Source organism: Acomys russatus, chromosome 18, assembly GCF_903995435.1.
Source record: "Acomys russatus chromosome 18, mAcoRus1.1, whole genome shotgun sequence".
Classification (NCBI taxonomy): domain Eukaryota; kingdom Metazoa; phylum Chordata; class Mammalia; order Rodentia; family Muridae; genus Acomys; species Acomys russatus.
This window is the reverse complement of record NC_067154.1, coordinates 5,321,063-5,465,241: the sequence shown is the minus strand read 5'-3', so window position 1 is coordinate 5,465,241 and position 144,179 is coordinate 5,321,063. Positions and strand designations below refer to the sequence as shown.

The 144,179-nt window shown below is 46.1% G+C and overlaps 2 protein-coding genes across 2 annotated transcripts; both read left to right on the top strand.

Annotated features, from left to right (window-relative positions):
* The first annotated feature begins 41,517 nt into the window (after positions 1 to 41,517).
* C18H13orf42 (chromosome 18 C13orf42 homolog) lies at positions 41,518 to 61,746 on the top strand. The gene is made up of 4 exons (XM_051161013.1): positions 41,518 to 41,916; positions 58,487 to 58,634; positions 60,448 to 60,682; positions 61,572 to 61,746. The coding sequence occupies exons 1-4, from the start codon at positions 41,518 to 41,520 to the stop codon at positions 61,744 to 61,746; spliced, it is 957 nt and encodes a 318-aa protein (XP_051016970.1).
* Positions 61,747 to 69,949: 8,203 nt separating this feature from the next.
* On the top strand, positions 69,950 to 134,635 carry LOC127201978 (guanylate cyclase soluble subunit beta-2-like). The gene is given in 19 exon segments (XM_051160582.1): positions 69,950 to 70,019; positions 71,408 to 71,529; positions 72,463 to 72,475; positions 74,111 to 74,232; positions 79,046 to 79,119; positions 89,538 to 89,632; positions 102,581 to 102,741; positions 104,599 to 104,698; positions 105,494 to 105,690; positions 107,515 to 107,626; positions 108,808 to 108,905; positions 110,485 to 110,701; positions 118,850 to 119,170; positions 121,777 to 121,925; positions 122,589 to 122,735; positions 124,267 to 124,421; positions 125,826 to 125,975; positions 128,298 to 128,392; positions 134,352 to 134,635. Coding segments are annotated over 19 exon segments (2,544 nt in total). The 3' UTR covers positions 134,498 to 134,635.
* The last annotated feature ends 9,544 nt before the right edge of the window (positions 134,636 to 144,179 follow it).

Below are 144,179 nucleotides of genomic sequence, written 5' to 3'. Positions count from 1 at the left end.
CTTAGAATTGCAATTATCCCAATCCCAGATGCCTAGACACCAGCTCAAAAGCACAATCAGTAACAGAGGAGACAATATAGACTCAATAACTCTACTACAGAAGGCCATGGGAAATACATTATAGCTGAAGCAAAAGACAAAGATTTCAAAAGAGCTATTACAAATATATTCAAGGACTATAATAAGAATATGAATAAACCCTTTAATGAAGTCTTTGAAACACAAAGAATGGAATGAAATAATTTAAACAATTTACAACATGAATGTAGAATTTAACAACAACAAGAACAACAAAATAGAATCACCTTTGTTGATAAAATTATAAATGGAAAAAAAGTTTAAAGGAAAAAGTTCTCAGAGGTAAGCCTCACCAAAATGGAAGAGAGAATCTCGGGCATATAAGAGAAGATAGAAGAAATGGACACTACAGTCAAAGAAAATGTAAAATCTAAAAAACTCCAAGTACAAAATTTCCAAGAAATCTGGGACACCAGATTAAATCTAACACTATTATGAATAGAAGAAGGAGAAGAAACCCAGGCCAAAGACACAGAAAAGATTTCAAATAAATTATAGAAGAACTTTTCCCTAACCTAAAGGAGATGTCTTCCAAGATATAAGAAACATACAAAACACCAAATAGACTGTACCAGAAAAGAAATTCCCTATAACACATAATAATCAAAACATAAAATGTACAGAACAGAGAAAGAATATTGAAGTTGCAAGGGAAAAAGACCAAGTAACATACAAAGGCAAACCTATTAGAATTATATCTCCACTTCTCAATGGAGACTCAAATACAGGAGGGCCTGGACAGATGTTCTACAAATTTTAAGAGATCATGGATAAGAGACCAGGCTATTATACCCAGAAAAACTATTGATTGAAATAGATAGAGAAGGAAAAACTCTCCATAGAAAACAAAATTTAAGTAACATTTATCTGCAAATTTAGCTTTAAAGAAGGCATTAGAAGGAAAATTTCATTCTGAAGAGGTTAACCACACCCAAGAAACACAAGGAAGAAATAATCCCAGGCCAGCAAATGAAAAGAAGAGGGGACGACATAAACCTTAGTGACAAAATAACAGGAATCAATAAACATTTCTCATTGATAACTCAATATTAATGGTTTCAGTTCCCAATACAAAGACATAGACTAAAGCAGTGGATTAGAAAATCGCATGCATATCTCTGCTACGTCCAAGAAACACACCTTACAATCAAGGATCACCCCAAGGTAAAAAGGTAAGAATAGATATTCTCAGCAAGTGGGCGTAAGAAACGAGCTGGTGTAGCCATTTCAATATCCAAGAACTTCAAACAAAATCTAATCAAAAGACATAGGGAAGGACACTACATACTCATCAAAGGAAAAATCCACTATGAGAATGTTGTAATTACAAACACTTATGCACCAAACATAAGGGAATACAAGTTCATAAAAGGAACACTACAACAGCTAAAATCACATATTGTCCACAGTGGTAATTGATGACTTCAATCCCCCAGACAAGTTATTCAGCCAAAAATTAAACAGAAAAATGCTGCAGCTAAATAACATCATAAATCAAATTAATGTATCAGATATTTACAGAACATTAAAACAAAACAATAAAGAACATGCTGTATCTCAGTAGCTCATGGACCTTGCTCCAAAATGACCACTTACTTGAACACAAATCAGGTCTCAACAGATATAAGGAAATTGAATAACATCCTGTATCCTACCTGACTACCATGAATTAAATTTTAAAAAAAGTCATGGAAATGAAACAATTTACTACTGAATGGAAAATTGGTAATGGGAAATGAAAACAGAAATTAAAAACTTAGAATTGAATAAAAATGAAAACACAACTTACCTAAGCCTATGGGACACAATGAAGGTGGTTCTAAGAGGCAAGTTCATAGAAATAAGTGCCTACATAAAATTAGAGAGATCTCATATTAGTAACTTAATAGCATACCTGAAATCTCTGCAACAACAACAACAACAACAACAACACTCAAAAGAGGAGATGGCAAGAATAAATTCAGAGCTGAAATCAATAAAATAGAAATGACAACAAATGCAATACAAAGAATCAACATTTGGTTCTATGAATAAATCTATAAAATTTACAAACTCTTAGCCAAATTAACTAAAGAAGGAGAGAGAAGACCAAAATTAATAAAATTAACAATGAAAAGGGGGCATCATAACAGACACTAAGGAAATCCAGAGAATCATAAACACATACTTTAAAAATTCTGTACTCTACCAAACTGAAAAATCTAAACAAAATGGATAAATTTCTTGATCATGGATATGACCTTTCAAGGTCAAATCAAGATAAAACAAACAATTTAAGCAGAGCTATAACATATAGTGAAATAGAAGCAGAAACGAAAGTCTTTTGAGCAAAAAGCCAAAAGCCAGATGGATTCAACCTAGAGTTCTACTTGACTTTTAAAAAAGAATTAACACTAATACTTTTTCATTTTTTCTTTTTAATTTGTTCACTTTATATCCTGATTGTAGTTCCCTCCCTCACCACCTCCCAGTCCCACTCTCCTTCTCTCATCCTCCCTCTCCCCTTCCCATAGTCCTCAGAAATGGGGAGCCCTCCTCCCCTATCATCTGACCTCAGCCTATCAAGTCTCATCTGGACTGCCTACAGCCTCTTCCTCTGTGCCCTGGCAAGGCTGCCCCACCAGGGGGAAGTGACAACAAGTGGGCACCGGAGTCCATGTCAGAGGTAGTCCTTACTCCGAATATTATGGGACCCACAAGCAGACTGTGCTGCCTATGTACTACATCTGAGCAGAGGGTCTAGATCTTCACCATGCGTGGTCTTTGGTTGGTGCGTCAGTCTCTGCAGTGCCCCTATCCTCTGCCCAGATTTGTTGGCTCCAGTGATCTCCTTGTGAAACTCCTGTCCCTTGCAAGTCCTTCTATCCCCACCTCTTCCATAAGACTCCCTGTGCTCCAGCCCAAAGTTTCTCTGTGAATCTCAGCATCTGCTTAAATCCCCTGCTAGGTGGAATCTGTCAGAGGACCTCTATGGTAGGCTCCTGTCCTGTTCCTTCTCTTCAGCTGCTTCTGGTTTCTATTGTATTTGTCCTGAATGAGAATTAAGTATCCTCCCTAGTGTTCTTCTTGTTATTTTGCTTCTTTAGGTCTGTGTGGTTATCCTATATTATGGGGCTAGTATCTGCTAATAAGTGAGTATATACCATGCATGTCTCTTTCTGGGTTACCTCACTCAGGATGATTGTTTCTAGTTTCATCCATTTGCCTGCAAAGTTCAAGATGTCTTTGTTTTTGATAGCCAAGTAGCATTCCATTGTGTAAACGTACAACATTTCTTTATCCACTTTTCAGTTGAGGGACATCTAGGTTATTTCTAGCTCCTGGCTATTACAAACAAAGCTGCTATGAACAAAGCTGAGCAAATGTCCTTGTTGTGTGGTGGAGCATCTTTTTGATATATGGCCAGGAATGGTATTGCTGTGACTTGAGGTAATACTATTCCCAATTTTCTGAGAAAGTGCCAGATTGATTTCCAAAGTGGTTGTAAGTTTGCACTCCCACCATCATTAGAGGAGTGTTCCTCTTTCTCCACATCCTCGCCAGCATGTGTTGTCACTTGAGTTTTTTTATTTTAGCCATTCTGATAGACATAAGATGGAATCTCATTGTCGTTTTGATTTGCATTTTCCTGATAGCTAAGGACAATGAGCATTTAAGTGTTTCTTAGCCTTTGTTGAGAATTCTCTTTAGTTATGTACTCCATTTTTAAAAATTGGATTATTTGGTTTGGTGGTGCTTACTTTCTTGAGTTCTTTATATATTTTGGATATTAGCCCTTTATCAGATGTAGGGTTGGTAAAAATCTTTTCCCAGTATGTAGGCTGTTACTTTGTTCTGTTGACAGTATCCTTTGCCTTACAGAAGCTTTTAATGAGGTCCCATTTATTAATTGTTGATCAGCCTGAGCTGTTGGGTTCTGTTCAGGAAGTTGTCTCCTGTGCCAATGAGCTCAGGGCTCTTGAACACTAATACTTCTTAAATTATTCTGCAAAGTAGGAACTGAAGGACTATTGCCTAACTTTTTTTTAAATGAAGTCATAATTACCCTGATGCCTAGACAATACAATGACTCAACAAATAAAAAAAAATTACAGACTAATTTCTCTTATGAACATAAATGAAAAAAATTTTAATAAAATACTTGTAAATCAAAATTTAAAAAAATACATCAAAGGATTATCTACCATGATCAAGTAGATTCCATGCCAGAGATTCAGAGATGGCTCAACATATGTAAATAAATAAATGTAAATCTCCACATAAATAGACTAATGAACAAGAACCACATGATCATCTCATTAGATGCAGAAAAGGCCTTTGACTAAACCTAATACCGTACATGATAAAAGTTCTGTAGAGACTAAAGGTACAAGGGACACACCTCAACATAATAATGGTGATTTATAGCAAGCCCATAGTCAACATCATCTTAAACAGAGAGAAACTCAAATCAGTTCCACTAAAATCATGAACAAGACATGGTTGTTGATGCTTTCCATACCTATCCAATATAGTACTTGAAATCTTAGCTAGAGAAATAAGACAACTGAAGGAAATCAAGGGATACAAATAGGAAAGGAAGAATCCTTATTTGTAGATTATTTTATTGTTTATGTAAATAAACACTGTCAACAAAGTACGAGGATACAAACTTAGTGGAAAAAATTAAGTAGCTTTCCTACCTAGAAGTTATGGACACAAAACCTTTCACAGTAGCCTAAAAAAAATCTCTCTCTCTCTCTCTCTCTCTCTCTCTCTCTCTCTCTCTCTCTCTATATATATATATATATATATATATATATATATATATATATATATATATATATACCTTATGTTTTATCACAAGCACTCAGAATTCTCCTCACATGACTTCCATTTTGGACCACGTTCCAACACCTGAAGATCTGGCCATTTAAGGGAGGTACATGGAAGGAGGATAGTCAAGATAGTGGGAAACCATGTCATGGTGGTTCAAAAGCGTGGAAGTTTGGGAAAGAGGTTGGTCAGCTAGTGTCAGATATAAGGTAGGGGGTCAAGTACCATGAAACCTTGGAAGAAGCTTCCATTGCTAGGGAGACAAGGGGTCATCACAGTGGCTGCTGAGGTGTGGGCCTATAGCTGGAGATGAAGAGAACCCATCCAAGGCTGTTCCTTCCTGCTTACAGATTAGCAAACTTAGATCCAACCGTGATGAGGAATATACTAGGCAGGAGTGAATGGGGTGTTTGCTTTTGTTTCATTTCTGTCACTGTGATACCCTGACAAAAAGCAACTTAAGGGAGAAAGAGTTGCTTCAACCTCCAATCCAGGTTACAGCCTGTATGAATGAGGAAGTCAAAGCAGGACCTTCAAACAGCTAGTCACATCACATTTATAGTTAAAAGCAGAGAGAAATGCATGCTGCGTTCCTGCTTGTTTGCGCTTAGCTCGATTCCTCCACTCGGATACATTTCAGAACCCCCAGCTTAAGAATAATGCCTCTCTATTAGCCCCCATAAACATCCCATAGGTGGCCCCAACATAGACAATCCCGCACTGAGACTCTCCTTGTGTCAAGTAGACAATTAAAACTAGCCATCCCAGTGTCTTTCTTGGGATGGTGTCTACAAAGAAAGGGTCAAGTCTTGTTGCTCAGGGTCATAGGCAAAAATCACCCTGAACACTAGGAAGCAGTTGATAAGCGACATCTGTCCCCGTGACTTTGCTCTGTTGCACCAAGTCACCCCAATGCTGTCAGGCTACCAATGTAAGTCTTCTCTGGCTTCCTTAGTACAGTGATCCTTATTGGCTTTGGAGAAGAAAGGGGTTATCATGGTCAATATCTTTTAACCCTAGGAATGAAAGAAACAGGAAGTAGATAAAGTCTATTATACTGATGTATGTGTCAAGTCTGCGAATGATCTGTGTACACTTGAAGTGAAAGTTTTAAAGGAATTCATCATATTGTTTGGTTAAGCACCCTCTAGCCCAGGAGTCCACACTTACCACTCATCTGCTTCGACATTACCGCCACTGGATGGCCTCATGACGATTTGCTAAGTCTTTTCAGGCTTCACTCAAATATCTATTCAGCAAGCCTTTCCCTAATAACCTCTTTAAAAACTGCACCTTGGGCTGGAGAGATGGCTCAGTGGTTAAGAGCACGGTCTGCTTGCTCTTCCAGAGGTCCTGAGTTCAATTCCCAGCAGCTACATGGTGGCTTGCAACCATCTATAATGAGATCTGGTGCCCTCTTCTGCTATGCAGGCACACGTGCAGGCAAAACATTGTATGTAATAAATAAATAAAATTTTAAAATTGTACCTCATTCTAGCCCCTCCTTGCTGCATTTTATTTATAGGTCAGCTACCATCTGACACAGTTGTTTATTTGTTTACCCATTGTGCACCCGGAACTGTTCAGTCCTAACCTTTTTGGGAAATGCCTCTGTGAGCAATGTGGGGTGGGTTGGGAGTGAGTCTCCAAACTTTGGATCAGGTGTAACCAGGGTTCTTGCTAGGCACAAGTGAGGTGAAAAAAAATGAAACAGCCTGGAGAGTTTCATGCATTTCAACACATTATCAACTGTTCTTTTATTGTGTTATATTGAATTGTGAGTGAGTTAACATTGTGACTTGTTAAGTTTGAAATATAAACACAGGGCAAAGAAGACCTGATTTTATTATATTGACAAAATATAACTATATACTCATGGAGTGCAACGTGAGGTGTGTGTGCGCACATGTGTGACAAATTAAATAAAATTAATTGATTTATTTATCACAATAAATACTTGCTTTGTGGTGGTAATATTTAGAATTTATTTTGCCTCTTTCTTTAAAAAGCTCTCTTTTAAGGATTTCATCATGTGTGCATCTGGATTTATCCAGTACTCTGTTGAGAGACCCCAGTAATCCCTGATGAACACTCTCACAAAATTGCTTGTTAATTGGACCATGTGAAATACAACTGTTGGATAAATTGAAGCGGAGCTGCTGTTGTGAGGCTGAAATATTTCTTCCTCCAGCACAAAGTGAATAGAGAGCTGGCTTCACTTCTGGCATTCCCACTACACTAGACTAACACACGGCTTGAGCCTTTAGCCCTTACTTCCCAATTTCCTACCCTCATAATAAGGATATTTAACAGCTATGCAAATAACACACTGAGGATGTAATTTATTAAAGTAGACATCAGAAAGTAGCACTTACACGCCAGGAGACTGACTTGATGATTCAATTCCACCTGCTTTTATGGGAGGCTTAATCTGCAGGCCTGACTCATCCTTTGGTGTATGTCTCAGTCTCACACATGGCTTTCAGCCACCACAGAGAGGGACATGAGGTGCCTGCTGTGCCTCCCCTTGAAACCCACAATAGGACTGAGTGTGTGGACCAGCTGTGGCCAACAGGAGCTTCCCAAAACACACATTATGTGGTGAAAGGGAAATCTATTTCCCCTGGGACTCTTGGGACACTTAGCTTCCCCAGAACACCTGGTCCTGGTACAGTCCCCATGAGAAACAGTGTCAGGACACATGGGGCACAGACTAGCCCCTGGAGAACTTTCAGAGAATTCTAGAGCAGAGGGAGCCAAAGTAGGGTTCTTAGACTTATTTGCAACCTTGAAATGCCCATTAAAGTAGCCTAGAAAAAAAGTGCTAATAAAACCAGCTCCACATCCTTTGTTTTTTTCTTTTCAATAGGCAAATATAATTGAAACATGGAAATGCAGATTTTCAACATCAGGATTCTCTAGAGAAACAGCTGATAGAATTAATATACATAAAATTTTATACACACACATATGGGATTTATTAGAGTGATGTGGTGCATGGGTTGTAGTTGTGGCAGAAACATTACATAAAAGAAAGGCAAACTTATAGCTAGAATTAGTGTCTACTCCAATAAGGACCAAGTGCTGTCCTTTCCACAAATGAAGGTGTCTAATGTAACCAACCAGCCACCGGGTCAATTGCTAGTCATGCCAGGGAATGGTGCCATATTGGGGTCTCAGTCTTGGTCTCAGTGCCAGCTAGAGCCAGGTAAGCTTTAATGAGTGGAATTCCATGATTTCGAGCCCATTTATGATCAACTAATCACTTTGTTCATGAGCCCATTGGACAACGACTGGGGTAGCTGAGGGAAAAGGGCGACTGACCACAGAATGGGCCATTATATCTACTTGATTATCAATCTACTTTACCAAAGTCATTTTTATGAACATTTCCACAAGACCCAAGTGTGGTCACATCCTTCATCCATGTGAGAGAGATATATACATACTTTCCCCCCCTGATGTCTTTTTCTCCAGTTTTCCAATCATGCTCTTTCGAAGTCCCTTACCACCTACCCAGTCCATTGGCTATAGCCCATAAACAATCACACATCTGGCTATTTCTCCTTCCAAACAAAATGTATGGCCATATGTTCCATCTGGAGTTCTGCCCACTGTGAAGATTTCCCTTTGACAGTTTCTTTCAAGATTGTTCCAGAAAGAGGTTGTAATACTGTGGCCATCCACTTCTAGGTGGTGTCTGCATACCGTTACAGAGCCATCAGTAAACCAGGCCCTAACCTTCTCTTCCTCAGTCAGTGAATCATAGGTCTTACCCCAAGAGGCTATAGGGACATTCTTGAGTGTAGACAGATTGTAATGAGAATAGGCGTAGGCATTTGGGCAACTTCTTCATGTAACATGCTTGCGCCTTCAGGACCTGTTTGTGCCTATCATGTATAATACAGTTCCATTCGATAATAGATTGCTGCTGTGCATATTTTACTTAGTGGCTTGGTGGGTCAATAATAGCCAGCTCATGATGGGCAGCTCAGGTCACACGGTAGCTTGGTGTCCTATGTCAATTGTTCAGTTTCCACTGAGGCCCAATAACAGACCAAGAGCTATCTCTCAAAGGGAGACCAGTTGTCTACAGATAATGGTAGAGCCTTGCTTCAAAATCTCAAAGGTCTCCTTTTGGGATTCATCTATAAGAACCCACTTACCAAAGGCTCCAAACAACATCCCTATCTGCCACTGATACCTCAAGTAACATCAAGCCGCCTGGATCATATGGTCCATGTGGTAGAGCAGCCTGGACCTGTTGAAGAGCCCTTTCCTGTTCCAGGCTCCATGCAAAACCAGCAGCTTTCTGAGCCCCTTGATCTATAGTCTGGAATAACACACCCAAGTTAAGAATGAATTGTCAATATAATCCCAATAAGCCCACTACACATTGTGTTTCTCTCTTGGTGGTAGAGGGACCAAATGTAATAACCCATCCTTCTCTTTGGAAAACATATCTCTGTAAGTCCTGGACCACTGGCTTCCTAAAAATTTCATCAAGGAAGAAGGCCCTTGAGTTTTGATTGGATTTATTCCCCATCCTCTGATCTGCACATGTGTTACCAACAGGTCCAAAGTTGTAGCTATCTCCTGCTAACTTGGTCCAATCAGCATAATGCCATTTGTGGGAGACAGAGATGATCAAGGTCACTTTGAACTAAATTATGACCCAGGGATAGAGAGTTTTTCTATTCTTGAGGTAAAACTACAAAGGTGTGCTGCTGGCTGTGCCAACTGAAAGCTAATTGCTTCTGGTAGTCATTATGAACATGTACAGAGAAAAAGTCATTTGCCAGATTGACAGCTGCATATTATGTACCAGAAGATGTGTTCATCTTCTCAAGGAAGGGCACCATATCAGGTACATCCGATATCAAATCCAAGTCACTACCTAATCAGGTTTTTGATAGTCAACTGTCATTCTAGTTGAGATATTGGATTTTTCAATTCCATTTTTATGCAGCTTGAATCCTCTTCAGTGTTTCTATCTCCAGAACATTGAATTCTGCTCTCAAGTCTTTGACATCAATATGGAAGACAATTGTTTCTGACATTGTTGGCATCAGCCACCTGTTTGTGTTTTCTTGAGCGTCACTCAGGCACTTATTCTCCTTAAACTCATTGGGCTATCTGTGTGTGTTCTTTAAGCTCCTTGAATTCTTTGTTTATTACTATACTTTCTAATTCTGTGTCCTGGAGTTCATATAGGTAATTCTCATTAGAAAATCTTTCTACAGAACAGGTAGAGATAGGTTTTGGAGTAAAGATAATGGCTTGATCTTTCATATTGTTGGCATTTCTTTTAGTGAGATCTGAGCATGCAAATTTCCTTTGCTAGTTTTAAGTCTGACATGAACAGAGCAGGTTGAGACAGAAGAGATATGTGCAGGTAGATTGGGTCTAGAGATTAGAAATGACTTGAGTGCAATGAAATCAGGGCAAAAGAGGGGACTGGGCTGGTATACAGGACATGATTTTGTTATAAGCTTAGAGAGTGGAGGTTGATATGGCTGGGTAGAAAAGTTGGAAACAGCGTGGAAGAATCCTGTAGGTTGGGCCGTAGGTAGGAGAGATCCTGGCAGAAGCCTAGAGCTCCTTTGTGTACAGGCAGGAAAGGAGAATGTGGGAAGTGTGGGTATTCTGTGGGATGGTCGGAAGCTGCTCAAAGGGGCCCATTGATGGCTGCAGGTGTGGTAGGTCCTGGTGGAAGCCTAGAGGTTGGCTACTATGCAGGCTGTGGGATCTGGGCTATATCTGGTGGATTGAAGAAAAGGATGGGGAGTTCAAGGTGACTCACAGTCTAGACTCTGCAAGGGTGGGGGATGTCTGAGTACCTAGCATGGTGGTTGGAGATGGTAAAGACAAATTTAATTATTAATATCAGTCCTTAAACATACCAATTCTCCATCTCCAATGGTAGATAAAGCTGTAACTTGGGCTTTAAATAGAAGCAATCTGGAGACGGAGGATTGTAGCGTGTTTTCATTTGCACTGTCTTGCTAGCTAAAGCATTTGAAAAATGCCTATACATGTATTGGTCATCTGTGTTCCTGTCACTGCCAATCTTGTTCATGCCTTTTGCTCCTAGTACCATCTATACTGCTGTATTTCCTGGCTTTTCTATATTAAAGAAATCAATTTGCCTGCCATATTAGCTGTCAGTATTATTTCTTGCTGTTTGTCATTTAACCTATTTTTTTTGTACCAGGATTTAACTTTTTTATATGGACAAGCTTATTATGTTTTCCATTTTAGGATTCTTTTAAGCTTGGAAAAATAACTTTCTCCTCTCAGATAAAGTCTGTGTTCACATATTAACATCTCATTTTTTTTTTCTGTAAACTTACTTTTGACTGCTGTTTTTTTTTTTTTTTTTTTTTCTAGCACTGATTTGACGTAGTTTGTGATAATCTGTTACCAGCTGTGGAGGAACTAGAGGAGAGGCCCTCAATGGCCTCAGATGTAAGAAAGTAAGAAGGAGGTAGAAAGATGATAACTATCCTAACTGCATCATTGCATGTTTTATGCATGAACTGAAATATCACAGTTTCTTATAAGTATGAACAATTATTATGTGCAAATTAAAGAGAAAACATTAATTAAAAAGACATGTAAAGAGACTCGAGTCAAAGAGGGTAAAATAGACATGCCAAGGCAGCTATGGGAGAGGAAGATATTTTCATAATACACTGCTTTCCCCAACAAGTAACCAAGGAGCTCAGACTCCATGGCTATGCTTCTATTACTTACTGTTCAACAGCGGGCATACTCACGACCAGAGAGATCAGCTATCTCTAAACTTGTCACTCGGAGGTTAATTAAGAAGTTTGGGGAGTGTCATTTTGTGGAAGTCTGAAAGGCTGAAGGTGCAAAGGGAGCAGACTCTGCTTAAATGTCAGAATATGAGGAGTAAAGAGATGGAGACTGATAGTGGGTCTAATTGTGAGGATTGGAGTCCTTGGTTTAATGATGCTGTTTTTGATTGGGGTATCTGCACAGTGGACGTGGTGGCGCACGCCTTTAATCCCAGCACTCAGGAGGCAGAGGCAGGTGGATTGGTGTGAGTTCGAGGCCAGCCTGGTGTACAAAGTGAGTCTAGTTCATCCAAGGCTACACAGAGAAACTCTGTCTCAAAAAACAAAACAAACAAACAAACAACAAAAAAACAAACAAACAAAAACAAAAACAAAAAAACAACCAACCAAACAAACAAAAGAAACCATTCATTCAGCTAAGGCTGAGTGAGAAGGCGAGTGGGTGCTGAGCTGAGGGGCAGCCAGTCAGCCAGCCGGCCAGCAGGAGACTACTCATCTGCACTCAGCCATTGAAACTGAATCTTGCCTTTATCACCTGTAATTTGAGCTTCCCTTGGGTACATTTGGTCATCTAAGACATAAACACGGGTAAATGGGGAGGAATGTTTTCTAGAAAGAGGAAGAATAAATGTCCCATTAGGCTGTGTCGGGTAAGTAGTGGAAGGCTTGAAGCCAGGCTTGCTCGTGGGAATTTGGCCTTCTGTGTGGATGGATATGCTCCTAGGTTGTGGCAGCTGCCAAGTCTCTCCCTGATCTCATGGGGCTAGTGGAGACCAAAGATAAAAGCCATAGGCTTTTCTAACAGCACACCTGACAAAGTCAGAAACCCCTGGGCATCCAAGCTACAGGGGTTTCGCACCTTTATAAACGGGGTGTCTGCACAGGTGGTGGAAAATAAGTGAGGATGCACAGTGACTTTTGAACAGTGAAAACAGAATTTAAAGGCTATTTGTCACTGCCATTTTGCTTTACAACGAGGCTCACAGACCCCACAGACCCCAGCTGCTCCCTGTATCTTCTGGAAAGGAGCCCTGGGTCTTCATGGTCCCTTTGTAGGGATGAATCTGGACACTCCTGTTCTCATGAGCTGTGTTAGTTACTTCTGCTTTTTTTTTTTTTTACCAAAACCCTGACAGAAAGAACTGATGGCAGGAAGGTTTGCTTTGGCTGAGAGCTGGAGGAAGTTGGAGGGATGGACAAAGGTTTAACCTTTAAAGTGAATTACTTTGGGGCTGGAGAGATGACTCAGAGGTTAAGAGCACTGTCTGCTCTTCCAGAGGTCCTGAGTTCAATTCCCAGCAACCACATGGTGGCTCACAACCATCTGTAATGAAATCTGGTGCCCTCTTCTTGTATGTATATGTAATAAAAAAATAAATAAATACAATATATTTAAAAATATTCTAAAGTAAATTACTTCTATCAGCCTAGCTCTTATTTTTTGTAAAACTGTACACACTTCAAAATGTAGTGCCACAGGCAGGAGGCTGGTGGAGCACTTTTCAGATTCAGACCACCATAGAGGCTTTATGATGATGCCTCTGGGATAGATACCCACAAAGGCCATTATCAAATTGAGCTGGCGCACTGCGTACTGTTGCCTAGAAACCCACTCCCTCCTGTGATGTTCATAGGCCTCTCGCTCTAACCCTCCCCAGGAAGGTATATAAAAAAGTATGCGTGTCTGCCTGTGTATGCGTGTGGTGCATGTGTGTGCGTGTGTGTGCGTATGTTGAGTGAGTTCTTTGCCTTGGTCTTTGGCAGATATTTGCATGTGAAATTAAGGTTGGCTGAGACAAGTGTACTTGTTCTACTGAAAGTTTAAAGTGATGTCTGACTTTTAAAAGGCAAACCTTTACGTGGTAAATTCATTAGTGTGCTAGTTCAAAGTCAACCCCACCCTCACTCCCCCCAATAGAAGAATAGTAATTTGTTTGAGCTCCAGCACCCCTGCATCCTAGCTTTCCGAATTTGGGGGGAAAATGGCATAACTTCTCTTGGTGCTGTTTGTTCCGTGTTTGAGTGTTACTCCCACAATGTATGTTCTTTGAAGCAGACATACTTCTTTTTACCGCCAAACCCCTATAAATAGAAGGTACTTTGCTCACAACATTCAGTAAACAGCAGTTGAATGCATCAATCAAGCGGAACCAGTAATTCTGTCTCGTGGGGGCAATTACAGAGATACTGACAAGTCCCCGGGGCTGCGGCCCTCGGGATGTTTGCTTCATGTGACTCAACATTTCACGGTTCTCACATGTTTATAGTGTTAGGTGACGAAAAATATGGGTCAAATATAGTCTTACAGCCAGTATTTTATGATTTGGGGCTCAAAGACAGGGTTTTGGACATGGTGCACAAGGATTCTGTCACAGAGCCTCAGCCCCAAGGCCTTTATAGCCAGTTTTCCAGAAGCCACAGCTCTGTACCATCATCACTAGGATCTCTTCTTATTTTGTTCCTGTGACCTCTGCACGTGGAAGGTTCCATCCTCCACTAAGGCCCACCAAAACCGGACTTATCAAAGTCATCGGTGATTACCCTGCTGCTGAGCTACGGTGCTTCCCCACCAGCCTGCCTCCTAGGCCCTGTGTTGGAAATCTATCCTGAGGTTCTTGCCTTGCTCGGTGTGCAGGATGCTCACACTTTGTTGAGCCATCTGCTTACTCCCTGGAGCCTCCTTTTGAGCCCCCATCACCTTCCCCTGTGCTTTTCAGCCTCTCAGGTTGGTGGCCACAGGCCCCTGTTCTTGGAGCTGTGTCTGTTTTCACTCTGAAGAAGTTAATGTCCTGATAGGATGTAACTGAGGAGGCTGAGGAGAGTTTCCTAATGCAATTTCCCCAAGTATCATTTAGAGCATTAGCAGTAGATAACAAACGCAGAGCCTTAGCCCTTGCGGGAAGGTTGTGTCCCAATGAACCCATTGCTGAGAATGGTGTAGGCAGAACGTGCATTGACGATGCCTGCCATGCAGGCATGTGATCACAGAGAGATCAACAGCACAGCACTCAGAGTGCAGGCTCGCCCCTCTTCTGCTCACGGCGATTTCTGCCACTTCCCAGTACACCAAGAGATATCCACCATACCATTCCAGCATCAGAAAAAGATCAAAAGTCAAGATGCACGTTGTTTTGTATACCACTTTCACAACAACATAACATCAAAAAAAAATCTAATATATTGTTGAATCGCCTTTAAGTTAGGGACCATCTGTTCTGGTGTTGGAAACAGTGGGTGGGTATTGGAACCCAGAGAGGGCAGCAGATCCTGTGAGCTAGTAGTGGCTGGGAGCTGTAGACAGACTCAACACACAGCGCATCAGGGCGGGTCTCCGCAGAGCCACGCTGGATGGTCTCTCCTCTTGCTTGTTCCTATTTTGATAATGGACCCATCAGAGCACAAAGTAAAGTCAGAAATCTTAATTTTAATAAAGTCCAATGAGCCAGTCTTCTGGGGTTTTGGTGGGGGGGAGGGACACACTTATGTTTTGTCAGCAAGCCAGTGTCTTCTGGAAGCTGAAGGAAACGCCAGGACACAGTGGTTTAAAGAGAGACTTCAGAGCCATTTTCTCTTCTGGCCCCTGAGTCCTCCTTTCCCTAGCCCTGTCATGGCTTCTGTTTGTTCATCGCTGTCAGTGAAGGCAAGCGTGACGCTCTCCAGAATCCACAAAAGCAACGTGCGTGGAAGAAGATACGGTGCTCGCGGTTGTGAGGCACCTTGAGTTGGCGCTCTGTTGGCTTGGCCGTCTGCATTTTCATTTGACACTGGTGGTGAGCTCTGATGCATTTGATTGCAGGTGGCAGTGGGGGCCACATAGAACATGCCAGTTTCAGTGATTCAGAACCAGGCAATGTCTTTGTGAGCAGGAAGAGAGACTGGGTGAACTTGCCTTGGCATCCTCCAAGCTCCCCAGGTCTGTCAGGAAGCTGAAAGGCAATCAGACTAGCAACATATTGACCTGCAGTGAAATGGGTCTAAATGCTTTCCAATGCCTATGCATGAGTGACGATGGGAAAAGAGTGTTATCAGAAAAAAAATGCCTGCCGCGCCTCTCTCTAATGAGCAGCTTCACTCTAATGGGAGCACACTGTCGTTTTGTTTCTACCACACTGAAGGAACTGGCTGGTGCAATCGATTCCACAGTGCACCCATCAATTCAGTTAAACAGCCAGTGGGGAGGGGAAACCCAGAGGTCAATAGTCGCGGCTTCCCTGAATGGATGGGTCTATTGGCTGACTTTGTGTTCACTTGCTGCCAAGCCTGTGAAGTGCTGTGTAGACCTATAGGCCAAAGACAGGCCCTGGGGAAAGCTTACTGTCTGAAAATCGACATAGCAGGCTTCCCAAGGGCAGCACTACTGCTTGGGGTTGGTTGAGGAGGGGCAGGATGTAGGGATTACTCTGTGGGAAAGGCATTGTCCTTGGTGGCCTGTAATGGCCTCTGGAGAGCCCTGGGTGGCTGCTGTCACCAACTGCCCTGAGCTGAGCATCAAGCAGGGTAGACACTGTATACGTTATTGTCACTTCTCAGTAAGCCAGCAAGGTGGCCCTTGCTCTATCTCCCTCCTGTTACTGCTTGAGGAATGAAGAGACACTGCGCAGACCATTAGCCAGTAATGAGAGGCAGAGCCAGGAGCCCTCTGATCATTGCTGTGATGGCTGCTTTCAGTCGTCCGTGTGTCTGCGTCTGGACACACCCGTTAAGGGGCTTCTTGACCACGTTATTTGATGTGGGAAGACTCACTCTGGTGGCAGGAAGATAAAAGAGGGTTAGAAGGGAAGCTGTGCCTTTTGCCTGCTCGCACTCCCAGCATGCTGTTGCGTTCACCTGCTCCTCTGCTGCCGCGACATCCCTTTGCTGACACCAGGTTTCTGCCATGAACAGAATTATCTGCAAATCCTCTGTGCTTTCGATGCCACGTTGAGATTACTAAGAGCCCCGACCTTGTGGGCTGAACACGACCGTGCTTTCAGCCTCTGTGGCCTGAAGATAGACATTGCTGGACTACCCAGACACTATCCTGTGAGCCAAACTAAGCAAGTCCCGTTAGCACACCCTCAGCCCATCATTGGTTCTGTTCATCCAGAGAACCACAATACAATTGCCAAGGCCCAGATCCTCCTGACGATGTCCGGTCCTCCATCCCCCTGCAGTGACTCAAAGGGACAGTCTGAATATTGGCACATCTACCCACTGTGGGACCTTGGGAAATTAATCCAGCTGCTTTTGGTTTCCCATCCACTCCCATCTGCAGAGTGGCCCTAATTTCTCTTCTTCGGGAGAGTCTGTACAAAGTCAGTACTGGGCCCGTGGCAGTGTAAATGTGGAAAAGCCAGATTTTTAAAAAATTTTTGGATTTTTAATTTTAATTTATTTTTATAGCTGTCTTGCTTGCACGTATGCCTGTGTGCTGCCTGTGTGCCATGCCTCGGAAGTCAAGTTATAGATGGTTGTGAGCTGCCATGTGGGTGCTGGGAATCAAACTCAGGTCTTCTGGAAGAACAGCTAGTACTCTTAATCATTAAAAAAAAAAAAAAAAAAAAAAAAAAAAAAAAGCAGCGGTTTTATAATGTAGGGATCTTTTGTTTTATTTTACCATTGAATCTGTAAAGTAAAGGGATTTTGCAAGCATGTGGTGAGCAAGATTATAACGCTGGTCCTTTGGAGCCCTGGATTGAGGACACAGGCTCTGGGCTCAAGTTACCGCCTCTCATTTCCTCACTGGGTAAACTCAGAGGAGTTTCTTGACTCCCTGACCCATAGTTTCCTCCTGTTCGGAAATGGGGAGAATGGCAACCATCTCACACACGCATTCTGAGCTAATCTGTGTAGAGTGCTAGCCACACAGGGTGTATGGGCCTTTGGAAAGGGCTGTTAGCTTATGAGCAATTATGCCACTGAACGACACACATAGGCTCTCAGGTGTCATCTTTTGAGATATAAAGTGACATTGCCTGGCCCAGTCAAGCCACCTCTGTCTTGGGCTATAGATAAGGGAGACCAAATTCCCAAGAGCGCGGAAGGCTCATGGGTCTGGTTTGCTTCTCTGTGAAGAAGCTTTACTCTGGGCTCCAGGGCAGGGGGGGCCGGGGGAGGGGCTGAGACTCATTATCACTTCAGATCTTGAGTCTCACCATCATTGTCCTCAAGTGAGCAAAGAGTAAGTCGATTTGAACATGTTAATGACAAACCTGGAGTCACCAATAATGTGCCCATGTCACATTAAGGAAAAGAAATTATAAAGCACACCTTCCCCTGGTGCCATTTGACTAAGAGTGAATCTATACTTGGATTTTCTATTTTTTTCCCCTTGTCTTCTGTCCTCCCTGTCTGTCTGTCTTATGAGTCTGGTCTGTGACTGTCTGACTTCTGTCTTTCGGGTCTGTCCCCATGTCTGTATCTGTATGCACATCCCTGACCAAGAGCTTTGCTCTCTCTTTTACTGAACAACCCAGAAAGCATCCCACAGGGGAGTAATGAGAGATAGTGCACAGAAGTCTTTAACAAAGGTTTACAAAGGATTAAGTCACTGACCCCAAATGACCCAGATGACAAACATTGCCACGTAGCACATGAATACTGCTCCCAGCACTTATGGTGGCTATTCATTTTACAAAGCCGCTTTTAGCCTGTTTTATTGCCACAACACACACACACACACACACACACACACACACACACACACACACACACACACACACACACACCCCTCTTATTTGTGAGGGCAAGGGTTAGAGTACAACTATGCACTAGCTTGTGTTATAAAGTTGATTACCCGGGAAATCCAAAGCAAGAAAGGTTGGTTGTTTCATTTTAACTAACTAATTAATTAGTTAGTTTATCCACTTTGCATCCTGGTCTTAGCTCCATCCCTCCTCACTTCCCTGTACCATCTTCCCTCCCTCTCCCCGATTCCTCAGAAAAGGGGAGCCCCACTTCCAATCCACCCCAGCTCATCAGGACTGAGAGTGTCTTCTTCCCCCGTGGCCTGACAAGGCAGTCCTGCCAGGGGGAAGTAATTGAAAAACTAGCAACAGAGTCCATGTCAGAGACAGCCTTGCTCCCCTTACTGGAGGGCCCACATGAAGCCTGAGCTGCCCATCAGCTACATCCATGTAGGAGGCCTAGTTCCAGTCAATGCAGGGTCCTTGGGTGATGCTTCAATTTCAGCAAGCCCCTCTGGGGCCTGGTTAGTTGGCTCTGTTGGTCTTTTTGTGGAGCTCCTGTCTTTTCCGGGTCCTTTTTTCCTTCCCCCACTTTTACACAACGCTCCCCCACATATTTCCCAATGTTTGGCTGTGAGTCTCAGCATCTGTTTCAAAGTGTTGCTGGGTGGAGCCTGTCAAAAAACCACTCTGCTAGGCTCTTGTCTGCAAGCAAAGCAGAGTATCCTTAAAAGTATCAGGGATTGGCTCTCTCCCATGGGTTGGGTCTTGGGCGGGGCCAGGCATGGGTTGCACATTCCCTCCATCTCTTCTCTATCTGCTCTATCTTTATTCCTGCACATCTTGTAGGCAGGATGAGTTTGGGGTTGAAGTTTTGTGGGTGTGTTGGTGTTCTCTTCCCTCTACTAGGAGACTTGGCTAGTTAGAGGATATCCTCTTTAGTCTCCATGTAAGAGCAGATGAGGAGGAGATGCATGGTGAAAAAATGTCTTCTGGGCATGATGTAACCTTTGCACCAAGAAACTCACCGCAGCTGTGGTTATCTGCACAAGACTGGGCCCCTCAACATTTCATTGTAGATGAGAGAGGGCCTCACGAAGCCCCACTCCTCCCAGAGGGTCCATGGGCAGTTAGCTATTGCTGGTGAAGACGTACCACTTTGTTCGGCAGTGTATACGTTGCCCGTGCTCCACTGAATAGCTTCTCATCTATACTTGGACAACTGTAACTGAACTCGGTGGGCCACACACAAAAGAAGGCATGAGGGTAGAGAGTGGCTCGTTGAGTAGAAGGGTGACAGAGAGAAAGAAAAAGGTATGAGGGAGAGGAAGGCGGAGATAGAAAAATGACTAAAGTTCATGACTAAACTGTCAAGCAATTAAAAAAAAAAACAGGGTGAAAACAGGATCAGAGTTTTAGTTTTGACCAATGAAGACAGCTGTGCGGATTGGCTACACAGAGTGAGTACGTGTCCTGCTCCCAGACACTTAGATGGCTTAGAGAGTGGCTGTCTGCTCTGTGGACTTTTACTATAAATAAAAGAAGGCCAAAGAGAAACTTCTCCTCCTTCCTATGGTCCTGTCTGGCCTTTGAGGGTACAGCGACACATCACCTATGAGCGTCTGGTCTTATCTCATGAGTATCCTTGCGCAACATGAGACACTTCTTTAAAACCCTCACAGGTCCAGACCCTCCCCCCCCCGCTGGGTGGAGTCTCTCACAGGACATCTATGTTGGGCTAATATCTACTTATAACTGAGTACATACCATGTGTGTCTCTCTGGGACTGGGTTGCCTCACTCAGGATGATCATTTCTAGTTCCATCCATTTGCCTGCAAATTTCAAGATTTCCTTGTTTTTAGTAGCTGAATAGTATTCCATTGTGTAAATGTACCACGGTTTCTTTATTCATTCTTTGGTTGAGAGACATCTAGGTTGTTTCCAGATTCTGCCTATTATGAATAAAGCTGCTATGAATATAATTGAGCAAATGTCCTTATTGTTTGGTGGAGCATCTTTCGGGTACATGCCCAGAAGTTATATCTGGGTCTTGAGGTAGCAGTATTCCCACCAGCAATGGAGGAGTGTTCCCCTTTCTCCACATCCTTGCCAGCAGGTGCTGTCACTTGAGTTTTTGATCTTATCCATTTTGATCTCATTTAGGTCTAAGATGGAATCTCAGAGTCGTTGGGATTTTCATTTCCCTGATAACTAGGGATGTTGAGCATTTCTTTAGCTGAAACGAGGCACTTTAAGGATGCTTATTTTATATTGACAGCACATTTCTGTCATATGAACAGGAACACAGTACCTAATTATCCGATAGGCATAGGGAGGGGAGAGCTAGCAGGGAGCTGTGTTAAGGACCATATATCAAATGTGGTTAGGGGCATCTATATCTAAAGTCACTCTACAGATGACGTCAGTCAGCTTTCCTGCTGGGGAGAGCGAGTCGTGCACCTAACTCCCAGCTCAGAGTGGCTATCTAGACTGGGAGGACTACAACCTTAACACACGTGTACCTGATGGTACATGTGATGCTCATGCAGATGCTAAGAACAGCGTTCAGCTAGCTTATTCTAGGCATTGCTACACAATTAGTGGCCTTATGCAGGGCTTCTGTGTTACCCACTGGGGGTGACAGTGGCAGGATGGCTGTTTTCTCTACCCCAGAATAGGGAGGATGATGATCTGATTATTGGAGTGATTTCCAAGCTGAAACTTGATTCCAGGTCCCTTGAAGAGTTTACTAGAGTGAAGCTTCACTTACCAAGCTTGGGCAGTATCTGGAACTTTATATATATATATATATATATATATATATATATATATATATATATATATATATATATATATTTTTTTTTTTTTTTTTTTTTTTTTTTTTTGGTAAAATTCTCAGGGATGATGGTGGTACTGTGGTCCTTGCACCACTTAGTGGATCAGGTGTCTAGACACCTGTACAACAGTCCCATGGCCAACCCCCACCAGGGCTCTCCCACTCAGATACGGAGTGTGCTTGCTTGCCAAAGATGCCACTTATGTGAGCAGAGTTCTAAAGCAGTATTAAAATGAATACCTTGTTACCATTTTCTGTTAAGAGTTGTGTTTCTTGGGCTAAATGTAGACTCACCTAGGCAGAGCCAGCATCTTCTTGACGTTTCTTTGCCCTACTACAAACCTCAGTTCTGCCTAAAAACTATCAGAGGCCGGAGAAACAGGAGCAGGGTGCCCTGAGCATTTTTTTGTTTCTGTTTTGTTGCTGATGAAACTTTACTAAAACTCTGCAAAGAAGACTGGATGAGGTACTGTAACTGAGGATTTGAAAATCCTAATTGTTGAGGGTGGCTTCTTCACGGCTTCCCTGTGCTTGGGTGCGCGTGTCAGCAGCCTGGGCGAAGGGTTCTTTGTTTGTTTGTTTTTCTTTCTTTTTTCTTTTCAGCCTGATTGCAGAGAGCCAAGGCCTCTGGCCAGCTTCAGAAGCCAAATGGAGCACTTTCCACATGGCTCTATATGAGAATTATTCTCTCGCTGATCTCAATTGTGTCCATATTTCAGATTCACTCACTCGGTTTCCTTTTCTGTGCAGACACCTCTTCTCACTCTTCACTTTGCAAATGATGAAACACAAAGGAGATTCCCAAGGGTTTGCTGTTTTTACTCAAGTATTGCTTTAAATGTGGAAGTGCTCTGTCTGCATGAACGCTTACACGGGTACACGTGCAAACATCAGATCTCACTATAGATGATCGTGAGCTGCCCTGCGGTTGCTGCTGGGAATTGAACTTGGGATCTCTGGAAGAGAAGCCAGTGTTCTTAACCGCTTGAACCATGCCAGCAGCCCAAGGCTTGGTTGTTTTTAAGACATTCAGCCTAAGGCCACTTGCTGTAAAAGATTTCCTGTCGGCTTCCAATAAAATTTCTGAGCGAGCTCCCAAGTTAAGCAGATCAAAGTGCCTTAGAGACCAAGGTCGCCACCTAGTGGGGAAATAGTGGGTTGCCACTGCCGTTCCAGCCTGGAATTAACTAGGAGGGGTGGCCAAGAATTCCAGCCCTTCCAGTAGGCAGAGGGTCTCCTTCAACATCTCCAAGAAGATTCAGGGACTTTCCCCATGACTGTAGGCAGCAGACATAGGCAGGAAAAAGGATGCTTCTGCTCTCAGGGGAAGAAGAGAGGCTTCCTCTGTCCATCAGGGGACTTTCTCGTGAGAAAGAAAGGGATGATACCCGATCTAGCCTGAGAAGCAGTCAGCTTGTGATGCTGGGGGGAAAAAAGCAGCTCTTTCACCAGCCAGGCCTGACTGCCGAGGCCCAGAGTGACATTAATGTCTTCTACCGGCTAAGAGGCTTGGCTCTTTCATCTCCTACATCTAGTTCCTTGTGCAGTGGGAATGGACATAGACTAACCACATTTCTTTCCTTACCCAGTCCCTAGGTGCCATGCCAGTCTTTGGAAGTTCAGTGCTGGGCTGCCTCCTCCTTAGCTTACCACACTTCGCCTTGGTGTCACAGCCCTGTAGGGCTTACCCTTAGTCTCAGCAGGGGCCTGGAGGCTTTGCTTAAGTGTATCTGCAGCTTGCTATTGCATCATGGCATGTCCAAGTTCTTGTCCCTCTTGCTGCACCTTGGGCAGGGGCTGCGAAAGCAGGGGCTATGACTGCATGTGTCCCTGGCACACGTTGGGGTACATAATGACTGCTCCTCGCACTGGTGTGGAGACTGGCCCTCCTCTGGAAACTGTAAAGAGGAAACTAGACAGCTGGCCCACTACTGGAAGCTGTCCCAGGGGGAAGTCGGAAATCACAGGGGTATGGCCCGCTGGGCAAAGCATTCTCAGGGCTGCTTGATTCCATTGACCTGGGGTTCATCTGCTTTCCTGGATCTCTTTATTGGTGGTAAGAGAGATGATGTGGAGGAGGGTCCACATCACCAGAGCCCCAAACAGAATAACAAAGGTTCTACCAGGGCCTTGGAGAGTCATGGCTCCTCAGCCTGCCATAGTGTTAGACTCACAGGGGCAGATCTGGTCCAGGCCTGAGTGCGGGCACAGGGATGTCAGGTGCTCCACACTGAAGGCCAGGATCAAGCTCACCTATTGCTCCTGACTAAACAGAACCCAGGAGATTAACAGTCATAACCACCCCCAGGTCAGCAGCTTCCAGGCCCTGGAGGGAGCCAGGCCCCAGACATTGAAGGGAGATCTGTCCCCCAGGAGGACAGTGGCAGACTGTTGTCATGCATTTAAGATAAACAGGAGTCCCACATCATACACAATGGGAATCTAAGAAACATCTCAGAGAGGGCAGGAGCTGGGACCCTGGTAGACACCTGGGAGGTAGTTCCCTGGGGGATGGCCCCTTCCCAGGCTTGCAGAGGCCCCTGACAGGTGCAGCAGCTGCCACATTGCTTCCAGAAAGAACTAGTGAGGCTAAGACCCACAGAAGCCCAGGCAAGTGCTCCAAGCTTAGACACAAGCTGTAGTGCCAAAGTGGGGTGCTGTAGGTTAAAGAACGTTGTCAGGAGCTGCATGCAGATGACTCTAAGATTGGGGATCCCAGAGTCCAACAGACACAGACACTGAGATGGTGGGAGTGTGGGGGCAAAGTCCAGCAAAGGCTGTTTGGACTGCATTTGAGGGGACACATGTGTGACAAATGGGACATATCACACAGTTGTAGAAGGAGTAAGAAGACACTTTGGTGCACCAGCCAGTGAGGCAGGACCTTAGAGGCCACAGATGCAGGTGGTAGCTTGGGAGAGGATTCTGGGCTTCCAGAATTGTACAGTCCTCACAGCTCAGACTGCAAGGGCTTGAGCTTCATGTCAGGGCATCCAAACTTCAGCTGTTACCAACAGAGCCTTGTTTTGAGAAGTCTAGCATAGTGTGTAATTTTCGTTAATTAACCTGTATAAGTTCATCAACTAAAGTGGTTTATATAATGGATTTGCTTAGTTTTTTAATTAAATTTTTTTTTTCAAGACACGGTTTCTCTGTGTAGCCCTGGCTCTCCTAGAACTCATTTTGTAGACCAGGCTGGCCTCGAACTCACAGAGAGTCACCTGCCTTTCAAGTGCTGGGATTAAAGGCGGGTTTTTTTTTTTTTTTTTTTTTTTTAATCACAGCAACAGATGGTAACTAATACAGAAATTGGTTCTGAGAATAGGGCTATTATTGTGAAGAACTGAATCTGTTTTGGTTTTGCTGTTGTTGGTTTTGTTGTTTGTTTGTTTGTTTGGATTAGAAAAGCTGTTGACTTCTGTGTTGACTTTTGCATATTATTTAATGGCCTGTTGTGGTTGTGACCTAGAGGACACATTCTAAGAGCAACGTGAACGCTGGAGGCCTGGCTCATGAGCTTTCGAGAACAAGGACTCTATCAGCGATATGGCTAGAGGCAATTCCTGTGGTGTTTTTGGCATAAAACCTTTCTGTGTTCTAGTCAAGTACTAAGAACTTGCCGGAGGCTAAATTTGAAAGTAAAGGCCAGTTTCTTTAGCAGAGGAGATCTCGGGACAGCACTGCATTGATTCTGTGCTCTGGCTTTACTGATCTGCCACTCTTAAACAAGTCTACAGTGGGGAAAAAAAAACAAAAACAAAACAAAACAAAACAAAAAAAACCAAGTGATTCAGAAAAAGAAATCAAAGTGTACAGTTTACAACAGAAAAGAACACTAGTTTAAAATTGTGGTAAATCACATGGCAGAAAAAGAGGCCATAATTGGTGCAGACATTAACAGCATTGAAGAGGAGCTTCCTGCTCTGCCCTGAGCAATCAGAAAGGTTCTCCGATGGCATGATCAGCCCAGGCAAGCCTCCAACTTGGGAAGGAGACCCTAACAGGTTTCATGCTCTGGAAAAAACAACTGTAGCACACAAAAGCTGCTACAACTGTAGTTCAGGGGGCCAAGGGTCGGCCCATGCAGTGTTGTCCATGTGGCAATGGTTTTTGGAGCTAAGAAGGACATGAGACTGAGAATGTCTTGGGTTCCTCCTCCATGGTTCCAGGAAGATAATAAAGCCAGGCAATATGTGGCGTGATTTGACTCCTTGTGAGGAGGCCGTGGAAGACCACTAGATGAAACTCAGATGATGAAGCCTGGGCTGTGGCAGAGTTCCCAAGACGTCAGCAATACCAGAGCCATGCAAGGAGAGCTGCGTACAGTGAGTGGAACCAGGCCAAGAGATAAACATTACAGGTAGCCTGGAGGAGTGGAGCCTTCCAAGCTCTTTGATGCGGGAGCCCCAAAAAACTGGACATGGAACTACAGGATTTGATGTTTGTCCTATCGCGCTTTGGTCTTGCTGTGATTGAGTGTTTCCCCCAACGTATCCCCGTTCCCGTCTTTTAAAATGAGAATGTCTGTTCTGCACTGTTGCATGCTGTAAGTACGTCAGTATGTAAATACATAGGTAGATGTTTCATTTTTTATTTTATAGAGAGTCACAGTTAAGAGATCACTAAGTCTGAGAGTGTGAGAATAAATAAAACCGTTGATGTTTTTTTAGTTCATGGCTTAGTCAACTGTGGTGATACCCCATGGATGGATCATAGAGACAACTGTGGAAGTCTGGAAAAATTAGGATCCAATAGAAGGTTTATGAGTGTGCAAGGACCAAATCTTAGTTTAAAATAAAGTATGTCAAGGGATGGAATAACAATTGAGATGTAATATGAATAAATTAATAAAATATATTAAAAAAAATAAAATATGTAATAGCCCTCACCCATACTGCGTTGAGTGTTTTCAACACACAACATACACACTTCACACTGCCCACACGGTCACACTACACAACGCCAAGGAGCAAGCCTGAAATATTTTGGACTGTGTGCTAGAGTGTCTATGATATGGATTGCCGTGCTTTTTTTGTTTTGTTTTGCTTTTACTGTGCATGCAATGCTTTCTGCTTCAATGGAAACATAATGGTTTAATTATTAAAATCCAGGACTGAGAACTCTTCTGCTGTGATTTCTCATCATATAAGCATTGAGTTAGTAATCTTTGGATCATATTGAGTTAGAATGTTTGGTTTTAAAAGTTGCTGACTGAGTTGTTAAAAAGAGTTTCAGAAAAAAAAATGATAGTTAAATGAATGTTGTCTTGGGATTGGGAAAGAATTTTCAACAATTGGGAAGGGGGGCAAAGTAAAAGGTTCTCATGGTTTCTTACTGTGGGGTGGGTGGGGTGGTTCTCTGTCCTCACACCAGGAACATGAGGAAAGCATATTCGTGGTGGGAGGAAAGCATATTCGTGGTGGTCACAGTTCACTGGGATAACTTGCCAAATGCCCAGAATGTTCTAGAAAGCTCAGAATTGGAAGTCTGGCTTGCAAATGGAGTTCTGGGGGCTTGTGGGGGAAGAAGGGTGGGAGAGTGTGGCAAGAGAGAAGGAAGTGTGTCGGTGGGTGCATCTCCTCTGGATGGCATCCCCACATCTTGTGGCCCAGCCTTAGGCTTTGCCACTCCCCACGGGGGAGCAGTGGCTCCCTGCAAATGCAACCTCTGAGTTGTTTTGTCACATGCTTGTCTTCTGGGTTCTTCTATCACGTGTGTGACCAATCCCCTGTGTTATAAAGTCTTTTTGTTGTGCGGAGGAGGGCTGCTGTTGTTGATCCTAACTAATACTGACAGAGTGAGAAGTATATGTGACTGGAGGCGGGAAGGGGAGTGAAGATGCCACTGGGAATTTTGCCCAGCTGGGGAGAGGGGCACACGCTAGGAAAAAGGAAGGAAGTAATGAATCAAGCAAAGGAGGGTTCTAAAGCAAGGCTTTAGGAATTTGTAGATTCTGAGGTGCCAGAGGTGCTGCTGGAGTCTTAGCTCCCTCTCAGCCACTTCCAGTATTTCCAGGGCTTCCTATGTCTATGTTGGTCTCCATGGCTACAGTGGCTGCACCTAAGGCCATCTTTGTACTGGCTCCTGAGGCAGGGCCGACAGCCAGGGGCAGATGGCTTTTGCCACTGTTGATGCCCAGGTCAAAGGTCAGCAGGAGTCTGATGTTGACAAGGCAGAGGAGGACAGTGTGTCACCTCAATGACTATTGGGACTCTGCTCTCAACCTTCATCTTCAAAATGACCTCTACTCACTTGTGGGTCCCATCCTTGCTTGCTGTCTATTGCTTCCCGCCCCCCTGCCCCCGCCCTGGAGGATGTGAGCCAAGGTATGTCTTCTCAAACTGTAGTATCTACTTAGTAGCATTGAAGGAGCTTATGCAATCAACTTGGCACTCAAAAACTGCCCCAGGTTAGGTACATCCACCTGTCGTCCATAAACCAATTAATAAAAGCCAAATTAAAAGTAGAAAGTAGAAAGTAGAAAAAGGAGATTTATCTAATGGGGCCACGTTGGGAAGAGGGACAAAGAGATTCCAAGGAATGCCTCAATATTGTTTTAGGGTTAAAGTTGAGAGGGCCTGTTAATTCCACAGATGCAAAGAGAAAGCTCACCAGCCCAAATCATGGCCAAGTTAATTAAAGCAAGCAATTAATGAAAGCATACTTTTAAATTCAGGTACAAAGGTTGTTTCTCTCTAACTGCAGGGTTCAAAAGATCAGTCTTGGACATGGGTAACATAAGGGTTTTTATAGGTCAGAAATACAGAGTTTCCAATTGGGAAATATGGCAGGCAAGTAGGCAAGGTTTTAGAAGCAGAACATAAGCATAACAACTCAGTCATAACAACCTCCTGAAACAAAGATATGACCACAATGTGGTCATTACAACCTTTTGAAACAAAAGCATGGTTGCCATTTCCTGGGTCAGGCAGTATGGAACCATTTGTAGCTAAGTTCACAGGTGGGGCATAGCCTAGTGCTTAAAAAGCGGAGACTTAACAATAAAAAGCAATGACTCTAGTTTGTCTTTACTATAAGATGGCTTTCAAGCCTAAGATGGAGTGAGGTGGTTTATCAGACCAAGGATATGCACATCTAAGCAATCCTGGTTAAAGTATGGTCACACTCACCATTGACCCATCATTATTTGGATTTTAGTCTCATCCTGTAAGGTGGTCTGACAAGTTATTAGAAATGTGTGAAATCTCTTTTATGGAGAAAAGCTCCTCCTCTGGTGCTTTGTTTTTCTCCAAGCATGAGGTTCCTGAGGAAATTCTCTCTTCTTTGAGGTCCATTGTTTTTTTGATAGATAGATGAGAGGCAGTAACTAAGAACCGCCCCAAAAGGCTCACATATTTGAATAACTTTGGCTTCCTTTGGGGAAAGATTAGAAGGTGTGTCATTGGGGGCAGGCTTTCAGGTTTCAAAATGCACTCCATTTTGCTCCCTGCCTCCTGCTATCAGTTTGAGATGTAGGCTCTCAGCTGTTTCTGGTTCTGTGCCTTTGTACCACCATCTTGGACTCTGGCCTTCTGCAGCCACAAGCTCAACCAAACACTTTCCTTTGTAAATACACTTGGTCACGGTGCTTTCTCACAGCAATAGAAATGTAACTAGTACTTGTCACTTTACAATATATCTTCATTTCTGGCAGTCTGGTTACAATTAGGCTCTATCTGAGGGAGGTGACCAGGTTCCTAGACACAAGATGCTTAGTGAGCTCAAGGTGGGTACCAGCACTCGGGGTCTTCTGCTGGGGGTTCAGTGGGGTCAACTGAGTTGGAGGATGCAGGACAGATCCCAGTTTAATTTCCGAGGCTTTGCATTTGCACAGAGGCTTCTGGAAGAAATGGAGCTCAGGAAGGACCTCCCGGAATTCCTGAGGTCACACCATGGATGGACCTTGGGCCTTGGCTGTGTGAACCCTTCACATGCCATATAAATATTCCTTCTAGTCTCACCCACTGAACACCCTTCCAGCCCACCCAGCAATGGTGACTAGGTAGCGGAACTCTATTAGTAATAAGGACGCCACTGATGGCAGACCTCAGAATCACTCCACCAAGTCTAAGATCCGTGAGGCAGCCGACTCGAAGGAGTTTTGCTGATTTGTTCAAGGTCACACAGCTCGCTGCTGACCTTAGGTAGGAACAGCCACTAGCTTCCAGATTCCACCAAATTCTGTTGGTAGTCCACCCTCACCCGAACTAACTCTGAGATCCTAGACGGTTCCCTATCACTTTGGCTCTTTGTTCCCTCGTGAGTGAAACGCTGAGGATGACAAGAAGAGTATAAAGAACACAGTGGGCGCCTGGCAATGTGCAGGCATTTTCACACAGGTTACGAGTTACTTATGAGCCACGTACATGGAGAAGCAGGAGCATATAAAAAGTCAAGTGCCCCCGACTACCACACACACGCCAGTTGAAATCAGCTCCACATCAGATGCGAGGCTGCAGACAAGTCACATAATCTCTCTGTGAGCCAGCTTCCTTTCCATAGCTCTTTGCTACTGCCGGGCAGGAATGAGTTAATAAATGACCTACACCAGTGCTACTAACTGTCATGCTGTCCAGACTTTGTGGTAGCTTCTTTGCAGGCACATTTCATTTCCTTCTCCCACCAACTTTAAGAATTGAGCAGACATCTGGTTGACCACTACTGAAGTTTTCATTTATCAAAATAATCAGGCCTGACAAAGGCCTTTGTCAATCAAATAGAGCTAGAAACCACTTCCTCCATTCCTGGGCAGAAATCTCTGCTTTGGACCTGTTGGCAGGTCCTTTCGGTGCACAGCACCTTCCATTTGCAAGCACTGTCTCCCAAAACAGCACCACGGAACTCTGGGTACAGAACATTTAATATATTAATAGAGAAATAATTATTTTTTAAATGTGTATCTCAATTCTGGAATACTTCAACAGGCGAAAAATTCTAATGTGCTCTGCCGAATCCCTCCCTCATTCTCAGCTCCTTGAAACAGAGTACGGGAAGCCAGAGAAAGGCTTAGTGTGAGAGAGCTTGTATGCAAGCCTGAGGACCTAAGTTCAAAGCCTCAGTGGGCATGGTGACAGGTAGTTTCTCCAGAACTGGCTGGCCAGCTATTAGAGACTTTGTCTCAAGGGAATAATGTGCAAAGCAGTAAAGTATTGCACGTCCTCCTCTGGCCTCCATCGGTATGATCACAAGTGCAAACACCTGCACGTATACAGCATACACTCCCCAGCACACACACGACACATAAGAAAATGGAATTTCGCCCGAAGATAATTATTTTTAATGTTATCATTAACAGTAAGGATGCCTTATAAGCCAGCTATGTGCTGCCAGCAGGATCAGAGGGAAACGCTTGCTTTAGTGAGTGTTAAGACAAATGCACTTTGGGTTGTTTCGTGTAAGATGCTCACGGCCAGTAATAACTCGCTAAGGGGAGACCATAGCTAGCAGCACAGTCTCTGATGTATGGCAGATGTTTAGTAACTGTTGCACAAAGCAGTGGCAATATCTTTGCAACAGCTTAGATGTGAACACACTCTTGTAGGTCCACACACAGAGGTACTCGGGGTGAGGGGGCGCACTGATGTGAAATTAGAACCCATTCATTCAAGCGAGTTCCCTCGCTGGAGTCCGAGCACTGCACACCCTTGAGGGCAGTGGTGAGATTGTTCTTGCTGTCTGCTCAGTTCAAGAGCAATGGTGACTGTGGAAGAGCTGCCCTCTGGTGACAGTTAGAAAACACACATGCTCTGCAACATGCACAACATTAGCTACCCCCAGGTAAGAGCGCAGTTTTAACAGAATGAGGGAACCAGGAAACTCCCAGATCAGCAGTGATTATAGACTACCTCTCAGGGAATATTTGCTGATTGATTAAGCAGACAAGCCTGGGGACTGTATAGACACGGGGTATGACAGGATGCTGGCAGCTAGCCAAAGTGACCAGGGCAGTTCTTCATGAGCAGTGGGAATCCTGTTGAGCCTTTAAAAAATTTCAATATTTTTTTCCATAACCCCTTAATCCACCTACCCCTGTAAATGAGCTGCAAGGTTCCTCCCCCTCAGCTTCCTGAGTTATAGTATTGGGCTGGCCAGCCATTCCCTGCTTAAAGGCATTAGAGCGGTTTAGACATGAAATATGTATGCTTGGCAGGTGCGATCCACACCACAGAAAGCACACCTCAGCCAGGCATCTATACTCAGATGTGGCGGTGGTTTGGCAGTTTCACTAGACCCTTCAAGAACAAATAAAGAAGAAGCTTTTCTGGAAGGGGCATGCCTGGAGCTGCGGATTTAGCAGGAAGGCGATGTAATTATAGGTCGGGGTTACACAGGTGCCTGGCACGTTTGCCAGTCTTGTGATCTTCAGAGACTTGCTGACTCCAGATACAACTGTTCAGCAAATAAGATGAGGCCCTGCACTCGGGGGAGAGATGGTAAGTTGCTGTGGGCAGACACTCAGAGCCTGAGCACTGGAGAAATCTTTAGGCCTCTTTCCCAGGCAGAACTCAAGGAGGAAAAACAACCATATTTATGTGGGGCTTCACTGCAGAGAAAAAGCAGGATGCTTCTTTGGAGGCTGACTAAGAGGAGACGTCATGTTCAACCCCTGCAAAGATGAAGGGAGACCCCAAATGAAAACCTCTTGCTTATTATGAGGGCAAAGAAAAAAAAAAAAAAAACTAGGTCAAACTGAGCTCCTAATAGGATGGTTCATGAAGCTCTGTGGGAGGCTGCTTCAATTCTTCAGAGACATGGCAAAACATCCCACCAACGCTGGTGGGTGCCAAGAAGTCAGAGCTGCTCTGAATGTGGGTGCAGTGTTCCCTGCCAGTGACAGTCACCTCTCCTCACTTGCCCTTTCCAATGCTCAGGCAAGTCCTCATCCCAAAACCAAATTCAAACCATTTGAGGAAGCAGGTGGTGTGGCCAAGAGAGTTCCAGAGTAGACTGGATGGTGGGGGGATGCGGACTGTAGGCATGCTGAAATCTCTAGCGTCACCTTCGTACTGTCTGCCAAACCGTTCACTCATCCCACAAGTGTCAAGTACTTTCTGTGTGTCATGGCTGCTCCACAGAGGGCAAGAGAAAACTGGTTAGCCAAGGAGACACAGCTGGAGAGGAGCAGACCTTTTTTTTATGGCTTACAGTCACCTCTCTCTTCCTCCTCCGTACCCAAACCTGCCTGTGGGATTGACATCACGTGAGATTAAATGATCAGAATAAAGATCCACAAGGCACCAAGGCCTTGAAGGAACCCATGGGGTAGGGGGAGGGGGAGACTATTGAGACAGATGCCCATAGGGTTTTGGGCACTGAGGTTTCTGCCCAAGGCAAAGAGCTCACACCAGCCAGCCACAGAACTCTTCCATGCGGCTGCCGGCAGAGGAACTGAGCCTCTTCACACTCAGTTGGAGTCAGGACTGACAGTCTTGCCCGCAGCTGGTTCTTAGAGCAGAGGTTCCAGATGTCTGACCCACAGCTTTGGAGAGCCATGGTGCTGGGCTCCAGACCTGCTGGGGCCCTCCCCTCAATTGGGCTGCAAGGGATAGCCCTGGGCTAGCATCCTTCTGCTACTTAAGAGTTCAAACTTGTTGCATTGAAACCCTAAAGTAGCAATCTGCCTTAAATTGTTCTATCCCATTTGAAGGTTGTTAATCTCAATTGACAAATGAAAGACTCTTTTCTGTGTGCTCACTCTATTCTTGGAGGAGGGTGGAGGAAGAACCCAGTTATTTAGCAATAAGGTAGAGCTTATTGCTTCAACACCTCCTATTTTCCTCTCATAATGCGGGCAGTCGTGTGCTTTGACTAAACTGGAGAATGAGTGGGAAGGAGCGTGGTTCTAGCTCCCCCATGAGCTAAAGGCTTTTGGTTATTGGGCTGTCTGGGGCCATGGTGCTCACCATCCCTCTGGGAGAAGACATACTGAGAGGCCCAGCTCTCCGCTGAAACAGCCCCTGCCAATCATCGCTGAGCGATTTCAGCAATGTCACTGCAGCCCAGAAGGCTCCATGGCCGATTCGTGACTCAAGATAATGAAGTTCTTTTTAAGCCAGTAGGTCTTGAGGTGCTTGTCATATAGGATAAAGGAAGCATAGAGCTCTTGAGTCTTACAGAGCTCCCACATAAGCCTTCTAGATATGATTTCACACTCACTTGCTTTATTCACATTGTGTGTGTGTGTGTGTGTGTGTGTGTGTGTGTGCGCCTGTGTGGTGTGTGTGTGACGGGGTGACACAGTACACGTCTGGAGGTTAGAGGACAACTTTCAGCAGTTGATTCAGTCTTTCTACCACGTCAGTCCCAGGACTGAAGTCAGGCTGTAGGCTGTCAGCCTCGGTGGTGAGCACCTTTCATGGCTGAGCCATCTCAAATAAGGTTTCTAGATGAAATTTTCTCACAATTCTGTTGACACATTATCTTCTGTTCTACAGTTTCAACCTAGTGGCATTGCCATTGTGACAGGGCAAAGGTTACGCCATCTTGCCTCAAATACAGCCATCTTTGGTTTAACCCCCCCCCCCCCCCCGCCCACTTACACACTTTAAGAATGTGCCCAGCCCTGTTCTAGAAAATCAGGGTCAAAATGCCTCAGCTAACTACACGGTTTTGGCTTCTGTTAAACTGCTTGCTTGCTTTAGTGTGACTGCCAACCTAGATGTAGTGTGTGTGTGTGTGTGTGTGTGTGTGTGTGTGTGTGTGTGTGTGTCTGTGTCTGTGTTCTTTGCCTTTCAAAGATCCCTGTAAAATGTATTTGAGGTTGCTCTGTGAGAAGCACCTCTCTCCAGGCAGTTGCTGGTGGGCTTAATACAGACTATCAATTCAGACTTTGGTTGTGCAGCATGATCTTTGAGTCTCTACCCTGCGACTCCATATATACAGGTGTAGGTTGTATACTGCACAGAGCAGTCTGTCTATGGAGGCAGTGTGGATCCCTCACCTGGCCTTTGCCTACCGGAGAGCATGTTTTCCAAAAGCAATGGTGATGCTTTATATTTTATAGGCCCTGGCAAAGAGTTCTGTGCTGCCTAATTTTCTTGTTGTTGTAATTAAATACCTGATATTAACAGCTTAAGGGGAGGAGTTAAGATTTTTTTGCTTGCTTGTTGGTTTGATTTTGTTTTTTGTTTTTGGCTTATGGTCTTAAGAGCACTCAGATCCTGGTCACTTGGTACCATAATCTTGGGCCACTAGAGCATCATGAATCTGGGACTGTGTGGTGGGGCTGGTCCTAGTGGTCTTGTGCAGAGCATCTTAGTGGGCGTGGTAAAGGCTGATTTTCACTTTGTGGCAAGACAGGAAGCTGAAAGAAGGAATGCAGACAGACAGACGGACAGACAGACAGACAGACAGACACACACACACACACACACACAGAGAGAGAGAGAGAGAGAGAGAGAGAGAGAGAGAGAGAGAGAGACCAGGGCAAGCATACCTTTCATATCCACTTTGTTCAACTAGACCTTTGGACAGCCCCCACAGTACCATCAAATTACAAATCTATCGGCGCAGTGGGCCAGCCCCCCTCAGGATCTAATCTTTGGCAGTGCTTCACACACATGCAAAGGAGTGTTTACTAATCTGCCAGGCATTGGCATCCAGCCAAGTAGACTGTCAAGGCTAGCCCCACAGGTAACTTGTGCTGGCCAAGTAGACTGTCAAGGCTAGCCCCACAGGTAACTTGTGCTGGCCAAGTAGACTGTCAAGGCTAGCCCCACAGGTAACTTGTGCTGGCCAAGTAGACTGTCAAGGCTAGCCCCACAGGTAACTTGTGCTGGCCAAGTAGACTGTCAAGGCTAGCCCCACAGGTAACTTGTGCTGGCCAAGTAGACTGTCAAGGCTAGCCCCACAGGTAACTTGTGCTGGAAATGTTTCTCACTGTTAGGACGCTTGCCTAGCACGAGGAACCCCCAGACCACAAGCAAAGGTCAACTACCAACTGAAGTTGCCAGCCTGACCTCACAGCCATTCTGAGCTGTGATCAATCACCCTCCTCCCCGAGCTGTGATCAATCACCCTCCTCCCCGAGCTGTGATCAATCACCCTCCTCCCCACCTCCCCGTTCCTACCAGCCCCGCATCACTCCTATGCAATCCTCTTTTCGATATTTTACTTTTAGTCCCTCACATGCATTTAAAACCCAGAACAGGAAACAATAGGTTCCATCACGGCATCACATATGTTTGTGCCATTGTGCTTTGCTCACGTCCACACCCCTGTCACCCCATCATCATCCTGCCCCATGAGCTAGTCCTCTTCCCATCACAGACGCCTTCTACTTCCACATTACTTAAAGCTAGATTCGGAGCCTTTAATCCCAACACTCAGGAGGCAGAGGCAGGAAGATCTCTGTGTGTTCTAGAATAACCTAGTCTATAGAGCTACTTCCAAGACATCTAGGACTGTATAAAGAAACCTTGTCTCAAAAAATCCAAAACCAAACTGAACCAAACCAAAACTGGATTGGGCACATGAGAGAAAATATAGTGTCCTTGTCTTTTGGAGTGACTCCTTTTGGTTAACTATTAGCGGCCTCCAGCTCCACACAGTGTTCTTTCTGGATGAAGAGAGCTCGCTCATATAGAACGGGGACCTACTCTTCATTAACCCACCCATACGTAGATTCTCTTGAATCTACTGCACCCACACTCTATTGGGTGTCCACAGTGTCCTCATGTGGGGGCTGTGTCTTTCTGGTATCAGCCCCTTGGGTCCGTGGGCACAGCACTGTGTTGTTTTGTGAGCCTCAGAGAGCCAACGTCTGCTCATGTGCATGTGTTCCGGGGTGTCCAAGCACACCAGGAAGCAGGATGATGAAGCCACCTGCTGCCCCTGTGGATGGAGGAGGTGCCCAGGGAGACTAATATGTGCTCTGTTCGGGGGAGGGAGTAGAGGGCAGGCTGCATCAGATAAGGATGATTTTCACTTTATTAGGTCAAAGATTCAAGCAAAGACAGCATTGATCTGTGAGCCAGGGAGGCTGTCTACTACGGGGAGAATTCTTTTCCTTGCCACTCATCGCAATCAGAAAGCGGAATGTTCCGGTAAGCCGTGCAAATGGACCACCATGACATGGGATCCATGTTGTCGAACTCTGTAATCTTAGCCTTCATTAACTATTCAGTAGAGGAATTGGATCATTTCCTTCTCTCTGCATCCCCTTCTTCCACCACGATCTTTCTTCAGCCCGCGACTGCTCGGCTCTAACATTTTACACCTCTGGGAAGCACTGGGATGGGTGATTCGAAGGCACCTTTTCATCAGTAACGGAGGGACAGGGATTTCCAGACTTGCTACCAGGGGTCAAAAACATTTGGCATTTTGTTGTATTTGCTGTTGTTTCAGTCACCACATTTTTTTTTAAGGAAGTGTAGGCCAGTGGGGTTGTAAGAGCCATGCCTTCGGGATGGGTATCTCTCTGAGGTTTCAGGCTATTCCAGAATGGCAGCTGTGTACCTGGCTGTTGTGGGGGCAGGGTGAGGTTGAGGTGCTCGCTGGAATCCTGCCAGAAAGGGAAAGGTGCAGGGCAGGTGGCCTGTGAGCAGCTGGCTGCTCTGGACAGGGCAACCAACTGGCATATGGGAAACAGACCCTTCTCAGAGGGCTGGCCAAGCCCAGCAGCACCTCATTTGATATTTAGGGGCCTGTCTAAGGCTGTGGACCTTTGTAAATACCGAAGCATGACAGGCCCCTGGAAATTGACTGAATCCAGTTCAAGCCCAGCTTGGCAACCGTGGGGCGGGGCTGTGAAATAGAAACCATGGTGATATTTTACACTATTATAACGGTACTTTTGATGGAGGAAATAGGACAATTAGTGCTCTCTCTACATCATCTCTTTTTTTTTTTTTTTTCTTTTTGTTTATTTTCTTATTGGGTATATTTGAGATACACAACATACTTCTACGCTGCTTATGATCTAATAGGGACCATCCCCTCTTTCTGGGCAAAAGCACCCAAACCCTATTTCTTTGTCTATTTCTTATAGGTGGCCCATAAAACACACTATTATTAACTACATTTTTCATGGGGTATACTTGATCTTTGGACTTACCTTATATATTTGCACACCGTCATAGCAACCTGGATGCAGAAACAGCCTAAGTGTCTGCTGACCGATGAATAGAGTAAGCAACTGCCCCAGGTATACACTGGGGTACCACTATTCTCTCTCAGAGAAAATCCTGCCATTTGCCATACATGCCCAGCCCTGGGGGCACATAATGCTAAGACAGAATGAAAACCACCTCACAATCACACTTATATGTGGAATCTTAAAGTTGAATGTACAGAGATGGATGACAGAAATAGAACCAATTGACCACGGGCCTTACTGACTATGAGCCGAAATAAATGTTTTTCCTTCTTATTTCAGTTGTTTTGTCATGTCAGTGAAATAGTGACCATGATGGTTAGTTTTGTCAGAGTATCTGAACATGGGGTTGTCTAGGTTAGATTGTCTGTGGGAGTTGTCTCGATTGCTCCAACTGACATGGGAAGAAGCACAGTGGATGGCACTGGTCCCTAGTTTGTGGTCCTGGACAGTGTAAGCTAGCTGAGCACTAAGCATATATGTGCTCATTCCTCGAGACTCTCAACTGTGAGTGTGATGTGACCAGCTGTTTTAAACTCCTACCTTGTATCGGAAGGCCCTTGCTGTTTGAGGTTGCAGTCCTCCCAGTGCTGAGAGCCACTCTGAGCTGGGCGTTAGGTGCAGAACTCCCTCTCCTCAGCAGGACCTGTAGCTCTCTGCCTGACACTGTCTGGAGAGTGTCTTTAGACATAGATGTCCCTAACCACATTTGATATATGGCCCTTGACACAGCTCCCTGCTAGCTCTCCCTTCCTTGCGCCAAATAGGATAATTAGGTACTGTATTCTCATTCATATGATAGAAGCGTGCTGCCAAACGCAAAACACGGATCCTTAAAGTGCCTGGTTCCAACCAATTATGCACACTTATCCTGGAAATACCCCATCCACTCCCCAAGGGATATAGCGCCTTTGTCTCTCTGAGGAAAGTTGAATTAGCTCCTGGAGAGCTTGATCTCTGTTGTTCTAACATTCTTCCAAGTTCTGCACCTTGCCCTCTACTCCTTCTTGGGGGGCTGGTGGTAAACAGCACCCCCACCCTGCCCGGGAGGAGTAGAACTACAGCCTTGGCTTTCCTGCTATGATGGACTGGACCGTGGAACTGTGAGCAAAACTGAACTGCTTCTCTCCTAAGTTGCCTTGTGTCAGGGTATCACAGCAACAGACACGGCACTAGAACACTGGAACTGTTTAACTGCCTGATTTGAACATTCCAAGAACTGCTTAGAAGAGGGTGTGTGTGTGTGTGTGTGTGTGTGTGTGTGTGTGTGTGTGTGTGTGTGTTTTGTGCTTTTTGTCTGTTTTCAAGATAGGGTTTCTCTGTGTAGCTCTGGCTGGCCTGGACTCGATTCGTAGATCTCAAATGCAGAGATCTGGCTACTCTGCCTCCCGAGTGCTGGGATTAAGATGTGTGCCCGGCCTGAGGGGGCGTGCACTTTCGATGACACACATTTATCATGCTGAGCAACTTTTTGCAGAGGAGGAATCCGAAGCTCAGCAAGTTTAAATCATTGTTTTAAGCTGGTAAGCAGCCAAGATCTGAATGGATGCGTTCTTTCCGGCCACTCTGCCTGGCCCACTGGGATGTGAGCAAGACGGGACTCACTTGGAGTGGGTAGATCTTAGCATCACTCTGTTTTACTTGGGCTGCCCTTCAGTTCTCCTGGCATCACTGGTACCTGCGCCGGTGGTGATTCCACTGTGCAAAGAGCTCATTATTGTGAACTAGTGCAAAGCTCATCACACAGCCTAACTGTAGGCAGGTTCTCTGCTCCAGTCTCAAGGCTTGGACACCTCCACAAACAGCAGGTGTGTTGGAACATGGAGCCCAGCCCAGCTGGAAAGCAGCGGGTAGGTCTGAGAGGGCAAAGCTGCCTCGTGTTCCCTTCTCAGGTGGTACCTGTCTAGAGCTCTTCAGGAATCAAGAGAAGATGGAGCCTGGAGGGTCAGGCTTGAAGTTTGAAGGCATTTGCAGAGTTTTCAAAATTCACTTTGTTCTTTTTAGTTTTTGTTTTGTTTCGTTTTTTCGAGATGGGGTCTCTCTGTGTTAGCCTTGGCTGTCCTGGACTCGCTTTGTAGACCAGGCTGGCCTTGAACTCACAGAGATCTGCCTGCCTCTGCCTCCCGAGTGCTGGGATTAAAGGCGTGTGCTATCACTGCCCAACTTCAAAATTCACTTTGTAAAACCACAGGGTGATCTGCTCCATTTCTTACACATCATCAGAAAATCTAAATCAGTCAAGGTTGAAGAATCACCTGTCTGGATTCACTTCCTTTGTCCTGAAGAGGGGACAGCCTTCTCGCTTCCTAGGCAGCCTAGAGGTTAGTGGGGGACATAGCTTTGGGGGTAGGACTGGCACAGCAGGGTGCCTATTGCATGTACTTGTGGGTGTATATAGGCATAATTGAATGTGCCTGTGTCTGTCTGTCTGTCTATGTGCATGCATGAGCAAGCTTGAACATGCCTCTGTGTATGTGTGTGTCTGTGTATGTGAGCATGCTTAAACATGCCTGTGTGTGTGTGCACATGTGCTCATGTGTGTGTGTGCATGTGTGTGTTTGCATGTATGTGTGCATATGCATGTGTGTCTGTGCGTGTGTATACCGTGGGGCACATGTGGAGTCGGAGGCATGTGGGAGTTGGTCTCAGTGAACTCAGGTCATCAGACTTCATTGTAAGAGCCAGCCCCCTCCCAAGCCTGGCCCCTGAGAAGAATCTGGCAGGAAGGAGGAGCGAGTATGAGGAAAGTAGTTTTTATGTCCTTTGTGAGCAGGAGGTGAATCTGCAGGTGACATTCTGGAAAGGAGATACCGTTTTAAAAATCGCTCTACACGTCTTCATGATCGACGCAGCATAAACATGGCCACAAGTCAGCTCTGCTGAGAAAGGCTGAATGTCTCTTTCGTGGGCACTTCTGACAGAGATGACACCCACCCGCCCTCTGTGGGCTCCTCCACACTGTGTCCCAGTGAAGGCAGAGACAGAGCATCTTGGTGACTTTTTAAGTGGGAAGACAGGGCATGCAGCTGGTCTGTTTTTGTTTTGTTTTTTGTATCCTATAAAGCTACATATGATTTCTATTTCAAGAATAAAATAAAGCAAACCCAGCAAACAGCAGTGGGAGTGTGGCACTTGCAACAATGCTTTCCCCCATGCTACCTGGCCCACTGCTCCCCTAACAGCCTATACCTATACCTGCACTAGAGACATTCAGGGATCAGCTCTCAGATCCAAGCCTGGGTGCAAGTAAACTATAGAGAGAAAGGAATGTGGCAGGGAAAGTTCTGACTGGAACTGTGGAAACTGCGAGAAGGTCTCTGGGGTGCTAAGAACGCGGCGCTCCTAAAAAGTAGTGTGCTTGGTTTGGGGCTGTTCTGAGTTAAAAAACGCACCCAGGAGAAGGGAGCCTTCCCCAGTGTATGTGATCTCCCAACCACTCACTGACATATTTGTGCTAAAAGTCGTGGTCCAGATACCTGAATCCTCCAGCCCTCAAAGGCCGCTATCAGGTGACCACCGAGAGGTCCTCTTACTCAGGGCCAGCCTCCTCCAGGACGCTCAGATGCCTACTCAGAGCTCTGTTTATCAGGGCATCTGCGGGCTCCTGCCAAGGGCCCTGGTCATGTCCACCCTAGCATAAGAAGGGTGGGGGGGGGGCGGGCTGGAATTCACCCAGAGCAACACCTGGGTTTTCGCTGAGGGTGTTGCAGCCGAGTTAAGATTTTATTTCGGATGTACAGAATTCAGCACCAGGGCCAGCTCATCTTATAGACAGAGTCTTAAAAGCTTCGTGAAGATTAAGTAAAATGGAACTAGACCACTCTTGTGAACGGAAACCGCGAAGGAAAGACAGTGGCTGAACAGGTAAAGCATCACCCCCCACCCCCGCGCCATCCCCTCCAGCTGAGCCTTCCCATGGAAAAGCATAGGACATATTTGCAACAACTGGTTCGAAAGGCCCGCCTGAGCACTGTCTCCTGGGGTGGCGTTCATATGTCATTTTGGTTGTCCCATGTAAGTGTTCTTCCATGAGAGAGGTGCATGTTGCCCACCTGACGCAGCTCTTCCTCACTGGGATTGTGAGAGCTGAGCCTCCTGGGAGGCTGGTGGCCCAGGGCCTGCATATGGGCTCCCCTGCCAGCTACAGGTGGATCAAGTGACACCGGTGCGGGGCGGCAGGCAGTTCCCACGGTGGGAAACCGAGCACCATGCTCAGAAAGATCCACTCCATTCTCCACCATGGCCCACAGGGAAAGGCGGCAGCAGAGGGTTCCTACTATCCGGGAGGCAGCCCTACTGTCAGGCTGATTCGCAGTACCTCCATGTATGTGGTTGGGGACCACTTCGAGAGGTCCAGCGTGTCCTTAAAGAAGTACAGAAGCACACACAGCATGGACACCAGCCTGCACTATCTGCAGCAGGAGGACCGCGCCTGGATGTACTCGCGCACCCAGGACTGCCTACAATACCTTCAGGAGCTACTAGCCCTGCGCAAGAAGTATCTCAGCAGCCTCAGTGACCTGAGGCCCAGGCACATGCAGGGCCCTGGGTCCACCTCCTCCAAGTCCTCCAAGGGAGCAACGCCAAAGACCCCAGGAGAAGGCAAGGTAAGTGTGAACGCTGGGTGGCTGCAAGCTGTGGTTCGTCCCAGAGCCTTGGGACACTTGCTGGGAGTCGCCACCCCCGCCCCTCCAAAATGGGCACCATTGAGTGGGTCTGACAGTTTCCAGGGTGGGCCGCTGTCCTCAGACTTCCCAGGATCCTGGGCTTGTGGAGAGCTGCTTTTCCGTGCTGAGGAGACTGGGAACCAGATCTAACTGGCAAGGACCTAGGTGCCACCGGGTTCTGTACCTGCATCTGGCTTAGTGCCTGATTTGATAGAGATGGCTTTTGGGGAACAGCTGTTACCGCATCTGAAAGGTCTCCAGCCAGACACAAGCATGACACCTGGGAAAGAAACCTTATGTGCTTGCCTTGCTGTTGATGCTTGCTGCGGGGATTTACAAATATTCCCTTCTTCCTTTATAGCATCCAAATATGCCAGTGCTTCTATGTCTCTGCAGGGCAAACTGAGGCTCAGAAGCCCATCCCTCTCTGCTGGCTCAGTTACTCCTTTACTCACTTCCATGGCACAATTCATTTCATTTTATTTCCGGGACTGAGTCTCTCTACATAGCGCAGGACGGCCCTGAATTTGCAGTCTTCTCACCTGGGCCACCCGAATACTGGGGCTGGAAGTCTGTGCCACTTATGCTAGCTACTATGTCACCGTGCTACCATTTCGTGCTGTTCTGTTTATTTATAGTGCCTCTGGTTTGAATGTCATCTGATGCATATTTCTAACAAAAATTTTCCTGATGGCCAGACCAGGTATTCAGAGCTAGGCCTCACTGTCTTCCCAGAGTGCCCTGCAGGCTCTACAAGGCTTATTAATGTTGAATGGCTGATTGGACTGTTATCAAATCTCTGGGGGTTGGCTTAACCCAACAGGCTTCAACTATTTGCACTTAATACCACGAGGAAGTGGGTTAAATGATCATTTTAACTGTAAAAGTGTGTTAAGTGGGAGGGCCTCCTAGTCTGGGGTCAAGATGCTGAGGCCTGTGCCAGTTGGTATGAATTTTAAGCCAGTTTCTTCTACTAGAACAGGCACTGGTGACAAAGGAGGCTGTGAGGCTCTGGGCTTTATTCCAGTTTGACTCTCTTGGGATTCTGGGCCTTGCTTACTGAGGACCGCTCTGCAGATGGAGCCTTCCTTGCTAGGACATGGCTGGCTTCTTAAGCTGCAGAGGAAGGGGTGGGGGGTGAGCACGCAAAGGCTCACCCAGTGGAGCAGCTGTGCAGCATATGGCCACCTGCCATGTGTGACCTCCCAGCTTACCTGGTGCCTCTGCATTAAAAAAAAAAAAAAAAAAAAAAAAAAAAAAAAAAAAAAAAAAAAATTGGGAACAGACCTTACTTGGTAAAGGAAGATGGATTTATTTATAGTTTGACCAGAACCAGAGGTAGAAAATTCCTATATTCTTCCCCCTCCCCCACCCCCCTCCCCGCTTTCCCGGAAACAGAAGCCCAAGAAAGAAATGTGTATGCTGATTTAGCTATGAGAGGCTGTCTGAACAGTGTGAAATCTCTTCCCAGGAGACTAGCTCCTCCTCTTCCCCTGGGGCCAAGCTTTCAGCCTATTTTCTCTGTCGCACTGGACAATTTTTTTTTTTTTTACTCTTTGGGCCATTGTTTTTACGGCTCCTTCCGCAAGCAGCGCAGAGTATTGAAGAGATGCTGAAGGGGAGCAAACCGAAGTTTGAGCTTTCCTCTTCTGACTTCTCTGGACCTGCGTTAGTGGCAAAAGCTATGGGTGTGATGCTGCGCCCTGGGAGGAGGGAGGAGGAGGAGGAGGAGGAGCAGCACCTTTCCCACATGTGCTGGTACCCAGCCCATCCTGCTTCACCAATATTTATTACCTCAGAAATGCCAGAGGCTTCCACCCAGCCTTCAGCCTAGGGAAAGCCATATGCCGGGCTTGCCCTTGAGAGAATACAGTCAGGCTCCAGGGATGGCAGGAAGGCCACCAAGAGGGCTCTTTCCTTCTGAAATGCCACGGGTCCTACCAAGAGTCTGGATTTAGGCCCCTGCTGTTCTTTTTCCTGCTCTCTGTTATAGGCTGTCTGTCCCACGTACACCAATTAAAGAGACAAGGACTAGTGAAAAGTGGAGGGAGGGGAGGTACTCAATGTGGCCGCGGTGAGACGAGGATGAAAAGCTACCCATCTTCAGAACACTGACATGAGGTTATGTTTAATACCGGACAAGGAGGACGCATAGACAAACAGTCCTGGTCATGGTGTGCCCTGACTTATCCCTGACCCATCACTGCCTTGTGTCTGGTCTGTCCTGCAGGGTGGCCTGGTATGTTGTTAGCACCACGTGACATCTCTTCCTTGGAGGCAAGTTCTTTCTCTGGAAGCATGTGTGAATGGGGTTGGAGTATGTGTGAGTCCTTGTGTATGTATGGAGGTCAGAGGTCAACTTCAGACATTATTTCTCATAAGCATCTACCTTGGGTTTTGGGACAATATCTCTCTGAAATCTGAGACTCACCCATTAGGCCAGACTGGCCTGCCAGCAAATCCCGGGGACCCACCTCCCTGGCACTGGGATTGGAAATGCAGTTTTTATGCGGGTGGTGGGATTTGAACTCAAGTCCTCATGCTGTGTGGCAAGTCCTCAGCCTTGAGGTTTTTCAGTTCTTCAGGAAGCATCGTTTCACCGGCCAGATAGCACAAATCTTTCTAAAACTTCCTCTCTGCTGTCAGGACAGTTCTCTTCTTTGTTTTCAGACTTTAATGTTGAGGGATTTGGGGTGATATGCTGGGCTTGTGAAAACCCCTGAAATACTTTTATCTTGGAACAAATATCACAAGCAGTATTGGAGGGGCCGAGGTCTGAGCACATCGTCAGTGCCAGGTGACCATGCGTAAGTAGCTGAGTCACTGTTGGAAGGAATGACACAAGTGATTCCGTCTTTGTTGCTGCTTTTGAGGCATGGTTTTGAGGCATGGTTTTTCTACGAAGCTCAGGCTGACCTCAAACTCAAGACATCCCTGTTTGCAATTCGACGCAAGCACCCCTGTTCAAGTGTAACCTCACCCTGAGTCTGATAACTCCCTCCTTGCTTCTGGGTGATTTTCACTGAAGACATTATGATTAGCCATCTGGCTTGAGATGAACTTTCCTTTAATACTAAGACAAGATCTCTCCCAGCTGGGTTGAGATAGTCCCACATCACAAGGGGCAAGTAACAGATGTTAAGGAGTTAGTGCCAATAAAACCCTTTAAAGACAAATTTTAAGCGACTGAGAGGTATAGAAAAAAAGTGTTAGATGTTAGGCCAAGCCCACTTGGTATCCATTCTCTCTCTCTCCCTCTCTCTCTCTCTCTCTCTCTCACTCACTCTCTTTCTTTTTTCCTTTTCTTTTTTTAGAGACAGTGTTTTCTATGTAGACTTGGCTGTCCTAGAACCCACAGAAACCCGTCTGCCTGTGCCTCCCAAATGCTGGGATTACAGACATGTGCTGCCACTGCCTGGCTTGACTTTCACTCTGTGGGGTGGTATCCTGGTATCTTAGGGAAAAATTTTGTCTGGGGCCCTTGCTGAGAAACTGTGCTTCTGCAGGGTATTGACAAACAACTACCACAAAATCATGCAGGATGAATACAAACCCTTCCAGCAAAAGCACACACTTAAAGAAAACTAGTTTGTGGCTCTGAAAGATGGCGGAGGGCTTGAGAACACTTGCTGCTTTTCCAGAAGGACCCAAACAAACTTCCCAGCTCCCACACCGGATAGTTTACAACTTCCTGTAAACTCCGTCTCCAAGGGCTCCAAGGACTTCTCTGGCTTCCGTGAGCACATACATAGCACGCACTCGCACATACATGCTCATGTGTACACAACATAAAAATAATATAAACAAGTCCTAAAACAAAATTAAAAAAGAAAAGTCTGAAAATCAAGCCCATGCTTACAGATCTATTAGCTGATGACCATGGCCTTTTAATTATTAAACACGCCCAGCATTACGGCTTATCCGACTTCCATTGCTTAATGGGTTAATTAATGGTACAATTAGAAACTGCCCCTGGAAAAGTTGGCCCCACTAACAATTCTACTTCATGAGAAACCAGCTTGGGAAAATGTTCTCTGAGCTGGTTTGAATGAACATGGTCCTCAGAGGCTTATATATTGCAATGCTTTGTCCCATTTGGGAAAGGTTAGGAGATGTGGCCTTTTCGGAGGAGGTGTGTCACTGTTGGGGTGGGCTTTGAAGTTGAAAATCCCATGCCATTGTTTCACTGTGTCTTCTGCTTGTGGAAAAGAATGTGAGATCTCAGCTGCTGCTCCAGCACCATGTCTGCCTGCTGCCATGCTCCCTGATGGGATGGTCACAGAAGCCAAGCCTCTGACACTGTAAGCCAGCCCAGAATAAACTCTTTCATAAGTTGCCATGGTCATGGTGCCTTCTCACTACAAGAAGAAAGTAACTATGGCATTCTCCTAAGCATTGCATTTTAGGAGGCTTATATAACGCTGGAGCGGCATGCATTTAACCTGTGCTTTGTTACTTAAGACATAGGAAGCTAAGCTCTAGCTTTATACTAGTACATTAAAGTGTGTGTGTGTGTGTGTGTGTGTGTGTGTGTGTGTGTGTGTTTGTGTCCTCAGCTAGGGCAAAATAATGGGTAGCTTTCTCTAGTGCGCTCTACACTGCCGTCTTAAGACAGGGTCTCCCACTGACCTGTTTTGGCTAGGCTTTCTGGCCAGCATCTCCTGGGATCTGCCTGATACCCCAACTTGGAATAGATGTAAGAGATGCAAACTCTGGCTGTCAAGCTTGTACAGGAAGCACTTTACCCACCGAGCCATCTCCCCAGTCCTGGTGCATTAAATTTGATCCTAGAAAACCCTTTAGGTAAAAAGATATTTTGAAATATCTTTTATAACTTCTATAAAAATAGTATCAATTGTAAGGATCCAAAAATTGTTGAAGGAAGACCCCAGACTCAAATAGTATGAAAAAACAAAGAGTGCTTATCCTGCAGAAAGAGTCTGCACTCAGGGGTCAGCCATCCATACAAAATGGCAGTGACCCTGAGGAGGAGCTCACAGGCACTTTTAAAGGCTTCTAGAGGAATCCAGCTGGCATTGGCTGGTGTCTGTGGGTGTGCCAGAGAAACAGTTACACAAGATAGAGTAATCCCCGGCTTCAGGCCTCAAATGCTATCTGATGACATGCTAGCTTTTGGGTTTATGGGAGCTAGAGGGTCTACTAAGTTAATAGATTCCAAATATCTATTATTCACAGGATATTAGTACTGACACTCTCTCTCTCTCTCTCTCTCTCTCTCTCTCTCTCTCTCTCTCTATATATATATATATATATATATATATATATATATATGTGTGTGTGTGTGTGTGTGTGTGTGTGTGTGTGTGTGTGTGTGTGTGTAAATGTATATGTACACATATGTGTGTGTGCACATGCCAGTACACAGAGTGTTTAATCATAGTAGACAACAGGAACAATTAGCTATTCTACTAGTCTTTCCTCGTTTTTTATCTCCTTGTACTGATCACCACAGCTCTGCTGTCTACTTCCCTGAGTTTTCATTCAGCCTGGGCAAGTTTACACCACTAGCTTACCTGTGGACAAGGAATATGTGGATATGTGCATGACTTCATTCAAGCCCCAATGACTGTACTTTCTCTGTTTTCCTATAGCTAGACCTTGTTTCATGAACTCTCATTATTTTTTTTAAAAATAAAATTCCATTCAGTCATGAGCACCTCTCTCTTTAAATGCTATAGTGTTAAAATAATAGATGCATACTGGTGTTGGGCATTTGGGTACACATCTTTAATCCCAGCATTCAAGGGGCAGAGGCAGGCAGATCTCTGTGAGTTCGAGGCCAGCCAGGGCGTATAACAAGATCCTGTCTAAAACACAGGAAGAAAAGGAAGATTGCCTTTGGCGTGGTCCTGGGTCTCCTGGTCAAGGATGATGCCAGAAGGCAAGATGCTGTGGTGGGAGCTCTTGAGGCTTATCTTTTTCCCCCCATTTTTATTATGTTTCTTTTTTTAAACCTATACATTTATATTATTACACATGAATAAAATAAACTACATACAGCAGGAAGAACCCTGAGACAATCAGGAGTTATATAAATGTCACATTCATAATGATTTGGCTATTTGTATTTGACAAACTTGAAGTAAGCATCTTTCCAATCTTGTTGGGTCTAAATTTCTGAATGAAAATCAATAGCTATCATATCTCATCTCTGTTAACTTAAGCCTTGATCTAAAAACATCTTAGCCCCTAACCAACTAAGTTTAATTGTAAGATTAAACTATCTGGTCTCCAACCCCATCAGAGACTTGAGGAGGAATAAAACTTAAACACCTAAGTGAACCAGAAGTGTAAGTTAGCAGCTTCCAAAATGAAAAAAAAAAAAAAAAAAAAAAAAAAAAAAAAAGACAGAGGCAATTTGCTGCCTGAATAGTCACCCATAACTGTCTATAAATGTTGGAGCATCATCTTCAGCTTTCTAGCCCCATATCTCTAACAGACAGATTTGCAAAACAGGAACTATTGAGGACTTGCTTACCCTGTCTTGGCAGAGTTCAACTGTCAACTCTGCCTGCATCTAAGCTTGCCCATTTTTAGGCAGAATTCTGTCTGTGGCAGAAGAGCTTTATCTTAAAGTGGTTTTTATTAGATCACATTTTGTAAGTGGTGCCCTATACCCTGTGTGACTGGCCAACAGCATCTCATGGAAGAAGTGAAGATTTAGTGTCAAAAAGCAGTGGGTGTGACTTGGTGCACACAAGGAAGAACCCATGCATGAAAGAGCATGGCTAACTCTGTCTGTGGTGACCGCTGTGAAGACTTCAAAGAGGAGGGAACCCAGAAAATGATTCTCACCAATGGGGTCGGGGTGGGATGGGAGGTCATGGACCAGTCTGAAAGGATTCAGGGAGCTAGAAGCTTGTGAGGGTTTCCTTTGCACTGGGTGCAGGTGGAACATCTTTTTTCCTTCCCTTCTGGTTGCCATTTACAGGAGAAGTTCATTTAGCAGGTCCCCTGGAAAGCCCAGAAGAAAAGAAACAGCCTAGGTACCAATAGGGCAAGTGAGGCCAGGCAGGATGGTAGATTAAAAGGTAATGAGGAAAAACATTGGGAATTGCCTTGAGGGAGTCAGAAACTAAAGTGGGAAAGGTGATGGGGTTTGGGTTGGAAAAATGCAGACGATTCCACATAGGAAAAGTAATTCAAGCCTCCTGCTTGATGAAGCAGCAGAGTCAGGGGAGCTGGACACTGATAACCTTAGGGACCTGTGAAAGCAGGTGCATGTCCTCCGTTCTCCAGGAGAGATGCCCATAGCGGGGGAGAAGGGCAGATGGCAAAGGGACCAGTGAGTCTCAGGGGCAGTCAGCCTGCCCCAGAAAGCAGGCTACATCACACCAGGCCTTTCTAAATAGTTAAGGTAGAGAGGAAGCAATGAAGTCGGCCTGGAGTTCTGCGCTCACTTACAGGATTCTTGAGCTCACACAGCATGCTGGTAACAAACACCTGAACCTGTGGACCTCCTCTTTGTAAAGTAGGTTTTCCTGTGATTCAGCTGTGTCCCTGAATCCTCAGCCTCTGATCCTGTGACAGGAGGATTGCCATGAGTGTGGGTCAGAGAGCTCATGGAAGGCAGGAAAGTCCAGAATCAAGCCTCTGCTTTGACGTGTGAGAACAGCACACACTGCACTCCCAGGCATTTCAAAGTGTATCTCATGAAGGAAACCCCAAGCTGCTGTTCACTGGCCACCACCTTTTAAAAACTCATGCACAGTAAACTGGGCACTCGCACAACTTCACCTCAAGCTAGGCTCCTACTGGCAAAGTTCAAAACGACACAGACATGAGAGTCTTCCATGCCGTCCTAATTGCTGGAGTTGAAGCTTACAAATAACCCAAAGACCTTTATGTCCACGGAGCATGGACACAGTGGAAAACTACGCAGCTGTTAAGAGGGATGCGGAGACTCTGTGTATTACTAGTGAGCCACGTTCTGGATGCAGAGGGAAGAGGCAGGTCCACAGGGGTGTGTGTGTGTTCACCCACATGGGTACAAACTGACTGTTACTTTTGAAACTCTTGTGTGTGTATGCATTTGTGCCCGTTCATGTGTGTGGATGGGGTGTGCGTATGTGATGATCAGAAGGCACCCTTGGGTGTCTGTGCTCTTGTTCACTGCTGGGTAGGCATCATGGGGATTCTCCACCCCTATCTTACCACAGGAGAGCTGGGAGTACAGGTGTGTGCCACCCTGTCTAGCTTTATGTAGACTGTGGGGATCCGAACTCAGGGATCCATGCTCACACAGCAAGGAACTGAGCCATGCCTCAGATGCCAGAGAGATGGCTCACTGGTTAAGAGCACTGGCTGCTCTTCCAAAGGACTCAGGTTGCAATCCCAGCACCCGTGGCATAGCTCACAACCACCTGTAGCTACAGTTCCAGGCATCCAGGGCTTTCTTCTGGCCTCTAAGGGCACTGCACACACATGCTGCACAGACATATATGCAGCAAAACACCCATAAAATAAAAATATTTTTAAAAAAAGGAAGAAAAATGATATGTGTGTGAGCAAGATGCATGTATGGGCTGTGTCCTGGCATACATGTAGAGGCCGGAGGTCCTTCCCTCCTCTGTTTCCGTGGGTTCCAGGGATTGAATTCAGGGTTGTTAGGCTTTTGCAGCAAGTGCCTTTATCTGCTGGACCATCTTTCTGGCTCCTTTGGTTTTTTTGGGGGGAGGGGGCTAAAAGATTTATTTATTTATTATGTATACAGTGTTCTGCCTGCATTTAATGCCTGCAGGCCAGAAGAGGGCATTAGATCACATTAGAGATGCTTGTGAGCCACCATGTAGTTGCTGAGAATTGAATTCAGGACCTTTAGAAGAGCAGCCAGCGCTCTTAATCTTTGAGCCATCTCTACAGCCACACCCTTCTTTTCTTGATAAGACACAGTTCACTATGTAGCCCAGGCTAGCCTTTAACTCACCAACCTCCTGTTTCAGCATCCTGGGTGCCAGGTTATAGGTTTGCTCCGTCATGTGTGCTCTATACGTTTGCTCATGTTTCCAGGAAGGAATGATGGGAACGTTTGCTCATGTTTCCAGGAAGGAATGATGGGAAGACAGACATAGACAGTGAAAGGTTCCAGGATGCCAGGAGAAGAGGTCATCACAGAAACAGTCTCCCTCTCCAGCGATGGTTCTAATTGCATGGAACCATGGATGCTGTTGTGGCTTTTAACACATTAAAAAAAAGTGTGTGTGTGTGTGTGTGTGTGTGTGTGTGTGTCTGGGGGGGGGTAGCAAATGAAAGTGACTGCTCACCAAGTCAACGGCATACTCACACAGGAGAAAGTCATCACAATAGGCCTCAGGTGGGACAAGGCTCAGGACACAGGGTCCTCATTCCCGTTCAAGGCTGATGTTGGGGATGCTCTGAGTGATCATGCACAGTAAGGGACAGGGAGTGGTTTTGTTAATGTCACATGGAACCCAGATTTTCAATGTAAAAGAGCAACAAATGAAAAGGAAAAGATGACAAATATAGTATTAACTTGAGAGACGCTCATGATGGAGAGAACTAGGAAGAATAAAATTCCCACTTTAACTAATTTAATTAATCAATTGATTGATTAACATACTTTGAGGATACTGGGAATTGAACCATAGAACCATTTGGCTTAGGCAAGTACTCTCCCACTGAGCTATATCCCTACTCTACTTTTTAAACATTTTATGTTGTTACGTAGGGTGTCATATACCCTCAGATGGCCATAAAACCCTGACCCAATGCCTTTCCTTCCCAGCTGCTGAGATTTCAAGCATGAGCCACCTCTTCTTGCCCACACCCATTTCTAAAACAACAGCAACCCAAATAGGCAGCAAGTATGTATATGTATATGTATATGTATGTGTGTGTGTGTGTGTGTGTTCACCCACACAGATGTGGGTGTAGACCTGTGTGTATATATTGGCACCACCAGATAGCTGAGGTCCCTGGGAAACCAGCTAAACTAAAATCCAAGGGGAGAATTAGCTGCAGCTGCAGTAAGTGATGGTTGTTACAGCTGGGGAGGGGGGAGGCAGAGGCACGAGGCAGGAGGCACAGCCCCTTCTTGTCACTCCCCAAAGCCTGGGGTGTTGGCCTAGACTTGTAGGCCAGGACCTGGGGCCAAGTTGGATCTTTAGCTTTGATGCTGAGAAGAATTGCAGGACTGGCCATTTTAAGCAGAGTTGGTGTTTATTAATGATATTTTCATGCGGGCTGAAGTAAGCGCAAGGCTTGAGGAAAGGAGAGCCACTCAGAAGAAAGTAAGACACGCCCAGGAGAACAGGTGTGGGTTTCTCGGAGAAGAGTTCCTGCTGGGATTGGGTTCTGCAAGGGAGAGCCGTTGTATCTGCACAAAACTCATGATTCGGGTTTTCTTTAAAGAGTGGCTGAGAAGCCTAAAGGAGCTCACAGGACACTTCCTGGGGGCACCAGACAGGACTACAGTTGGGAAGGTCCCCAAGACTCAAGGAAATCGGACATCTTTCCTGCAGACGAAGTTAGTGGTCTTTTTTGGAAACTTTCAGGCGATGTCTGGGGAAAGGGATTGAGGCCTTAACCCTGACACATGGTTACCTGAACATGAGGTATCAGTACATATGAAGGACATTAGCTGTATGTCTTCGGCCTTTGCAGCAAGTGTTAAGTGGGTTGAGATAGCGTTTCTTGGCTGGTGAAGAGGTTCAATCTGACGCTGGAGCGGGTGGCCCATTTCCCTGCCTGTGTTTTTGTCGTGTCCCCCTCTTTCTCAGTTGCCTCATCAAGACAGCTGCTCCTGCTCTAGCGAGGCAGCCATATATGTGGAAAGCCTTCGAGAGCTGGAGCTGTTGAACTGGGGCTTGGGGGAGCCTTGGAAGGCCACAAATATAGGAAGCTGTCTCTCTGTTATCCTAAGTAGATGCTCACAAAAGACAGGCAGATCCTAAGCCAGTATGCCTTACAGTGCAGGTCTATGGGAGGGACCAGCTGCTGAGGGAAGTTCATAAAGCCAGCCCAGATGATTCCCAAACATAGGGTACTGCCTAAGACTGGGACTGGTCATAAAAACGGGCTGTCCCCCCTGCCTCCCACCATCGTGCAAACAAGCATCTAGAAGTGAGCAGTAGTGGAACTCTGCCAGGAGACAGCCACAGTGTGAGGAAGGATGCCCTGGCAAGTATATCATGGTGGGGACCTATGCTGAGGAGAAAGGAGCTCGTTGGAAATTAGCCTCCACTTTTAACATGGTGTTTCAAGAGAAATGAAAAAGTGGTCCATGCATGGTAACCATAGCAACAAAAGATTTTTAACATCAGCAGACTGACTAAGCTTGACAAAAAGCCAAATGGAAGGCTGGGCGTGGCAAAGACAGTTTTCAGATACCAAAACCCCTATTGGCAACACAGAATGTGTAGATTTTAACAAAACATCATATGAAGAAGGGAGATGGAAGCAATGTCAAGAAACGAGGAACTTAACAGACAAGACTCAGAGCAACAGATGTTGGGACTATCTGAAGGGAATTGTTTTAAAACAATGATTGGTGCTTAAAAGCCAAGCAAGCAGTGCCTGAAGGAGAATTCCAGTAAAAAGACAGAAAAATTTCCAAAAGATTCCAATGGCCAGACTAGAAAGGACACAGCTACATCACGAAGAAGGCCTTTGGTAAGGGTGCTAGCTCATTTTATGTCTACTTGATACAAGCTAGAGTTATTTGGAAAGAGGGAACTTCAACAGAGCAAAGTCACCCCCCACCAGATTGGCCCATGGGAAAGCCTGTGGGCATTTTCTTGATTGGTGATTGATCTGTGAAGCCCCAGATCATTGTAGGTGGCACCCTTGGGCTGGTGGTCCTGGGCTCTATAAGAAAGCAATCTGAACAAGCCACAAGGAGCAAGCCAGTAAGCAGCACCCCTCCGTGGTTTCTGCTTCGGTGCCTGTCTCTAGTTCCTGCCTTGGGTTCCTGTCTTGACTCTGCTGGATGATGAACTACAGCTATAAAATGAAAACAGCCCTTCCCTCTCTAGCGTGCTTTTGGTCATGGTGTTTTATTGCAGCAATAGAAACCCTAAGACAGAAATTGGCACTAGATAGTGAGCTATGACTGTGATAGACCTGACCAGGATTGTGAGAGGGACTTTGGGACTTTGGGTTAGAAAAGCCATTGAGTGTTCAGAGTTTAATGAGCTGTCATGGGAACATGGAGGATAATGCTGAGAGCAGATGATACAGGAACGGCTAGTGAAGTCTCTCAGAGAGAACTCTGGAAGACTTAAAGAATCTTAGGCTGTTCAATATTTTGAACTAAAAATTTATGGTTTGGTCAGTTGAAGCTAAAGAATCAGCTGTGATAAGAAGAGATGAGAAAAAGAAATCTTCAGGGAAGTGTTGTTTCTCAAGGCCAGCACACAGGAGCTGTGGGACGGAAGGGCCACACTGTACCCATGCTGGCAGGTGAACTTGATGTCTAGAAGAATCCCTCTGGTGGTCCTGGATTTGAAGGCGTGAAGGGGTCCTGGAGAGCAGCTTGGCACCAGGAGACCACACAGTGGAAGCCGCAAATCTGAGGTAGTGAAGGCTTGGTACCATGTGCCAGGGTCTAAGTTCCTGAAGAGGTCCCAAGGGTAGCTACCAGTAAAGGTGCAGCCCAGCTGCCGAGACTTGAGAATTTTGGAAGTGCCAGCACTGGGTGATGACCACTGAGAACAACAGCAGGTGTGGAGTGCAGATAATGGAAGGCTATGAGACCAGCTGAGTGGGCTGTAAAAGGCAGAGCTAGAGAGGTGCAACCACCCAAGCCCTATGGAGCCCAGAAGATAGTGAGTAAATCTCAGACACTGGACACTGAGTACACCATCGGAGTTTGGTTTTGCATTGTTCTTGTTGTGAGCGTGCCTTTGTACTTCCTTCTTGAAATAAAAAAATTATTTAACTTTTAAAAACAATTTATAGGAAGCCATAATTATAAGATCTTGGATATATTAAAGAAATTTTGAAATTTTACAGAGATTTTAGAAAATTAGAGAGACTGAATATTTCAGAGCGACTGGGTATTTTAAGAGACTTTGGGAATTTCAGAGAGATGGTATTTTAGAGAAACTTTGAACTTTGAACGAGACTTTGGGCATTTTAAAGAGGCTAAATTTTTTTTTAAAAAGTCTTTAAATTTATGTGTATGTGGGATTTTTAAAGGTTGGAATGTGGGGTTTTTTTTATATTGAGATAGTATTAACGTCTCAATATAATACTCCTAGTATTAATGTGTCAATGAGATGTTGGGGAAAAATAAGTAAGAAAATGTTATAGTTGAATAGTGATGTGTTTAGGTGTCAAGCTGACAAAGGATCAAGTATGCTGGCTAGTTTTTTATGTCAACTTGACACGAGCTAGAGTTATTTTGAAAAAGAAACATAATTGGGAAAAACTCACCCACGTGAATGGCCCGTGGACAAGTCTATGAGCATTTTTTGATTGATGATTGATGTGGGCGAGCCTAGGCCACTGTGGGTGGTGGCACCCCTGGGCTGGTGGCCCCAGGTACTATAAGAAAGCACTGAGCAAGCCATGGCAGCAAGTCAGTAAGCAGCACCCCTCCATGGCCTCCGCAACAGCTCTTGCCTCTGGTTTTTGCCTTGAGTTTCTAGCCTGATGTTGCCAGGTGATGGGCCAAAAGCAGTAAGATGAAATAAACCTTTTCCTCCCCAAGTTGCTTTTAGTCATGATGTTTTCTCATGGTGATTGAGACCCAACTATAACAAGTGGGTTCACTAGCCGATATCACACGGCCAAGGAAGGAATCAGCAAAAGTGAAGACAGAATGGAAGACTGGAAGCAATCGAAACCAACTCAACAAGAAAAGTTAGCCCCCCCCCCCAAATGGCTGCAGACATGGTGGGCACTAGGAGGTGTGGGATGCCAGCAGTCACAGCAGGAGCAGAGAAGGAGGGACCACGTGGAAATAAGAGCTCTGGACTTTCCAAAGTTGACCGTGTACAATAAACCACAGGAAAGATAAATAAATAAAATATAGGTGTTTCATAACAAAACTGCTGGAGAGGTAAGATGAAAAAGGACATATATCACACAACAGAATAAAGATTAAAAGCGGTGGATTTCTCATCAGAGACAACACAAACCAGAAGACATCGAAGCATTGTCATTAAAATGCTGGGAATACAATAGTTTATTTTTGTTTTGTTTGTTTTGTTTTTAAATCATCTAAATACAAAACTTGTTGTCTTAGGATAATTTCAGTTGCCATAACAGATAATCTGTTACTGAGTAATTTACAAAGAAGATAGACACATTCTTAGAGTCTAGGAAGCTGAGAAACCCAAGGTCATGATGAGGACCTTCTTGTGTCCTCTGGTACACACTGCTCTAGGTTAGGAGCATGAAAGAGTTCCCGAGGAGAAGAAGGGACACAGATGGCACCATCAGGCTGTGTGCGCAGCTGAGCTTGAAGAAGTCCCGAATCCACTTCCAGCCCTTGGCACCCAGGACACCACATTTGCAACTTTCTGTTGGTCAAATTGTGCTCTGCCTCCTCTTCTACCCCTGCTGTCCTTGGAGCTGCTCTCTCAGCCCTATCATCTGGCGGAGGAAAGACAGGCAGGTCAGCCTACTGTCCTGTCAGCGTACGTCCCACTCTCGTCTCTTTGCTCTCAATTTAGCGTCTCATTTGAAGACGGTTTGCTGAGCACCTGAGGCCAGTCTTCCGTTTGTAAGGGAAAATATTCAGGTGGGTACTGTGCTCCTTCAGCAGTTTCTCCTATAAGCAAGCTCTTTGCAGTTGCGAAAAAGAAAAAAGAAAATGGGAAAGAGAGAAATTGTGCGACTAGTGTGTCCTGGTCATACGAGAAGCACACCACAGTGTGCACCTGGAGATGCCATTCAACTTTCTAATCCGAGACTCAGTTCTGCTCACGTCTAATGCCATGCTCACACGACCACTCTCAAAGTGTCACAAAGCAGGGCTCACCCACATTGACAAATCATGTCCTGTTTGTTTCTCTGGAAACTCTCATGGAGCTTTCCTTAGCTGTTCATATGTCCATCCTCCGCACGCATCTCACTTGGCGTTCTCTGTGGAGCCCCCCCACAGTACCCAGGCTTCCAAGAGATGGGTGCTTCTGGGTGTCTGCTGGTCCCCTTCTCCCTATAAAGCAGTGTGTTAGCTACTGTGCAGGCAAAAGAAGGGCAGATTGTTTTCTCGAATGTCTGATGATCAGTTTATGACCAGGGAAGAAACAGGTGCTGCCTTCCTTTTCCTAATCCACTGTTGAGACGGGAACCCTGCAGTGGCTGAGGGTCTCCCTCCCACAGGACCCTCTGACAAACGCACCTCTACCATTTCTTTAATTGACATGTAATAGTTATACGCATATGTGCATATGTCCGTGGTAGCATGTGATGCTTTGATACCCTGTATGCAGTACGTGTTGATGACATCGTGATGATGAGCATTTCCAACCTCTTCAACATCCTTCATTCTTCCTGCTGAAAGTCTCCAAGCTCCGTCTTCTAGTTCTTCACAAAGCATATAGTAAATCGTTGTGACTACGGCCACTGCTATGCTGCAGAACTCTGGTACCTCCCCTCTTGGGTAGGCTCTGTTTCTTAACAATCAAACTTTATTATACACTCCAACTAGCTTACACAAGAGGGAAAAAGGGTTAAAGGGGAAAAAAAGAGTGAACCTTCCGGTATCCGTTCCATGGGACGGGTCCCTAGGTGGCTCTGGCCTGTGTGCTGGTCTGGCCTGTTCGCTGATCCACGTGAGCTCAAGCCTGGTCTGAACCTGCTGCTGCTCTCTCCTCTTGCCTGCCTGTGTCATGTGTGAAGGGCGGTCTCCTTCTCCCATTGAGGGTCGATTAGAAAAACAATAGTCCAGGTGGAGTCCCCCAGGTCTGTTTCCTGAATTCCAGGCCTAGGGTGGCTCCACCCCGTCTATCTCAAGGTATTTGTGGTGTGTCCGAGGGTAAAGCCCACCAAGACTGCTTTCACCTGTGACAAAGCTTACAGTCGTTCCCACACTCTTGTCCAACTATTTTGATCCACATTGGCCTCTTTGTGTTTCTCCTCTTCTTTTCCCTCCCCCTCTCTCTGGGGAGCCGCTGTTTACCCTTTATTTCCATCAGATCCAATTGTTTAACTTCTGGATATGAACGATTATATGAGGTATTTGTCTTTCACTATATGATTTATTTTGCTTAACATAATGGCTCCCAGTTGCATCTATGTTGCAGCAAATGACCAGATTCCATCTTTTTCATGGATGCATAATATTTCATCCTTAAGAAATAATCCACTCATCCAGTGATAAGTTCTATAACTAAGCCTGTACCTTGGCCATCAAAATTCCCACAGAAACCTCAATAATATGAAACCCCACATGCATTTAGTTTTGGGAATGTTGATTCTTTTCAATGTTTCTGGCTTTTGTATGTGAGGACTCCCATGTACACCAAGAAACTCCCAGGCAACTCTCTCTCACTGCCTCACCTCCACTCTTCTGTGACAGAAAGCAACCTCAAAGAAATACTCACAGTTCAGCACCGACGTCGCCGAGGCCATCGCTTTCTTTGACTCCATCATTGCAGAGCTCGAGACAGAAAAGCGGCCGAGGACTGCTGAGGCTGACCTGCCTAATGACGACGTGGACTTTGATGGTGAGTGCTGGGAGAGGCACCCTGATGTGGGGAGGGGAGGTGGGGCTGTGGGTGGGCTCCCTCATGTTGTGTCAGGCTTGCTCCCTCTACCTTGGCCCCGTCGCCATTGCTGTCAATGCCCTAGCCTACACCTATGGTTCATCTGCTGACAGTAGCATGGTGGAACTTGCTGAAGACTCCATGAGAGGAGGCAAGGAATTAGTGTCTAAACCAGGCATGGAGATGATGCATAGAATCCCAGCCCTCTGGAGAAGAAGCCGGAGGCTCAGACGTCTCAAAGAGAGTTCAAGGCCAGCCTGGGCTACATGACGCCTTACTTGGAAACAAAGAAAAACACCGCAGAAGAATAAGAAAAGTCATTGCTTCAGGCATGGTGGTGGTGCACATCTTTAATCCCAGCACCTGAGAGGCAGAGGCAGAAGTTTCTGTGTGGGTTCACATAGTGAGTTCCAGACCAACCAACACTACGTAGTGAGACCCTGTCTCAAAAGGAAAAAAGAAAAACGAAGGCCAAGAAAGAAGAACAAAAGTCCGTGTGACAAACTTTTCCTGGGGGAGACGGAACATAAGCATGTCTACTTAAGTATGTCTAGGTCCTAGACAGATAACTCATGGCAGAGCAAAGTAACGATTGCGCTCATGTCCAAACTGGTGAAGCAGGGACTTTTTTTACTGAGGTTATGGACAGGAGTGTGGGGGAGGGGTTACTTATAAAGAACAGGGCTAACTCAGAAGCAGCCGCAGGGACAGATAGCCCACCCCAGCACGGGTGCGCACTCCTGAGCCTTCACAGCCAGCCGCAGGCCACCCTATAGTCCTTTATCTTTCTCTCTGCAGTTTGCCTGCTCAGTGTCAATCCAGTGTCTAGAGAGTGGGTGGGAGCCTCCATTGTCTTCCAAGTGTTTGTTCTGGTACATGTGACCTTTAGGTGACCTGTTGTTCACCATTGTCACTGGTGAGCCGCCCCCCCTTCCTCCTGAAAGGAAGGTTTTCAGTGTTTTGGGGTGGGATGGGGGAGGCAGCGCTGCGGCAGGAGGAATGAGCCAGTAAGAGTCCTCTGTGGCAAAAATGCGTGAGCCCAAAAAACTGAATGAAGTCCCCAGAGAAAACTGACTCCTGGGAGTTGTCTTCTTTGCCCCTTTGCCACACCCCTCCCCCCTCGTCCTTCCTCCACACCCCTCCGCTGCCAATAATCTACCTTCATTGTAAATCAAATCAACCAAACAGCACCTGGTGTTAAGAAAGTAAAGGTGCTAGGAGCCAGGGCTCAGGAGTTACAAGGTCACATTGCTTTTAGGGAGGATGGGAGTTCAGTCCCCAGCACCCACACTGGGCCCCTGTACCTCCAGCTTCAGGGAATTCAACACTGTCTTCTGGCCTCTGAGAGCACCCACACTCGACTTGCATGCGCATAATTAAGACTAAAAACTAATTTAAAAAAGAAACTAAAAACAAATGCCATCTGTAAGTCACTACCACTGTTGACACGTGGGCATATGACTTTTCACAAAGGACTTTCAACACGCTCAAATTTTATTTACATTTGACTTTTAACAAAAATAGAATCTCTTTGAACAATGTGCAATATGCTGTGGCATCTTTCCAAGTCAATGAGTACAAATCTGTCCCAGCCCCGTGCTTGCTGAACCACACTCCACCGGGGCCCTGGCTGCTGCAGCCTTCCTGCAGCAAGAGCCCGTCTTTCCTTCGCTGTGGATTCCCTGCCTATTCACGCTCTTCTTTACTTTCTGCTCTCCTGACAGTGGCCACCTGCCCAGGCCACCTGCCCAGGTCACTTGCTTCTCTTTTCCAGTGGCCACCAGCTCGCGGGAGCACAGCTTGCACTCCAACTGGATTCTGAGGGCACCACGAAGACATTCCGAGGCCATTGCCGCTCACGCTACTGCAGACAGCCGATTTCGGAGGAGCACAGAGCACAGGGTCACTGGGACCCAGAGGAGGCTTGAGAGACACCCCATTTACCTGCCCAAGGCCGTGGAAGGGGCATTCAACACCCTGAAATTTAAGCCCAAAGCCCACAAAAAAGAGTAAGTGCCCGGACTTAACAGACCAAGACAATTTCATGCACTTCAGACTGGTGGGATACTTGCTTCTTACAGTGTGTTTTGGTCCCTTATCTCAAGTGCTAAATTTGTTGATTTTACAGGCTGGCAGGGGTGGGTGGTGGGTGGGGGAGCTTGAGTGAGATGTTTTCCCACAGGCTGTCCTCTGGCAGCCTGGCTCACTGCTGTCCTCTGCCCTCCGTTCTTGCTCCCATCCTGTCTGCCCACTTCCTCTCTGCCTTGCTGTTTACACACGCTACATATCTCTAATGTCAGTTTGGGTTGTGCACAGCAGAACAGCTGGCAGTGGACAGTTTTACATGGAGATTTTATTTCCTTGGAAGGCACTGACCAACCTCTGCTCTGTAGAGCAGGATTTCCTGCTGGCCTCGCCCCCTGTGAGGACATATTGACACTGGCTCCTGTGGCCTCTCTCCTGTCAGATCCTTCTTTCTCTCCCAAGACTGGTTCCCATGACCAAGTCCCACATGCCCTGTGTCTTATGCAGGGCATCCACATAGGCCATGTCATGGGACATAAGGGTCTGTTCCATAGCTGTCCCTTTATCTCATCATAAGCCACTCAACTCTGGTGGATATGGAAGCAATTTACTTCCAGGGTAATAAGAAATGTGCTTGACATATAAAGCCATGGTCCAGCACTCACCCTTGACCTTTTCCTTTCAAAGCCAGGTCACTGTCCCCCTGAAGCCTATCCACACCCCACCCTGTATGACTATAAGGCTCTCCCCGAGGCCCAGAACTGGGGGAAAAAACATGATGTTCTCTGCAGGAATTGTGACAATTTGGGTGTCACTCCCTTCTGTGCAGTGGCCAGCTTGAACCGGACCTTTTCCCTCTCCCTCCCCTTGCAGGCTGGGGAGCTCCAGACAGATCCTCCACAGCTTCTCTAGAGAAGACACAGAGTGGGATGAGGAATTCTTCGCCCAGGAGTCCCCAGTGTCCATGGAGGCGGATCATTATGGGGCAGAGAATCCCAAAGGGCAATGGCTGATTCGAGAAAGACTCTGGGAGAGGACAGTGCCCTGACTCGACTTGTCTTAGCCTGGGTCTGTGACAGGAGATCTGCTTTCAAGGCAGCGTGAAGTGTTCAGTAGAGTTAAAAACAAATTATAAAGCTGTAACACAACCAGATTCCTCAAAACGCTACCTCTCGGTGTCCAGCTAGTGCCAAAAAGGCCCTGAGATTCCCTGGGGGGACATGTCCTGGAGGAGTCCGAGCCTGAGCTTCCCACAGGAGTTGATAAGAAGAAAGGAAAGCAGAGCCTAGCTGTGTGTGTCCCAGAGCAGAGGCGCAGAGGACGAGAACGAGTGCCCCTGACACCTTTCTTGGCCTGTCACGTATAGTAGGCTGTGCGAATGGCTGTGTGTAATGTGCTCAGAACTGCAAAGGAACCCATCCGCAGTTCTGGCCCAAAGTCTCCAAGGCTGTGTCTCAGAAGCCCAGTGGTGAAGTCCTGAGGACCTCCCTTTCATGCAGAACACAGCCAAGGAAACAACCCCACTGCTCTCAGTCTTCTTTGGGTTTCCAAGTCTTATGTGGCTAGGTCAGGCTAAAAATGAGGCCAGTGGCCTCATGGTACGATAGAGAAAGGTTGTGTCAGAGCTTGTCTTGTGATCACACTGTCGCCCCCCCCCCCCCCCCCCCCCCCCGCCCCGCCAACTCATTTGTCCAGCTCCTCCACACAGTCAGCTGCCTCAAGGAGGTGCCAGTAGGCGGGTCATTCCCTTTTCTAATTCTCACACAAATAAAGCTGTATCCATGTAACCAGTTTGCAGCAGGCCCTGCATTGACAGGCTCTGCATCTCCCAGTCTCAGGTAGCTAGAAGCATAATGTTCTCCCTGTCTGGGAGGAATTTTTGTAGTTCAGCCATTGTATGATGCACAGTTCCACTTTCAGTGTGTGCTTTGTATACAATCCAGCACATAGTCTTTATTTGCCATAAAATTACATCCGATCAAGCTAAAGAGTCACCGATTACAGAAGACACTCCACATTGACCCTCCTCCGGCTTTTTCTCTCATCCAAATACTAACCAAATGTCTTAGTCACTTTCTTTTCATTGCTGGGATATGACACCATGACCAAGATGGCTTATAGAGGAGTTTATTTGGAGCTTGCAGTTCCACAGGCTGAGACCATGGCCAACCCAGTGGGGAGCAATGGCAGCAGGCTGGCAGGCATGGCACTGGAGCAGTTACAGAGAAATCACATCTAGAGACAACAACTACAAGGGAGGGAAAAGGAGAGGGAGATGGAGAGAAAGAGACAGAAACAGGCAGAGACAGAGAGACAGACAAAACACACACACACACACACACACAAAGAGACAGAAACAGGCAGAGACAGAGAGACAGAAAGACACACACACACACACACACACACACACACACACACACACACGTGCACTAGTTTCCGATTTTGAAACCTGAAAAGTCACTCTCAATGACACACCTCCCCCAACAAGGCCACACCTCCTAATTTTTCCCAAGCAGTTCCACCAACTGGGATCCAGGTACTAAAATACATGAGCCTATGGGGGACATTCCCACTTAAACCACCATACCAGGTCTATATCAGCCTAGCTTCCGAGAGACCTAAAATCAGGTATATTGGGGGGGGGGGGGCAATACACCTTTCTCACTGATTTCTGGCATCTTTCTTGTGCAGCGGTGACTTTTCAGGGAGCATGCCCATGGGTGTGACATTCTTGGGCCAGGGAAGGAAACATAGGAAGAAAAGCATTGTCTAAGTCAAGCCAGGGACATTCTAGGCTTAGTGACTGTGACAAATGTACAAAGGCCTGTGTGATGTTCTTCAAATTAAATAGTATATATTTTTTAAAACCCTTAATTATGTGATCTTGACTGTCTGGTGTGGAGAATTTTTAACCCTGCGGAAAGAGAAGTGACCGTAACTGTGTGGCAGCCCTAAGAGCACCAAGCCAACACATTCCCCAGGTGAACACACACCTGCCCTTTTTGTCCTCCTCTTCAATGTTTTTCAAGTGCCAATGTCAATGTTCAGGAGGTTTCTTTCCTTTGTTTCTTGACCAAAAAACAGCAATTTCTGCAGAGTTGTTTTACTGGCCCATCTGCACAGATTCCTTCCCTGAATGTGGCTTTCTTTAAGCATTTGTGTTTGAAAGTTCTTTGCTGTGAACAAACTTGGGGTGGGGTTGGGGGGAGTGGGGTGGGGTGGGGGAGAAGTCTATGCAGCCTCACCAGGCAACAGTTTATGATAGGCCACTCTGATGTACTGTGGGGAAGGCACTGTGTAAGCCTTGTGTTTACAGATAGGAAAAAGGCAGCAGGATGGACAAGATGCTCGGAGCCTGGTGCGCTTTCTTCTCCATGAGGATGCGAAGCCGTGCCGGTCCACCTTGCTTGGGACTTTGAATGTTTTTGTCCTTACTAAAACACAGCCTGCTTGAAAAGTTCTACAAGCTGAACTCATGTCTTATTGGACAACTTTTCTGACTTTGAAGTTGATGGCAAATGCCAGGATCTGGGTTTAGGCTCAAGAATCTTGGATAGTAAACACAAGGATCTGAGATACGATAAATTGGAAACAATAAAAATCAATTGGAAAACCAAGATGCTTTGACTGATTCTTGTCCTTCAATGGGGTCAGCTGGTCAAGACTTTCTTAGTCTGGGTCTGTGAAAACCTGCAAAGATGGAATTTTGAGGGCTTGGGGGTGTGGATGGAGTGGGGGGATATGATGCCGCCTCAGTCAATAAAGTTCTTACCTTACAAGCATGAAAACCTAAGTTCAATGCCTACAACCCATATCAAATTTCTTTAAGTAAAACAAAATTCTGAAAGCCAAGTTTGATGGCACACACTTGTGATCCCAGCAGTGGGAAAACAGAGATGGGTGGATTTTTGGGACTCCCATAGTCTGCTCATGTATCCTAACTGATGAGCTCCAGACCTGTGAGAGACCTGGTTGAGAGAGAAAGCAAGGTAGATGGTACCTGAGAACAGACACTTGAAGTTGTCTGCTGGTCCTCACACACACATATGTGCACACACATGGGCACACAGGTGCACACCTGCACATAGTAAACACATGTGCATACAAACACACAAGAAACAGGAATGGAAGGAAAGGAAGGAAAAATGAAAAAGATGAAGGGAAGAAAGAGGCAAATTTGAAAGAGAACAAGACCCCCCCTGGTCTTTAGCCACTGGCTTTGTGCTCTCTCACCCTGGCCCTCTCAGTGCCATGTAAGCTTCCCATCAGGGTTGCTAGGCAACAACTGAGAACACAGCAGAGTAGCCCCAACAGAAGGCTCTTTTCCCTATGTCACTGATTGCCTTTCATAGTGATTTGTCTCTTGCCATTATTAAGAATCTATCCATATTTGGCCACCTCCCCTTGGTGGGGAGGTCTGGTGGCACTCAGTGAAAGAACAAGCAGGCTATCAAAATGAGACTTGATAGCCTATGACCATATAGTCGGGGAGGAGGCCCCCCTCGGTCATAGACCTAGGGGAGGGGAATAGGGTGAAAGAGGGAGGGGAGGAGGGAGGAATGGGAGGATACAAGTGATGGGATAACAATTGACTTGTAATCTGAGTAAATTAATAAAATTAAAATGAAAAAGAATCTATTGCAAATCTATTATAAAATAAATGATCATAAATACAAACACATAAAAATTCCTCAAAGCTTACTACCCTAAAGTTTGGAAGTGAGAAAGCCAAAGCAGCCATATTGGTTAAGTGTTGGTAGAGCTTGTTCCTTCTGAAGGCTCTCCCTAGCCTCTGGGGATGCCTGCATTCCTTGCCTGGTGACCCTTTCCTTGCACAAACCCAGCTTTTTGCTTCCTCAGAGCTCCAGCTACTCATTCTGACCTCTGCCTCTCTTCTTTCTCTTCTTCTTCTTCTTCTTTTGATTTTTAATTTAAACACACTTTTTATTGAAAAATAAAATAATTCATATTACATCTCATTTGCTATCCCATCCCATGCATCCTCCCATTCCTCCCTCCCTCCCGCTTTCACCCCATTCCCCTTCCCTGTGACTGTGACTGAGGGGGACCTCCTCTCCCTGAGTATGATGCTAGGGTATCAAGTCTCTTCTTGGTAGTCTGCTATCCTTCCTCCAAGTGCCATCAGGCCTCCTCATCAAGGGGACATGGCCAAATATGGGGCACCAGAGTTCATGTGAAAGTCAGTCCCCAGTCTCCACTTAACTGTGGAGAATGTTCTGCCCCTTGGCTAGATCCAGGTAGGGGTTTGATGATGACTGCATGTATTGTCCTTGGTTGGTCTTCCTCTCTTCTATAAGGACATTTGCAATGATATCGGTCCCTCCCGTTTGGGTAATTCAGGATACTCAATCCATCTGGAGATCTTTAATTTATTAAAATAATCAGAATCTCTTTTGCCAGGCCAGGTAGCGTTCATAGGTTCTGGGGTTAGGGGAACACCTTTGGGAGGCCATTTATTTTTCAGCCATACATACTCAGGACCACAAGACATTCTGGTCCTTATGGACTCGCCCTGATCCGCCACTGAAACTTGGTTCTAACAGCTCAGTGACTGAGGCTGACCGAGGCATAGCTGCTCTTCCCAGATCCCTTTGCCTGCTACCCTATGTTACGATGAGATTCTGTCTTTCCAGATGGCATCCAAATCCCCAAGCACAGGAACACAGTGGCTCCGTGGAGGCTTTATTCAGCAGCCACACTTTGCTCCTGTCAGCAGCTGGTGATCCAAGGGAGAGATTAGGAGGAACCTGATTAAACAGCATGAGGTCCTGTAGCTTCGCCCAGTGTCTCTGCTTGCCCAGTAAGTCTGTAAACTCAGAGAGCATGGAGAGTCCAGGGTTAGGGGAGGGATGGGCTTTGTGGATGCCTGGGAGTCTTGAAAGGTGGATCCAGACTTCAGCAGAAGGTGGCAGGAGGAGGGGTATTGTGCCGGGAGTTTGGCATTCAAAGGACAGTGTGGGAAGGACAGTGCCCGGCTAACACATGCTCCTGATGAGAGGGCAGGTCTTCTAGCAGGCAGCCATGAAGGCCATATTGGAGAGCAGGTGAAGTTACAAGAGTTGATCACATGGAGATAAAGCACTGTGTAGTGGGAAACATGTTTTCCCTCCTTCCCTAGGTTCCCTGGATAATGACTCATGAGACTCAAAATACATTTACAAATACCTAGGCCACATAGCCATGCTCTTCTCTGACTAGCTCATAACTTAAAATAAACAATTTATACTAATCTACATTTGGCCACCTCCCCTTGGTGGGGAGGCCTGGTGGCACTCAGAGAAAGAATAAGCAGGCTACCAAGATGAGACTTGATAGCCTATGACCATATAGTGAGAGAGGAGGCGCCCCCCTCAGTCATAGACCTAGGGGAGGGGAATGGGGTGAAAGTGGGAGGGAGGGAGGAATGGGAGGAGGTGAGGGGAAGGGAGCAGAGGCTGGCTACCTCTGCTCAGGTACAATGCATCTGTCCTCCTCACATCTTCCCGGGTGAATCTCTCCATGCCTAGCTCTATCCCAGAATCCTTTCTGCCTGCCGGATGTCCCACCTTCTATTCTACCCTTTCCTGTACACCATAGTTTTTTTTTTTTAACGGACAGGCAACGGATTCATACAACACACAATATATTCTCTCTACAGCACTGAACCATTAGCTGTGGCTTAGGCCAGAACACGCAGGGGGGTGGGGTGCGCGGGGTGGGGCGGGGGGGGAGAGGGACACAGAATCCTGAGATGCTACATCCGGAGGTGGGAAGCTTCCCAGGGTGCTATGATACTAAGTCAGTCTGGAGTGTCCGTCCTCAGGAAGACACTCTCTGGCCTTTGGTCTTCTGCTTGACTCTTTGCCTCCTCAGTTTCTCCACTCTTTCTATTTCTCTCCTCCTTGGAATGTGGTGTTCACTCAAAGATGTTCCTAGGTACGGCCACATGGCACCCCTGGGGTGGGGCTCTCTATGGTACTTGTGTGCCTTGTCCTGCATCCCCAGTGGCTGTCTGCCTCCAGTCAGAGTCAACACTGAATAGACCTCAGGCCACACAAGATGCCAACACGTGATGGATATTTTGGGGGGAGGGTGGAGGGCATTGTCTGTTTGTCAGTTTATTTGTAATTTGGCAAAAGTTCTTGGCATTGCTCTCTCTCTCTCTCTCTCTCTCTCTCTCTCTCTCTCTCTCTCTCTCTCTCTCTTGCTCTCTCTCTCTCTCTCTCTCCCTCCCATGTCTGTGGTTATAACATAAACAGGGGGTTGCCTGGCATCAGACTAGTGGGAGGGACAGACACTAATGACAAGATTGCGCTAAGGTGTGCCGATAAGGATGGCAAGCTGTGCAGAAGGCCCTCAATGTCACCGAAGGCGTGTCACAGGAAAGTCTGAGTTAGTCACAGGAGGCTGGCTGGGGAGAGATTTTTCTGACCCTCCAAGGTCAGCTTGCAGCTACTCCTAGCCAGCGCCACTCTCCATCCCACCAGCCGCTGTCCTCTTGGTTGTGTTCACCATGACCTTACCTGAGCGAGTACTCACTCACACAAATGCTCTCCATTTCACTTGGAGCTGCAAAGAGGGAGCTGCTGGTCCTCAGGGCCTGCAACCACATGAACCATGAATTGTTGATGGCTTGATTGACAGTTTACCTGAATGAACAAAAGTGAGGTGCTCGCACTGAGATCTGAAGACAGCACACGAGACATGAACATGTACGGGGTCTGGGGAACACAGAGGGATTCAGGCTGGGGCTGTGCCATACATGGTCTGTGCTGGAGGATGTGTGTGGCAGTTTTGAGGCAGCTCAGAGCTTAAACTCATTCATGGGATATGCACACATCCATATGAGATGCCTAACACTGACTGTAGTGGGCCCTGGAGCAGAAGAGCGAGAGGGCTGTGAGAGGGATGTGTGAACAGCAAGTAGTTAGCATTGGGGCATCTTGAGGACACATAAGGCCAAATGCTTTGTTGTCGTCGTCGTCATCGTCATCATCATCATCATCATTACAATTATTATCTCCTAATAGTTTGGATTATGGCTTTGAGTCATTATGCCTAGCTCTGTTATTGTTACTTTATTTTAATTAAGATACATATTCGTTTATACACATGTACATTGCCTACATGAGCTTATTGCACCATCCATGTGCAGGTGCCCAGGGAGACAGAAGACACTGGGTCCCTCTGGAGTTGGAGATATACGTAGCTGTGAGCCAGCTGAGGTAGCTCATGGGAATAAAGCCTGGGTCCTATGCGAGGACAGTAAGTGGAGCCGCCTCTCCAGCCCCCCTCCCCTCAGTATGTGGCTGTGACGGGTCTAGAACTCACTATGTAGAATAGGTTGGCCTAGAAACTCAAAGAGATCCTGCTTCTGCTCCGAGTGCCAAGATTAAAGGTGTGTGCCAAATTGCCTGACATCGCCATTCGCTGTCGTCATCAAGCTGAGGTAGCACCCAGGCTGGACGTTCATACTCCCTGGTCTATAATGGTTCTGGGATGATACCGCATCTCACATGTGCGGGTGTAGCACTTTCTAACTTAGAATGTTAAGGTGACAATTAAACGGTCACTACCTGTCAAAGTGCAGGGCCTGGAGACATCATTAGCTGGTTAGAATGAAGGAGGATTAGTTATCATCTAAGATATTAATTTTGCCACACACTTAAGAAGCAGTGAAAGAAATTTCTAAGATGCTCTAAGCATCACTGGAAGAACGGCCTAAGAAAACAACTTTCAGGAAGACACTGCACCACCTTGTGATGAAAAGTGGTCTTTCTTCCAAAGTCTCGCCTGCCAGGATGCCTGTGGATGGCTGCTCTGGGCCCAGTCCCTGATTTAGGGTGAGACCAGAATCCTCATGGCAGCGGCTGGGGCACAGTGGGCGCGGTCAGTATTGCAGCTAAGGTTTTCCGGGTTTTCAAAGCATCCATATTTAAGCGACAGCCTGTTGTTTACAATGGAACAGTCAAGTCACGTGACTTACAGGTGATTTCTATTTTATCAAGTGAATCAGATTCAATTAAACGTAAAGGAGGCTAAATTTGGTTTTCAGCGAGCTCCAGCGTGGCACGGTGCTTTTAGATTTATCACCAACAATTTTGCTTGTTTTCACAGGTAACTCTGTAGTTACAGGACAGTGACCTGGAGAAGCTCCAAGCCCCAGTTTACTTTAGTGATCAAGGCTGAGTTTCTCCGAGCAAGCTGCACACTTCCTGGGATCTGTCTGTATGTACGACGTTGGCCACACGATGGCGCTCCGCGCTCAACAATTCCCGCTCGGCCGAAATGGAGACTGTAGAGAGGAGGTACCTACACCGGGTAGAGTCCGCGGGGAGGCGAGCTGGGCTCGTGGGTGGGTGTCCTCCTCGCCGTGGAAAAAGCCTACGTGCTCGTTGCTTTCCTGGGTCCCAAGCGAAGGCGCTGGGTGAGAAATGAAGTGGGTAGGAGCTGAAATCCAAGATCTGGTCCCCATGCAAATCGAAACTCCGGTGTGCTGCATAAGAGAAAACGGGCCAAGAAAACCCGTGCAATAGTCTTTCTTAGAAGAGGGCTATCACCGTGACGCCCTAAGCTTCTACGGTAGAGAGGGACCAGTTCCAGCTCTGACCCCTGCAAGTGTGGGTGGAAACCTCAAGAAAGCCTCTGGTTTCTCCACACCGCTGTTTCTATCTTTTGAGGGGGTTAATGATAAGAGAGGACCAACTTTACATGGTCATAGTAAGGAGGAAAGGAAATTACGGAGAAATTAAGGGCAAGTCTCATACCCACTGGTGAAAACCCGGCAGTTTTGTGTGATTTACCCGTAAATCAAGCGGAGTGCTCAGTGCCAGGTGCGGTGCAGCGAGCGGGGAAAACAAACGAGGATTTCTACAGCTGCTGTGACTGACCTGTTTAAAGCACCCCGCCGGCTGTGGAAATTTAGGGAAATGGACTGCTTTGCCTTCTGACATTGGTTCTCTTGGCTTTTGCATGCTGAACTAATGAGTATGAAAATAGGACGGAAGAAATCTGGAACCTTTGTTTCAGACTCACTCCCCCCCCCCATTCCCCCCTCCCGCCCTCTTCGTTTGTTTGTTTTTGAGACAGGGTCTTACTGACTTCAGCTCCCCATCCCCCAGCCTCAGTCATCCTAGTGGTGAAAGTACAAGCACCAGCTCCAACACTGCTCTTTTGACACACCGTTGGTTTTTTTTTGTTTGTTTGTTTGGGTTTTGGGGTGTGTGTGTGTGTTTAAACAGGCTCAGTCTACTGTGGACCCATCTCTCACATTAGCTTTCCGACTGGCTAGGGCCACCAGCCAGTTCCGCAGCGACTGGCTCAATGTCTGGTTTTTACCTCAACTTTACCTTTAGTCTAGTCACCCCCAACCCAAGCCACCTTTCAGTGAGATGTTAGTCACACCACGGGAGAAGATCGAGTAGCACACACAATAATGCTACACAGATGCAAATGCAAAACACTCAACAAAGCCAGATAAGGGTGGGATTTTCTGCATATATCCTTGCCCCTGCCAGACTTGTTTCATTTACTGCCTTAAATGCTTACCCAAGTGTGTGGAACCTTGCCTCTCTCCCCAGTGACCTCTGAACAATGAAAGTTGGTTTCTCGATGCCTAGGAGCTAAGACTGCCCTGCTGGGTTGAGTTACACGTTGCCAGAAGTGTGTCCGATGGAGCTGTACTTACAAACGTCTGTCTAATTGAAAAGATGACGATGTCAGAACTGAGTACGCTGGGGATGAGCTGAAAGTTAAAATGGCAGACACAGCAGAAAGCGTGCTGTGTGACCCGGTGTGAATGGAGTTTGAGAGAAAGCAAAACCACCTACAGGTACAGGGAAGAGAGCTGTGGAGGCAGGCGGGGCAGCTGGCAGAGTAGGGGCACCAAGGGGACTTGCTTGATAATAGAGACAGTCTGTCTAATATAGACAGACTGGGGTATGAGTTATGCTGGCATATACATCTGCCAGAATTTGTGGGACTGTTCACTTCAGAGCAACAAAGGCAGCCACAACAAAACAAAACAAAACAAAAACCAATAACAACAAAAATCTGTCCCTCAAAACGGTGGTCCCAGATTATTCTGGAAAGCTCATGATGTCATGGGAAAGGAAGGGGTCTTTCCGTACAGTAGCAAGTCCTCCTTGGCTGCTTATGCAACTGAAAAACACACAAAGTGTCAGCTAGTCTTCCAGACAGCTTCGAAGCCCAGCGACGGCTTTCTTCATGCACACACTGTCTGTGTCTTTTCAAATGTTTACAGAGTATTTACAAAGAGTGGTCCTTTGGGTGGCAGTTGTAATTAGGGAAACTGCAAGAGAAAATGAACACATACCATAAAAGGTGGCTAATTAGTCCTCTGCCATATACAATGTTATTATCAAACGGTGTACACCCTGGAATCCAATTGGTTTATCCACACTGGCCTCGCCGGGAAGCTCCTCCCCCTCCCCATCACTCTGGGCACGGAGCTGCCACGTTCCTTGGGTGATGGGCCATATGGTACTTAACATCAGAATGAAAATGAGCTGGTGCTTTTTGTGTGAGATGCTAAAATTTATTAGAAAATCAGAAAGCCTAATTTCCACCAAGTTCCTGAGACCTACCATCTGCTTCATGAAAAAGAAAGAGGGATTAAAAAAAAAAAACCATTTACTTATTGTGAACTGGGAGCATTTTTTTTATGTGTTTGAAAAAAAGCAGGGTGGGGGTTGAGGGCTGTAAGGGGGAGTCAGAGCGAGTACACTTGGCAGGGCCGAAAGAGCTGTCAGCTGAATGTGGCGGGAAGGGCTTGGGGGGGGGGGCGTGTGTAATTATGGAAATCATCTATTCTGGAGACTGTTTCTCATGACCACACGTCCTCTCCACACAGAGTCAGCACAGTCTTCTAGCTTTGCAAATACTTAAAATCACTATTTTGGAGTGAAGTGGGCGTGGGGTGGCCTCTTCGCTCAGTCCCAGGGTCTCTGAGGGTCTGGCCTCTCCATAAATGGAGTGAGTGAAGACAAGGTGCTGGAAAAGGTTAATAATGGCCGTGCCAGGAAAGCTTTCTCAGGGGAGCTGCCGTGGGTGGAGAATGTGAGGGTACCTTTTGCCAAGCTGGAGACTTTGAGACAGATGGCCAGGGACCTTCAGGAGAACCATCCTAGCCTCCTGCATGGTCAAGTTTACGAAATGCTGTCTTAACTGTGAGTCACATTTTAGTAGCTGCCTTGGCCCTCTACACTGTGTATCCAGGAGGGTCTAGCACACCCTCTTCCTTCAGTTTATTGCAGTTATTTATTTGTCACCTTCCTTTCACACCACAGTTGCCAGGTCTGCTGAAACAGCCTCAGGCGACACTCATGGGTTCTGGTTAGTGTCCCGGGTTCTCACATGGGACGGCAAGACGTACCCAGTGCGTAGACTTCAGGCAAAAGCTTACCTGCGCCCCCAACAGAGTGGTTATTCAGTGGCAGAATGAAGTTTTCAGGCCCCAGTGGACTCCACATGATAGCATTACGGGGTCAAGTGCTGGTCGAGGCAGGCATTTCTTGGATGTGATCCAAAGTGCTTTAATTAGAGGCCTCCCAATAGACCGTCTCCTGTAAGAGGCAGCCTTCCTGAGGCCTGTAGGGATACTCTTAAAGCCAAGTTCAGGCTTCTGGGAACGTGCTCACACCCCAGCTTCCAGAGACAGCCCTGTTGCACTCAGTGCCTAGTCTCCTCAGGCCTGAGACATGCTGTGTGAAAAGGGCTTTGTCAAACAGCAAGCAGGACTGTCTGTATCCGTTTCTCAGAAAGAACCAGGCAAGTTTCTGATCCCAGCTCTCTGAAAATAGAGACAGGTGGATCTCCATGAATTCAAGGCCAGCCTGGTCTCCATAGTGAGTTCCAGGACAGCCAAGGCGACACAAAGACCTTGTCTCAAAGGGAAGAAAGAAAGGAGAGAGAGGGAGGAGAGAGAGAGAGAGAGAGAGAGAGAGAGAGAGAGAGAGAGAGAGAGAGAGAGAGAGAGCGTGTGCTTAGGTCCCTTTGCAAAGGAAAGGGCATGTAGGAGTCACCATTGTTGTGAGGGTCTGGCAGGACTGGGGCGATCTTTTCCTTGAAGACTCCCAACTTCACACACACACACACACACACACACACACACACACACACACACACACACACACACACACACACACACACACCCAAGGTGGTATGGCTAGCCTCCTGAGCTCTCCTGGTCTCTGCTGCCTAAGGTACAGCTTCTGTGGAGACAGCATGGTACGGCTGTTGTGTTGACACCTCAGGGGCATGCTGTAGGCTTCACACTCAACACCTGAGAGAGTTTCACATTTGAAATGTGCACCCCTGGGGTACCGGGCGGCAAGTCCCACTTGCTCTGAACAGGGACAGCCCCAGCCTTTTACTCCCTGGACTGGGTTCAGCGGAAGGCTAGTTCCCAGCTTCACCGAAGAGCACCTCAACTAATACAAGCCAGCTTCCAGAGACTTTCGGTAAGACACTGGGTGTGCAGCTCCAGCCTGGGGACACGTCGCTGGATGCCATGGTAAGTGGCTGCCAGTGGCCTCGGCTCTACTGAGACAGCCTCCCTGACCTTAGATCTAGGTCACTTTATTCAAGATTTTGACAAAACTGATCCCCAAAGCAATAAGGCTCTTGGTAGATTTTTTTTAAAGTCTAGATGTGGACTTTCAAAAGAAAACGGATTTCAGTTTCAAGTGAATATCACATTAAAAGTCAGGCAAGCTTTATGAATCATAAGCCCTATTTACCTTCGTAGGCTGGTACTTTGTGAGGTCAGGCTGCCAACTTGGCTCTTTCCCTTGGCACTCTGCATCGCTTTACATCTTCAGGTTCTTCCTGTCCACCTATCCTGGATATCTAGTTATAACTAAAAATGTCAACTTAGAGCTGTAATTCTTCCTTCCAGAGGGATCCTAAAGTGAGTAGACAGGAGAAATAGGAAATCACCATTTGATAGCACAGAGATGCTGCCTGGAGCAGGATCTGCCAGGAGAAGGAGGAGGGGCAGAGTTTCAGGAAAAATGGGACATTTGAATAATGTCAAATCACCGTGAGCAAATATTTGGTAATTACGGAGGAAAGCGTGGTAGGCTCAAAGCAGAGACTCCCAGCCCATAGTACTTTAGCATAGTGTTCAATGAAAAGCTTATCAGCCAGCTCTGTGACACACCATCAGAGTGGGAGAGTGGGAGATGATATGGAGACCGGGCACGTGAACGCAAGATGGAATCTGGAACAGCCAAGAGGATGTTAGCGCAGGAAGTGCACACGCGCGCGCGCGCGCACGCGTGCGCACACACACACACACACACACACACACACACACACACACACACACACAGCTCCCTGTGTTAGCTAACCTTGACAGAGGATCTCCCTAATGCTTCATTTAAGTACGATGTCCACAAGCGAAGCCAGGTGGGGGCACCCAGGGACACTGGCATCCTCACAGCCCTTCTGAAAGCTTAAAATCCTGCAACTCATTTGGAACCTAAAAAGACATGTAGATGTGTATGTTTGTGTGTGACATGGAATATGTTTAAAAAAAAAAAAAAACTAATAAGAGTTAGTGGGTTGGCATCGGGACAGCAGCATGTAAACAGGAATGCTGCCTTCGGAGTGAGCCGCTGCCGCGCTGCTAACAAGGCTTTAAGGTTTCTCCTCTTACAGTTTTATTCTCTGGTTTTTATTGAAACCCTTTTAAAAAAAACACTCCTAAATTAGGCCAAGAAATAAGAGCATGAAATCCAGGAAGCAGCTCAGGACAAGGCTTGCCTAGCATGCACAAATTCTCAGTTTTGTGTCCCAGCACCTCATAAAAGTCTGCACCTCTAAGAGGAGCACTCAGAAGGCAGGCAGAAGGGGCAGAAGTTCAAGGGCAACCTTCACTACATAGTAAGTTCAAAGCCAGCCTGAAATACTACATGAAATTCTGCCTCAGAAGTACAAATAAAAAATAAAATGATTTTTATTGAAAATCCATATTATATATTCTGATCATGGTTTCTCCCCTCCTTATCTCTTCCCAAATCCTTTTTACTGCCCCACCAATCCAACTCCATACTTTCTTTCTTTCTCTCTTTAGGAAAAAAAAAAAAAAAAAAAAACAGGCAAATAAAACAAACCAAACAGAAGTACAAAGAAGAAAAGTACAAGAAACACACAGACGCACACACACACATAAACCCAAAACCTATAAAAATACAAAATTAGAAAACATAATATGTAAACAAAAATTAAGGAAGATTAAAAATGCCCAAACAAAGCAATATGGCACAAGAACACCCCCCACAGACCCACCATTGAGTTCATTTTATGTGATCCCTCTCCTGCTGGGCATGGGGACTGTCCTTATACAGTGGTTAGTATGCCTGTAATACTCCACTGGAGAAAATTAATTGTTCCTTACTGATAAGAGATACTTTCTTGGCTAGGGATGGGAGCTTGTGTCTACCTTCTCCTCTCAACCCTGAGACAAAAAAAATTAAAATATTATTTTTAAAAAAAGGGGAAAATATTTGAATAAAATTGTCACACCTGTGTCACTTATTCCATACATGACACCCAGGCATTTATTTTTGTTTATTTTTGAGACAGGACTTCCTGTAGCCCAGGCTGGCTTTAAACTCACTGTGCAGCTGAGGATAATGTTGAACCTCGATCCTCCTGCCCCCACTTTCTAAGTGCTGAGGATGTAGATATGCGGAGCATGCCTGGTTTAGGCAGTAGTAGGGCTTGAATCCAGGGCTTGGTGCATGCCAGGCCAGCACTGTGCCCACTGAGCTGCTGCCTGAGCCCCCAGCCAACCTTTTTTTACATTTCTTCTCATCATATGCTGTTTGTATTGATTTGGTTCTACGCTTGAGTAGAAGAAGTGGCTATTGACTTAGTTTCAGTACATATCTAGAACTATAATTTTCTTATCTTACTAAGAAACTGCTGGTTTTTATATAAGCAGATACTATCTGCTTGACCTCACTTTAGATTTAAAAGGTAAATTACTCACCTGTGAGATAGACTCTTGTGTAGCCCAGGCTTGCCCATGGATGACCTTGAACTTCTAGTCTTCCTCCTTCCACCTCCAGAGTGCTGGGATGGCAAATATGGACAGCCATGCTCAGTTTCTGTGGAGTTGGAGGTCAAACCTAGGGCTCTCATGCAAGCTAGGCAGGTACTGTACAGGCCGTTACACACCCAGCCCTCTCTGGGAGGCGTGGCTCTTGGCGCTTACAGCCCTCATGTCTTTCTCTCTATCATGCCCTTTAGCTCCAGGAGGAAAAACTATTCTGATCCCCATTGTGATATTTAGGGAAGGTCCAATATCAAACAGCGTCAGGTTTTGGGTTAGCAGTCAGCCCTCTCAGGCTGACTCTAGAACCACTAGCGTCCAACCCAACCACAGTGCCCCAGATGTTGTCCAGCCCAACCACAGTGCCCCAGATGTTGTCCAACCCAACAACAGTGCCCCAGATGTTGTCCAACCCAACCACAGTGCCCCAGATGCTGTCATCTCCGGCTTAGCTCGTGGAGCACACTGGAAGGGAAGGGGCGAACACGGCACTGTTGCGGGAACTGGAGCTTCAGCAGGACAGAAACCTGTTTCCAGGGTAGAGCTATGCCAGTGTGGCCCTCTGTGATGCTGCTACTGGGTCTTTTCTCTTTAAAACCTCTGCCATGGGCCTGGGAAGCTAGCTCAGTTGACAAACTACTGGCTACATAAAGCGTGAGGTCCTGTGTTCAGATTCCCAGCATCTGTGTAAAAAAAAAACTGACATGTTTTGGTTGAGTGGGTGGGTGGGGGGTCTGTTATCCGTGATTCTGGCACTTGGGGGTGGAGACAGAACAGTCTCTAGTGCTTGCTGGGCAGCTAGTCTAGCCAACCAGTGAGCTCCAAGTTCAGTGAGAGACCCCTATCTGAAAACATAGGTGGAAAAGTGGTTGAGGAAGACACTACATCAAATGACTTTGACCTCTAGTCTGTGAGTGTGAGCATGTGCGCAGGTGCGCGCGCGCGCACGCGCGCGCGCACACACACACACACACACACACACACACACACGGGGGATGGAGGGGGAGAGAGAGGAGAAGAAGGAGGGGGAGAGAGACACATAGAGGCACACACACAGATGCATACACACAAAACACACACACACACACACACACACACACACACACACACACGGGGGATGGAGGGGGAGAGAGAGGAGAAGAAGGAGGGGGAGAGAGACACATAGAGGCACACACACAGATGCATACACACAAAACACACACACACACACACACACACACACACACGCACACGCACCACCTATGTTAATACATTCCTGCACTTGGGAAATGAAGGCAGGAGAACCAGGACTCCAAGGCTATCTTTGCCTACACAGAGTTTGAGTCCAGCCTGGATTACAGGAGACCCTGTCTCAAAAACCCCAAACAAGGAAGAAAAAAGCTCTGCAAAAATCCAGACATGTGCAATCAGCTTCCAAGACACTGATAAACAAAAAGATCCTTCACTTTAGGAAGAAACCTAGAATGCAGTTCATTGGTTCTTTTTCTGTGGAATTCAGGCCTGAGGTAGGCGGCCAGGAGCTGAGGAAAGTAGGTGAGACACTTACAGGCTCTTCTTCCTCTGTTTGTGCTGGAGCAAAGAAACGAGATGATGAGGGAACCTACTGGAAAGTTCTCCCTGTTTCCTGGGTTATGTTTTAGGGAAGAAGTGATAGGATGCATCCAGCATTTTCTTCTTTTCGCTCTTCCTCTTCCTTTTCCTCCTCCATCTCTTCTTTTTCTTCATTCTGGTGAGGGAAGCCAGGTTTTTGCACATACCAGGCAGGTGCTCAGCCACAGAGCTATGCCCCAGCCCATCTTTCTCAATCTATACTGTGGGCTCCTTTTCCCCTGCTCTTTACTTCCTGAACACATACCCAGACCTAGATTCATAAAGACCTTATAACGAGAACACTGTTTCCTTTCCCTCCTTTTCTGAGCCTGACATGAAGTGTGTGCCCTCAGTCCCCCAATGCCTGATGTAATGATTCGAACCCTTTACCTAACCAACAGCTCTCTATTTAAAGTGGGATCCCAAGGAGGAGGGAGCACCCTCTGAGGATGGTGCGACTGGAACTCCAGCTCACGGGATCCCTGTGTGCACACCACCAGCCACAGGCTGCTCGGCATTCCCTTCACCAGGAAAAGGATGATAGCTACTCAGAGAACACCAGAAAAGCCCCCCAGTCATCCCCCCAAGGGTCACACATAACTGCAGAGACACCCACACAGGTTGGGATAAATCTAGGGCGCCATGTTTCATTCTTCTCTCTCCCTTGGTGTTCTAGTATGGCTTCATCAACACCTGCCTGCAGTCTCTCGTCACAGAGAAATTCGGTGAAGAGACGTGGGAAAAACTGAGGTAAGTACATCCAAAGAACAGTGAAGCACCCCTGTCAGCTTCTGGGTGGTGCTGCTTGTTGTAGTCTCTTGTTCTCTTTTGTTTGGAATAGTTGCAGTGTTCTACTGACCAGGCAGTTGAGGCAGTTGAACGGGTAACTATACTATGTTAATGCTCACTGAGGTTTAGTGACTGAGAGGTCAACTATAAATGTCTTAACCCGCACTAGCTAGGCACAGAAAAGTCTCCTTAAGCCATGTCTGGGTTTTGTGTGTCCAATGTATACATGTGAGTATGTGGGTGCATGTGTGTTCGGGTGCATGTGGCGAGCATCATGTGACCATCGCGTGTCTTCCTCGAGCGTTCTTCACGAACCACGAACTTGTTTGAGACAGGCTCTCTCACTGAACCTGGAGGTCACTGACTTGGCTCGATTGGTGGCCAACAAGCTCCAGGGATCTGCGTGCCTCTGCCTGCCTCCACCCCCTGTGCTGGGGCCCGCACACATTCACCACAATGCCCTACTTTGATGTGGGCGTTAGGGACACAAACTTGGGTCCTCATAAATGTGACTTGGGCTACCCCCAAAATGCAAGCTGGACGCTGTACCGAGACACAGATATGTGTCTGCTTTGCTTTCCAGTGGGAGTGGGAGTGGGTACATGTATATGGTTACCTGTAGAGGCCAAGCAAGGGAGTTAAATTCCCGGAAGTTGGGATCTGCAGGCAGTTGTGAACCTTCCAGTGTGGGTGTTGGGAAACACCCCTAGGTTCCTTACAAGGGAAGCCGGCATTCTTGACTGCTGAGCCACATCTCCAGCCCCCCTGCATCTGTTATCTTAAAGGGCTCCTTTGAGGAGCTGCCCTGGGGAGGACTGCCTGGAAGACAGAGACTTTGGTCGTAGCCTCCATGTCATGGAGGGGTGAGTGTGGTGAGAACAGAGGAAGAAACACTCTCCCTCTTCTGAGGACTTACTTTGGGTCAGATACCTTTTAATTAAAAGCCTAACAAGAACACTGTAAAGCAAACTGTTGCTTCCCTTCACCGAGTCCCAGAAAGGCGCTTGTTGGAGGCTGTACAGGAAATGGGCCTGACTAACCCAGCTACTTCCAGAAAGAAAGAGAAGTTCATGATGGCAACACACCCTCTTCTAACCTATGCCATGTCTCTGGGTGAAAAGCAGAGGGAATCTCTGTAAATCTGCATTTCCTGACCTCCACATGTACGTCTGATGCTGTGAAAAACACCGCAGGGTTAATGAATCCAATCCCTCATTCACCCAGATGATGTCACCATAGACAGAGACCTTACTTTGCAGAGTGTCACAGGTCCCTGTCCCATGGGACACTGAGACCCTCTGTCCTGCCGCAAAATGGACAGGCACGAGTCACTTAAAGCTCTATACCCCTCAGCTGGGCGGTGGCGGCACACACCTTTAATCCCAGCACTTGGGAGGCAGAGGTAGGTGGATCGCTGTGAGTTTGAGGCCAACCTGGTCTACAAAGTGAGTCCAGGACAGCCAAGGCTACACAGAGAAACCCTGTCTCAAAAAACCAAAACAACAACAACAAAACAAACCTCTATACCTCTCTATCTTCCAGAAGGATCTATGCCCTGTGGTGGTATCAGCCTTGGAAGGAAAATGAGAGACAGCAAGCTCATGGAACCTGTAAGGTGCACACTGCAGCGGGTGGGGACCCTCTGTGAGAAGCAATAATTGGCATTTCCAGAAGTCACCAAATTTGGCTGTGAGTCTGTATAGCAATCTGTGTGTCCAGGGCTATGGTCACTGGAAGGTCAAAGGTCAGAAATATGATTTCCAGTTGGCCTGGTCACAGCACAGTATCTTAGCACTCAGTGAGCCAGGTGTCTTCACCATGAAAGAATGGTCATTCCACGAAGGGTTGTGGTAGGTGTTGGATGAGCTGTGTAAGTCAGACGCCCGGAAAGGTGCCCAGCCTGAAGCGAGCATTCAACAAACATTAGCTGCTACCATAGACGGCATGGTTTGCTGTCAGCTTGTTTTCATGATGTGAGCCTTGGGATCGGGAGGTGGAGGGACCACGGGGTGGAGCATGTGTTTGTGAGATGCTGCCCCCTTTCCCTGAACCTCTGACTCTGGATGGGAGAAGAATAGCACAACTGTCTTCTGGGGTTGAGCAGAGGACTTCATAGTACGACACATCCTGAGGAATCTTCTAGGAACTTGGTCGTGTTCTCCCCTCCTCCAAAGCATAGGTGGGCAGAAGGCAGCCACATTCAACACTGTCAGAGTCGCCGCAGCTTCTTCCTTGCTCAGAGATCTGGCTTCCTAAGGTCAGGGCTCTTCTCTCAGCCTGGCCTCCCTGGTGCTCAGTGGGGTCACTATAGCCAGGGAAAGGAAAAGATGGAGTTTTGGTCCAATACTTTCTACCATCTCACTTCCTATTTAGGACTCAGCTTGCCTACCATTGTCATTCCTGCCTAGGAAAAAGGAAGGAGTTTGGAAAGTATTGAAAATAACCAGGGATTTGCTGAAGTCCTTAGAAGCAGAGCTAAACAGCACCGTGTTTGTCTCTGCCTGTGGCCAGCAACTGTCTCAGGCAGACCTTGCAACCTCTCTTCTACCACAAAGCTGCTGTATTGATAGCATGGCCAGTGGCTGGCTCTCTGATTGGCTGAGCATCCCAAATCTAAGACAGAAGTGGGTTTTCGTGCACAAAGATACAGTAAGGACTTCCCTTCTTTAGATCCTTGGTGTGACCTCACTAGAAGGGTCATGCCACTTCTTTGTGTCATTTCCGCCTCTCCTCCCAACTCTATCATTTGGATGGACTCCCAGATAAAGACCAATTAAAAAGTGAGCAAGGGATAATTAGTTGGTTGGCAACTTGACTGTATTTTAAAATGCATAGGGTACAGCTGAGGCACACTTCTGGGTGTATCCAGAAAGGATTAACGGAGAGAAAACCCACCCTGAGCCCAAGTGCTGTTTCCTGGGCTCCAGGCAATGACTGAGGAAAATAAGAGAGAAGAACCCAAGCAGGAACCATCTCTAGCCATCTCCCTCTGCTTCCCGACTCACCCAGCTGTGAGCGCGCCCCCTCTTCCACGACTACTCCACTATGGTGGATTGCCGTCTCTCACACTGTGATCGAGGATAAGCTACATGGTGTTGGGCATCTGGTCACAGCAAGGAGAAAAGTTACCAGACCAAGGGTGGGCACAAGCCCGCAAGGGGATTAAAGAAACACCACCAGGGGTAGAGCACCCAGCAAGACAGTGTCACCAGGTTTTAGCTCTTTCAGAGTGTCTGATTGGTCGAGACTTGAGGATGTGCTCCCGGGGTCAGCAGCAACTAGACATTTATGTCACCGCACTGGAAGAGTCAAGAGAAAGATCTGTCCAGTACGCTTGGCTAGCTATGAAGCAAGATTCATTTAGGGCATACTATTAAAAAGAACCCCACAGTACAGAAAACGCAGCTTATAAACACAAACTGAAACTAAGCCAAGATTATTTGCTGTGCCAGAAGATCTGCTTCAGGCTATGTTTAAACAACAAATTCCCTAGTGCTTTTAAGGCAGAATTTTTGCTGAAAGCGGGGAAAAAGCCATCAATTCCCATACAAAATTTAAGAAGAAATGATTAGGCAGAGTGAACTATGTCTCCAGACGTTATGACATAGATTTTTATTTTATATGAAATAACTAGAAACAGATGTGTGTCCTCCTCCGCTTGCCTTGCTGATTTCCCTCTCACAGAGTCTAGATTTATAGGTTTCTAATTCTGAGTCACCCTTTTGTAGCCTCTCACAGCTTAAACCTCAACAGCAGAGGCAACAAATGGGCTGGGGGGAGCAGGGTCTTTGGGGTGAGCTGCGCCTCCACTCTGTGCCCAGGTTACTCATGGTTGTTTGAGTTGGACCTCTTTTCTCCACTGTGCAGGTGCATGCTCACCTCCTACTCTAGGGAAGGGCAGTGGTGAGAAGATGTAGGGACTGAGTTGGAGTCCAGTGTGAAGAGCAGAGAGAGAACAAGTAAATAAATGAAAACTTCCCGATTGGTCAAAGAGCTGTGCAAGTGCAGAGCATTAGAAAGAGACCGAGAAAGGATGCACAGTTCATTGTGGTTGCTAGAAGCAGTCTCTACGTAGAGGTAACATAGGGACTGGAAGGAAGGAGTCAGCTCTGAGTCAGGGAACTGTGTTGCCCCAGGAAGAAGGCACAGCAAGTGCAAAGGGCCTGGGGTGAGCTGAACGTGGTGGCAAATAGCCAACGTGACTGGAGTATCATACATGTGCTATCTGATAAAAGGTAAAAGTAGAGACGTTTTTAGGGACCACAGCTGTCTACATGCTGAGTTTTACAGCCTGAACGGTACTTCTGTCATGGAGTCAGTTGTGGTAAGGTCCCAGGGCTACTAAGGTCCGGGGTCCTGTTACTCAAAGGAAGTACTTAAGTTATTATAGTGAATAGTAAAACTTAAGGCTTGTGTCCAATAAAAATGCCTGGGTAAGAGTTCTTTATTCTTACCCTAACTCAGGGGCTGACTGGCCAGCCTTCGTCTCACCTCACAGGGGCAGTTGCTACAGGGAGGATTGGGGCCTGTGATGTCAGGCACCAGCACCCTTCCTCCTGTCTTCCATGACATCCTCACTATTGTACCGACATCCTCACTATTGTACCGACATCCTCACTATTGTACCCACATCCTCACTATTGTACCAACATCCTCACTATTGTACCGACATCCTCACTATTGTACCGACATCCTCACTATTGTACCGACATCCTCACTATTGTACCAACATCCTCACTATCGTACCGACATCCTCACTATTGTACCGACATCCTCACTATTGTACCGACATCCTCACTATTGTACCCACATCCTCACTATTGTACCGAATCCTCATATTGTACCGACATCCTCACTATTGTACCGACATCCTCACTATTGTATTGACACCCTCACTATTGTACCGACATCCTCACTATTGTACCCACATCCTCACTATTGTATTGACACCCTCACTATCGTACCGACATCCTCACTATTGTACCGACATCCTCACTATTGTACCCACATCCTCACTATTGTACCGACATCCTCACTATTGTACCGACATCCTCACTATTGTACCGACATCCTCACTATTGTATTGACACCCTCACTATTGTACCGACATCCTCACTATTGTACCGACATCCTCACTATTGTCCGACATTCCTCACTATTGTACCGACATCCTCACTATCGTACCGACATCCTCACTATCGTACCGACATCCTCACTATTGTACCGACATCCTCACTATTGTACCGACATCCTCACTATTGTACCGACATCCTCACTATTGTACCGACATCCTCACTATTGTACCGACATCCTCACTATTGTACCGACATCCTCACTATCGTACCGACATCCTCACTATTGTACCGACATCCTCACTATTGTACCGACATCCTCACTATTGTACCAACATCCTCACTATTGTATTGACACCCTCACTATTGTACCGACATCCTCACTATTGTACCGACATCCTCACTATTGTACCGACATCCTCACTATTGTACCGACATCCTCACTATTGTACCGACATCCTCACTATTGTACCGACATCCTCACTATTGTACCAACATCCTCACTATTGTTACTGTAGACTTCAGCAGTACCGTTTTGCCCATTTCCTGGCCATTGCTGCTTTATTGATGATGAAGGCTTTGTCCAATGGGGAGAAATCAGCTCCACCATGTTTTTATTGCATTTTAGTTTACTAGTAACTTAGACAAAGAGCCACGCCCCTTCCCTGCTGGAGTCCCAGAGGAAGCATCTAGTTCTTCTGCCTTACCCACTCTCCTTTAGGAAGCATTTGTTGAGGATCACATTGGGGTTCAGGTGCTTGCTGATTCTACATGCTGTGGGCGGTGCTTAGCTGAGTGAAATGGGGCCCTGTTTAGGGCCATTCTGGAGGCTTAGGGGGTGGCCCCCAGGCTGACTGGCTGGGCTAGAAGGTACCAGGTAGGGCTTTTTTTTTTTCCCCCTGTCTGAAACAAGCTAGACTCATTGTGAATCTAAATTAGCAAGAACAGGGGCACTGTTTTACATTCTGAATTTTACATTAAGGTGCTACAAGTTCCTTTAATGTTTGACTTAATAGAAAATATTTGGTTTCTGTCCTTTGCATTCTATAATGCAAAGACAATTGGGCTAATTTTTTTTTTCTTTTAAGATGTGGTCTCTCAATGGTAGACTAGAATCTTCCCGTCTTCCCTTACTAGCGCCCCCAAGTCCCAGGGTTCCTGATGTGTGTCACTCTGCCTGGCTTTTTATGTTGGTTCTGAGGTGCCAAGCTCAGTTCCTTACACTTACACAGAAATCACTTTAGCCTCTGAGCCATCTCTACTCTCTTTAAGGCTCATGGCCACTTGACAAGTGCTCAGCCAGCCAAGCTGTATAATGACCTTCCGTCTAGGTCCACACTTCACCTTGAGGCCAGTCTTTGCCCTCTTTTCTTCCATTTCCCATCAGTCACTGAGGCAGGGTTAGCTCACTGGGGGATGCAGATATTCAAATTGCTGGTACGTTTCATTGTCCTTTTTGAGAATTCCATGTACCCATCCCATCAGCTCCAAGAATGCAGCAGTAAGGAATGCTTTCCCAGAGCGCCTACCACGGCTGGAGCACTTCGCTTTCATCCTGTGCAACAGAGTCTGATCCTAGTTTTCCTTGAAGTGACGAGCTAACATTGCCTTCTCTTTCTCCCTCCTCCACTCTCATATTTTTATTAGTTATAGAAAGGATTTTGTGTAGTGTGATGTCATCCTGCTCACCTCTCCCCCATCTCCTCTCAGATGTGCTCCCTCTCTCTTACCCATCCAGTATTGCATCCTCTTTTAAGATAAAGCGCCATCAAGTCCAGTTTGTGCTGTCCATATGCTGTTGGATGTGTGACCATCCACTAGAGCAGGGCAGACCGGTTGGGGCCACACCAAAGTGAACTGACTCTTCTGCTCAATTGCACTAGCTCCTGAGCCAGGGCTGGACTCTGTGCCACCTCCCCTCTCCACTCTGGGATTTTTTTTCTGGCTTGAGCTTACACATACAATCTCCCCTTGCTTGGAAGCTACCATCCCCGAGACCCTTTACTAATTTCTTGTTGTAAATAAAACATGCATGTCTGAAGATTCCAAGCTACATCCACAAGCTGGAACGTCTGGCCTTTGTCTTTCTGGTCTGGGTTACCTCACTCAAGACGACTATTTCCAGCTCCATCCATTCACTTGGGAACTTCATAATTCCATTTTTCTTAACAGCAGAATAGTATTCAGTCATGTAAATGTCTCCCATTTCTTTTATGCATCCATCAGTGGATGGGCATCTGGAGTGCTTCTATTTCCTGGCTCTTGTGAGTGGGCTACAATGAGCATAGATGATCAGGTGTCTCTATGGAAGGATGCGGAGTCCTCTGAGTATATGCCCGAGAGTGAGGTGGCTGGATCACATGGCAAATCTATCCCTAGCTTTCTGAAGAATCCTCACACTAACGTCCACTACTACTAACTAGCCAACTATTTGAGATTTTTTTATCTTACCCCAGTCAGAATGGCTAAGATTTAAAAAAAAAAAAAAAAAAAGGAACAAAAATATAAATACTGGAGTGGATTTAAGGAAAAGAAACATTTTTTTGTTTGCTTTAAAAGAATATATATGCCAAATGTCTAAGTCCAAATTAGTATATTTCATTTGCCTTTCAGTGGTTCTCTCAGGCAGAAACATTCTAATGAAAAGCAGCTAACTTAAGATCCTGCTACTCGGGAAGTAGAGACAGGAGGCCAAAAGTTCAGGAGCTATGTATTGAGTCTGAGGCCACCACTCTGAGTTACATGAAACTCTGTCTCAAGAAAAAAAATTTCTAAATTCTCTTTTAAGGTTTTATTAGGCTTCTTCTATGTGCCAGAGGAAATGTTAGGTATTGGAGGTATTAAATCAAGGGACACACTCCCAAACTTTAGACTTGGTCATGTAGAAAGCGCCCCACAGTTATTCAGTCATAGATGTGAGGAATGGCAGGCATTGCAGGTCCTGCGGAGCTTTCAGTGGGGTGGGCATGGGCGGATGCATGCACCCTCGCACCCTGCCCCCGAACATGTTATGATCCAAGCAGCCAGGCCTGGCTTGTTGTACAGACAATTTGAATATCACTAGGTGTTACCTACTAATGAGGAACCTGTGATGTCATAATGAAATTACCAATTACTCAATGGCCTTCAAGTGTGGAGGTGAGCGAGTCTCCAGGTGTGTTTGTATGTGTTGATGGCCTCTGTGTGGAGGCAAACCCCTGCATGGGTAGCGTTGAGCCCTGCGTGTGTATAGGTGAGCTCCTGCGTGTGTGGAGGTGAGCCCCCGTGTGTATGGAGGTGAGCCCCCGTGTGTGTGGAGCTGAGGCCCTGTGTGTGTGTGGAGGTGAGTCCCCGTGTGTGTGGAGGTGAGTCCCCGTGTGTGTGGAGGTGAGGCCCCGTGTGTGTGGAGGTGAGCCCCCGTGTGTGTGGAGCTGAGGCCCTGTGTGTGTGTGGAGGTGAGGCCCCGTGTGTGTGGTGGTGAGCCCCTGTGTGTGTGGAGGTGAGCCCCCATGTTTGTGGAGGTGAGCCCCTGCATGTGTGGAGGTGAGGCCCCGTGTGGGTGGTGGTGAGCCTCTGTGTGTACGGAGGTGAGCCCCCATGTGTGTGGAGGTGAGCCCCCGTGTGTGTGGAAGTGAGCCCCTGCATGTGTGGAGGTGAGCCCCCGTGTGTGTGGAGGTGAGCCCCTGCGTGACTGGCATTCACGGTACATGGTGAGTGTTCTCTTCATGTCTTTCACCACTTGCTCTCTTAAGTCCTGGCCTCCTCGGGGTGTCTCCCACTGTGGTTTTTCTCTCTCCCTTCTTAGCAGAGGTTCTGCCATCTCATTTAAAATGTCAATTTGTTTATTTTATTTTATTTTTTAAATTTTTTTATTAATTTATTCTTGTTACATCTCAATGGTTTTCCCATCCCTTGTATCCTCCCATTCTTCCCTCCCTCCCATTTTCCCCTTATTCCCCTCCCCTATGACTGTTCCTGAGGGGGATTACCTCCCCCTGTATATGCTCATAGGGTATCAAGTCTCTTCTTGGTAACCTGCTGTCCTTCCTCTGAGTGCCACCAGGTCTCCCCCTCCAGGGGACATGGTCAAATGTGAGGCACCAGAGTACATATCCCACTCTCCACTCAACTGTGGAGAATGTTCTGACCATTGGCTAGATCTGGGTAGGGGTTTAAAGTTTACCGCCTGTATTGTCCTTGGCTGGTGCCTTAGTTTGAGCGGGACCCCTTTATTTTATTTTTTTGAATAAAATACTGGCAGGCATACCATTTCCCAAAGCAGTTTGGGAGATCGTGTGTTCCAGTGTCCAGTGCTGCGGTGATTGCTGCGTGCAGAGTAGTGAACCAGAACAGAGCTGGAAGTCCTAGCAGTCAGCACTCCTGCCACCCTAGCAGCATGCAGGCTATAAGCAGACCCAGAAAAATACTTGCCACCATAGTACTATCAGTTTAGCCTGCAGGAAAGAAGATGCTGCGTGACCTGGACAGTGAACAACCCGAGGTCCTCTCAGAGGTCACGACAGCCACACAGACTGTACCTCAAACGGTCCAGGATTTTCATCGTCTCCTTCAGAGCCTTCATCTGAGATGATGACAATGTACCAAGTCTAAATTAGGGTCTTGCCTGTTATGTTGTGGCTCATAAAGCCCCTTTATGAGTGGAGAGACCACCCCAAATAGCAGAGAGCACCCCATTTCAGGCAGTAGTAGTAGAAACTTGCAGAGCTCCACATTGGTCCTACCCTCTCCATCTGGCTTTCAGCAGCCACATGTGATAATTCTTAGAAGCCATTAGACCCAAACCAGGACTCCTATGGCAGGAGAAAGTCCAGAGACTCAAGTGCAGACACAAAGACCCCTTGTCTGTCTGAGGATCCTCAGAATGTGTGTGCCAGGCCTAGTGCCATTTGCTGGGACTGAAAAATAAGAGACAAATGACCATAGCTACCTCAAGGACTCATCACGGTGGGGACTGATCATCTTCATTTAAGTTGAGGAATTCAGAGCCTATTCATGCTCAAATTGGGGTCCAGAGAATGGTCTTAGCAGGAATTAACACCCACACACTCACATTGCTTAGGGCCCTGGGTGCAGTGCTTGCTGTACATTGCTGGGTTGGTGGTGGATGCAGTGCTTGCTGTACACTGCTGGGTTGGTGGTGGATGCAGTGCTTGCTGTACATTGCTGGGTTGGTCGTGGATGCAGTGCTTGCTCTACATTGCTGGGCCAGTGATGGATGCAGTATTTGCTATACATTGCTGGGCCAGGGACTGAGCGGAGACTGAGCTCTAGGGACTAGTACTCAACTGCCCTCGATGCATCTTCCAGGGCTTCTGCAGAAGTGCAAGATGTCTTCATGACCTACACCGTGTACGATGACATCATCACCATTAAGCTCATCCAAGAAGCCTGCAAGGTTCTGGGTGAGTCCCGAAGGGCTTGTTTGGGTTTCTTAAGGCTGTTATAAAAGCAAAAGACCACAGCTGGTTCTCCTCACTCACAGTTGTTCTGCTATGAAATTGCTGCAGATAATGAAACAGTAAACACTGACTTTTGGCTCCTAGGGAAAATACATAGCTCAGTTCATGAGTCTCTAGTCACAATCTCTGACTAGTAATGTGTAGTGTTGTTTATGTGGGCTTCTGTTTACACACACACACACACACACACACACACACACACACACACACACACACACACACACTTTATTGATATTGGCTCAGCCATGAAGAGTGCATAATGCTCTTGCTAAAGAAACAGGTAGCTCCCACACCCACACCAGAGGCTCATGACTCAAGCTCTGGGTGTCTTATGCCAGTGTTCACAGCTCTGGCTCTGGAGGGCCTAACACTGTCCTTTGGCTTCCTCATGCAATGTGGTCATGTGCATATACCACACAAAGATGTATATGTATTTAACAAAACACTGAATTCACAACCAATTGTGTTATAACATATCTGGGCAAAGCTAATAAAACGTACATTCTCTGTAAGTCAGCACATCACAGTTTTCTTGTGCTCAGGGACATTAGACAGCACTTTGACAGTACCCTTGAGGAGCATTTTAAGCAAGAGCATCACCAGCAACAGTCAGAAAAAGGTGAGCCTGGGCTATAGTGAGCTTATGTGTTGCCAAGAGCTGAAATAAGCACACAGCACATCACCTTGCTTATCTTACCTAGAAACTTGGGAAAGGGAGTGTCTATTTGGCGCACACATCCCAATCCATCACTGAGGAAGGACAAGGCAGGAACTCAAGCACAGCAGGACTCTGGAGGCAGGAACTGATGAAGAGACCACAGAGGAGTACTGCTTCTCATGACACGCTCAGCCTGCTCTCTTATACGATCCAGGGTCATTTGCCCAGGTGTGACACCACCTACAGTGGGCTGGGCCCTCCCTCATCAGTCCTCAATCAAGAAAATGCCCCACAGATATGGCCACAGGCTGATCTGAAAGGGGCAAATCCTCAATTGATGGTCTCTCTCCTGCCCCCACCACCCTGGTAACTCCAGCGTGTGTCATGTTGAAAAAACACTAACTAGTACATTAATGTTGCAGAAATGTCATCACTCTTCTCAGGTCTGTCACTGACCTTGACACCTCTGTGCTTAATTAAGGCCCCCTATTTTAGCAAGCATAAAAATTAGCATGTAATAGGGACTCAGTGCGTCATAAACTGAGTGGCTTTAAACAATAGCAATTAGCTCTGTCGTACAGGGGATGAGAAGTTAAAAACTGAGTTGCTGGCAGAACAATGCTGCATGTGGAGGGAACACTTTCCTCTTTCAAGTTCTGATGGCCCTGGGAGTTTGTGGCCTGTGTCACCACAACTTTGGTCTCGGTGCTTCAGATGACCACCTCCTCTCTGTCTTAATTTCTCTTTCTCATAAGGACACCACAATTATGTTAGGCTTAGGACCACTCCTAAGTGACTCTATTACCTTGAGTACATTTGACACAACTCACTTTCCAAATAAGGTTAATATTCACAGTTCCTTGTAGAAGAGATTGTGCTGGGTACTCTTTAACCCAGAAGATGGCCAATATGGGTAGCCTTACATTTCCTACCTGGATTTCCCGAGTTTGAGTTTTGTCATCCTTGTGATCAGCGTGTTTGACCTCGATGGTGGACTTGTCAGGTGTAGTGACACCTTTGAAAAGTGGTTCATTCCTGTCTCGATGTCTGGAAGCAACACTCTCAGAGTTGTGCCAATGCCAGCCGTGTTTAACTGGTAGTTATCAGCACGTGCATGACGTGGGTGGCCCTCCTCTACTGCCTGGACCATTTTGTCCATCTTCCTGGATGTGACAGGATCATAACTGGAGCACCTCATATGGTCCTGCCTATACTGCACATGCCTTGCATGGTGATTTCTCCCATGGGCACACAAGGGACTTTTTATTTTAATTATCTGTGTGTTCCACTGGGCCCCCTCCCCCCGGCTGTGAGGGAGAGTACAGGACAAAAGGAAGATTCAGCTTTGCTTCAAATGTAAAGGTGTAAAACAAGCCAGGAGGGGGCGATGCATGCCTTTAATCCCAGCAACTTGGAAGGCAGAGACAGGGAAATCTTTGTGAGTTCAGGGCCAGCCTGGTCTACAAAGCAAGTTCTAGGACATCCAGGGCTACACAGAGAAACACTGTCTGGAGAAGCCAAAATATAATGACACAAGACAAGTTTATTAAACAGCCACCATTTTCAGGTTGGTCAAAGAAAAAGAGGACCATCGATCCTCTAGTTTTGTTTCAAGGGATGAGGCAGTGCATGTGAAAATATCCAGTGTGCCATCTGGCATAGAGTGACTCAAAAAGAGTCCTTTCTTCTCTCCATCCACCCTTTCCTCACATTATGATTCCCTGTGAGGATATGAGATCCCATTTAGGGCCATGTGTGGGCAGAGACATCAGCATCTGTTCCCAGTACCTGACAACCCAGGACAGAGTTGTCACAAGTGTCTGGTTATGTATATCCTGGCACTCAGAGCCTTCAAACTGGTTCCTGTATAGCTCATAAATGACCAAGTAGCAGGGCTTGTGGTTTGGGTTCAGTTTCACTGAGCCTTTGGGTGCCCAAAAAAAAGTAATTCGAATCTGGAGAAGGTAAGTGTACAACAGCTGCAGGTCAAATCCAGCCCCAGAAGCCACAGTAACGTACCCTGCAGGTGTCCCTAAAGACACAGACAGCTAGCCATGGCTGATCCCACAAAAGACAGTTGCTTCTTTGACATGTGGCTGTGAAGGCCCAGGGCCTGCGGTGGGCCAGGCATTGAACTTGTTACTATCTCTTCTGAATCTTAGAAAATAAAATCTTTGACTACTAATGTTGAGGTGGAAAGAATTAGTGTAAACCAGAAGACAAAGATAAGGCCTAAGAGCTTTGGACAGTTGTTGACAGCCATTGCAGTTGCACCCTCACAGTTAGAGTTGCCTGCACTGGTTCTCCACAACACTGGGCCTATCGCCAGTCAAGCATGGATCAAGGAGGAACTCATGGGACCATACCTCACCCCGCAGAACTATTGGCTACTGAAAGAATTCTAAGAGAGGTCATAGGTGAAGCCCACTGGGAGGAGAGTTCAAACCCCACAGAAGGCTCATGTGAAATTCAGAGGTCATAAGACAAAACATAAAAAGCATGAATGCAAGAAAGGGACTGGACTGGGATGGAGTGGGGGAGGGGAGGGCTGACAAGGGTGAAAGGGAGACATGAGAGGGTGGGGCTGACAATAACCAGATTGCTGTACATCCATGAATAAATTTGTCAAAGAGGAACACTAATGAAAGTTATTTTGGGGGAAAACTCCATTTAAAACACAAAGAATATGAAAAGTCTTAGAGCAGACTTTGAGTAAATATGAAATAAACCTTAAAAATAACTGCACTGTCCACCACAGCATTAACCCTGCACCTAGAAGCGGCACACAGAGGCTCTTTCCTTGCCTTGTCTAGGGCAGTTTGATTGGCAGTTTTTGGGGCTCTGCATCAGGGAGAGGCTGAAATCCCTTAGTGAGCCAGGACAGGGAAGGAAGGATGTGGGGACATGTGAGGCAGAGGCCTCCCCGGCTCCTCTCAGTCCTAGTCACCTGCTACACCAGCAGTCTGTCTGGCATGTTGTTAGAGGTGCCCTCATAGATTAAAAACTAACACGTTTCTAGATCTTCAGAAAGAAGAACTCTGGACATCTGCTCTCACCGTCACATATTTTTGTAACAGTGTTGTAGAACACTCACCTGGTGCATTTGGTATCGATGCTGTAAACACTTTGCAACGTGGCAGCCGTTTCAGCAGAGAGAAGCCATCAAACACTTCTCCTGGTCCTATTTCCAACCCAATCAACACATTTAGGGGCAACAACAAGTTTGTAGGCCCATGTATTCACACGACATGCCCTTTCCTACCCAAAGCCAGCCTCTTCCACAACGATTTCTCTCTTGACTCACTTCGACTCTCAGAGAGCTTTGTCTTCTTGTTATCTGTAGGAAAAAAATATGTTAGTTCCAAAGAAAGGCCAACATAACAGGTACATTACACAAAAGCAAGATGGGGTCATGAAATTCCAATACACAGAGGGTTGGGGAGTAAAGTGCTTTCTGTGCAAGGGTGAGCACTTGAATTCAGATCTCTAGAGCCTTAGTAAAGGCTGGCATGGCCACATGAGGCTATAATGACGTTGTCGGGATGTTCAGACAGTCTGATCCCAGGGACTTGGTTCAGATTCTCTCTCTCTCTCTCTCTCTCTCTCTCTCTCTCTTTCTCTCTCTCCCCTCCCTCCCTCCCTCCCTCTCTCTCCCACACAAACACAAGTGGTTTGGAGTCATGAAGCTATGGGAAGCCTGTGGTTCTTTGTATTTGTACAGTGCTGTGAGTCAGAGAGAGGGAGGCCCAGCCAGTTACAGGCATTTTCATGTTCAATAAAATATGCTGGTCAGCTGAGACTGATTCCTTCCTTTGACAAAGAGAAAAAACATGTTTCATCACCACCAGCCAGTGCTGTGCCTTCCAAGTGGCCGCTAGCATGTCATCCCCCTGCCACGAAGTGATTATTGAGGCTCTTCCACAACTCCCTCAACTGCATAACTCTGCTTTCTAATTAGCATAATCAAGGATGAGACAAGATGACAGGTTGAGCATTGGACAAGGAATCATTCTGTAAGAGTAAGTGCCCACTTAGGGTTTACATAGGATATTACTGATCTGAAGTAAGACATGCAAACAATGCCCACTGGCCAGTTGGTGCAGCTGTTCCTGTCTAGACGTTGCCTGTCAAGACACCCAGATTAAAAAGCATTTCAACAGTTCACCATCAGCAAATGTCAACAGCCCTTCCATGAAATTACTTCAAAATAAGAACTTCACCAGGGTGGAACTTAAGATTAAAAAGGTACAAGGCCAGAAGTCAGAAGGCAGACATGCATCCCAGGGTGCACAGTCACCCGAAGATGGAGACCTAAACTAGGTTCTCAATATCCCAAGGCCATTGCCGAATCTCTCTCAGGCTGGAGAGCCCTAGAATGGAAAGCAAACACTGAAGCAAAGTGGGTCCTTGGCCGAATGCTCCTTCTTCCCTTCCTCCACCATCGCCCAGTGGTCACTTGCCCTGCGTTTGGGGCATGGTTAGGCTCACAGCTCTGCTTGCAAAGGATGGATGAGGAGCAGGCAGGTGTGAATCCTCCAGATTCAGCCCAACTGCTCCCTCCCTCCAGAGCTGCCCACTCGGGCTACCTTCAGCTGCTTTTCTCAGTGCCCAGATAAGTGTGACTGGCTTTGTCTCTTCTTCCTGCTCACAAAACTCCTCCCCATGTTTAGTCACCTGACCTATGTGATATCATTCCAGGAGAATATATGCTTTAAAAATAATGTTTTAGTAATTCCTTGAAACTTTGACGCATGCATTATAATCATATTTGTCCCTACTCTTTCCCCTCAACTCCTCCCTGACCTTCCGCTACTTCTCTATGCATCCCCAAACTCACTTTCATTTGTTTTGTTTTCAGAAGAAGTTGGAAAGTCCAGTGTGTGGCAGTCATGCACTCCTAGGTGTGTGTGGCTGTCCCCTGGAGTGTGGTGGACCCACCAGGAGTCACAGGGCTAAAGACAACTGAATCTCCCTCTCCCACACACCATCAACTGTCCACAGCTCCTCAGTTAGGGGTGGGTCCTCATGAACCCCTTTCCTTCTCCATGCTAGAATATTGACTGGCTTCATCTTGGGCAGCCAATGTGAGTTCGTGCATACAGACGCCTCGTCATGTCCAGAAGACGCTGTTTTGTCCTGGTCCTCCCCAAACTCCTGCCCTCTTCCCAGATGGTCCTGCGCCTTATGTATGGATGGCACGACACCAGTGCCCCGTTTGGGGTCTAAGCAGTCTAATGATGCTCATTCTCTGCACTTTGGCCAGTTGCGAGTTTCTGCATTAAGCACTGTTCACTGTGCAGAGAAAGGAGAAGAGTAATTCTCTGACTGGCTTTTCTCAGACAGCTGACACTTCACATTGTGAACAAAAGCTCTTATCTTGACTGGGGACGCCTGTGGGTTGTAGAGCAGCTCCTTGTCCTGTGGATTCCTACATGCTCCTCTGGGTGACCCCTGGGGACAGTCATAAGGGATAGCTCCTGGCGCCTCTATCTTGGATGATGATGTGTGGGCCAGGGATCATGAGAAATCCAGTCCCAAGTCTGCCATTTGCTGAGGAGATGGAGTCCAGATGTCAGTGGCTTCATTGCAGCTCTTGCCCAGACTTCAGCAGGTGGCCTTGCTCCCTCTAGCCCTGGACAGGCCACCTCTGTCTCCCAACTCCCACAGTTGTGACCCAGCAAGAATTAAACACTCTGGGCAGCACAGAAGAGCTAAGCGTGTTAAGACAGGTCACTCAAGTTCATAAGTATCCAATTTAAGATCCCCTTTGCGGGTTCCACACCTCTCCTGAGAAGCCAAGCATGAATGTTTTGTAGCACTATGTGTTATAATCGCAAACAAAGAAATCTTTCATTCAAACAAAAACACTTTTAATAGATACTTAATATATCCACAAAAGCAGAGAGACTTGCAGACTGAAGCCTACATGTTTTTTATTCAATTTCACTAATTATATGATTTTGCCAATCTTATTTTATGTCTACATTTCTCCACCCTTTTCTGGTTTTGTTTTTGCTGGAATGTCCTAAAACAAATCTCAGGGTTCCCATAATTTCACTCATAAATATTTCAGCATGAGTCTCTAACAAGGTAAAGGCATTTTTAAAAAATGCAATGACAACATCCTGATTACAGATATGAAACCTCGCAGAGTCTTGCTCTTGCCGCATCTGGCATGTGTTCTTTGTGGTCTTGTTGGATAAGAGCTCCTTGGGTCAGCTCAGAGTTACTAGCTAAACCTTTTCACTTTGACATAAGTGCAAACCTACCAAACGCTTATAAGAACAGTACCAAAAAAGTTTCACTTGCCCTTCATGTTGGCTCCCTCCCAATGTGTGACCATCTCCATCCTCTCTCTGAGCCTGGATCTGTGCATCCCCTGGAATGTTAGCAAGTCACAAATAAGATAACCTCTTTGTCCCTAAAAATTCTCTTAGGAAAGTGCAGTTGGGAAGTGAGTACTTGAGACAACTTGGTCATCTGTCCTGTAAGTATTAACAAAGATTTTCCAATTGACCCATCATGTCCCTAAACAACAACAAAAAACGCTTTAATCGTGTCCTGTTGTTTTAGGCTTCTTCAGTCTGGAAGATTCCTAAGTCTCAGTTACAGTTCATAGCATGGATGTCTTTGCAGAAGTTGTGGTCAGCTGCTTCGTAGCGGTCCCCTATTGAAGGTCATTCTCCATGACATCAGGCAGGGAGACTACAGAAGTGATCGCTTGTCCTTCCCCGTTGGTTCTGTCAGGAGGAACAAGTGTCCAATGTTTCTGCTGTTGGCTGTGTGGACTTTGATCACGTGGTGAAGCTGGCATCTGCCAGGTTTCTCTGCTTTAAAGCCATGGACTTCCTCTCCGTACCTAGGACCTTGTGAGAACCTACCGAAAGTAGAACGTACTCTCAGCTCATGCAGGCGAGGCGCCTAGTTAACTTCTCAGACGCCCTCTCATGTGATTTTAGTCCTCTGTTGATACCTGCGATCTCTGTGAATCGATACTTGAGGTTCTCTGCGTGTTATTAGTTTTATACTTATCATTTAAACTTCCATGAGGAAAGATCCCCTCCCTCCTGGGCTTGTTTGTTTATACCAAGGTGGTCTTGACTCTCATCTATCAAAACAGGTTGCGCTGCTTTCATTAGTTCTGTTGCTATTCAAATTCAAAACCCTCCGCTGCGTTGATGTCTCCACCGCGCCTTTAACACCTCTTTATCTTCTGATATAACAGGTTCAAGTTGTTCTTTCCTTTCCTTGTCCCATCCCCTGGAATATTCTGTTTCTCAAAGGTATTCTCTTTCTGTTCAGTAGAGAATAGCATCTTTAAAAATCCATGATCTGGACACTAGGTAGCTCAGTGCTCCTACAGAGACCTGTTAGATTCTTACACTGGGTAGATGTGTACATCCTATCTATCGTCTATTAATCATCTATCTATCTATCTATCTATCTATCTATCTATCTATCTATCTATCCATCTTCTATCTCTTGAACTAGCCATTACTGATCTATCCTCTATTATTTAGTTACCTATATCCTATGATGGACTTCATGGTCTTATGTCATATCTTTGTGTGTGTATGAATGTATATGTGTGTGCATTGTATGTGAGTGTCCTGCTCTATCATTTTTCTGTCTTTTTTTGTGTATTTTTAATGTTTTGCATTAATTTATTTATATTAGGTGTGTGGACCTGCCATTGCTTTTGTGTAAGGTGTCAGTGGACAACTTTTAGCGGTCTGTACTTTTCTTCCACCGTACAGGTCCTGAGTGAACTCAGGTGGTCAGGTCGTTGGCGAGCACCTTGACTCAGTGAGCTGTCTTGCCTACCTGTGCTTTGTTCTTTTTAAGACTGGAACTTCCAGTGAACCTTGAGCCAGACTGGGGGCCAGTAAGCCACAGTGACTCCTGTCTTTTCCCTCCACACTCCTAGGGTTGCAGGTGCACACAAGACCGTGCCCAGCTGCTTACATGGGCGCCGACATCAGAACCCAGGTCTCCTGCTTACTCACAGTGTCTCTCTTCAGCCTGTTATTATGGTGAATTTGTCTAACCTCTCCCACAGCACAGTATTCATTCTATTCTTCATTTTCCTGTATTTTTGCCTTCTTCTTGGGGAGTGAGATATCTGGCTCTACCTATTGTCAATACTTTTGCTTATGTGTACAGGACTACCAGAATCGAAAGCCTTTGGTTACAGACAGATATTTGTTCAAAGTTCTGTCTTTAGCCTTAGGACAAAGCAGTCAAAAGACTATGTTTGCATGGTATTAGATATATTTTAAGGATTAAAAATAATTTTTTAAAAAATGATGTGTACACCTGTGTTTGGATATGTGCTATGAGTGCAGGTGCCTAACATGCCAGAAGAGGCATCATATCCCTTGAAGCTGGTTCTGAGCCATTTGACATGGATCCTGGGAACTGAACTCGGGTCCTCTGTGGCAGTAGTACATGCACTTAACCACAGGACAATCTCTTTGCTCCCATGTAAATTTGTTCCTGAATAATTATGTTATCCAAAATTTTGAAATATTGTTGAAACATTATTCTGATTCCTTTCTCTCTGTCTTTATGCATGTCTACAATCCCTACCTCTCTCTCTCCCTCTCTCTCTCTCTCTCTCTCTCTCTCTGTGTGTGTGTGTGTGTTTCTCTCCTTGTATTAGAGATTGAACCTAGATTATCTCATTTGTTAGGCAAATGCTCTACTACTGAGTTACATACTGATCCCTCTATTTTTTTTATTTTGTGACAAGCTCTCACTAAGTTGCCTAGGGTGGTTTTGAACTAGGTTTGTTTCTGTACTCCAGTCGAGCCCTGAGCCCTGATCCTCCAGCCTCAGTCTCCTGAGTAGCTGAGATTACTTCCTGAGTGTTCATTTGGATTTGTTTTCAGCCACAGAGCTCTCCTCTAACCTTGTCTTATTTGGCCTAAGCACCTGAAACAGGGACATGATTCATCCTGCTTGAGCTATTCACAGATTCAGAGAGCTCTGCTCCGAGCAGTGCTAACTCCTCCTCCTTCACAACTTGTCTCTCCACCCAATTCCCACCAAGGCCCCTTGGGTAATCAATGTCAAACAAGCCTGGTTTATACCGCTGGTGCTTAATTTTGTACAGATAAAAAGAGAGATACTTCTCTTTTTATTTCCCTCTCATAGACAAAAGATGCAAACGTTCACATACTAGAGATTTTTCTTTGCACTGCTGAGTAACATTTTAGAGCTGATGTGTTTTGGGCACTCTTCCCTTCCTTACCATTTTCCATCTGTCCTTGGTCCCCCGTGAATCAGGGGGCTCTCGGAACCCTAAACTCACAGAGGTGAAAACTGTTTAAAAAGAAAGGTATGACAGCTGTTGATTTTTAAAAGAGGCCTTTGTCCCTGTCAGACAGGCATTCTGCGCTCAGAGTCCCAGAAGCAGCTCAAGGCCAGCACATATGGCAACTCCCCACCCAAGGCCAGGTTGTGGTCTAAGGAAGCTAGCCTTAGACGGATGTCCTGTCCTGCGAATGGTGCCAAGCACCCAGAGGCGAAACTGCTGGGACTAAACAGCTGACCCTGTGGGTTTCCTCTTCCCCAGGTTTTCAGCGTTAAGTCAAGTCAAACAGGCAGTTCCCCGGGAGAAAGGGAGGGGGGCCCCCTCATTCTTCCTGGCAGGTAACAGGATGCACCTGCGCAGAGCTCCAGGCTACGCACCACAGCACAGCTGTTCCAAGTCAGTTTGAATGAGCTGTATTCATGAAGCAAGGAGGGGGGGTGGTGGTGATGGAGGAGGGTGGGAGGCTTTTGGAAAGCAGCAGCCCCACACCTGTCTGCAGACTTTTTCAGGGTTGGGAGCTGAATAGAATGTATTTCAGTTCACTTAAGACTGAGCAGGTGCCTCCTGAGTTCTGGCATTGCTGAGCCTGTTGTCAGTTAGGAGGGACAAAAGAGATGATTCACACAGGCCCTGGCTTTCCTCCACCCTTCCATAGGTACTTTGTCTAGACTCGGAAGACCTGGCTAGCAGTTTTGGCAAAATATGTTTGATTTATCTGTGCCAGTTAAGATTCCAGAAAAGTTATCTTCCCAGAAGTTTGGCTACAGACAGAGAGCTGTAATGAACCTACTACTCTGAAGTAGTTCATGCATATGTGCGTGCTTGTGCATGCCCATGCGTGTGTCCAGGCACATGTTTTTAGAGATTGGGTCTAGACGGCTCATGTGTGTTTAAGTGACCTCCTACCACTGAGCCAAATCTCCATCCTTTCTTTTATCTTTCGCTTTGAGACAGAGTCTCACTAGGTTGTCTGTCTAGGCCAGCCTTGAACTGACTCCGTAGCCCAAAAGTGTGTGATGCTCTTGCCTCAGCCTCCTGAGTAGCTTATCATTATATTCAGGCTTGCCCCATAAGGGCTTTCTGTTCTGACCATCTCACTGATCAGAGCCTTGCAGGTGAGGACCACTTGCATCCCTGTAGCACTCAGCATGGAAGATCTCGGCAGGGCAGGGCACTCCTCACTGTGAGGCTAGGTTCATCGGGAGAAGCAGAGTCGATGAAGGATGCTAGCGGGAACTGTGGCTCCTCTAGGACCCCCAGGGACTTTCTTCATCCCCACAAGGAGACAGAACCCTACCCTAAGTAAAAGACCGTTCTCAGGGAGCTCTATGCTGGCCACACCAGTGAGGCCTACGTTCTGTGTCCACAATGCTAGTGAGTGCTGCCTTCACCTTGTTTGGTTGCAGGAAGTGGTGCAGAGGACATGGAATTCAGTGAGAGACATGGCGGCAATCTGGCCTCCAACTCACCTCCATGGCTCATCTAGACAAAGAGGGGCAGGCCAACAGGATCTGTTAGACTCAGATTGTCAGAGTCTATTCCTGGAAGCCCTTTGAGAGTCAGAGTCCAGAGTCGATGCAAAAAGCAAAGGAATTTTATTGAGCCGACGCGTTGGAGTCCACCAAGCTCAGAAGAGTTGGGGACCCCGTCCTGCAAAAGCTGAGGTTTTAAATACCCTTTACAGAAGCAGAACTCAGCAACAGTGGTTGGTTAACAACTGACCGGCTAACAAAGGTGACCTTTTGGGGGTTGAGGGCAGTCAATTCTGGCAGATGTTTAAGGTAAGATATATGGATGTGGTCTTTTCTCGGAGGCCTGTAAATTCTGAGCAGGGTGAGGTAGAGAAGTAAATTCCGAGCAGGCAGAGTAAGGTGGAGGGCTCTGCTCGACTAACAATGCTAACCTGCTCTGTTTGTTCTTGCTATCAGGCTACAATGCTATTGTTAAGGTGGCTGAGCTCAGGCCACCTGGAATCTTATAGATCCTCTATTCCCAAGATTCTAGCATGCTCTGAGAAGACTAACTGATTATTGACCAGAGCAGGGATGCCAGGCTACACTTTTAAAAAATTCTTCCTGTCCTCACCATGCAGATAGGAAGTAGGGAGACTGGACCATACCCCTTCCTAGTACTTTAGATGGACCTCAGAAATTCATCAGACACTTACTTTGTAGCTAGAAAAAAAAAAAAAACTAAAACAAAAAACCCAACAAACAAACAAAACTACCACAAAACTAACCAAACAACAACAACAAACTAAGTAAGACTCAGTTGCTGCCTATAGGAATTCCCTGACAGCTAGGAAGACAGAAATGCAACACTGAGGGATAGCCCAGTCAGACTGGCCTGAAGATGGACAGGGAAAGCCTTCTGGAGAACACCAGATGAAAACAGCCCCAAAGGGAGGAGACAGAGGCCTAGTGAAGCTGAGAGAGAAGGGGTCGGCATCCTAGGTATCTGCTTTCACCTTATGGATACATTTTGGGCAGCCATTTTGCACTGCACTGTTAGTCAGTGCTCAGAGGCAGTCTTTGAGCCCACAGCAGGCTGTTGTTTGAAGGAGTATAAGATGCGGGGAGAGATAGGAGGGGCTACCTTCTACCTGGCCCCGAGTCCATCTGGATCTGGCCTCAGGGTCATCGGTCAAGGGAGTGCTTCTTGGGACACTTGGAAATCCCTGTCTTAGATGTTACAGAAGAGAATGTGTGAGCTTAGGAGGGATTCATGGTTAAAGTGCTCTTGGCTCTTTCTAATGCCTTGGGACATTGGGGTGATTCCTGACGTGTCACCCATGATGAAGGTGAAGAGTTAGTAACTTTCACAGTGGCAGGATTTGGGCACTTTGGATATGAACAAAGACAAGCCAAGAAGCAGCACCATCTTCTTAGGGTCTCATTTGGGGGTATGTATTCCTCAGATGTATCCATGGAAACCATTCTGAAGCTCTTTGGCGAATACTTCTTTAAGTTTTGTAAGATGTCTGGCTACGACAGGATGCTGCGGACTCTGGGAGGAAATCTCACAGAGTTTGTTGAAAACCTCGATGCCCTCCACAGTTATCTGGCACTGTCTTATCAGGTAAGGCCATCTGGGGCTTTGTCTTGGTGGTCTTGGTGGTCGTAAAGGTTGAAAAAAGAAAGCCGTGGCCAGCATCCCCGGGAGAGGAGCTGCAGGGTTCATGGGCCCAGCAGCTCTTAGGGGAGAGAGCTGCTTCCTTTATAAACGGGCTGACAAAAAGTCAGAGTTCTTCTGGTGCCCCATATTTGACCACGCCCCCTGGATGGGGAGGGCTGAGCACTCAGAGGAAGGACGTGATACCCTATGAGCATATACAGGGGGAGGAGGTCCCCCTCAGTCACAGTCATAGGGGAGGGGAGTAAGGGGAGAATGGGAGAGAGGAAGGAATGGGAGGATAGAAGGGATAACAATTGAGATGTAATATGAATAAATGAATAAAATATATTTTTAAAAAATGTCAGAGTTGTAACCTTGGGGTGGCGGGGTAGTGAGGGGCACTTCTGAAGGGTGGATATAGACGTGGAGTGACTCTGAGAAGCCAGGAACAGTGGGAACAAGGGCTGGAAAACAGGTTGGGGTAGATTTTCAAATCTCTCTTCAGGCCTCTTGGCCTGAGCAGAGCTGCTAATAGTTTAGGCAAGGAGATTAGGGCTGTGCATGTACCGTGGCCAAGAGCCAGAACTGGGATCCATCCAACACTGATTAACCCTTGGGGTGATGCACCGGGGTGTTAGGAAACTAAATTCCCAGCTGCGATGTGTCCTTCTGGAGTTCATGCCTTGCTGGTTGTCTCGGTAGAGCTTACTGAAAATTTCAATGCCTAGACTTTCTTTTTAGACACCAAAGTGCTTTATTGTAAGTACGTGGTATTCATCCGTAGCATAAAGAATAGTTTAATAACTTACGTCAACTGGTTTGTTTGTATGGCACGTTATAAGTGACCAATATCTTTCTTCATTACATAAGTAGTTTGTGTTCATAGGCACTCTGGGAGGGTGGTCATGCCGGTAAGATGGGACTGTGCTTATTAAGATGCCCCCTTAGCTGTTATGATGGTAAAAGGAACATGCATCCTCCACTTCTCCAGCTTCCAGATCAGGACAGCATGAAAGCACTGTGTGTGTGTGTGTGTGTGTGTGTGTGTGTGTGTGTGTGTGTGTGTGTGGGGTATGTGGTGTATGAGTGTTTTGTCTGTGTGTATATGTGTATATGTGTGCCCGGTGCCTGTGGAGGCCAGAGAGGGTATTGGATCCTCTACAACCGGAGCTACAGATGGTTGTGAGCTGCCATGGAAGTTCAGAGGACTGAGCTCAGGCCCTGTGAAGAGCAGCGAGCTTTCCTAATCACCTAGATGTTCCTACAGCCCCTCCATGTAAATTTTATTTATTTTTGAGACAGGCTCTCACTGTGTAGCCATGGCTAGTCTAGAACTCACAATATTGGCCAGGCTGACCTCAAACTCACAGAAATATGTCCACCCCCATCTCTTGAATGCTGGGATACAAGTGATGGGATAACAATTGGAGTTGTAATCTGAATAAATTAATAAAATTTAAAAAATTGTGTATGTGTATATATACACATATGTACATATGTTAGTGTGTGTGTGTGTGTGTGTGTGTGTGTTAGCATCACAGAATAGAGATGGGACCAGGAACGGAATAAGAAATCTTAAGGGAGGGGAAGAAGAGGTAATAGCATACATGTGATGATAAAGCCAAAGGGTATAAGTGAGGCAGAAAGGGAGCCAGCCGGAGCGGACTGCATAAGAATAAACTATATGTATTCAGATGCTGTGGCTGAACCCACTACTTTGTATGTTAATCTAGAAAAATAAATGTATATTATGACCCTATAAAAACCATAATATAACAATGTGTGCTCCCTGCGGGGAAATGTGCTATGTCTGTTAATTAGGAAATGAATGCACCATCCTTTCGTGTGGAGGGCAGGGTTGACGGGGCAATGCTTCTCCATTACTACTCGGACAGAAGTGGTCTGTGCCACATTGTTCCAGGTAGGAAACGGCTCGGCCCTTCCCAGACCACAGCCCCACTGTGAGGAGGGCACTGCACCTTCTATAGTGACTGGCTTCTTTGTCATCATGATCTTAAGGACCGGGAGATTTTTAGAATAATTTCCAGAACACCAGGAGAAGACATGATTTTTAACACTCTGCACAGTTGGTTGCGTAGCTATGATAATTCTGAAGAGATTTTTGTATCTACTGACTCTTTAAAAAAAAATTTAGCATCATAGAAAGGTCTTGGTATTTAGGCTGTTTTTGTTGTTTTACTTTGAGCCCAAAAGCTACTACATTCTAAGTACGCACACTTCTCTATGAAAGTACAGAAGCAGCCCTAAAACACCGTGTTGGCTATTTCATGCCGTGTTCCCCTTAATTGCCTCCACTGCTGTGCTGGTAGTTGCTGCTGATCCTTTGCTAATGTAGGTGCTGCTGACTGGCAACTTCACGCTTGCTTTCTCCATAGTTTGCATTTCACTCATGAGATGGAATCCCAGAACATGTGTACAGGTTTTGTTTAATGAGTTAGATATCTTCCTGAAATGAAAAACGTGAGTAGATGTTGAAGTAGAAATTATAACAGAGACATAGTTGGTATACCAAACTCACAAAGCTTCAGTCTCTGTATACTCTTGGCCCTGCGCCATCATAGGATGCCTATCTTGAGGCAAGGCACAGGCTCGGTGAACTGAAGGATGCTCACAAAGCTGTGCAGCCGGGTACTGTGGTGAGTTTTGCCAGTGTGCTGCTCTGTGCCGTTCACCCACAGGCGTCATTCTGCTTCAGGCATCATCGAAGCTGTGGCCAAGGACTTCTTTGACACTGATGTGGCCATGTGCATCCTCGACGTGAATGAAGAGGTGGAGAGGACAGGGAAAAAAGAGCACGTCGTGTTTCTGGTTGTGCAGAAGGCTCGCAACCAGCCGAGAAAGGCAAAGGCAAACCGGCCACCAGACAGTGAGGACACCCAGACGGACCAGGAGGTACTGGGCTTGCGGTGTCTTCAGAGAGCACAATTCCCCCAGCACGGCCTATTTGTCTTAGTACCGCCTATGCAAACAACGCAAATAGCTGGGCCTTGAATAGCGGAGCTCAAGGCCGGCTTTTCCAGGCCAGGTTTCATTGACACTGTAGACCAGATTGTTCTGGATAGTGATGGGCTAACTTTGTACTGTCCGATCTTTCACCACATTGCAGACATCTGTCTTTCCAATGTGACTAGAACTCTACCCCCTTAGTTGTGGCAATCAAACATGTTTCTAGGTATTGCCAATGTCCCCAGAGTAGAGGTAAGAAAAAAAAAATCACTCCCTCCCAACTGAGAACTGAGGATAAAAAAAAATCAAGGTTAACGTAAGAAGACAGTCTAGAATGTACTTGAGCCTGTAAAATATTCATGTATAAAAATATCAAAGGTGGGTATGGCAGTTTATACCTATAATGCACTTGGGATGCTGAGGCAGGAGGATTGCTATTATTTTGAAGCCAGCCTGGGATAAAGGACCCTATCTTAAAGCCTCAATTTGATGTTGGAATCTGGTGTCATACTTCACAATCCTCTTGTCATGAGTGGACCAATCAGATCCTCAGTGTCCACACGGCAGGTGGAGCTAGTCGCAGGCCCAGTGTGCCGCCAAGATCCCATCCTAGACCACCTCAGCCACAGCTCGTAAGGGGATCATTTCCAGTTTAGAAGCCACGTGAGTGAGGTGAAAATCTCTCTGGACCCATGCCGCCTGTTCAAACGGGCAGGTAGGTCTGGGGTTCCTGTAGCCCAGGGCGTTATGGCGCACAGTACGCAAGGCTGTTAGGGTCTGCTCACTGGAAGAATGCTCAGGAAGAGCGCTATGGGTTCCTTGGCAGTGAAAGAAACTTGATCTATTCTTAGTAAGCTTGCCTCAGGTCCCAGGGTCCCAGGCAAATGCCAGCCACCAAAGCCACTCTGAGCCAGTGGCTTCTAAGTTTGTTGTTTCCACATCTAAGAAGAAGGAAACTGGGATAAGAGGTAAACAGAGCAAACACAGATTTATTAGGGAAACACTAGGAAGCATTCCTGAGATGGGAGAGGAGCTCCAAAAGAGGGGTACTGACATGCTGCCTGCCTTGTAGATTTTACGGTAGGCACTGGATGGACATTGAGATCATCATTATTGGGGCTGGTCTTTTTTTTTTTTTTTTTTTTTAACATATCACAGTCTGAATCAGTAAAGAGTCCACAAGCCCCCCTCCCACTCCCTTGGCCCAAGTTGAGAGTTACTCATCCCTCTAGGGGAGGGTTATGTGTGCCTTGTGATCAGCTCATGGTCCACCAAGGGCCTTGCACTTCCTGCCTATGGAGAGCCATCTCCTGTGTCAAGAGGATGCTCATTTTGTGTGTGAACAGCTTCCCCTGGGAGCTTGTCATGGTTAGCCAGCCCACTGCTCTGCATCTTCTGTGGCTACATCAGTCTTTTGCTAGCATAAAGGAAGATTGTGGTGAGCACCCTTCTGCCTGCTTCCTCCATGGTTTTTTGTTTTTGTTTTTTTTTTTGGCCCTGAGGCATCATCTCAGAGCAGCACTTAGGAAAGCACGGGCCTCTAAGCATTCCCTGGAGATCTTGCCAATATTTCTTTCTGCCTTGGTAGAGAAACGGTGTGGGGCTTAACTAGGGAGAGTACCCCTTGGAGCTCTAGGCAAGCCCTCACTCTATCCCTCTAGCCACCAGCATGCTTCGGTATGTAAAGATGGGCCCGGCAGCCGCAGGCAGGGCCTGTACATCTCCGCTCCTGGGACCAGGTGCCTGTGCTTCACTCCCTACCTTCTACAGGCTCTCCAGGGAACACTCCTTAGGCTGAAGGAGAGATATTTGAACATCTCTGTTTGTCCCGGGGGGAAATCTGACTTGGATGTTGCGAGGCCATCAGCCGTGTTTGGAAAAGGTAAGCAGGCTGCTCTCCTGCCTCATAGCAGCCTGGTTTTCAGGGGAACAGCCCCATACACAAACAGGGCAGAGGTCTCAACAACTTCTAGGCCTCTGATTCCCACAGAGCTTGGATTTGGCATCTGTAGTTTGTAGCTTTAAAAATCGGCTTTTAACTTGCCATGTTTGTACCGGGTTTGTACCGGGTGACATGAAGACACTGTCATCTCTGTAATAAGGACAGCCTCTGGCTTGGATCAGTCCCAGATACTGACTGTGAACAGGAGGCTGGGCCCAGACATGCTGGACACAGTGAATTCTGCATCTCTTCAGGACCCAGGCCTCCTTGACTGGGGTGTGTTTCTGGACTGGAAATCTGTGACTAACCACAGCTAGCCAGCAGCACAAAGAATAGAGGGCAAGAAACAAGGTAGCATTTCTGTCTTCTGTCTCTGAGGAGCGGTAACATGGGACAATGCCTTCTAGCTTTTCGTTCACAAAATGAAGGGGGTAAGCTCACCGCCACATTGGATCTTTGGGCACTGAGCTGGCCTGGTAGCCAACACCTAACTCTCAAGTCTGAATCAGAGCTCTGACCTAGTGGAAGAAGGGAGCTAGATGCTCCTTGTCATGGCCTGGTAGGTCAAATGACAGGCATCCGGGAGAAGGTCTGCAGGGCTCAAAGTGCCTCATTCTGAGTCCTTCAAGCTGCAGCAAACACAACTGACATCCTTTGTCTAGGAGATTTTCATATCAAAAAGGCTCCATTTGAGAGTCTGCACCCCCTGCCAAATGGAACTGTTGGTTAAATTTTTACGTGCCACCCTAAACTGTCAGTCTAAAAAGCTCCATGGCAAATGTCCCTGACGCCGGGCTGGGCACACTCTCGCTTCTCTTCTGGCTCATTGTCTACTTGTCACCGTTTCAATGCCAGCTCTGTTTTCATGGTGAGACGTACTCAATTGGCCCAGAAGCAGCGGGCAGAAACTTGGCAGAGGGCAGGAGGGCTTCTCAACCTGGTCGCAAATTTTCTGTTTGTTTTAATTTGGACAATTATTGCGGTGGCCATCTGGAGGTGCTGAGGGAGCCTGTGCTAAAACAGGGGGACTCACGCTTTGCCTGTGACACACTTAAGATTCTAACCTTGTCCCAGAGGCTCTGCAATGGCTGCTCATTGGGGCTTTCTCTCTTTGTGTCCAGGGCTCCTCACCTTTCAGCCTGTCTATCCAGAGAGACTGTGGATTGAAGAGGAGCTGTTCTGCAATGCGTTTCCTTTCCACGTTGTTTTTGATGAAGCAGTAAGAGACCCTTTCCCTCAGATGCTTGGTCTTGGGGATAAAGCAGACATGGGGGACCCTATTTATCATCATTGTGGCTGGTAAGGACTTAGATCCCTGAGTTCACAGGGATTTGGAGACTAGACTTAGCCCTGAGGGGCCACTGACTTCATTTTACATTATAGACTCTTCCCTGAAGACATGATCTTCTTAAGGTAAGTATAGCAAGAAAGTTGAGCCAGTGAATAAATGGGATAGTTTATGATCAGAAAGAAAGTCAGGAGGAAGACTTTAAAACTCACTCCAGAAAGTGGAGTCAGAATAGAGCCTATAACCATGGCCCTAAAAGTGACCATCCACCCCTCCCTCTCCCCCATACACCCTCCCCTGTGACCACAGCTGATTATCAATCCCACCATGCTTCACTTCCTGCATTGTACTAGAGCTTCCTGCTGTGTTCTGGAGGGGAGGGGGGCGGCTGTGAGCATGGCCACTTAAGTTTGATTGCTCTTGATTTCCCAGGATAAAGTGTCTTTCAACTGGAGCTTGGGTGTGATGATGCACATGCGTAGCTCAGGTGTGATGACGTACATGCGTAGCTCAGGAGGCTGAGGCAAGAGTTAAATTCACGGTTAGCATGGGCTGCATAGCGAGAGGCAGGACAAAACAGATGTGGGTAGAGATGATACAGAAATGTGAACCGAGTTGATTTCTTAAAATAGTCATTTAAAGGGCACGCAGGCAAGATGAATTTAGTAAAAAAAAAATATCGGCTAAAATATTCAGCCATTATAATTTCATCTAATGTTTATTGGAATTCATATGCATATCACCAGCCAGCTGCATGAACTTTATGGCATGTGCTCACCTGACTACAGGATTTTCCATCAGAGAAGTGATGGCATCATGGGAGTAAATAAACACCCCTAGGTAGAAAACAGGCAATTTAAAGCCAATAAGCGCTAACGCTTTGCCAATGTCACAACATTATTATTACTCATGCTGTTAATGTTTTCAATGCAATCTGCTCTAAATACTCTCCTTTTCAGCTTTCAGGTGTAGCATAACAGAAATAGAATGGCACATCAGGTTAACTTCTGTAGCTTAAACTGAGTTTTATGGCTAATAATGGCTCCCAGACACTGTGCTGGTATTAGACATGTGATGTCAAGGTCCCCATCTCACAGTACTTGCTGTGTATTCTCTGGAGAGGGCAAAGAAACACTGCCCTAGTCCCTGGGTGAACTGGTGGCAGGCCCAGAATTTGCTAGTTTATGACAGGAGACGGGTTGTACAGGCGGAATGGGGAGAGAGAGCACGGAATGAAGACCTGTTGGCTTTGTGGAGAGCCTTACCGCCTCTCGGCAGTCTATACTTCTGAGCACTCCCGTGCTATTTCACTCCTCTTCCAACATCAGCTGCAGATGTGGCTGTTGAAGGACATGATAGCTTTGCTATGTTTACTCCAATACTGACCCCCCCCACCCCTTCAGCCCAGTGAGTCACACCCAAAGCAAAGCCCACATGTGATATCTAAGGGAAAGCGGGTGGTAAAAGTTTCTTCCTGTTCCCCAGACTGACATGTGTCCTCTGTGGTTAGCTAAGGGTCAAGCAAGCAGGAGTGAACATTCAGAAGTATGTCCCCGGACTCCTAACCCAGCAGTTCCGAGTAGATGAGTATTTCTCCATCATCCACCCTCAAGTCACCTTCAACATCTCCAGCATCCGCAAGTTCATTAACAGTCAATTTGTCTTGAAGACGCGTAGAGAACTGATGCCCAAAGCATGGAAGAACCAGCCGACACTCCAACTCCGGGGTAAGAGGCCATGCCTTTGTCCTCTGCCTGTTAGACCAGCGAGATTGGGAGGATGGCTTTTCCACTTCCCCAAACCAGGAAAGGGACTACATTGAGAACAATGGGCTTCCCCCCACCCCGATATTTATACTTGACATGATCAGAAAATGACATTCTACATCTTAAATTGTTTCTGGTTTAGACATGTATATACTGTGTGATAAGTATATACATCCATATAAGCATACTATATGTATTCCAACACTATGTGATACAGTTATACTGTATACTAAACTATGCAGCTATGATTATAAATTCTATAGCTATAAAATTCTGCTTTTACAATTAAAAATTACACTCTTTGTTACATGAGAGAGACAATATTATATTAATTTAATGTCTATTCATTCAAAAGCAACAAACTCACTGGACCTAGTGGTCGGGAACACATTTGGTTTTGTCTGAATTATGATAGAAGCTTTTCTATATTTCAATCTACCCTATGGGTGATTCATATTAAGAATGCTCACAGTTTGTACACACACCATCACATTCACCTCCAGAGCACTTTAAACATCTGAAAAAATTCAAACTCTATACCTATTAAGCAATCGCCCCCTGTTCCTCTTGCCTCCCCTCTGGCACCCTACTTTCTACCTTCATCTAAGTGGAGTCTTACAGCATGTGTTCCTCTGGGACTGGCTCATTTCCCTCTCTTTTAGGCTGAACAATGATCCTTTGTTTTGTTGCCTCTGCCCACTCATCTGTTGATAGACTTGCCTTACTTCCTTAGGCTACTGTGACTGTCTGTGACAGTAGGTACCCAAATATCTATCTCCCTGAGTCCTGTATTTCAGTTCTTTTGAGCATTCACAGAAGTGGACTTGCTAGGTTAAGTAGTAAACAGATTTCTTTATAGAAAATATTTTTCATACAATGTATTTTGATCATGTTTTTTTCCTTCCCCAGTTCCTCCCAGATCCTCCTTGCCTCATACACACCCAACTTTATGTTCTCGGTCCTCAAAATACATAAACAAAACAAAAAAAAAGAAAAAAAAACCACCCAACTGTACACAAGACACACACACACACACACACACACACACACACACACACACACACACACACACACACACACACACACCCTTCCCAGAAACCAAAATAAGAAAGTGAAAAACCAATAAGACAAATAAACAAACACAGAAAAAGAGACAAAAAGTGTACAAAAAGAGCATTGAGTTTGTTTGTGTTGGTCAGTTGCTCCTAGACTTGGATCCTGAAGTGTGATTGAGCTACCCAGTGAAACTTCATTGGAGAAAACCAATGTTTTCTTTGTCAGCGGGTATCAATTATAGATAGCTTTTTGGTTAGGGATAGAGATATGTCCACATCCCTCTCTCAGCACTGGGTCCCCATTTAGCTTGAACCTGTGCATGCTGTCACAGTCTCTGAGAGTTCATATGTGCATCAGTCCTGTGGTGTCTGAAAGACACTGTTTCCTTGGAGTCGTCTATCCGCTTTGTCTCAGAATATTTCTGCCTCATCTTTATCTCCCCTGAGCCTTGACGAGAAAGATTTAATGAAAACATGAGTTATCCAAAGTCTCTTACTCCCTGCACTCTGTCCATTTCTGCATCAGTTTCCCACCTGCTACAAGAAGAAGCTTCTCTTGGTGTGGGTTGAATGAAGCACTGATTTATGGGTATAGTACTATGTTATTAGAAGTAATTTTATTGCCATGTTTCTTTAGCTAAATAATAATATTAGATTTCTCCTATGTCCATGGCATATCTAGTCTCAGGTTCTTGGCCAGTTTGGCGGTGTCACATGTGTGTTCCATCTCAGGGAGTGGGCCTTAAATCTAATCACAAAATAGTTGGTTGCTCCCATAACATTTGTGCCACTATTACACAAAAATGTACATCTTGGAGACATATCGCTGTTGAGGGTCACAGGGTTTATAGCTGGGAGATATTGATAGTTGCCTTAATCCTCCCATAGCATAAAGAGTAGCTTCTAGTATCATCAGTACTAGTCAGTAGGGGTGAGGCATCAGCTTGACTTCTCCATGTTTGATGACACATGTGTTCTTGTCCACTACAGTTTCTTCTGTCAGGTTGTGGAGAATAACAAATAGCCTTGGCAATACATCTCAACAAAATCTAGTCTTGACACTGGAGGTTTTACTTAGTGTCATAAAATGTCTAGTTGGGGCATTATCGCAACTAATATTTGGCGACTCTATTTGGATTCCTTTGATATACATACATAGTTCAGAAGACTACTGAATTATAGATGGAAGTTTTCATATGATTTTTTAAATGCCCTTTAGTGTTAATTGTCCCTCCTCACATTCCTTCCTTTGCCACTCTTTTCCGTCCCTCTACCTATTTAATTTTCTTATTCTAGTTTCTCCTTTTCTATTTTCATCCATTTTCTTGAAATTTTCATTTTTTCTTAACAACTGAATACTAGTGTATTGTGTAAATGTACCACAGTTTCATTATCCATTCTTCTAGGACATCTAGGCTGTTTCCAGTTCCTGGCTGTTAAGACTAGAACAGCAATGAACATGAATGAGCATGTAGCTTTGTAGTAGGCTTAGGGTCCCTTGGTTATACGCCCAACAGTGGTAGAGCTGGATCTTGAGGTAGATAAATTATCAGTTTCCTGCAGAATTGACATATTGATTTCCATAGCTACTGTACCAGTTTGTACTCCCAATAGCAATGAGTAAGTGATCCCCTTTTACCACATCTTCACCAGCACATACTGTCTTTTGTTTATTTTTCTTGACCATTCTGACTGGGTAAGCTAAAATCTCAAAGTAGGTTTAGTTTGTATTTCCTTGGTAGCTAAGAATGTTGCATGTTTCTTCAGGTATTTCTCGGTCATTTGTGTTTCATCTTTTGAGAACTCTCTGCTTAGTTCTGTACCCCATTTTAAGTTGGGTTATTTGTTTTTCTACCAGATATATAATTGGTAGTGATATTTTCCTGTTGTATAGGATGCGGCTTTGCCCAAATTATATTGTCCTTTGACATACATATGGTTTTCAGCCTTGTGGGGTCCCATTTATTAATTGTTTGTCTTGGTGACTGCACTACTGATGTACTAGTCAGAAAGTTCTTTCTTTGGCCAATGAGTTCAAGCCTACTCACCACTGTTTCATCTATTAGATTCTGGGTAACTTGTTTTATGTTGAGGTCCTTGAGCCATTTGGAGATGAGCTTTGTGCAAGGTGATTTTTCTGTTTTCTAGTCTGACAAGCACCTTTTATTTGTTGAAGATGTTGTCTTTTTTCTGTTTATTTATTTATTTATTTTGTTTCTTTGCTTAAAAAATCAGGTGCCTTTATGGGTCTTCAATTTGATTCCATTGATCAACATTTCTACTTTTATGGCAATACCACATTGTCTTTATTGCTACAGATCTACAGTGCAACTTGAAATCTGGGATGGTGAAGCTCCAGCAGTTATTCTATTATTCAGGATTGTTTTAGATATCCTGGATTTTTTTGTGTTTCCATATAAAGTTGAGAGCTGTTTTTACAATTTCTGTGAAGAATTGTATTGCAGGTTTGATGTGGGTTGCATTGGATCTGTAGATCACTTCTGGTATGATAGCCATTTTTCTATGATAGCCACTTTAACAATATTAGTCCTACCAATCCATTAATATGAAAATCTTTCCATCTTCTGGCATCTTCTTCAATTTCTTTCTTCAATGTCTTAAAGTTTTTATTATGCAACTCTTTCACTTGCTTGGTTAGAATTATTCCAATATACATTTAGAGGCTACTGTGAAAGATAGCACTCCCTTGATTTCTTTCTCAGTCAGTCATTTGTAGATAGGAAGAATACTGAATTTTGTGTGACCTTTCTTGGCAGAATATTTAGGGTTTTTTTATGTATAAAATCATATCATTAACTTTGACTTCTTTTTCCTATTTGTGTCCCCTTGATTTCCTTCAGCCTTATTGCTCTAGCTAAGACTTTAAGTACTATATTAAATAGGTATAGTAAGAGTGGACAACCTTGACTTGTTCCTGATTTTAGTGGAAATGCTTTGAGAGTCTCTCCATTTAGATCAATGTTGGCTGTAGGTTTGCTGTAAACTTCCTTTATTATGTGGCCCCCTGCATGCCTAGTCTTTCCAGGATTCTGTGTTATGAAGGGATGCTGGATTTTGTCAAAGACTTTTTTGCATTGAACCAGATTATCCTATGGGTTTTGCTATTCAGTCTATTAAGTAGTGAGTCACGTTTATTGATGTATGCACGTTGAACCATCTCTGCATCTCTGAGATGAAGCCAACTTGATCATGGTGGATAATCTTTTCTGGTTTATGGGTTTGGTTTGCAAGTGTTTTATTAAGAAATTTTGCTTCTATATTCTTCTGGTCCATATTTTATGTTGTTTATTTGTATGGATTTTGTGGTCAGGAAATAGTGACTTTGCAAAAAAGAAATTTGAAATATTCCTTCAGTTTCTACTTTGTCGAATAATTTTAGGGGTGTTAGAATGAATTCTTCTTTGGTGATCTGATAGAATTCTACAATGAACCCATTCAGCCCTGAACTTTTTTGGAGTGGTAGGCAGGGAGACTTGTAATTGCTGCTTCTGTTTCACTAGGGGCTATGAGTCTGTTTAAATTGCTTGTTTGATCTTGTTTTGAGTTTGGTAGGTCATATGTATTTAAAAAGTTTATCCATTTCTAGGCTTTCTAGTTTGGTGGAATATAGTTTTTAAAGTATGTCTTTATGATTCTCTGAGTTTCTTCAGTGTCTATTGTAATCTGTCCTTTTTAATTTAATGTTATTACTTTAGATTGCCTTCTCTGTCTGTTAGTTAATTTGGCTAAGGGCTTGTCAATCTTGTTTTTCTCAAAGAACCAACTCTTTATTTCATTCTTTGTATTCTTTATTTGTTTCTATTCCATTGATTTCATCTCTGTATTTGATTATTTTTTTTTGCATCTACTCTGTCTGTCTGTTATTTCTTTTTATTATTCTAGGGCTTTCAGGTGTTTCTCTAAGTTGGTAATATGAGAGCACTCCAATTTTTGGATGTAGGCACCTAGTTCTATGAACTTGTAGGCAGAAATTGTAAAACTTTGCGCGATAGAAAGGAACAGAGACAGGCTAAGAGGAAAGGCTGAAACAGGCAGTGGAAAGAGCTAGGGGGACAAGGTCTGAACCAAAAGATGGAGCCTCAGAGAGTGGAGGTGACATGGGAAGAGGAATTCCTGCAGGCAGGGTGTAGCAGAATAAAGAATAAGTCTAGAATTGATGATTTTAAATTGAGGAGCATTAACATTTTTTTGAAGTTGCTAGAATATTTTACATTTCTAGTGCTCAGGTAGAAGTGTTCTAAATTTTCCACATCCTCGTGAATACTTACTACATTCTATATATTCAAAACTAACAGCCATCCTAATGACTGGGACGTGGTCTCTTGGGTTTATGTTTTTGATTTATTTGTATTTTTCTAACATTAGTGACTAAGTATTTTCTCTTCCTTCCTTCCTCCCTTCCTCCCTTCTTTACTTTCTTTCTTTCTTCCTTTCTGAGATAAGTTCTCTAAACGTACGATGATCCTCCTGCCTCTTCCTTTCAAGGGATTTCAGGAATGTGGCAAAAACCCGTTGTTTCCAATCTGCTGCTCCTAGTCTATTTGTGTATTGGTAAAATATTTATTCAAGTCCTTTGTTAATATTTTACTGTGTGTATGAGAGGTGGTTCCTTGTGCATTCCAGTTAATAACTCCGTGTTAGACAGATAGTTTATAAACATGCTCTCTATTTCTACGGGTTGCCCTCACTCTATTATTTGTGGGGTTTGATGTACAGAAGTTTTAAGTTTTAGTGTAGTCTAATTCACCTGTATTTCTCTTTTTAGCTGTGTTTTTGGTGTCACAGCCACTAAATTGTTGACGTAACCAAAGCTATTTCCCTCTGTTTTCTTCTAAGAATTTCACACTTTTACACTTGTGCTTAGGTCTTTAATCCAGTGTGAGGACATTATTTTTTTTTTTCTTTACCTGCTTCAAGAAGCACACACCTTAGACTGCTGACCAATCTGCATGTATGTTAAACATATAAATTTGAGCTGAGAAGAAAAAGCACAGGAAAAGATGTTCTGAAAGCTGGGTTAATCATAATGTGTAGTGATAAGAGACATAGCTAGCCAGATGAAGACCAGAACTCTGTCATGCAGTTAGAAACACTTTAAAAGGGCTCATATGGGCACTATTTGAGGTTCAAATGACAAGACTAGAAGTGTGTCAAAGAGCTGATCATGGTTTAGAGAAATGGAGCCTGGTAGGCAGGTGATGGTGATGGCCGTTGCTGGGATGCAGATGTGAGTTTAGGTTTGAGATTAACTTAGGCAGTAGTTCTGTGGTGACAACCAGGACAAACTCACAACAGGACATGGTGAGAGAAACGATGAGAGAATATTTAGGACATTTGTTAACATCCCTGCTTGGGGACTGGTAGGGAAGGTACAATGACCTGAGAAATGACGCGGGAAAGTCCCTGAGGCCAAAAGTTTTGTCAGTGCAAGTCACCATGTATCCCGGTGCCAAAAGCAGTGTGCCATGCCAATGGTTGGTACTTAATACTCAATAACAGTAGAATCTACGGATGCAGATGGTGGAAAGTGAAATGCAGACATCTGCAAACAAGCATCTAATGAGGAGCAGAGGAAACAACCAACGCAAGTGCCACATCATCTCAAGGGCAACTGGGAAATGAGTATCAGGAGCTTTAAGAATTGCCATATTTTTGTCCAGGCAACATCATGTGCATGAGCACACCCTTAACAAGACAGCCACTGGAGTACTTTAAGAGGCGGCAAGCTTGTTTGTAGCAGTGTTGTTTACAGAAAGACACACTAGACATAATGTAATCCTTTCTGGCTTATAATTTAAATAAGACACGACAACCAATAGAGCCATCAAAAGTTGTGCTGTATATATGTGTCAAATATCTCAGAGAAATATATTTTATGTGAAAAATTCAGATATTGCAAAAAGATACCAGCTATTGCCTCTCTTTAGGTAATACAGAATATTTAATCAATATATGTCTGCAATATGATTATTATAGATGACATTAACTATTTTCTTATGTTTTTTACTTTCATTGTAATGAATTGTTACTGCTCTTATAATGAATTAATAATCATATCTATTCTTAATGAAATGCACAATTTGAGTGTGAGAAGCAAGATGTCTTAGGAGATCCAGATTTATTATCGTTGTGGTACAGGATACAGCTCGATAATGTTAAACGAAAAAACTCAAACAGGTGTGGTGGCTTACAATACTACCACTTGGGAAGACGAGGCAGGAGGATTGCCATGAGTACAAGACTAGCCTAGGCTACAGAGTGATATCCTGTCAGAAAGAAGGAAAGGAAGGAAGGAGGGAAGGAAAGGGCTAGAGGGATGACTCAGTGGTTAAGAGCATTTGATCTTGTAGAGGCCCAACTTCAGTTTTCAGTGCCTGCGTCAGATGGTCCACAGCTACCGGCTGTAGCTTTAGGTCCAGGTAACTAGACATGTAACACATCTGTACTCAAGTTATGAACACAAACACACACACACACACACACACATACATAAAAAATAAAATAAATCTTTATTAAAGAAACACATACACACACGAGAGGAGAGAGAGAGACAGAGAGAGAGAAAGAGAGGCTGAACTCAAACAAAATTTTAGAGAAAGCAACATTTAAGAAAGTAAGAAAGAGGGCGGGGGTGGACACAGACTAAAGAAAAACTGTTTTTGTTTTTGTTTTTTTTTTAAGTAGGGAAAGTCCAGAGAGAAATCAGTGGCAGAAAGCCTCAGGAAGCAAGATTTCCAGAGGGAAGGTTAGTCTCACACCTATGACAGTAGAAGAACAGAGCAGAGAGAAGACTTAGCCGCTGCGGTTGCCACCTCAAGCTCAGACGCGCCCTCATGGGGAGAGCTGCTGTGCAGAGGGCAGCAGATGAGTGAGTGGAGGCCCAAGTATAGATGATGCCATGACACGTCTCTAGGAAGGAGGGAGCAGGCTGTGCGGTGGCTGGAGGGCATGTGGTATTACAGTATTACGGGTGATGCTTGCCTCCCTGTACCATCTTGGAGACTTTCTCTATTGTCCTCTCCATGACGGGCAGGCCAGATGATCTGGATGGCGTCTCTGCAGTGCATGATCTTCGTGTGTTCGCCAAAGCTCTGCAGCCTCCAAGAGCTGGAAGAGAGCAAGATGCATCTTTCCGACATCGCTCTCCACGACACCACCAGGGACCTCATCCTCCTCAACCAGCAGAGGCTGGCGGAGATGGAGCTGTCCCGCCAGCTGGAGAGGAAGAAGGAGGAGCTGCGCGTCCTCTCCAAGCACCTGGCCCTCGAGAAGAAGAAGACAGAGACCTTGCTGTATGCCATGCTGCCTGAACACGTGGCCAACCAGCTCAAGGAGGGCAAGAAGGTGGCCGCAGGTGTGGTTGGCACCCTTCCTTTTACAGTGACCCTGGAGTGCGGGGAGGGTTGTGCTCACGGTGTGGACTTTGAACCTAGGCAGATCTGGGCTGGATTCCTTGGCTTTATCATCTAGACATGGCATCATTTTGAGCTAAGTGGCTAACACGCATCTCCTCCATTTTCCTTCTCTAGATTGAAGGTAATAAAAATAATAGGAGTGGAGGGTAGATTGCTTCCAAGGCAGGACGTGGACCAGGAGGCTCCAGGGATGTAGAAATGATTCTGGGTTCTTATAGAAAAGGAAAGTATATGTTTTACTTTGTAGACAGTGAGGATTCACATGTATGTGTGCGTGTGTGTGTGTGTTTGTGTGTGTGTGTGTTGTATAGGCATATGTAGATATTGGTGCATGTGCCTGCACACACATGGAAGTCAGACATGGCTGTTTATTCCTCTCTGTCTTATTCCATTGAGATGAAGCCTCTCACTGGCACTAGAGCTACGCTGGAGAACAGCAAGCCTCAGAACTCCTCCTGTGTCTACCCCTCACCGCATTCAGGCTTTTGGACAGCTGTAGATGGCTTTTTTTTTTAACGTGGGTGTTTTGGGAGTTGAACTCAGGCCCTCATGTTCACACAGTAAACAGTCTTACCCTCTGAGTCATCTCTCTGCTCTGAAACTCATTTTCCTTAGAGCGAAAGTGGCATGACTAGTCTGACGTATGCCCGTTTTGACTGTGATGTGGTGAAGAAGAGGGAAACAGGCTGGGGTTGATAGCAGCTGCTGATCAGGGTCCGTGCTGAGACACGATGAGGGGAAACCAGTAAGACTGTGTCGGGAAGGCCAGTAGTGAGGACTCTGAGGTCGCCAGTATAGAAACACATGAGGATTTATCTCAAGTCAGAGTAGGGGATTGGAGATAAGGCTCAGGCTAAGAGCACTTGCTCTGTAAACATAAGGACCTGAGTTCAAATCCCCATTACCCCCATAAACACAAAAGAAATGGAAAGAAAACTGAGCCATATAGTGAAAGAAACTGAATTCAAATCCTGAGCATCCACATAGAAAGCTGAATGTGGCTGTATGTACCTATAAGGCCAGCAGAGGGGTTGGCAGAGGAAGAGAAAAGTAGAGGCAGTAGATGCAAGAGCTCGCTGGCCAGCCAGCCCAGCTGAGAAGGTGAGCTTCTGGCTCAGTAAGAGACTTTGCTTTAAGGCAGTAAGTTAGGGAGCTGTAGAGAAAGATACCCAACTCCTTCTGGCCTGTGGATGCATGCACCTGAACTTTCATGTATTTGCAACATGCGCGCGCACACACACACACGAAAGATGATCAGGCCTGAGGCAATGGCAGTCAGGCCAGTTTAGAAGTGTTGGATATGAGATATCTGCAGGACTTGACGAAACAAGAGCAGTAAGTGGTTAGGAGTTGTAGGCAGAACTAAAGGGAAAGTTCTAGAATAGAGCTGTGTAGGTCTGGAATCCATTGAACTGTGGGTGGCAGCTAATCACAGGCTCTATGAAAGACGTAAGCTCATCTGGTTAGCTTTTGTGAAGTCGACACAAGCGAGTCACCTGGGAATGGTTGGGGATGTGGGGAGGCTCTGGGAAGAGATGAAGGAGAGAAAACCATGATCAGAATGTACTGTATGAAAAAAAAAACCCTGATTTTCTATTTTTAAAATATTCATAAGGCATGATAAAATAAAAAATGAGACAAGATGAGAAGGCTGAGAAATGTGGAAACAAGAATGGTAGAGTCACGGGAAGGGAGATTAATGCCAGAGAGGTAAACAATGCAGAAGGCACCAGCTATGTTCCAGACTTCAACAGTCCCCTCAGTACATATTTACTGAGGATCTGCCAATGCCAAGCCCTCCTCTGCATACTAGCATAGGTCACACCTCAGTACAAATAGTCTCCCATCCTATTTCTCATTGAGATGAGAAATGCACATCAGACAGCAGATGTGCAGGCCCCAAGGCAGGAGGCACTCCTCATGCTGGGGTAGCTCCAAGAAAGACTGCATGGCTGGATTAGAGCAAACCAGAAGGAATTGAGACATAAGATCAGATAGCATCTGTAGGGTATGCCAAGGATAAAAAGTGAGGATGAACTTAGCAGGACCACTGTCTGCCGGGTAGAAGATGCTATAATTGGAGTCCGTGGTAGAAGAGTGAAAGAAATAGACTGTGGCAGCCATGCCACTTTACCAAGACAGGCTCCTCCAGATCCGATGCATGCATCCCTGTAGCTCAGGTTCTGCTTTGGACCAGAGCAGGGGGACCCTTGCTAGGGGCCGTTCTCTCAACCCACAGCACTTGTCACTTCCCAGTGGGAGCATTTGCTTCCTCCTACGCCTGCCTCTATCACTATCCCTGGAGTTCCCTAAGGCCTGGAGTTCCATCTGCTTATTTCACGTGATACGATTCTTGTGGAATGATGTGTGTCTCACGGCAGGGACTCAATGTATGTGCTCATATCTACTGACTAGATGAGGAACGGTGAATGGCTCCTTCCTACCGCAGCCCAGGCAGGCTTGGTCTTCCAAAGGCACCGAATTCAGAATTCATAGAATTATTATTCTGTATCCTCGGCTGCCACTGACGTAGTTTCTGTTGCAGGAGAATTTGAAACGTGTACCATCCTCTTCAGTGATGTGGTGACGTTCACCAACATCTGTGCGGCCTGTGAACCTATCCAAATAGTGAACATGCTGAACTCCATGTACTCCAAGTTTGACAGGTTAACCAATGTCCACGAGGTCTACAAAGTAAGTGGGGTGTGTGTGTGTGTGTGTGTGTGTGTGTGTGTGTGTGTGTGTGTGTGCGTGTGTGTGTGTGTGTGTTCTTGTGTGTGGCCTGCTCCTGGAATCAGGCCAGAGAGGAAGCACTTAAGTTTGTCTTTTTTCCTGTGTCTGCACCAGTCTGAGAAGGAAAACCATATGGGGGCTAAGAAGTGTTTTAGGAATCCCTTTATAATACTCAAGCTGAGATGGTGCTTTGGTACCTGCGAGCAGCAAACACCATTTTCCTAGGCATACGTCTCCCTGCTCAGCAGAGAGTTTCAGCCACACAGTTTATTATCTAATCGAGAACATCATATAACTACCCAGGAACTTCATCTTCTTTGGGATTCATTTTCACAAAAAGCAGAGAGGAGGCTGGGGGCATGGCTCACAGGTAAGGGCTTGCCTAGCTATGTGAGATCCTGGGTTCCATCCCTGACACTAAAAGAAAAGCAAAACGGAAATCAGAAAGACTTCTTAGCTGTCTTACATTCCTTTCCCTATGTTCCTTCCTGTCTCTCATTTCCCCAGCAAAGAATCAATAGCTTAAAAAGATATTATTGGCAATGTATGGGAAATAATAGGCATACGTGGGTGTTTGGTTATGACCTGAGGGGAATTCATGGACCTTTTTTCCTCCCCTGGCAGGTGGAGACGATAGGCGACGCTTACATGGTGGTAGGTGGTGTACCAGTGCCTGTTGAAAGCCATGCCCAAAGAGTTGCTAATTTTGCTTTGGGGATGAGAATATCTGCAGAAGAAGTGATGAACCCTGTCACCGGAGAACCCATCCAGGTAGGGAGCAAAAGAGCACTCCACCTAAGACAAACTATCACACACAAAAGTAAAGTTCCAGTCTGCCCAGGTTAGGTTTGGGGTCTGCTACAGAGTTTGCATGGCATCAGTTATCCAAAGTCCCTTCTTCTCTTACATAGGCTCCTAAGCAGAAATGCTACCAAGGCTGAGCTTCCCCGGGCTCCAGAGGAGGCTGTCGGCTCTTGAGGTTCTCCTGTGCCTCATACTGAGCACATCCCATTTGTGACTTCTGCCTTTTTTGCTCAAGCGCCATAGCAGGTGGCCTGGTTTTACTAAGCCGCCAAAGAGTCCTGCTTGGGAAAGTGCTTGTCCAGCATGCCCCTGGCATCTCAGAGCTCAGCCGAGGTGTGTACCATCACCAATAAAAACAGGAGAAATGGAGAATCAGCTTTGTATGATTTGATACAGTTTGTTTTGGTAAAAAAAAATTAAACATGCATTTATTTTATGACACAAGATGGTATCCACAGTTTTACAAAGATGAGAGTGGATGAATGAATGGATCATGGTGCATGCTTCCTATTGGACAATAAAAATAGTGACTACAGATATAAGGATGCTGTGAAGGAACCTGAAAACAATATGTTGTATAAATGAAACCAGATATAAAACAGCATATACTAACAGATTTCATTCATGTGATGATCTAGAAAGGCAAATTACTCTTTGATAAAACAAGTAAGAAGTCGGTGATTTCTTATTGGATGGAAGGTGGCGCTGTGGGACTATTCCTGAGAGACATGAACAAATACCAATCTCATGTGGGGTACCACCAACAGACCAAAGGAGCAACTGAGCCTGAGCGAGATTACTGGGGCGACACACAGGAGCTTCAAAGGCAGCTGTGACAATATGGGGCCCATCCCAGCATTAGTGACAGCTCATGGAGGCTGCCTCCCAGGACCCTGACCCTGTCACAGTTCTCAGGCAGCTCCCTTCCCCACAGCCACTGCTGCTTTGACAGCCTTTGGGTTCCCCATCCTCATGTGGCACACTAGCTTTCTGAGACTTACAGGCCTCTCCTCCCCCTCAGAGAGGAACACTTGAATTCCCCATGCACCAGGTGCGGGGAAGCTGGCTAGAAAAGAGCACAAGAAAGCTGGGCGTGGTGGCGCACGCCTTTAATCCCAACACCCAGGAGGCAGAGGCAGGCAGATTGCTGTGAGCTCGAGGCCGGCCTGGTCTACAAAGTGAGCCCAGGACAGCCAAGACTACACAGAGAAACCCTGTCTCGAAAAACAGAACAAAAAACAAAAACAAAAAAACCCCAAAAAAACAAACAAACAAACAACCCCCCCCCCCCCCAAAAAAAAAAAGAAAAGAAAAAAAGAAAAGAAAAGAACACAAGATAACTTTTCGGAGTGACGGACTGTTCTAGATTTCATTTCAGATGGTGGTCCCAGTGACTAGCCACTGTAATGTGCGTATTTTCATCTTATGTAAACCATGCCTTCACAGTAAATGCAAGGAGAGTCAGTGTTCTCTTTTCAGTGATGTTCTCTATGTGCAGATCAGAGTGGGGATCCACACCGGACCCGTCTTAGCAGGCGTTGTGGGAGACAAGATGCCTCGGTACTGCTTGTTTGGCGACACTGTAAACACAGCCTCCAGGATGGAGAGTCACGGGCTTCCCAACAAAGTGCACCTGAGCCCCACAGCCTACAGGTTGGCCATCCGCTTGCCTTCATTGCCACGTGCGCCCCAGGGCCAGCCTACTGCCCAGACGCACAGGAGAGGACAGGAAGGAAGATGGAGTTTCCTCTCCTGTGCTGCAGGAAACACTGTGGCCCTTCTGCCGTAGCTTGTTTTTACTCGTGTAAACCCCAGGCCAAATCCAATCTGTTGGTTGTTTTTAGAAATAGTTTTATTGTGACAAAACAGTGGGATTTTGGGGACATGACCTGGATTGAGGAGTGAACGTGTGTGTGTGTGTGTGTGTGTGTGTGTGTGTGTGTGTGTGTGTTACCCCAAACAGAAGCTAGAATTTAGCATGAGGTCTCTGTGACACAAGATATATGCCTTTTATTTGCAATAGTCTATAGATGATGTCTCTGTGAGTAGAAAAAAGAGTCAGGCAATCATGACCAAGGTTGTGGCTCACAGCTCTCACAGGAAAAAAATCTTATCGGCTTGGTTTAGTTAAAGGAAAAAAGAAAATTTGTAGTTGTTTTTTAAGTGGAACAAATAAATATAAACCTGTGCATAAAAAATGGCACAGGTTCCTGAGCAGTTAGGAGAGGCCACATTTAGATTTCAGTTACTACCGGTTAACCCCTTTGCTGTTGAAGAGCTCCATGAAGAAAAGCCACTGACTTTCTTGTTTACATGAAGCACAATTTTGTAAAAAATTCCCAGTGGGTTTTTGTTTTTGTTTTTTTTTTTGTTTTTTTTTTAATGTTGGCTTGTTGTTGTTGTTGTTGTTAATTTCCTTGTTCTGTAAAGAGAGCAAGAGAAAGAAGCATGGTATTGAGTTCATGAGGAGGAGTTTGTATGAGGTGGGGAGGGGCAACCTTGATTGGAATATATTGTATGAAAATTTTATTCTCGATAAAAAAGAGGAAAAACCCCAAAAAATAAAAAATAAAAAAGAGCAAAGGAAAGAAATCTAAGATTGAGTCTTAAAACAACAACAACAACAACTGATACCAGCTTGCCTCAGCTCTGAGAAGGCCAGGAAGAACTGGGTGAGGGGCACACTCCCTCTCTCACCATTCCACCTACTCTCCCACCAGCATCATTAGAGTGTGGGATATGGGAGGTTGGAGGGGTCAGTATCCAGAAAAGAAGGCTTTGCGGAGATGCCTGAGCTGAGTCTTGAACAAGGACTTAGACAAAACCAGGGTGCTGGGGAGTAAAATCCACGCAATAGGGTAGAAACAGGTGTGTGAGTCCCCTGTGGCCACTTGCAGCCTTTGGCACTCTGCTCAGAACACTGGTCCTTTGTGCATTGGGTCCCTCACCCTGATGTCCCCACAGGCTCTAGGTGGCACCTCAGCTTGTCTCTCTGCTCTGGGTCCAGGGCTTGTCTGTGATCTTTGATATTTGTAACATTTGGTTTTCTCTATATAGAGCCTTGGAAAACAAAGGGTTTGAAATTGTCCAGAGAGGTGAAATTGAAGTGAAGGGAAAAGGGAAAATGACCACATACTTTCTGATCCAAAACCTGAATGCCACCGAGGATGAAATCATGGGGCGACCTACAGCCCATCAGGAGGGTAAGCAAATCCGGGAGGCTCGACCTAGGAGCTGGGTGCTTCACTCTCACTAGGCTCTTCTGAGGTGTCCAGTGTGGTCCTTGCATCAAGTAAGGCAGCAGCCCAGCTTCCAAATGCTGCTACCCTCCAGGCAGTGGAAACCTGCAACAATCAGCTCAGCGGGCTTTCCCTGAACACTCTTACACTCTGGGGTCCCCATGGGCTCATCCTCAAGGGTCTCACTTGCCTCAGCTTCCATAGCGCTTGTCTGCCAAGAGATGCGCGTTCCCACAGGCTCTCCTGTGCTGGGGAGTTATTCTGAGTGCTTCGCCGAATCCTTCACCCTAGCGAGGCTCCTGAATGGGCTCTCGTCATATACTAGAACCTTCCACCATCCTCACCTTTTTCTTATTGTCAAAATTGGAAAGAGGGACAAAAATCACCACTCCTTAAGCTCCAAGAGTGACAAGGCAGTGGGACTTTGGGAAAATAGGCTGGTACTGTCTTGGACCAAGGAGCCACTGTTTTGCTTGTGGTGCCCAAAACAGAATCCAGGAGTGAGGGTCTTAGTGCTGTGAAGCAGACCTGATCCACCACTCCCTCTCCCTCTCCCCCCCCCCCGACACACACACACACACACACACACACACACACACACACACACACACACACACACACACACACTTGGGGCCTGCACCTGCTGCCCCGATTACGAGGAAACCCCATAGGAGGGACAACCCTTGTCACCTTTGAAGAAGAAAGCCAGAGAAGGAAGTGGGGTCACTCTGACACTCCCAGCTACTGGACACCCGAAGGAAAATCTGGCAACACAGGTGTCTCTTGTTTACATAGCTGATCTATGCAGGGTGACTCTTGACACGTGATGCATGACCCTGGACAAGGACACAGGGACTTCAGCTCCTCTCTTTGAATGTGCTGTGGTTCCAGTGAAAAGATGGCCGTTGGCAGGGCTTTAAGACCGACTTTCACGGAGCTTTTGTTCTACTTTCAGTTTGGCTCTCCCCTGCGAGGTGAGGTTGGCCTAGGCTATGTTTTCCAGATGGAGACAGTGAGATGGAAGGGTTTGATTAAAAAAACTACAACAAACCCTGGCTTAAGATACCAGGAAGAGCAGCTGCTAGAGGCTGGCCATGGCTAGCAGAGCCAAACCCCTACCCAGTTCTGAGCTGAGAAAGGGCAGTCCAGCATGACAGAGAAGCAGTGTCCCATTTAGAAGACCTTAATACGGAGCCCAAGAAACAGGCTGGCAGAAGGATTGTGAGAAGAGGGGCAATGCTGGCTCAGTCTCAGGCCCTCAGTAGCATCTCTATGAAATTAGAAAAAGGAGCTCCTTTGGAGGGTACAGCCAGCTGGTCACCAGGGATAACTCATAACAGAAGGAAAAGACACCCTTTCCTCTGGACAAAGACCGGCCTCTTCTCTGACCCCTTTGGTTAGGTAGCACCATGCAGAGAAAGAACACATCTCTGTACCTCAAATGGGGTCTGTCTCTTCTTCTCACACACTGCCCTGCCATCGTCCTTTCCTTCCTAGCGATCTTGGATAAACCTGTCCTGTCATAAACCTTCTCTTAGGTTCTAGGCCAAGGTATTTCTGCCTCTTGGGCTGCCCTCTGGTCCATGAAGTACAGTGCCAAGGCTTCCAACAGCAATCGAAAAGCTTGGGCTCTCAGGAGACATCCAGAAAGATTCTGCTTCCTAAGGGACCTAGTACCCGTAGGGACCCTGGGCATCTTCCCCTAGTGACCACTGCCCTGTCCATACAGTGAAGCGGAGTTTCTCAAAGGGACAGAGGAACACTGCTGTCTGACTACCACTCTTCCCCAGCACACTTCCTCCCTCATGTGTGCTCACGTGACACTCATGCTGGCGATACACAAGATGTAAGGAGAGGGGTGGGTGGGCCTGAGGTGGCTCTAAGAGGCATGGAATCTAACCCTTCTGAGGTTCAGAGCTGGGAAAGAACCACGAAGAGTGGGAAGTAAGAATGCAAAACAGATAGACTTCGCAGTGTCTCCTCCCTGCCCTCTGTGAGGAGGACAGCCTCACCAGACGCTAGAGACCCAAAGGATGCAGGAAACTTTGGGGGGCAGCTGTCTAGGGAGCTCTTCCCCTAAACAGCTCTCCTTCCCCAGCTCCCACAAGTGGGCACATCTGTGCAGTCTTCAGAAGCAGAAGGGTATTGAGCATGCCGTGTGTCGCTTAGCCTTCCTGGCACGACATTTTACCATTGGAGCTGCTGTCCTTCATTGGACCGCTGATGGTCAGAGACAGCTGAGAAAGTCCCCTTAGTCTCATGCATGGTGCCTTCCCTCATGCTTTTTTGCAGAAGCAAACACTCCTGGAAACCAAGACAGGAAGCCCTGTGCTGTCCCGAGGTACATGGACAACCAGCAGCAACCCCACAGAGATGAAGCACACGGTGAGTATGGCTGCTGGGTACACTCAGGACACCCAGCTCAGCCCTGCAACTCCTTGTAAGACCCCTTGGTTAGCTAGGGTGTGTCTCACTGGGGCCAGTAGTGGAAAGAACCAGGAAAGGCCAGCCTAGGTGAAATTGGGGGTCCTAAAGGAAGATGCACCCAACTTTCTGCTTATTGTGTTCTGAGCGATCTTCGGTTTTGAGGTCCCCACCCCAACCCAGATGCTCCTATTATTAATGACAGCTTTCTCCAGCTCCTACAAAGAAACACTCAAAATATTTTGATCTCTATGTACCCACTGTGCGACACCAGAACCCTCAGCAACATGCCTCCTTTTACTACAAAGTTCTGAGATCTTGATGCCCACTTCCTGCTGTGGTCATTTATATAGGACACAGTTACAAAGCAGCTCTGGGTACCCTTTGCTCCAGTTAGCCCCCAAGGTAGGGATAGAAGGGTGTTTTCAATTTGGGCTCACTCATCTTGCTTGGGGAGCCCTGCAGCTCTCCTATAAGCCAGTCTCAAGAAGGGCACTACTTGGTTTCAGGATATAGTTAAAAAGGAGGGGTGAAGACCCAGGAGTGGGCTTGCACAGTGGCCACCACTGTCACCCTCTAGATAGCAGGTGATCCACATTGTCTTAGATACTTTTGTGTTGCTGTAATAAAGCCCCATGACCAAGGCAATTCAAAAAGGAAGGGTTTCTTTGGGCTTATGACTGCAGTGAGCTAGAGTCCAAGATGACAGAACAGAAGCAGCAGGTGGCAGGCATGGCAGCTGGAGTAGCACCTGAGAGTTTACATCTTAAACGACAGAGGGAAATGGCACAGAACTTTTCCGCTTCAAAAGCCACCCTCCCACCCCGCACCTTCCACCCCCAAGCCCTGTTTCAGTGACTCCAGCAAGGCCACACCTCCTCAGCCTCCTCAAACAGCACCTCCATTTAGAGACAAAGCATTCAAGTGTTACAGGCTATGGGGGACATTGTCATCCAAGCCACACAAATCCCTATAGGATTAAGCTTTGGAGGCAGGTGAGGCCACAGAATGAAGCTGCGACAGAAAACCGCAGCATGTGTGTTTTTCCAAGAATCATCTTTGCTGAGCCAATTTCTCAAGTGAGACGATCTATGGGAAGAGTTAGACCAGTTTAACATTTTAGTAACCGCCCCCGCCCCCCACACATGAAGAGCACAGCAGCTGCCATTTTTATCAGATAAGGTTTCTTGAGTGTCACATGAGTCCTCACCATTGGGTATTCCCCCAGGACCTAGAGATTCCCCTCCGGTTTGACCCCATAAGTCAAGGCGGAGGGATGATAAGCTTGTCAACCCTGGACAGGACACAGAGGAAAAACTTGGGGTTCTGGGATTTAGAATTAAGGATGAGGGGGATTTGGGGTCCTAGGTTATGAGAAGCTACCGGGCTATCTATGGTGGCCACGGGACACGTGTCTCTCTTCTGTGTTCCCAGTCATCCTAGCTCTGCATGTTTTAGGTATTGTCAATCCTGTAAAGGACAGGATTGTGCAGCCATGGGTATACTCAGCAAGTGTTTCTTGAGACACTCTGCACTCCAGGAATGGAGTAGCCAGACCGGGTACTGTCCTGGGATCTGCTGGTGCTTGCCAACCAAGTGCATGAGGTCATCCCCTTCACGTGGACTGTGTTTGTGTCAAGAGAACCAGACACAACGCCCGGAGCAAAAAGCAAGACCATTTCAGAGAGGGATGAATTGCCAAGGAGAAAGCTGAGTAGTGCAGAAGACCAAGGGAGCCTTCCTGGAGGGTCAGCACTGAAGCTGAAACTGGGGTGGGCGCAGGTTGCCGCCTGGTGCCGCACAGAGGCGGCACCATGTACTAAGACAGTCACAGGGTTAGAGAGTTCAAGGGAGACCAGAAGGAAGCTGCTTTTTCTGGAGAGCACTGGAAGAGGATGGGAGTGGTAGGGCTAAGGGGAAAGAGAGAGATCGGAACTTCCAGATGCTTTGGCCTTGAGCCTCCTTATCCACACGCAGGGTGAATGAACATGAGGTGTGGAGAAAGTCAAAGCATTTCTGAGGGAGCTTATGAACCTTTCAGAGGGAAGAGATCTCCTGTGTTGGAATGCTTAAGTGGACCACACGTTGCCCAGGAGAGCAGGCCTATAAAGCCTTCCAGGCTCCAGGAAGCTCAGCCATTGAATTTCCAAGACTTCTGTTGCACAGAGCTCTTCCGTGGCAGACCACCAGTGGGGCTGGGCAGGGGTAGGCATCTTGCTTAGAGGCAGGAGTCAGAGTTAGTCTCTGCTGTGTCCAGATTTTCTGTTTCATCTCATTTCATCTTCTCTGCACACAGGCCACCTCTACTTGGGGGAAAATTAGAAGGGAGAAATCTAGCATCTGGTGGGTGACTTTGTGCTAGGGATTTTGCTTGCCTGACTTGATGCACCACACACAGGACACAGCAGTGGCATTAGCCACTCCTGCAACAGAGGCAGGAAACTTGGAACTCAGAACGGCTCTGTGGTTTATATAAGGGCCCACAACTAGTGTGTGCGAGGAGCACACTTTGGTCTTTAGCATTGGCTGTCTTGGGAAGACCACAGACATGAGAGTTGACTTTGAGTTACAAGTCAAAACAATGGTACAGTTTTTTTCCAGATGCTGGCCTGTTTCCATTTGAACCTTGGCTTTCCTGTGGCTCAGTCCTGTTCCCTCCTATTTCTCTGGGCCCTGTCTGAGATGATTTCTGATGACTAGATGTGACTAGTAGGCATGTTTGTGACAGATCACATGAGTAAATAGCTCCACAAGAGTAGTGTACTCATCGTGGGTAAGTGGTAAACCATTTTGGTGTGCACCAGAGAACCCTAAAAGCAAGCACACAGTCATACAGGGCATGGACCCAAAGCCACCCAAACCCATAGCTTTTCACAACTTTCCCTGTGTCTTAGAGTTTTCTTTTGCTGTGAGAAGACACCATGACTATGGCAACCCTTTTAAGCTGGCAAGGCCTAACCTCCCCAAACAGTGCCTGCTACTATGAACCAAATACTTGAGACTATGGGGGGGGGTTCATTCAAACCACCGCAGGGAGCATTAGATATGCAGGGAGGAAGAAAGATCAATCCTTATGCAGATACGAGGGCCCCCAACTTCTCACACAACACCAGGCACGTGTGGTGGGCCTGGATGATGCTCAGTTCAGACAGTGGACCCAGGAAGCCTTGTAGAGAAAGAGATCCAGAGATGGCAGAAATGGGCAGAGAATCCGCTCTGATCACTCGAGGCCATAAAGGGTTCTGGAAGTTGGAGCTGTACTTCCTCTACAACATGGGCTCCTTGTCCATGGAAAGAAGCTGGAGGCAAATCTAGAGCAATACCTTCTTTCCATGTCCTGGAGATGCCACTGTGTCCTTTGTGCCACCAACATCACTTCTCATTGGTGGAATTGCCCCTTTTCCACAAGCCCCCTCGTTTCTGAAAACCACGACTTCTCTCTCTCTCTCTCTCTCTCTCTCTCTCTCTCTCTCTCTCTCTCTCTCTCTCTCTCTCTCTCTCTCTCTCTCTCCCCCACACTTTGATTTGATCAGCCTATCACCTCTCCTTCTGCCAGAGCTGGTTAATGGCACACAGCTGAAGACTGGATCTGGGCAAATTAAAAAGAGCTCCTGGGATTGAGCCAGCAGTATGCTATGTTGCCAAATACTAGAGTGCACAAAGCTTCTCATAAGGTCAGACTGAAGTGGGGCAAAGTCTTACAGATGAAGGAGCCTGGGGAGTCAGTGCCCGGGCTTGGCCTAAACTTTCTGCGCTGAAGGGTCAGTGCTGAAGCCGAGTGCTGTTTCCCGTGTTTTATTTTCTATCTAGGTAATAGGACAGACGTAGCAATGCAGGAGGGAAAAAAGATGATTTTATTCACAAGTGTGATTTTATTCACAAATGTTAGAATCCCTGCGTGTGAACTCTCATCATACCCTGTAGCCCCCCAGAGCCCTGCCCACAATAGCCAGCAGGGATTGGACCCAGCTGCTACTTCCCCAGTGAGGGTATGGCTCCTATGGCCTCTGTTTTCATCCAGGTGTGTCCAGTTTATTTCCACGTGTTTCTTGTGCTTCTTTTTGTACTGGGCTGTGTGGTTTGTCTAAGCAAAGATTATTTCTTTATTAATTTATACTTGAGAAGGGATACTTACTTTTTAAAATAGAAAGTGCAGATAAACCAAAAGAAGAACATAAACTGTCCTATGGATTATCACCCAGAGAGCCTAATGTTTTAAAAACTGGGGTGCAAATATGTTCAGAGTTGTGTGTAAAAAGGTATGTGTGTATATATGTTTTCCTTTACAAAAAACATGGGAGGATCGCATATACACATCTATGTGTGTCTGTGTGTATGTATTTTATATGGTTTTGTGTTTTCCTTTAGACTTTGATATACATTTTATTTTGCTTTTATTTTGCTTTCATGTTTTGTGTTATGTGTATGGGTACTCTGCCTGCATGTATGTCTGGGCACCACATGTGTACAGTGCCCATGGAAGCCATAACAGGATGTCAGATCCCCTGGGCCTAGAGTTGCAGACTGCTGTGAGCTGCCACATGCATTCTGGGAAATGAACCCTGTTCCTCTAGGAGAACAGCCAGTGTTCTCAACTGCTGAGCCACCTCTCCATGCCCTGACATTATTTTTAAAATAAGTGTGGAAATGTTTTTAAAAGACAGTGTGCTTGACACGGTACCTTTGTTCCCACATGACTTATGCTGTCGCACACCCAAACTCACATTTATTTAGGACCATTATGTATTACATTCTACGGTATCAAATGGAAATCCCAGTGAGCTTATATAGCTGCGTGTCTACAGTAGGGCCGCAGGATCTTGACATTCTGAAAGCCCCAGGGCTCCTGCTAAAATCTTCAGGAAGGATTAAGTTTAGTCACTTTAGGTTTCCTGTTTAGATTATCCCAGCTGTGTAGATATTAGTAACCTATCGAAGATAAACCTCATAATAAGCCAGGAAGTGTAATGAATCGGAATGTGACGCTGCACGTGCTCATGTGTGTAGGTGTGCCCACACACGTGTGCACGTGCCTGTGTACGGACACCTAAGACTGAAGTCAAGTGTCTTTACCATATTCTATCTCGAGGCACGATCTCTCACTAAATATGGAGCTAGGTGTTTCAGAGTCTAGATAGCCGTCTTGCTCAGAGATGCTCTGTCTCCACTTCCAGTGCCTGTGTGCTGGGATTACAGGTAAGCTGCCAACCCCACTGACCTTCATGGCTTCTATGTGGCTTCCGTGGATTTGAACTACAATCCCCAGGAGTGTCTCTGGGACAATGACTACTATAGAAAAGGAAGCGGAGATAACACGTGACCAAATCAAAATGCTCAGGGTGGGCAGGCAGTGGGGCAGAGGCAACCTCCGAGGACGTCCAGTCTCCTGTAGGCACAGTTCTCAAACCCCATTCATTCTTTCCCTCCTGGCTCCCATCCCAGAAGCAGCCCTGTCCCTAAGCCTGATCTCTGGCCTCCCACAGGTAGACAAATTGGCTGTTGGAGGTTTTCTCCATGTGGGACGTTGTGTTAATTGCTTGATGTAGATCATCAATTCAATTATTAGTTTCTCCCATTTTATGGCTGAGGAGACCTGAGACCCAGAGAGTAAGTAACTTGGCAGTCACAGGCAAGCCGTGCCACACACCCCAGTGCATGGCACCAAGCCTGAACCCCATCCCCTGTGGCCTTGCTATTCGGAGCACATAGGCAGTTACATGCAGGCAAAGACGTGTGAGTTGTGCAGCGGTAAAAACATGGTGATATGGTAGCATGCCATAGCAGAACAAAATTATAGAGAGGAGTGGGGGTTGTGGGTGTGTCATTGTAGCTGTAAAGACCTCAGTATAAAGAGTAGTCACACTGTGTTCCCAGGGGCCAGCTGAAGGCTTTATTCACTGACTGTGCTGCCTTGTTTTAGCTGCTGATGAAACCACACCTGCTGGGAGCCCTGTGGCAGGGCTGGACTCCACGGATCCAGCCAATGGCCAGCTATCACCAGATCAGACCAAGACGACTGTCCTTGCTAGTGGCCCTGTGCCATCTGCCTTCTGTGTTGTGTTGTAAACAAGAGAAAAAAGACAAACCTACTGGACCCATTTCCTTTATTCCATGGCAGCAAAGAAAATTGATTTACAATAATTCAGAAGTTCAAAATGTCTTCAATTCCATAGCTCCCTCAGCACCTCTTTGGGAATAGAGGACTAGAAATGAAACACAATCCTGACATGTTTGGAAGATGCTTTACTGTCATGGCTCGTGGGCAGCTTTCAACTGACCTGGGCCATGTTTGTTCTACATGTTGACTTTGCCTGTGGGTCTCTTTCTGTTTGCTTGCTCTCGACTCCATAGCTTACCAATCCTTGCATCTGGTGTCCTAGGGTCCACTTTCACAGGGCACCTTGCCCTCGGTCTCCAGTGTACCATTTAACTGGTAGGAGGAGGAGATGAGAAGAGGAATTAAAGAGACCCAGGCCTTGCAGTTAATAAGTTACCCCCACAAGACAGCTGGTTTGTGGAAGGCACTGGACCAGCAGGGTGAAAGGAAGCCATTTTCCTTCCTGGCCCAGAGCATTCTGGGAAGCAACAGAACAGAAGCTACATTTCCAGAGAGATCTTTTTCTTAAAAGTAAAATGAATGGGAAAATGTAAAAATAGCCAAAGGGCAGATTTTGGAAAGCATAGAAAGAAGGCCAAGTTCTGCCTAACACTCAGGTCTTGGACAGGGCCCCACCACTGCTTTTAATTTTAGAGACTGAACTAACTTCTGTAGAGTGTGGGGGCTGTTCTTGGAGCCTCCCTCACCTGTAGGCCCTTGGGACATGAGGTGAGTGAGGGCAGACACACATCCCTGTGTGGAATGATGAGAAAATACACTTTTTTCTTTTCTTTTTTCTTTTTTTTTTAATTCTCAAAAATGTTTTTAATTCATTAAATAAATACAATACATATTACACTCATAGTGGGGGAAATTTTCATTTTTATGTTTCTATTAATAGCTGTGTTTGAATTTTTCTATCTAATATATATTATTTTGTTTTCACTTTTTCTTTTTTTTTAATTTTTTTTATTAATTTATTCTTGTTACATCTCAATGGTTATCCCATCCCTTGTATCCTCCCATTCTTCCCTCCCTCCCATTTTCCCATTACTCCCCTCCCCTATGACTGTTCCTGAGGGGGAGTACCTCCCCCTGTATATGCTCATAGGGTATCAAGTCTCTTCTTGGCAACCTGCTGTCCTTCCTCTGAGTGCCACCAGGTCTCCCCCTTTTTTCATCTAGAAAATAAGAACAATCTGAAGGGCACAAAGATTTGTGACTCGTCTTGGCTGGTAAGTTACATGTTCCAAGAAGCATCAATGCAGTGGTTATCTTTAGCTCCTTCCAGTAGGAGACGGGCACGGCTCGACTCTGTCCACAGCTAACCCCAGGGGTAGGAAGGGGAGGTGACAAGAATTGACTTCCTTGCTCATATCTTGGCGACCATATCCTTGTTGAAAAAGGGACAGGTGTCGCTTACAGCCCAGCAAAGCAAGACAGGGTCAGTCTGAAGGCAAAGAGCAGAATCGGTAACTATGGACTCTACTTCCGTTTCCTGATGTGATGCATCCGGTTCCTCAGGTATGCTGGGATGTAGCTGCCCGGCAGAGTATTTGCCTCTCATATCAAGGCCCTATGTTACACGGTAGTGCATTTCAACCTACAAAAATGCATCAACAATAAAACAGTGGTAGTGACAGCCATCTTGTTTACCTTACACACACACACACATACACACAGCAGGTACACGTGTGCAGTTGTGTTCAGATCTTGAGTTTGTGTGTCCTCTATCACTTCCCACTTTGGGCTCTGAGACAAGATTTCTCACTGAATCTGGAGTTTGCTAGTTTAGCTAGACTGGTCAGGTACCCCTCCCAGAGTCCACCTGCCTCAGCCCCCAAATGCTGGAGTTACCAATGCACATCCGGTGTCTTGATTTCACAAGAATTTTACCCACTGAGTCTCTCCCCAGTCCCACCTCACAGGCTTTGACCATGAGAATTCCCTGCAGTTAAGATTACAGCAGTGCCCACGGCAGTCATGGCTGGCAGTGTTTATTAAGCATCAACTATGTAGCAGGCACTGGCATTGCATACAGATGTTGCTCGTTACCGGGTTACTAGAGACAACCCTGACCGACAGCTCACCTAGGCTCACCTTGATGGACCAGGATATGGGAGCATGGCAGAGTTAACAGTCTGACTCCACACTCCTTGTGAACAGCCTGACTCCCAGTTTGGAGGAGTGGACTCAGGAGACTGCCATCCTTTCTACAGTGTAGGGACGTTCAGATAACCTGCCTCATGGGGCGTTTAGAAACTGGTCCCAAGTGTGGCATCTCCCTGCTTAAGTGAGGGGAGAGGAAAGATCATGGAGTTCATGCCTCATTGCTGTCTCTATAGCTTTCCTTCAGAACTCTCTAGCCGTGTTGTGAGTGAGAGCCCCACCCAGAACACTCAGAACAACCACTGTGAGGCAGTGGCATCTCCTGGGAGACCAACAGCAAAGCAGTCATTTGGTGAGAAGCCTTTCTGTTTCCCTTTGGAAGGAGAAAAGCTAGACTGTGTGGTTTTGGCCCCAGCTGCAAGTTTGTTTTGCTGAGGTCACAGTAGAATATGCTACTTTACTGAACTTTATACTCACAGCTGCCCCAGTCCAGGTTGAAAACAAGGACAATTTTGTCCCACATGTATTATGATTTAGACAATCATTTCCAGGTAGTATAATAATAATAATAATAATAATAATAATAATAATAATAATAATAATAATAATAACAATAACAATAATAATAATAATAATAATAATAATAATAATAATAATAATAATAATAAAAATAAAAACAGGCCATCCTTCCCTGGGTCTTGTATCGCCCCTGGAGCTGCTAGAGACAGTCTTCCCAGGGCTTGGGTGGGTCAGTTACTTTTCTGCTGCTGCGTTATAAATCATTACCAAGACAACTTATCGAAGCATTTATTTGGGAAGCGTTTATTTGAGCTTACAGTTTCAGAGGAACAAGAGTCCATCACCATCACAGAGAGGGAGGAGTGCCATTGTAGTCAAACCACCACACTGGGAAGCTTGACAACATGGATAAAGTGCTCCCGGGGCCTCGCCTACATCAAATGCACCTTCGTTTGGTCTGGAATCTTCTTCTCTTGAGTTGAGGCCGCAGGACCCAGGTGAGGTGTGGGAACACCTACCGAACTGATTAGCTTGTGGAGTGTCTACACCCTGGTACACACCTGTACCTATTGTGTCCCCACTGAAGCATCTGGTGGTCCGCCTTGTGGCCACCAGCACACCTAAGAGACTTGCTGGTGAACAGTGAGTGCTTTGCCTGGTGGACAGTGTGACTCTAGGTGGAGCCCTTTCCAGGGTAGAATATTCTGGGGGACTACCCTCTCCATCTACAGCTTGACCAGCTCACTTTACCACAGCATCCTGCCTCGCCCCAGGCCCTCCTAGCTTCTTCCACTTCAGGGCACCCATCCCTGGCACAGCTTATTCAGAGGGTGGCAGATGGCTGGTCCTCAGACCAATGACTGACAGGCTGATTTGGCCCCTAGCCATGGAGGGAGGTGACAGTTTCCTAAGTTAGAAGTTGAAAAAACACTCTCTACTGCTCTGCTTGGTGGGGGGGGGGGGGGTGCAACAGAGCTCCAGGCCAGGCTTCTAAGAGCCACGCCCCTCCCTCTCCCACTGTCCTGCCTACTAAGGCAATCCTGGATGGCAGAAGCAAAGTTTTCGGGCACTGAGGAGGAGAGTGGTCTGCTGTTTTCTCCTCCAGTGGCTGTCTTTGTGCCCAGCTGATGCCAACCCCTGATGCTTCATTCAATCTCGGTGTCTTATCTCTCTCCTGGCCTAACACTTAATCATTTTTCACAGCTGTCTGGCTTCCCCATCCCTTCCTAGCCTCCCTCTTTCACTTCTAACTTTCCCTCAGCTCAAGTTGAGTGAGAAAGAAAGAGAGCGACTCCCTGGTTGCCTTGATGAGGGGGAGGCCATTGCTGTTCCCGCAGAGAGCGGGTGCGCTGGGCTCTAGCCCAGAGACCGAGGAAAGCAAGCAAGCAGAGGAACTCGTCCTCCACTGAGGGCCATCTGGCCACCACAGACTCACGCTAATCTGCAGCTTTCTTTCTCTTTATTCTTTTTGGTTTGTTCCCCAGGGGCACTTCACCTGCAGCTGTAAGTTCAGACCTGGCCCCCTTGAGTGCAAGCGTTCATTTGAGGGCCCTGTTTTTTCTCCCCCCTCCCATCCCTCTTGTAGGTGTCAGGAGGCCATTGTTATCAGTGGTGGGTCTATGCGGCTTTAATGCCAGGGCTGCACTTTCAGATGGAAATCAGGCAATTATGTGCCACATAGAGAAACCTGACAGATGCAGAGGTTTTACACAACTGGCCCTGTCTGCGGGGACAAGAGCACCTGGTGTTCCCTGAGGGGCCATTAAATAAGTAGAATATGCTTTGAGGGCACAGGAAAATTCGAGATTAATTGACTGTGTGATGAACATTCGTAGATTCTGTGGCTTGTTTAACTTCAAAACGTGATAATGATATGACAGCCAACTGCCTGAGTCATTCGATAAAGGGTGGCAAGAGAAAAATCCGCTGAAACAGAGGAGGGACTGCTCTGAGCATCTGCACGGTGCCGTACAAAAAGTTTCAGAGGATTTTGAATAATTGTGTATAATTTTATTTCCTGTCAGGGGGTTCCACTGGATGGGAGTGAGGTGGGGAGGGGATGACAGCAGCTACATGTCTGCATCCAGTGAGGCTAATGATGACACTCTCTTAGAGATGTTAGTGCGTGCCTAAGCCATCAGCAGAGCCAGAATTGAAATCCTGGCCTCTCTGGGTCTGGAGTCTTGGAGTCTTTTCACTGAGAACCATGCATCTGTGTGCAGGCCAATCTATCTGAAATCCATGGCAGCCTTTTGAGTCATTTCTGGCCTCTCTCCCCTTGGCTGCTATACCATCCTCATGGTAATTGTTTTAAATTAAGACTTTTTAAATTTTTTTTAAAATTTTTTTTAAAGATTTATTCATTTATTTTTATTATGTATACAGATTTCATTATAGATGGTTGTGAGCCAGCATGTGGTTGCTGGGAATTGAACTCATGACCTTTGGAAGAGCAGTCAGGGCTCTTAACCTCTGAGCCATCTCTCCAGCCCTAAATTAAGACTTTTTAATGCTTGTAGTACTGACATGGTCTCCAATCATGACGCCGGCTCAGATAGATGGAGCCACTCCTTTCTCATCCATGGTGACTGGATCCAGGCTGTGAGACCTGCACAGAGCCAGCTCAGAACAGTGTTCTAAAAAAAGTCACATCTCATGTGTGTGTGTGTGTGTGTGTGTGTGTGTGTGTGTGTGTGTGTGTGTGTGCGCGCGCGCGCGCGTGTGCGTGTGGGGTTGGGGGGGCAAGCATTCATTTACTGAAACTTGGAAACAATAGTTCCAGGCAAACTAACTAGTATTTAAAAAAAAACAGAGTAGCCTTTGAAGGCCCAAGGAGTCCTTACCCAGATCATCTTAAAGGAAAGATCCATAGCAGGCATGGTGGCAGACATCTGCAATCTCAGCACTCCGAAGGCTGAGGTGAGGACTGCCCTGCCTTGAGCACGAGGCTGGCTTGGGCTACAATGGCTACTTGATAAGACGTTGTCAAAACAAAACAATGATCCCACACACACACAAAGAAGCAAGAAACAAAAAGCTCACTGTTCTTGTTCACAGTGTGAAAAGATTTTGGGTTCTGGCCATTTGTTGGGTTGATGGCTCACCGGTAAGGCTGGTACAGAAACCTCATGTTTAGAAATAGCAAAACGCTGATTCTGACATGGCCTCTGCTGCCCCATATTTGACCACTTCCCTTTGGTGGGGAGTCCTGATGGCACTCAGAGAAAGAATAAGCAGGCTACCAAGATGAGACTTGATAGCCTATGACCATATAGTGGGGGAGGAGGTCCCCCTTGGCCACAGACATAGGGAATGGGAATAGGGTGAAAGCAGGAGGGAGGGAGGAATGGGAGGATACAAGGGACGGGATAACAATTGAGATGTAATCTGAATAAATTAATTAAATAAATTAAAAAGAAAGAAATAGTAAAATGCAAAACACTCTTCCCAAGAACCATTGCTGAAAAGCTTGCTTGTCTTCAGCTTTTCTTGGTCTTATAACTCAGTTAGTGGAGGGAAGTGGGCACCATAGTCTCCCTCCCAAACCTGTGCACTCAGCAGCATGTGTGTGGAGAGCACTAACTAGGAGCTGAGCAGCAAAGGGACAAGGCCCCTTTGAGTCATTAGTTGCCTCTGTCCCTTTGTTAATGGTGGAAAGCAATGTGTGGCTTTGGTGATGACACACCTTTCCTCACACTTGGGTACAGGAAATCTCTTGACTTCCAATGCGCCATGCCTAGACCTGTCCAACCTCAAGGCCCCCAGACAATTGCCAGCCTACTGGGCTGTGTCCCTGCTGGCAAGTTAGCCAACTATTGTTCAACGGTGTGCTTAGGCTATAGCACCAGGTAGAGAAAAGGTTTAAGGACCCAGTGAGAGAGTCCGTGGTCACAAAACTCTGCCTCCTGCAGAGGTTGCCTGCCTCCTGAATCCCTCTAGGTTCCTATGCTGAGGGACCAGTAAGCAGACTGCATCATAGGCCAATGTGGGCCCTGACAAGTGTTATGCCCCTTCCTAGTGAGCCCCATTTATTCCAGCTAGACCCCCCGTTCTCCAGGGAGAATCCTGCCTTCACCTGATGCTGGTAAAAAGCTTGCCCTGGATGCTGACCCGCTTGTGTTTTCTGTGGCATTTGGGAAGATAAGTTTCCATCCACGTTGCCTGGCTCCAAGACCCGTGCATAGCCTTACTTCACTCAGCTGTCACTGACTGGAGCCAAGCACACAGTCCATTCCCTGAGCCACCGTGCTGGGTGCTACACAGCAGAGAGATCACAGCTCTGACAATTAGTCCACAGCCACCTATCTCCCACTCGGCTGTTCTGTCCAGAGAAACCCGGGACGATGATAAACAGATGAAAGAGAGAGCATCCCCTGTCGAACAAACTAACTTCATACCACATGAAAGCCAAGTGGATATTGCCAAGTGAGCACTGACAACACGGACTAAATAAGCTGTTGTCAAAATGCCCCTCCCTGAAATGGATGTGCTCTGCACTCTCACCCAGAGGGCATGGCTTTGAAGCCACCTCCTTACGCTAGTCACCCCAATCTTCTTGAGCTGTTGAGAGCGTGTGACTTCCTGCCCTACTGGCCATGAATAGAAACGTTGAAGAATCACAACCATCTATACTATAATGTGATCTGGTGCCCTCTTCTGGCCTGCAGGTGTATGTGCAGCCAGAGCACTGTATACATAACAATAAATAAATAAATCTTAGAAAGAAAGAAAGAAACGTTGAAGAAGTGTTTTTAAAATAAGAGACCGGGGATCGGGCTCAGTAAGCAAAGGGCTTGCTGTACAAGCAATCAGGACCTTCAGTTCAGAATCCCAACGGGCATAGAAAAGCCAGGTATGGCAGTGTGTGGTGTGCCCCCAGGGCTGGGGGTTAGAGACGGGTCAATTCCAAGGGCTCAGCAGTCAGCCAGACGAGGACAAAGTTCGAGGTTCAGTGAGATACCCTGGCTCCAAAAGTAAGGTGGAGAAGGGATCGAAGAAGACATCCCAAAGCCAACCTCCTACCTTCCCATGTGTCTGAGGGGGTGAATGCACACACAAGTGCGCTGTGCATGTGTGTACACCCACATACCCTGTATAAACTTGTGTTGTTGGAAGTGTGGGACTTGTGAAATCTGTCAAAAGCGAGCATGGGGAGGAGGGGAGAGAGCATAGAGGTGTGAGGGCACACATATGAACACACCCTCTGATACAATCACAGTATGGTTAGGCCTGGGGCCCAGCTATTATCTAAGTTTCATAGACCATTGTATGGCCACTGTAGAAGTGCAGACTCTGCCCTTTACTTAGCTGTGACCAAAGTGGACAACCGCAGGGACAGATGGTGGGGAGGGAGGTGACTAAGCCCACTACAGTTGGTGCACCCAAGTTGCTGGCTCATCTCTCCCTACAGTCACTCCTGGTACAGAGGAAAGCCCTTCTGGATGGGCTTGGCTGTGTGCAGTTCCTACGCTTACTTTGTTTTTCTCAGAAGGACGCATTCTTCCACAAGCCAACAGAACACAGGTGTAAGTTGTAATAGTTCTAGATCTTCTGAGTATTTTAACAGGGTAGACTAACCCTGGAAGTCTTTTCAATTTCACCTGCATACTGGAATGGCATCAATAGGCAAGGTTGTAAGGCTCTATCAGATGTGGCAGGTCACCAAGATATTGTCATGGCTTAGTATCTGTTAAAACGACTCCTGGGAGTTGATGTATAGATTTATTCCTTGGTGTGCTGGATGCAAGGCCTAATGAGGGGACAGGAAGAAAGCCAGAGTTTGGGGCAATCCACATACAGGCTTTCTTACTGTCTTAGTCAGTGTTCTAGTGCTGTAAAGAGACACTGCAGCCACAGTAAATCTATAAAAGAAAGCACTTAATTGGAGGGCTTTCTTACAGTTTCAGGTTAGTCCATAATCCTCAGGGTGGGGAGCATGGCAACATGCAAGCAGACATGGTGCTGCAGACATGTTACCTGCAGACATGGTGCTACAGACATGGTAACTGCAGACATGGTACTGGAGACATGGTGCTGGAGAAGTAGCTGGGATCTATTATTTGCAGGAGAGAGAGAGAGAGAGAGAGAGAGAGAGAGAGAGAGAGAGAGAGAGAGAGAGAGAGAGAGAGAGAGATAGACCCAGAGACAAACAGAGACACTGGCTGGCTTGGGCTTTTGAAACCTCAAAGCCCACCCCCAGTGGCACACTTCCTCCAGCAAGGCCACACCTCCTAATTCTTCTAATCCTATCAAAAAGTTCTACTCTCTGGTGACTAACCATTCAAATATATGAGCCTATAGGGGCTCTTGTCATTTAAACCAGCTGGCCACAGTGTCACTCCACCAATGCAGGGTGAATCTGTAATTCTGAGCTGGATCTCTCCTGAGCGCTAGCTCAGCTGGCTCACCTAGGCTAATAAATAAACCAAGGCCTTCAGCTCCCCAGTGCAGCTTGGCCTCTTGAGAGTTCGATTTCCCATAACATCAGTGATATTGAAACTTCACAAATTTTCTATATTTCTTTCTTTTTAAAATTTTTACAATTTTTCTTTTTTTATAACACATCCTGCAAACTATGAGAGCAAGTGCAATATCAATTAGGATTATACAATTTCATTTGCTTCCAGAAGTGGCCCAGTTATCTTCAAAACCTCTAAGGGTGTAGAAACACTGCGTCCTCACGCAGCCCAATGGGTCTCCATGCAGTGCTGGGAGCTGAGTTCCTAAGCAGTCTCCTTACTACCTGCTAGGAATTTACTGACAGCCAAGGTAAGACTTATTTCCCAGGCTCTCCCAGGCTGGTTGTTTTTCTCTTCTCTTCCCTGTAGACAGGAGCAGTGGCTCTCAGCCTGGCTGTGATGTGACATACCCCGGGACAGCTGAGATTCATTCTAAAAACTCAGAAAACCTTGGAGCCTCTACCTACACACTGACACAATTTCAGCCCATCGTACATTCCTGATTGAGGAAGATGGGTAAGGGGTCACACCAAGGGCCTCCAGAACAGTTAAAGTTGTAGGAGCT

Excerpts from the sequence above, each read along its gene's own strand:
- C18H13orf42 (XM_051161013.1), top strand. The coding sequence starts at position 41,518 with ATGCTCAGAAAGATCCACTCCATTCTCCACCATGGCCCACAGGGAAAG. Across the intron at positions 58,635-60,447 it reads TGACGACGTGGACTTTGATG|TGGCCACCAGCTCGCGGGAG; the intron begins GTGAGTGCTGGG and ends TCTCTTTTCCAG. Across the intron at positions 60,683-61,571 it reads CCCAAAGCCCACAAAAAAGA|GCTGGGGAGCTCCAGACAGA; the intron begins GTAAGTGCCCGG and ends CTCCCCTTGCAG.